This window comes from Perca fluviatilis, chromosome 19 (genome assembly GCF_010015445.1).
Source record: "Perca fluviatilis chromosome 19, GENO_Pfluv_1.0, whole genome shotgun sequence".
Taxonomy (NCBI): Eukaryota; Metazoa; Chordata; class Actinopteri; order Perciformes; family Percidae; genus Perca; species Perca fluviatilis.
In genome coordinates this window covers 25,119,398-25,240,725 of record NC_053130.1, presented here as the reverse complement: position 1 = coordinate 25,240,725, position 121,328 = coordinate 25,119,398, and the positions used below count along the sequence as shown (strand labels likewise).

The 121,328-nt window shown below is 40.9% G+C and overlaps 12 protein-coding genes across 20 annotated transcripts; 4 read left to right on the top strand and 8 right to left on the bottom strand.

The window, feature by feature from the left end:
* The first annotated feature begins 214 nt into the window (after positions 1-214).
* Positions 215-7,601, top strand: csgalnact2 (chondroitin sulfate N-acetylgalactosaminyltransferase 2). 3 transcript variants are annotated; one of them, XM_039784603.1, is made up of 8 exons: positions 215-357; positions 3,562-4,410; positions 4,781-4,997; positions 5,122-5,223; positions 5,325-5,503; positions 5,617-5,711; positions 6,353-6,434; positions 6,531-7,601. In XM_039784603.1, exons 2-8 carry the CDS (start codon positions 3,759-3,761, stop codon positions 6,821-6,823), a joined length of 1,620 nt encoding a protein of 539 aa, XP_039640537.1. In that variant the 5' UTR covers positions 215-357; positions 3,562-3,758; the 3' UTR covers positions 6,824-7,601. The 3 variants fall into 3 exon arrangements, with proteins under 3 accessions (XP_039640537.1, XP_039640539.1, XP_039640538.1); XM_039784605.1 differs by having other exon boundaries at positions 224-357; positions 3,587-4,410; XM_039784604.1 differs by lacking the exon at positions 215-357 and adding an exon at positions 3,187-3,449.
* A 612-nt stretch (positions 7,602-8,213) lies between these two features.
* LOC120548364 (SEC23 interacting protein) lies at positions 8,214-18,301 on the bottom strand. The gene is made up of 18 exons (XM_039784600.1): positions 17,976-18,301; positions 16,724-17,232; positions 16,330-16,540; positions 15,991-16,184; positions 15,711-15,800; positions 15,499-15,619; positions 14,965-15,054; positions 14,719-14,860; positions 13,698-13,906; positions 13,506-13,603; positions 13,098-13,265; positions 12,042-12,137; positions 11,780-11,944; positions 11,521-11,676; positions 11,034-11,136; positions 10,291-10,473; positions 10,035-10,197; positions 8,214-8,787 (listed from the first exon to the last, which is right to left on the bottom strand). Exons 1-18 carry the CDS (start codon positions 18,106-18,108, stop codon positions 8,706-8,708), a joined length of 2,913 nt encoding a protein of 970 aa, XP_039640534.1. The 5' UTR covers positions 18,109-18,301; the 3' UTR covers positions 8,214-8,705.
* Positions 18,302-18,590: 289 nt separating this feature from the next.
* LOC120548365 (minichromosome maintenance complex binding protein) lies at positions 18,591-26,768 on the top strand. The gene is made up of 16 exons (XM_039784602.1): positions 18,591-18,781; positions 20,193-20,284; positions 20,415-20,555; positions 20,686-20,727; positions 20,821-20,910; positions 21,047-21,179; positions 21,528-21,673; positions 21,856-21,953; positions 22,033-22,205; positions 23,492-23,615; positions 23,755-23,872; positions 24,685-24,850; positions 25,019-25,152; positions 25,771-25,935; positions 26,197-26,285; positions 26,565-26,768. The coding sequence occupies exons 1-16, from the start codon at positions 18,721-18,723 to the stop codon at positions 26,689-26,691; spliced, it is 1,899 nt and encodes a 632-aa protein (XP_039640536.1). The 5' UTR covers positions 18,591-18,720; the 3' UTR covers positions 26,692-26,768.
* A 453-nt stretch (positions 26,769-27,221) lies between these two features.
* inpp5f (inositol polyphosphate-5-phosphatase F) lies at positions 27,222-42,187 on the bottom strand. 4 transcript variants are annotated; one of them, XM_039784596.1, is made up of 21 exons: positions 41,968-42,187; positions 41,697-41,800; positions 39,578-39,658; positions 38,912-39,048; positions 36,507-36,635; positions 36,160-36,345; positions 35,988-36,044; positions 35,491-35,689; positions 35,076-35,255; positions 34,618-34,685; positions 34,179-34,303; positions 33,990-34,067; positions 33,651-33,771; positions 32,755-32,883; positions 32,369-32,486; positions 32,062-32,260; positions 31,891-31,962; positions 31,722-31,795; positions 31,409-31,537; positions 31,231-31,318; positions 29,915-31,067 (listed from the first exon to the last, which is right to left on the bottom strand). In XM_039784596.1, the coding sequence occupies exons 2-21, from the start codon at positions 41,791-41,793 to the stop codon at positions 29,915-29,917; spliced, it is 3,420 nt and encodes a 1,139-aa protein (XP_039640530.1). In that variant the 5' UTR covers positions 41,794-41,800; positions 41,968-42,187. The 4 variants fall into 4 exon arrangements, with proteins under 4 accessions (XP_039640531.1, XP_039640533.1, XP_039640530.1 ...); XM_039784597.1 differs by having other exon boundaries at positions 27,222-31,067; positions 41,697-42,187; XM_039784598.1 differs by having other exon boundaries at positions 36,160-36,327; positions 41,697-42,187.
* Positions 42,188-42,854: 667 nt separating this feature from the next.
* bag3 (BCL2 associated athanogene 3) lies at positions 42,855-48,907 on the bottom strand. Its single transcript, XM_039784295.1, has 4 exons — positions 48,643-48,907; positions 45,456-45,782; positions 45,005-45,355; positions 42,855-44,907 (listed from the first exon to the last, which is right to left on the bottom strand). The coding sequence occupies exons 1-4, from the start codon at positions 48,811-48,813 to the stop codon at positions 44,086-44,088; spliced, it is 1,671 nt and encodes a 556-aa protein (XP_039640229.1). The 5' UTR covers positions 48,814-48,907; the 3' UTR covers positions 42,855-44,085.
* A 2,863-nt stretch (positions 48,908-51,770) lies between these two features.
* On the top strand, positions 51,771-62,592 carry tial1 (TIA1 cytotoxic granule-associated RNA binding protein-like 1). 3 transcript variants are annotated; one of them, XM_039783955.1, is made up of 12 exons: positions 51,771-52,168; positions 52,566-52,662; positions 52,925-53,023; positions 53,158-53,212; positions 53,314-53,401; positions 55,545-55,620; positions 55,917-56,025; positions 58,693-58,788; positions 58,917-59,001; positions 59,213-59,336; positions 59,534-59,703; positions 59,976-62,592. In XM_039783955.1, exons 1-12 carry the CDS (start codon positions 52,140-52,142, stop codon positions 60,097-60,099), a joined length of 1,152 nt encoding a protein of 383 aa, XP_039639889.1. In that variant the 5' UTR covers positions 51,771-52,139; the 3' UTR covers positions 60,100-62,592. The 3 variants fall into 3 exon arrangements, with proteins under 3 accessions (XP_039639889.1, XP_039639891.1, XP_039639892.1); XM_039783957.1 differs by lacking the exons at positions 51,771-52,168; positions 52,566-52,662 and adding an exon at positions 54,728-54,797 and having other exon boundaries at positions 52,938-53,023; XM_039783958.1 differs by lacking the exons at positions 51,771-52,168; positions 52,566-52,662; positions 52,925-53,023; positions 53,158-53,212; positions 53,314-53,401 and adding exons at positions 54,782-54,797; positions 55,017-55,091.
* Positions 62,593-63,266: 674 nt separating this feature from the next.
* pkd2l1 (polycystic kidney disease 2-like 1) lies at positions 63,267-69,622 on the bottom strand. Its single transcript, XM_039784114.1, has 15 exons — positions 69,325-69,622; positions 68,910-69,023; positions 67,864-67,991; positions 67,478-67,731; positions 67,164-67,388; positions 66,850-67,078; positions 66,589-66,759; positions 66,061-66,242; positions 65,847-65,967; positions 65,671-65,769; positions 65,445-65,566; positions 65,245-65,362; positions 64,517-64,638; positions 64,250-64,391; positions 63,267-63,996 (listed from the first exon to the last, which is right to left on the bottom strand). Exons 1-15 carry the CDS (start codon positions 69,596-69,598, stop codon positions 63,877-63,879), a joined length of 2,421 nt encoding a protein of 806 aa, XP_039640048.1. The 5' UTR covers positions 69,599-69,622; the 3' UTR covers positions 63,267-63,876.
* Positions 69,623-71,675: 2,053 nt separating this feature from the next.
* On the bottom strand, positions 71,676-72,801 carry atoh7 (atonal bHLH transcription factor 7). The gene has a single exon (XM_039784234.1). It carries the CDS (start codon positions 72,603-72,605, stop codon positions 72,171-72,173), a length of 435 nt encoding a protein of 144 aa, XP_039640168.1. The 5' UTR covers positions 72,606-72,801; the 3' UTR covers positions 71,676-72,170.
* Positions 72,802-76,096: 3,295 nt separating this feature from the next.
* On the bottom strand, positions 76,097-96,169 carry mypn (myopalladin). Its single transcript, XM_039784272.1, is given in 21 exon segments — positions 76,097-77,336; positions 77,447-77,580; positions 77,683-77,848; positions 78,186-78,393; positions 78,475-78,601; positions 79,716-79,789; positions 79,875-80,024; positions 80,117-80,338; positions 81,127-81,204; positions 81,917-82,049; positions 82,136-82,869; positions 82,872-83,241; positions 83,979-84,756; positions 84,841-84,957; positions 86,443-86,584; positions 86,688-86,771; positions 86,891-87,338; positions 87,451-87,502; positions 87,602-87,777; positions 92,890-93,990; positions 95,929-96,169. Coding segments are annotated over 20 exon segments (5,472 nt in total). The 5' UTR covers position 93,990; positions 95,929-96,169; the 3' UTR covers positions 76,097-77,157.
* Positions 96,170-96,471: 302 nt separating this feature from the next.
* Positions 96,472-101,679, bottom strand: cacul1 (CDK2 associated cullin domain 1). Its single transcript, XM_039784767.1, has 8 exons — positions 101,150-101,679; positions 100,828-100,954; positions 100,571-100,673; positions 100,383-100,478; positions 100,132-100,234; positions 99,801-99,890; positions 98,180-98,318; positions 96,472-98,060 (listed from the first exon to the last, which is right to left on the bottom strand). The coding sequence occupies exons 1-8, from the start codon at positions 101,502-101,504 to the stop codon at positions 98,021-98,023; spliced, it is 1,053 nt and encodes a 350-aa protein (XP_039640701.1). The 5' UTR covers positions 101,505-101,679; the 3' UTR covers positions 96,472-98,020.
* Positions 101,680-102,176: 497 nt separating this feature from the next.
* sirt1 (sirtuin 1) lies at positions 102,177-109,273 on the bottom strand. 2 transcript variants are annotated; one of them, XM_039784104.1, is made up of 10 exons: positions 108,860-109,273; positions 107,913-108,038; positions 107,382-107,617; positions 107,102-107,254; positions 106,035-106,182; positions 105,867-105,946; positions 104,509-104,692; positions 103,884-104,411; positions 103,690-103,702; positions 103,394-103,579 (listed from the first exon to the last, which is right to left on the bottom strand). In XM_039784104.1, exons 1-10 carry the CDS (start codon positions 109,206-109,208, stop codon positions 103,528-103,530), a joined length of 1,869 nt encoding a protein of 622 aa, XP_039640038.1. In that variant the 5' UTR covers positions 109,209-109,273; the 3' UTR covers positions 103,394-103,527. The 2 variants fall into 2 exon arrangements, with proteins under 2 accessions (XP_039640037.1, XP_039640038.1); XM_039784103.1 differs by lacking the exon at positions 103,690-103,702 and having other exon boundaries at positions 102,177-103,579; positions 108,860-109,272.
* Positions 109,274-109,724: 451 nt separating this feature from the next.
* dnajc12 (DnaJ (Hsp40) homolog, subfamily C, member 12) lies at positions 109,725-113,034 on the top strand. The gene is made up of 5 exons (XM_039784105.1): positions 109,725-110,086; positions 110,810-110,888; positions 111,222-111,361; positions 111,459-111,603; positions 112,593-113,034. The coding sequence occupies exons 1-5, from the start codon at positions 110,009-110,011 to the stop codon at positions 112,673-112,675; spliced, it is 525 nt and encodes a 174-aa protein (XP_039640039.1). The 5' UTR covers positions 109,725-110,008; the 3' UTR covers positions 112,676-113,034.
* Positions 113,035-121,328: the final 8,294 nt, after the last annotated feature.

Below are 121,328 nucleotides of genomic sequence, written 5' to 3'. Positions count from 1 at the left end.
TAGCTTCTGTTAAATGATTACATGGATATTGTAATTAATATTTACAAGAAACATATTTTGTTATGTTCACACTGCATGCGTTATTGAAAACGTGGCATAAAAAGATTATTTAGCATTTTAAAATTACGTTTTACTAATAATAAAAACGTTATTATTATGAACAAGGAACTGGAGCGTGTTTGATGACGACACTGGTTAGCAAAGTTCCCATTGGTTAGTTGTTGACCGGAAGTAGACTGTGACCCACTCTTTTCTCTTTGCTCCGTGGCATTTTGCAACACAAGCTGCCTGCTGCTGCTGGCTTTCCACTAAACTCTCGGCTGTAAGCACAGGAGGAATGAACAAAGACGGAGTTAAGTGAGTATTTGTTTTTACACTAGTATAACTGTTTAGCGGGCTCTCTAACAGATTAACAGAAAATAACACGAACGCGTAGTGAACGTGAAGCTGAGGCTCTAAACACCGCTAAGCCAGCAACAGAAACGTGTCAATATCCGGTTTTGATTTTCAAAGTAAGTGTACACGATGTTTTTCGGTATTACAATTTGCCAAGAGACAGAAGGTGCTGAAATTTGGACAAACACTTCAATAGAGCAGTGTGCTGACTGTAGCTACAACACCACTTATATTCCAGAACGTTACAGTACAGCACCTTTTGTTGCCATTGCCAAAATTGCACAATTTGAATGTGCAAAACTTCAAACGATTAAAACTCACTGATGAACAATTAAAAACATGGTAATCAGATCAGGGGCCTATACCATGAAGCTGGTTTAGGTGGCTAGCCAGCTATGTTTCAGTTTAGTTTCCACCAACCCTGGGTTTTAGGTACTATGAAAGTAGCTCGGCTTTAATCGGTGTTCGTTGCCATGGTATCTTACGCTGCACGGCTAACCTGCTCCGGGGCAGGTTATGTTCTGGATTTGAGATCTCAGTCTGAAGTTTGACCAATCAGCGGTGAGCAAAGAAACATATAGGTGACGTAATTAATTCCCAGCTGCTGTTCTCTGTTGCAATCATTGCAATGGCTTCACCTTTTGCTGCAAAGAAGTGTTTGTGATAAAATATTCACAAAAATAATAAAAGGTTGTGATAAATACTCACCACTTTGAATTATATTTTTATATTTTGTCTTGATCTGCTGCCAAGAACGTTTGGAGTTGGGGTTGCATCTAAAAATCAATTAATATTAATCTTTCTTAGGATGTCTAAAAGCAAACATACATATATATATATATATATATATATATATATATATATATATATATATATATATATATATATATATATATATATATATATATACATACACACATTTTCATTTTATTTAATACATTTTTAATATGATTAGCCTATATTCATAATTTCACATTAATGGCCTATAGAATGTATTTCTTTAACTTCCGCATTAACGCAATCAGCAATCTTCCTCCAAGATTGTTCTCTTGCTTTGGCAGCAGAGACGGTATTACTGCGTGCTTGAAAAACATTTTTATATTCTAAAATAATTTCTTGCTCCTTCGCGAGAAAAATATATTGCTCTCGCTCTATCCATATTGAACGTGATTGGTTGTTCGGTGCCGACGTCACTCTTTTATGTGCACGCGCGCGGGGAGTAATCAGAGTTTAAGGATCAAAGCCTGAGTTAACAGAGAAAGTTGATAAGCTGCGTCATGGTACCAATAAAGCCTGATTGCATCGGTTTGGTTTTGTCAACTCTAAACCAATCCTGCAACCCTGAGTTTGTTCAACTACCATCATGGTACAGGCCCCAGAACTGACTTGTTGAGAAATATTAGGTAGAATGTTTCGTTTTGTAAACACAACCCACTTTAAGTTTAAGTAGCGTAAATCTTTAGTAACAATTAAGTGAATTCACTGAGAATGTACGAGTCCCTGTTGCTGTATGAACAAATGTGTAGTCATTGTACCACCAAGACTGTTCATTCAGACGTGGGCGTGTATTCATACCAAGATGATGATCTCAATGCGAAACTTGTACTTTAGGTTCTGCCAGTTCTGTGTTGAATTTATCTTTATCCCAGTCCTTGGCAGCTTGAAAGTAGACAAAGCTAAGACACGTGTGCTTTGTTTCTCTCATTAATTGAACTCAACTGAACACTCCAGTGTCTGTCTCTGGAAGCACGCCTGTACTTTGGGGCACATATCTTGCAAAAAATATGACTTCCTTTTTGGAGTTGTGAATGAGGTCTGTTCAATTCTGCATAAAAATATCCCAACAGGCAATTCTCACTGTACAGTTTTTGTTAGGGTTCCTCTTTTTTGACTGGTTAAAAACTTTAGACTAAATCAGCAGAATGGCCCCTCTGTGAATATTTGTATGCCTCTGTGCCAGCAGCGTGTCTTTGGGTTGTCTGTTCGTCCCGTTCTTGTGAATGCGATATCTCAGGAACCCCCGGAGGGAATTTCTTTAAATTTGGCACAAACGTGCACTTGGACTCAATGATGAACTGGCTAGATTTTAGAGGTCAAAGGTCAAGCTCACTGTGACTTCACAAAACCCGCTTTTAGCCATAACTCAAGAATGCATACGCTAAGTTATGACAACATTTCACACAAATGTCTAATATAATACAACTACTACACATGCATCTGTGGACACGAAAGTAGTGGAAAGAAGTGGAGTTTTTTTTGGGGGGGGGGGGGGATCGTCTTTTCTTTCAAGCTACAAATAAATGGTTTGATTTTTTTCAAATATTAGAGGTTTGGTTTCCAGCTCCAGCCCTTTGGACTCAGATCCCTGCTGGTTTTCATTATAGCCGTCTTGAGCCTAATTTACACCTGTGAGGCCCTGTGAAGACCACGAGTGTCAGGATAGAAAAAACAGCATGACTTTGTGTGCTGAGTGCTGGAGCTGTAAGTTTGACTGTGTGACCTTCAAGAAACAATTGTGCGTGGTATGTGGTGGATAAGATGAGGTGCAAAGAATTCACAAGGCTAGATACTGAGGACTTAAGAGTGGCTGGCCTTGTATGAGATTCCTTCACACATCAGGGGGGAAAAAAACCTTGAATACTTAGGCTGTTTTTATATATTTTATTCCCATGTTAGCTTCTTTTATTCCACAAAGGGCCTCTTGGCATCTACAGTTGATGGTATAGCTGTTCTGCAGAGAGTGTCGTGCTCTTATTTTGAAAAGGAGGCAATTTAACCGGAAGTTTGGTTAAGTAGCTTGCTGTTGAGCTCGCCCACCAGTTTTCCTCTGTGCTGTTGTTCAGCCGAGAGCTAAACCGTGTACTAGCTCTCCAGGTGTAGCTAATTCCTCCTGACCCTGTTCATTCAGGTTTAAATAATGACATCTTTAGAATGTAAAACCTTAAAATAAGTTGGACACGTATTGAAGACGTTGTTACAGAAAAAATGTTTTATTCATTGACTAAATGAAATTGTTACTGGCAGGCTGGTTAATTTCTAAGCTTGCTTGAATGGTAATACATTGTTGCATTATCAAGTGTTATTATCTAAGCTGTTTATTTATAAGTCTTTACAATTGGCTCCCTGCATAGTAAGTAAGTAAGGATTTCTGCGATTTTGACCTAGGTGATTATCTCCTGGATGTACACAGGACAGATGTAAGAAGATACCGGTAGGTTGGAGCCAGGAAACAGGACCTTCCCTGTAAAATGACAAAACCCTTCCAAACCTCTACGATGATGTGCAGAAGCACATTGTAGGTAAATGTGATCAGAGGGGAAAGGGAATGCAGACTTGCCAGCTCTAGCTTGTATGTGAGCGTAATGCCCAGGCGGGGGTTGCCGCTCCAGGGCCGGGTCCGCTGGCTCTTTCTGGGCTTGTTCCTGCTGCTGGTGCTGCTGCTGTTTGCGTACCTGCTGGAGTGCACCCCTCCAGCAGACGTCAGCCTGCCGCTGCCCGGCCTAGCAGGGGAGGGCTACGGGAAGGAGTACTACCAGGCCCTGCTGCAGGAACAGGAGGAGCGCCACCTAAACCGCGCCGCCAGTCTCAAGCGCCAGATTGCCCAGCTCAAGCAGGAGCTGCAGGAAATGGGTGAGAAGCTAAAGGTCCTGCAGGACAAGAAGGAGCTCCCTGGGGTGCAGGGCCTGGCCGAGACTAAAGACCAAGAGCCGGGAGATCTGCTGGAGTTCCTGCACTCTCAGATCGACAAGGCTGAGGTCAACACTGGGGCACGCCTCCCCAGCGAGTATGCCCTGGTGCCCTTCGAGAGTTTCACCTCGTCCAAGGTGTACCAGCTGGAGATGGGGCTGACGCGGCACCCAGAGGAGAAACCTGTCCGCAAAGACCGCAGGGACGAGCTGGTGGAGGTCGTGGAGGCTGCGCTGGACATCATCAACAACCCTGATGAGGAGGACGGTGTGGAGGAAGACATGCCGATGCAGAGACAAACCTACACAGAGGGTCACTTTACGGAAGGTAAGATCTACACTACCCGACAGCGGACTGACGAATGATCACTGTAAGGCAAGGCAAGGCAGCTTTATTTGTATAGCACAGTTCAGCAACAGGGCAATTCAAAGTGTTTTACATAAAACATAAAAGAGCAGTTGAAAAAAGGATTAAAAACATATAAAAGATGAGAATAAAATGTACAGTGCAGTATAACAACAAGTTAACCGAGTCCAACTCGGGCCTCCCAGAGGACTTATGTTTTCTGTTGCAACACAGGTTCCAAACCTGGCCTCCCAGAGCACTTATAAATTAACCATTATTTAAAGAAAGGCAACATCAACAAGAACTGTAACTGATGTTTTCTCAGTATAGCATTGCTTTTCACATTTCACAGGGCTGTACAGGACCGAGCGAGACAAAGGGACGCTTTACGAACTCTTCTTCGCCAAAGAGGATTCCAGCAGCTTCCGCCATGTCACGCTCTTCAGACCTTTTGGTCCCTTAATGAAAGTCAGGAGCACATCTGTAGAAACATCAGCAATGATTATTAACATCATTGTGCCGCTGGCGGGCAGAATAGAAACTTTCTCACAGTTCTTGCACAACTTCAGGTGAGAATGAATCAGAAACAGTCTCTGTCTGTTAGACATAACACAATGGCCAGGTTTGAATCATTGTTGTGCAATAAAATACAACCTGTTCTTGTAATAAATAAAAAAAATCTAATGTTTTTAGGGAGGTGTGCATACAGCAGGACAGACGAATACATCTCACGGTGGTGTATTTTGGGCCGGAAGGCCTACAGGAGGTGAAGTCATCTTTGGAAAAAATGTCAAGGTTTGTCCTTTGACTGTGAAATAGCTTTTGATATGCTCGCGTTAGTTTTGGGGTACTACTGTGTTGTGGAAATTGAAATCTACCACATTTGTTGTTTTCAGCGAGGAGAGCTTCTCCAATTACACTCTGATCCCAGTGGACGAGGAGTTTTCCCGAGGTCGGGGTCTGGATATCGGAGCCCACGCCTGGAAGAAAGGCGACGTCTTAATGTTTTTTTGTGATGTCGACATCCACTTTACACTCGAGTTCCTTAACACCTGTCGTCTCCACGCTGCTCCCAGTAGGTCTACATATTATTGCTCAGATCCATTTTGTTATCTGTCTTTTTGAGCTCTTATTTACAGGTGGACTGTCACTAAATATACCAAGTCGTACTTGACTTTGTTTTTCTAGATAAGAAAGTCTTCTATCCAGTGGTGTTCAGTCTGTACAATCCTGCCATCGTCTATGGAAATTTGGAGCTGGCTCCACCTACTGAACTCCAACTGGTAAGGACTTCACATTTATCTCTAAATAGTATTTGTATAAAGATGATTTAAATCTGTGTTATTTAAAGATCCCCTCCACGCGTTTTCTTTTTTAAGACATAAAAAACAGTCTGCTTGGAATGATAATTTGCATGTAATATGGATTGTCCACAAAAGAAGTTCAACTACCTTTTTTAAAAGTTCTTAAAACTGTATCTACTTCTTAACCAAATTGAAAAATCCACAATATCTGAATATGCAAATACTGTTCATAGAAAACGTTTAACTACTGGATGCAGTATGTTTCATTGGCACCACATGTGCACTGGAGGTTAACGTTTCCACATCACACTTGTGTAAGTTGCATACCGAACCGTGATTGGCTTCCAAACTAGTTGTGATGTCATAAAATCGTCTCGTACGTTCACATGTTGAACTCCGATTTAAAGGTGAACACAGACAAACGTTCCTCCTCCTGCAGATGGTTGTGAAAACAGCCTTCTAGTGTCAAACTCTGCACAGTGAAGCTCAAACATTCGAGAGAAGTGAACAATAAGCGAAACACATTTTTGAGTGGAAAAGAACTTTACACGAGTCATTTTAGTTTAGTGAATACAGGGGTGTTCCCCTCTGTTTATTGTAATACGTGTCTTTTCAAATAGATTCACAAAAAAGATGCTGGATTCTGGAGAGATTTTGGCTTCGGGATGACGTGTCAGTATCGTTCCGATTTCCTAAATATCGGTAAGCGCTGATCACGTCATGTGATTTCATATTTAATGTACTCAAACAGCTGACAATGTTGACCAACAGACTTGCAAATGGGTTTCACTCCTCCAGGTGGGTTCGATCTCGAAGTCAAAGGCTGGGGCGTGGAAGACGTCCACTTGTACAGGAAGTATCTGAGGAGCGAAGTGATAGTGATTCGGACGCCAGTGTCCGGCCTCTTCCACCTGTGGCACGAGAAGCAGTGTGCCGACGAGCTGACGCCGGAGCAGTACCGCATGTGCATCCAGTCCAAAGCCATGAACGAGGCCTCCCACTCTCACCTGGGCATGCTGGTTTTCCGTGACGAGATCGAGGCTCACCTCCGCAAGCAGGCCTTCAAGACTCAGAGCAAAACGGAGGACTGAGCAAGCCTCTACATATACCCATCACCATTCCAACGTCAAGACTGCGAGGTGCTGACTTATTATCGCACTACGTTTACATGGATCCTTCTGCATTTCACTGCACAGCTGTAGACAAATGAATGTACAAAAATCAACATTGATCAATGTGAAACTTCACAACATGGTACAACAGCGGTATCGAACCCAGATAAACCATCCTCTTGGTAATTTTTAACCTGCAGAAGGACAGCTAACCTGTAATATCTCTTGGATTTAGGCTGACATTGTACGTTGCGTATTGGAATCAATTCCGTAAGCATGCCGTTATTTGGAAAAGCCATCCTACCTGCTTCAATAACACACAGCACCCGACCTGAGCAACCCGTGTATACTCCATTTATACCTTCTCGTCTGCTTAACTACATTTCACTGCTCAATGTGACCGTAGCCATGTGATTTTCTGCATCCCCAAAAAATATCAAACAAGAGCAAATACAAGCAGCTGTTGATGCGTAGAGGGGCATTTGAACAAAAAGCAGTTACTAATAGCTAACAAGTCCAACTATTTATTTACTGTCGACAAAAGGAAATGTATAAGAAGGTGCACTTTGTTAAAATGGAGGTTAAAAAATGCAAGTTTAACCGCACAAAAACCAAGACATTTCTACTGCTTCCCAGCCTTCTGCCAGTTGAGGATCAAAGCAACTTACAATCTTTGCTTTAACTGTGTGTGTGTGTGTGTGTGTGTGTGTGTGTGTGTGTGTGTGTGTGTGTGTGTGTGTGTGTGTGTGTGTGTGTGTGTGTGTGTGTGTGTGTGTGTGTGTGTGTGTGTGTGTGTGTGTGTGTGTGTGTGTGTGTGTGTGTGTGTGTGTGTGTGTGTGTGTGTGTGTGTGTGTTTTCAGTTACTATTATATTTATCGGTTGTTACAGACTGACAACGTGGTAAAAAAGGGAACTTTTGTGTGTTTTTATGTGACAATCGGTCACTATCTTACCTTGCTGATGACTGCTTCCAAGTGATCAGTTTAACAGAGAAGCATGTTAAATAGTTAAGAGCCAGGAGCATGCAGTGCTATATTAGGTCTATGTGGACCGGTGTTATCGTCTAAAAAAACATATTACATTATTAAGATTTGTCATTTATGCCCAGTGAGAATTACATTATGATTCCTAATACTGGACTGAGTTTGAATGTTACAGCCCACTCTTGTAAATATTTTTCTAATATTTCTTTGTTTTACACTTGTGAGTTGAAATACTTTTGTCGTACGTGCCTACACGCTAAACGTGACATGAAATGTTTTTTTGAAATTTTATTCCATCTCATGAGGATGTGACAGCTGAACAGTTCAGTCACAGAGGTGAGATGTTACAGTACCGCTGTCAAAACGAAGCAGGTTATTCTGGCATCTCATCCTGTAATCATTTTTAATCAATGTCTTTGCTAATATTACAGCTTTTTGTAGATAGTCTTACAGTGTCCTCGCCCTGCCAGAGAAGTGTTACATTCAACAATTTACAACAATTCAAACAGAAAGAACCCATGCAAGGAAATGATTTATTTTGAAATTTTGGCTATTAAATAAAACTTACAGAAGGCTGCATTAACTGTTGCTAAGTCATAGTCATTTCTGCTCTTAGCATTTGATTTGATGATACATAGAGTAAACTTAGTTATATAATTTATACTATAAAAATGTAATATCAAACATGTCAAGTGTCTTTGAACCTACAAGCTCATTTGTATGTTTCTTAATTTAAGACAAATGGCATAATACAATTGTATTATTCATCTGTATACAATAAACTACATGAATAGAAAAATCAAAATTCACGAAAACTGATGTAAAATAAACCAAATGGGAAAGTTTCAGACTTCTTTTCTTCACCGGTACTTCATTTATCAATGTGCTAGATGTTCTGGATGGATCCCCATGGTCCTGTAGATCTCTTTCAGAATAAGCAGAGCTGTGTCTTCAGATTGCCTACAAAACAACACACAAGTGTTAATATAAAGGGTTTACCTACATCTTCAACGGGTCACTCACAGTGTTGGAGCTACAGGCCTGGGGGACGTGTCACAGGAGGAAAAGCACAGGTGTAAATAAGCCAGGCTATGATGGCTGAATTCTATTTAGCTGCTTCGGTTTCAGGGCCCTGGTATAGGCCTTTTTCATATAGTGGAGTGAAGTTATAGTAGGGAAAGCACAGATAAACAATAGCTCTGTGCCACTCAAGTGTCGGATTAAGTTATGTGTGCGGCAGTGAGCCAGCATTCACAATAACAGGACCCTGGAACCAAAGCAGATAGGGCACGGCCAGTTCATTTATTTAGCACATTTTAGCCATGAGGCAGGTTCAAAGCGGTTTACAGAAAACATATAAAAAGTAATTAAAGAGAATAGAAAATAAAACAAGATCAAATAGAATAAGACAAAATACAATAAATGTTACAGTATATATATATATATATATATATATATATATATATATATATATATATATATATATATATATATATATATATATATATATATATATATATATATATATATATATATATATATATATATATATATATATAAATATAATATATAAATATATATAAATATATATATATAGAATATAAATATATATATAAAGAGGAGAGAGAGAGAGATAGAGAGAGAGAGAGTACATATATATAGATAGATAGGAGATATATAGATAGAAGTAATGAGATAGAATACACAGAATAGATAAAATATATAAAGAGAGAGATAAATATATATATAGAGATAGAAGGATAGACACACAGATACACAGAAAGATATATATAGACACACAGAGAGAGAGAGAGATACACACAGAGAGATACAGATAGACACAGAGAGACACAGAGATAGAGATAGAGACATATAGACAGATACAGAGAGACACATATAGACATAGAGAGACATACAATAAATATATAAATAGAGAGAAATATATATAGAGAGAGATATATAGAATATAATATATACAGATATAGAGAGAGATAGAGAGATACATATATAGATATATAAATAGAATTCAGAGAGAACAGAAGACATAATATGATGAATGGTTTCTGATGAAGATGGAATGGATAATCCATTGTGTCAGCTCTTGTTGCAATTGCAAATTGGTGGAGGGACTGAATGGCAAGCTTTATAGTGAACACATGTGAACGTGCGGTGGGTAAAAAGCCTGGATGAAATGGAGGTCTCTGTACCAGTAGCAGAGATGACTCTGGAGGGCAAACAGGTACTCGTTGAAACTCTCGATGGGCTTCTCCTGCAGGACGTAGTCGATGCGATTTCCTCCGTTCAGCATCCCGACCTTCACCTGAGGCTCCTCCTCTTTTGGTGGCTCAGGGCTCTCTGGCATCTTATGCTCTGCGAGGAACCAGAATGGAGTTAGAAATGCCTCACAATAGAGAAGTAACTTGATTGAGGAGTCCAAAAAAAAAAAAAAAATCAGGTACTCACCCTCGTGCTCTTGCTTCTCCTGTTCTTCGATCTGATTGGCTACCATGGCCAGCTCAGCCTGAAGCAGGGCAGACGAGGTGTGAGCGCGAGCAAAATCGTTGAGCGTCTGCCAGGCGCTCCTCAGGGAGCTGATGAACCCGTGCTTCAGGTCAGAGCCCATCCTGGTAAGACTCTCCTTCAGCTCTGAAACACACAGACATCCGTTAATCAGTCTGCACCAAAACACTTCACATGATTGATCAAAGTTGTTTTAATTAGACCTATTGGCGTTCCAATTCCAATACTAAAAAAAAAATAAACAAATTATTTATTTTAATTGACCAATTAATAAACGTCTATTTGGCTTTAGAATTAAAAGAAACAAACACGACCAATTGTCCACATCGTCCTCTTAGTTAATATTTCATTTGGATCTTCAGCTCACACTCTGCAAAAGCAAGTCTGTTTTGCAATTTTATTTTTCCATAGCACGTTTAATGTAAGAATAGAGACTTTCTTTTTTTCCACCACACAAATCATGGCACTCCCATAAGGGGGCAGAGAAGCCTGAACTGAGGACCCCGTCATGCATTCACTCTAAAACAACAACTCAGTTGAGGGTCTTATGAAGACCTGGAACTGTGTCAGGACAGTTATGACATACTTCAGTTTGCTTGTAGCAACAGCAAAACACCAGCAGCGATCTAGTTACCTGGGGTGATTCTGGCAGAAACGTACGAGAAAATAATGAGTGAGTGCCGTACCGAGATGAAGCCTCTTCCTCCCTTTGTGATGCGGGATCAAGACAGGCTTAAAGTCCATGTCTGGTATTATCATGGGCTCGATCCTGTATGCCACTGGGTCCAACTGGAAGAAAACGAGTCATTAATGAAGCCATCAGATAGTAATGCATACAAGTGACTCAGCTTCATTGCTTTCATCACATTCTGATTATACATTTAGCCTCTTAGTTTGTATTTGTTTATACTAATGTGTGGGCAAGTAGGGTTAAAGGGAAATTACTATGTTTCTGTGACAATATTAAAGATGTAACACTAATGTGAAAAAGGCTAATTTTAGGAATTGTAGCGGATGCCTTTACACACTAATAATATGTACAGACTTGCAATTAAAAACAAGAAAAGCCTGCTACAACTCAAGTAGGCAAATAAGTGAGCATAACTTGAGCATCTGTAGCTTAATTAGCAGTAATTCCTTCAGGATGTATACAGGTTTGGAAGAGCTGCATACCGGATGGTAAATATTAAAGAATCGCTTGCACGTGGGCAGCTGGTACGCCTCGTCAATCTTTTCCAGTCCTCGGACCGTCAGGAACATGCCGATTGGAGAGCCCAATGCGAAGAAGTTCATCGGCTCAAAGTCCAGAGCGTGGTAGACCACGGACACCTGCAGAAGAAAACATTAACAACGTCGTTATTAAAAAGGTCAAGTCAAAATTCAGAATCAGCTTTAACTTTGTCCCTCATTGGGTTTCCATGTCACATTTTACCTGTCCAGTGCCCACTTCAAAGTAATTGTAGTCGACGTGGATGGAGACGGAGCTGCCCACTGGGAGCTTCTTCACAGAGGGATCAGGAGGAGCGGCAGCTGCCGGTGGGGGCGCGGCAACCTGACAAACCTCTGCTTTCTTCTCCTGGGCGGACTGTTGTGCGGCCTGCGCGCACAAATCCAAGACAGAGACACAAAGAGCGTGTTGAGCATCACCATCGATTTTGCAAAGTCTCACAGGTGCTCAGGAGACTTAACCGTACCTGCTTATTCACTCTCTCTTTGACAAACTTGCTGATTTTTTTCCGGGGGCCCAGAGGGATTCCCATCTCTTTCAGGTCCTCGATTGTGCACATGAGCTGAAAGAGCAGAGTGGGAAAGGGACAACGTGAAAACAGCCACCACCATCTTGTAAAAAAAAAAAGATGAAGTGTGAAAAATAACACCAAAAGCCAGAGCTCAGCATTTAAAATGTCCCTCCATGACCTTAAAGCTATCGTGAGTAGTTTCTGTCGCCCCCATGAGGAAATCTAATTAATGACAACACCACTGTTGTTGCATCCACATGATACAGCCTTCCGGAATCGCACACGCGCACCCACCCACCCCTCTTCCACGCAGTTGCTAGTAGGACACGGAGGATTAAAAAAAACATGATGGACTCTTCAGAAGAGGTCATTATCAAACACATGGTCTGGGAGTGTGAACAGGTGCATGAGTTCTGGAATAAAACAACATCAATAATATCTGATGCGATAGGAAGTTGACTTCTTACTGACCCGATTGTCTTGTTACTTAATGACGACTCTAAATTACACCTGCTTGGTAGACAGAGGAGAATTTGGCTAGCCGGCTCAACAGCAACCAAGAAAATGATAGCTGAGCGCTGGCTTTTTTTCATTTGTTTGATTTGTTTTCCTCGAGACCGCAGAGGGTGGGGGGTGGGAGAGGGTTTCTGTTCTTGTTCAACTGTGTTTGTCTGTTCTGTATGTTGGAAAATATAAAAACAATAAAAAAATGGATCTAAAAAAAGAAGAGGTAATTATCTTCACTCGAGTTTCTGCGTGGGAGAGTCACCGGATGACACCATGTTCTAAACATTGCCATGCTGAGAAATACAGGGAGTGTTTTGTGAAGCAATGGATGGAATGTAACAGACGTTCATTAATATAAAAAAAAAAAGTTACGCACTAAAGCTCTAACCACATCGCTTTCTCACACTTTACATACCCTTTGGTAGACAACAAACTCCCCAGGACTTAGTTATTTAAGGTAACACTTTTGACATTATAATGAGCAAAGGAGGCTTTTATTCTTACAAAAGATTCAATGTCAATCTTCTCCTCATCAAAGGTACTCTTGTACTCAGACAAGCCCAGATGTTCCAGCATGGCAGAAAGATCTTCAAACTCCTCCCCATCTTCTTTAGGCTCCTCTTCCACAGCTGGAGGGGGGGTGGCATTATTTCCCTGTGTGTTCCCTGCCACCTGATGTGAGAGGCACAATTACTCACTTTACAATGAATGGATTGCAACATTATTTCGAAATGATCCATTATGCACATCAGTAAGTCATAAGCCAGAACTAAAAACATGTATGATCAATTTCAATTATGAAATGCATCGCCTTCAGTGGGGAAATCAATACACTGCGTTTTAGTCGCAAAAATGTTTTTCAACTGATAGATGGACATGTTGATATATATGTTCAATTAACTGGTGTATGACCTGTTTGGTGTTTCCATTAGCGGCGGGTATGATGGGCATGGCCATTGGAGGAGAGCCATTCTTCTGATTTGACAACAGGTCAAAGAGAATCAGGGAACCTGCAAGTACAACGAAGAGACACAATCTAGGTTTAAAACAGAAGAAAAGAACAAAGCCAGTGGTGCAGAAGTTAATAATGAACTGGTCTATTACCTAAGCTGTGTCCGGCCACCGACGTGCCTCCTCTGTAGTCGGGGTTCCTCGTCATGAACAGGGCATAAAGTCTGTTAATCTCGCTGGCAACTGTGTCCATGATGGTCTGGCAGTAAGTGGGACTGTTGTAGAAAAGCACATCTAACAAAGTCTCATTTGTAAAGTGACGTAAACGTCCAGTGCTGGGCAACGTAATCTTCTTGATCCTCCTGCAAAGACAAATGAGAAATTAAGCTTAAAAAAAAAGTTCAAATAAAAAGTCTCTTAAAAAGAGAAGATAGGTGATATTCTATGTTTTTCTTATTGTTAACTAATTCCACGAAAAAAGATCTGAATTAAAAAGTATTCTTTGTGTGGGCAAAGTCTAATTTATTTTATAGCTCTGTGCCATAGAGGTCCAGTGTTGTCCAAAAACTATTAACACACATCAATGAGCCACTGTTGCTCTGGGTGACATGTTCCTTCGAACACACACACTGTACTTTATTTTGAGTCAAACCACATACACTGTCCTGCTGCTGAGTCACAAGAGCAGCAGATAAGTATTAATACGCAGCTGAAAATAGTCCCCGGCAAATACACACACATTTTCTTTTGTTTAAGCAGTGTTGGCAAAAAACTACAGTGGCCAGCTGTGTTTAGGAAATTACTGAGCCTATTTTTTAAACTGAAACTATAGATTTGTGACCTGTATTTAAAGATTTACATGTTTAATGGAAATAAATGCAATTGGGGCTGAGTGCCACAGACAGAGGGTAGGAAAATCAGAGTATTGAGAGACATACACATGCATTGTTGGGTTTGGTGTTTTTATAGCATTTGTTGACTCTAAAGAATTGTCAACATACTGTAATAAGTCCAGTCTTTCCATAAAATGACCTTCTTCTGTCCAATTATTGGATAACTGTCTTTGGACACCTCTGTGGATACACTGCCATTGCCACATTAGTAATTGAGATGTATTTGCAATGTTGAGTTTGACAAAAACTTCCACAGTCAGTGTCAACCTGCCTCTCCTCACCTGTCCACCCCTGTGGCGTCTCCATGTAGAGCCGTGTGCCACTGGACAGGGAGGAACTCCACTCTGCTGATGGTTTGCTCATCCAGCGACTTCTTAAAGTGACTGTGCAGCAGCTTCAGTGACACACTGCGGAAGTCGTCCACTGAAAGCACAAGGATTTGTAGAGTTCATTTCATAAATACCGTCATCATGGAGGGTAAACCAATACTGGCAAACGGCTTAATTTTTTTTTATTTTGGTACTCACCACACTCAACCATACTCCTAAACCTCAGGTCACACACAGGACCGATTCCATGAACCATGAACACCAGATGATCCACCTGTGGGAGCTCACCTGGAAAAGATGCATAGGATGGAAATGTTGAATTTCACTTTACTTTGCTGATCTACTAAGTATATAATTGTCCGGTTCACATCTCAACATGCACCTAAAATCTGAACTGTGCTAAATTTTGTTAGGCTGCATTACATTTACAACCAGATATTAAAATGCATCTGACAGTTAAATCTGATTTAACTGTCCCTCATAAAACCAATTGATGGCTGGCATTTCCTCTAATGTCTTTTGAAATGCCTCATCTCCCTTTACAGTGTGCTGACAATCTATTTTTCTAAGAATACTTTTAGAAAAGCTTTCTCTTTGGATCAATGAGCTTATAGTTTATTGCCATTTACATAAGGGGTCTAAATGACATAGAACAAATTGAGTTTTATGTCTTCTTTCCATAAGTGCCTACACTTCGATTAAATTAACTTTGGTACGGAGGAACTTGACTACCATCCGGCACTTCATCATGGTCATCATCAATCCCTCTCTTCACCACTCTAGGCCTCGTCTGCCCGTCCGAAGTTGTGCCCCACTCATCCGGCATGGAGGAGGCCTGAAACTGCACGATCACCTACAGATGCAAACAGAACTCATCAGATCAAACTAACAGGATTAATCATCACAAGACCAACACTTAACACTAATCAGACAAGGGGGTTTACCTTTGGATTGTGCATGACAATGGTCTCTCCTGATGGGAACTCTAGTCTACGATGCCACTGGTTGGTAGACACGGCTTTCTTATATTCTGCCTGAAGTTAAAGACATGCTGTATAAGTATATACAGTGATTTACAGTACAGAAATTGCACACTAGAGTTGATGAAACTAGATATGGATGAAAAGTAGATGTTTGACTGGAAGTAGCAATGTAAAAAAAAAAACGTGACACTTTTTATCAACACAACACCTGTTTCTGATCAAATGTAGTAGTGAGACAAACCTCCAGCTTGTCGCTGAACTCCTCAGAGTAAGGAATAAAGCGACTATCCGTATCCCCTTTGTAGAACCAAGTGCAGCGCCGGACCTCTGTAGGCTCCTCTTCCCAGTACACTGCAGTCCGCATGCGGTCATAGAGCTGCACGTCATAACGCCCTCCATCTGTCCGTATGATCACATTTTCTGGGTCTGGTTGAACTGGAAGAACAAAAAGCCCCAAAAGACGTTAGAACAGATCACAGTTTAGTTGGACCGTGAGAGCACCAACACTGCCGGGGCCAGATTTTCGGATTCCTCTGGAGAGAAACATTCCCAAATGAACATGCGCAGTGTGTCATCGCACCTGAGTTATATGTCTCCTCTAGCTGGAGGGAGTCGATGATACTGAAAGGAAGCCAGACACTCTTTGATTCCACTTGCTTGCAGTAGAACCAGTGAGGCTGAACAGGCTCATAGACGTTGTAGTTGTATGGCATCATGGGACCAGCAGGAACTATCACTCCTCCAACAGTGGTGGCTGTAGGTGGAGGCGCTTGAATCTGTGTGGGAGGAGGCTAAAGAAAGAAGGAAAAAAAAAAAAAATAGACAAAAAACTTGATTATAACTTCCTCTTTACTAATGATGATGGCCTTTGGGGAATGGATCTGCTGCTCCTAACAGTCTGTTCATTAACTTAATGAGTTAATCAAGTACCTGACAAACTAATCCGATCCGGTCACTGATTAGCTTATATCTACCTTTGTGAATGTGGGTCCTCCTGACAGCGGGAATGTCTGTGGCGGAGAGCTGAAAGGGTATGGATTCTGCTGAGGTGTGTGTGTTTGTGCCAGCACCTCTGGAGCTGGAATATACGGACTGGCTCTGCTGCTGGTGGGGGTGTGTCGGTACGGGTTATGACTCTGTGGCTGCATCTGAGGAGGCGGTGAGGTCATTGTGGTGGGGGGAGGAGTGTGACGCCCCATAGGGCTTTGGTAAACTGCACTGCCAAACGCTGGAGGAGCAGGGTTCATTTGTGAGCCCGGATGGGGTGGTGGAGCCATGCTGGCACTGCTGGGAAAAGAAACCGGGCCGGTTGTTGTCGGGGCTGCTGACAGGGCCGGCGGCGGGCATGGCGACTGGCCGATGGCTGCAAACGGGTCACTGCTGGTTACGGGGCTGGAGAAGTAGTTGAACGTAGAGGGGGCTGCACCATTCCCAGAGGTCTGACCTAGAAAGCTGTCTTCTTCACCAACATCAGTGGAATCATCTAATAAATCAAAACAGCACATGTCGTGTATGTGTGACTCTGCAAGGGACGTCCAAAACACTTGACACATTTAAACACAACTTTTTTCAAAGGTTGAATCTATTATATGCAGAAAATAGAGAAACATGGCCATCAAAATGTACCAGAACCCAAGGTGACATCTTCAAATGTCATGTTCTGTCCAACCAAAACCGAAATATATTTGACGTAATAATATAGCCCACATGCAACTTCTCACATTAGATTAATTTAAATCAGTAATTCTAAAAAGTATTTAAACAATTAATCGACTAACAACCAAACATTTCAGCCTTCTATAATAGAGCATCACTACTCACTCACAATAAACACATGACATTGAGGATGTGTGAAAGTGGAAACATCTTAGATACAACCCAAATTACAGCAAAATACAGCTAATTTGGCATTACAGTAAATACTTTTAATTTGATAATTAACGCAGACAGAATGTGGCCAATTTAAAGAAAGAAAATGTTTTGACCATAATAGCTGCACACCCTCTTCATGGAGCATCAGACAGGGGACAGTCTGACGAAAATACATCACTATCATTTAGGCTAACCTCTCTGACAACCGACTGTCACCTCACCACCTTGTGTTTCTCTGTCTTATACACTAAATGACAGCTGACAGCAGCACAGGAACAGGGTTAGCTAGCTAGCTTAGGCTGCTCACGACACCGCTAATGTTTAGACATTTCCCCAGTCTGCATTTCATCTCACCTCCTGACAACACCGCCGGACCAGTGGCCTGACTCACTGGCATGAACGGCAGATTGAAGTTAAACTCCGGAGCGGCGCTGAACAGTAAATTTGCACTGGTGTTGGGAACATTATTATTCTTTCTATCTGCCATTTTACCCTAGAATTACACGTAGCCACTATTGGCGCAGGCAGGCAGTAAACGCTCAGTTCTCCAAACAGCTTTTCCTGTCCTAACAGACTTTACTGATCTCCAAAGCATATCTGTGGATCAACATACGACAAGACGTAATCACGCATGGTTTGTAGATCTGCTAAAACCACGCAGGTCATTTGACTGCAGTTCGTTGGTTGTAGGAAAAAGAAACACTCTCTCTCACTACTGCCGCCTAAAGGCCAAATAGATTAGCGTTACACTGTCACATTGTATCTTTTCAAATGAGTTACATAGGAAAACGCTATTGTTATTGTAATTTTACATAAAAATCACATGATTGTTCTCCTCACTAGACCACCATCCTCAAATCAAAATCAAAAAATCCATCTCGTTAAAGCCACTCTATGGTTGAAGCGCAGTTGTGTGGTAGCTCCGTGCTCCGGTTGGTCCCTGTAAGCAAAACAAACGAACTACGCTCTTCGACTGGTGACGCAAATTTCCCGCCCTCACTTCTGCTTTCCTGTGTGTGCCGAAAGTCAACCAAATAGTGTTTTCACAGAGATTTCACTTTGATATATTTTATATTCTTTAGACGTTTATCAGTGGCTAATGATGCCTTCCACACATGACTGGATTAACAACCCTCTCGGTGTTGTTGAAGGGATGTTTGGTAAGACACACACCGGAACTTCACTCCTTGACAACGTGAACCTAGCTAGCTAGCTAACGTTAGTTAGCTAACGTTATATGGCTAACGTTAAGTACCGTGCTAACTATCATGCTCATCACACGTACAGTCTCTGCTTGTCCTGTCCTTAAAAAAAAGTCGAATAACTTAATAATATGCGGGTTGTAACTCCCAACGCTGCTTTGTTGCAGCTTGTACCTGCTCTCTTTTTACTTTTAGTTCACGTTACGGAGAAGTGCTTGGTGTGCAGTTTTATCTGAAGAACTGTGTGCACGGTTCCTTAAAGGTGTCTTAAAGTCGTTTAAAGTTTAAAATGGGCTTAACTTGTCTGAAGGTACTGAATTGGTTTGGACATAGGTCTCATTTATGTCCTAAACAACGCTCAAGAAGTTGTGAAATTTGGTACTATCCCTTTGTAAAGATATAAATCATTTCCAGTCCAGCTCCACAGCGCTGTGGAGATACGGTAGGTCTGGCAATGTGAGAGTAGAAAGAGCTGTACCTGACACTGACTACTATTTCAAAAACATAGTTCCGCCTTCACAGGCAAACAGTAATTTTGATAGATATGTTGTGTGAAAGTCATCAATATGAAGCATTGTCTCCCTTTTAAATAAAGCGGACAATACTAATAAGCATTTTTATAACAGTACACAGTCAAACCGATTTAAAGTTTTAATTTCTTTAAAGTTGTATATATTAAATTATACTTCGTTGGCAGAAAAATCACAAATGCAATTTTCACATGCAGCTGTTTTATGCATCTCAAGTAAATATCTCTTTGATGTTCTTCGCCACAATTACACACTGGATTGTTTTTTGTTTATTTCATTTTTACTTTGTGACACTCTTTTATCCAATTTCTGGGATTCTCAAAGCCAAGCTTTTTTGTTATTATAATGACCAGTTTATGTGACTTTGTTTCTGTTCCACTAAATCAGGGGTCTTCAACTTTTTTTTTGATAAACCAAGGACTCCTTAACTGAAAGAGACGGAGCAGGGATCCCCTATATGTATTTAATTGTATAAGATGAAGTTGCAAATTAAACTGGGCCTACAATAAAGTGTAGGGCGGCCCAAGGCCTTTACATACATTTTTAGCTCATAGAATACTAAGCTATTAAAATAATAATTGCTGGCATGATTTTATGTGAATCCTTAGGATAAACTGTTTCTGTGGATGGCTACCTTAGTGACTACCTTACCTATAGGCCAGTAAGCCTATCATCAGTGGGGATTTATATTTGCTAATAATGTTGGTTTCATGTCAAGACATATTAATAATAATAAAAAATGAACTATAATTTGGAGGCCCCCCTGCGGTGACTCTGAGGACCCCCTGTTGAAGATCTCTGCTTTAAATGATAAACAACCTTATGCTCTTGCATTTTAGCCGCTTCCCAGAATAATCCAAACTCTGGATGGGAGGCGAAAGCAGTTGAATTCTTTAAAGATCATCTGAAAGAGAAGGACGCTCATACCTGGGTAATGCAGCTCTCTGATCCTTTCAGCATGCAAATTCCACAGAGGTCATGTAAAAGACGCCTGTAAACGTCAATGTCGCGGCTTGTTTCAGCACTTTGTAAATGACCACCAACTTTTTATTACCGTGCAGGTCCCATCTTTGAACGATGTCCCTCTGCATTATCTGAAGCCCAACAGCCTGGTGAAGTTCCGTTGCTTGATCCAAGACATGTTCGATCCAGAGTTCTACATGGGAGTGTATGAGGCTGTTGATCCATCTACAAAGGCCAGAGTAAGCGCTCCTGTGCAGCTATTCGTATAAGCACAGCCCTCTCATATGTCCAGTGCATGTTTTTTTTGCCTTGATAATGTGTTCGATGTCCTCACAATATCATCTTATTTTACTGTCTGACTATCCTCAGGTGTTGCGATGTGGGAAGTACAAAGATGTGACAGAATGTGGGGTACGTTCTCTTCCGCTAAATCACTCAAGAGATCCTTTAAATGCCTTAATTCAGCTTCAGCTTTGCTAACAGCGAACACATGTTTACCTCCAGGTGGATTTTGACTCCAGAAACACTGTGACGGCAGAGAGACAGACTTTCTACTGCGTGCCAATCCCTGGAGAAAATCCCTGGGTGAAAGAGATATCCTCATCTGGTCTAGATTTTGTGTTGAAATGCTCCTCAAACAGGATTTTGTCGTGTATTCTTTGCCGCACCCCAACTTGTGTTGAAGTGTTTTTGAACACTACTCCCTAGTTTTCCCTTAATTCTGTCGCACAGCTATGCCGGCTCCAGCCAAGCAAGAGTGGTTCCTTCCACCTCGTATGCACCGACGAGACAGAAACGTAGCTACGAGGAAGACGACGACATGGACGAAATGGACACGCAGATGCAGAGGGAGCCGCATTCTGGTATGAGCTGCTGTTTAAGTGAATATTGAGCAGAATGCAAAACCGACACACTGACCATTCAGTGTTTTACTACTCTCAAAGTGTTTTTATAGACAGGAGTCTTACATTTTGTCTTGTTCCCATGAAGATATTTTGCATGCATGTAAATTCACCTTGGAAGGTGAAGGTTTTTAGTGTTTTACCGCAAGAAGTGACTTTCTCATTTTTCTGCTCCATCATGTGTACTCCTCATCTCACCTACTGTATGTATAACTTACAGGTGAATGCAACATCATAGGTTATCTAACAATAAAAGTATATAGAGGGGATTTTTGCCATAAATGCAGACTGCTCCCTCTATCGCTGCAGGTCCTCAAAGTCCCACCGAACAGCACGGCAATGGTGACTGTAAGCGGCGGGAGACGGAAGCTCCTTCCAGCCAGACGGCACCTGCCTCCCATCTCGACCTCAACTTCCCCCTTCCAGGAGAGAAAGGCCCCTCCTGCCTGGTCAAGGTGTGCTATGTCTTTAACAGAGGGTTTTGGTACCATTTTCTCTTATCACCTCATGTTCATTGCCTGGTGGGATGATTTATTTCTCGTCAAACGTATGTTCCAAGAGGGGATTTCAGAGCCGATACCGCCAGTATCGGCAGCCTTTCCGAGTACAGAAGCTAACCGGTGCGTGTTGTTGGCAGGTGTACGAGGACTGGGACGGCTTCAAACTCAACGACACACTAGAGGTCTTTGGGATCCTCTCCGTCAGCCCTGCTCTCAGTGCTCTGGCCGACAAGAAGTAAGTCACCGAGTTGAGTTTAATTTCCCTCCGGTGGTGATCTGCGTGCTTGTTGCTCATTGTTGGCATGTCCACACAGAGACGCCTCCTCATCCCTCCTGGACCCTACAGAATGCATGGAGACGGCAGAGGAGCAGCGAGTGCACAGCCCGCCGGCCTCACTCGTTCCTCGCCTCCACGTGCTCTATGCCAAGCCACTGCCACACAACAACCCCCTGCTGCCCTCCGCCACCTTGGAGGAAAACAGTGCCTGTAAGGACAAATAGTAGAGGTTCCTTTTTACTAAGCCTGCTGCAAATTACCATCAGGGGCACAAGATTTTTGCATCACCACAATTTTTACACGGATGTAAATGAGCTTGGCTGCAATTTATCTGATTTGCATAACATGCTGCCAAATGAGACCTACTCTGTATTCATCACACAAGAACAAGACTGTATGCATAAATATGAGTTAAATAGCCAAACGTTGTGAGCTTAGCAAACAGATCAATGTTTAAATTTATCATGAAAAAACAATGTGCGCGATTTTTGGTAAATATTAAAACTCCTTTGACTAGAAAATTACTGTAAACAAAAGAGCAAATATATATATATATATATATATATATATATATATCAGGCCTACATAATACATATTATCAGTGGTGCCTCTGCAAAACCTCAGTGCAGTCTTTTTATGAACACGGGCAAGCACAATTTGACTTTTGAGCGCCTAGAAAAGGGCTGCACATCCTTATAAAATATCCCGACTACTGTTTCTTTCTTGAGCTTACACTATATTTATTTGAAAGAAAAGTTGAAAAATGTCTATAAATCTATAAATTGATCTCTGTGCCTTGTCATGCTGTATTACACAGTGTATAGATGTTAAACTATGCTACATGCTATGATGATAATGCTATTATTTGTACACAATTTGAGTTCAGCTCTTTATATATAAAAATACAGAGATGTTGAATTTAGCGCTGAGACGATGTGTCAGCTAATCAACTAATCTGTCGAGATAAAAATGTTATCAAAAAAAACGTAATGTTATTTGTCAAGCAAAAAAATGCAAAATGTGAGTAATTTACTCTTAAATGTATATCAATTTAACACCTTTGGGTACTCTTGGACTGTTGGTCAAATACAACAGAAGGAACTTTTGATTGGTGTCGTAGACTTTTCTGGATGAAATTATTAATCGACTAATAGAATCAAACAATCATTAGAAAATCAATAATGCCCGAAACAGATTTATCTTTTTGTTAGTGTTATCTGTGTGATAACCATTTTTAAATACCGTGTTTTGGAAGAAGAAATAGGCAATAACACATTAGTTACAGTCACATTATCAAGCACACTCCAGCTGTGTGGGGAAGCAGAAAAAGGGGGCCATTATGTTGAAGTTCATCTGTCTCGTAAAGCTGTCCAAAAAGACGATTAATGCAGCAAATGTTTTCCACTGTAAAGCTTCAAAAGCACACATGCTTGTAGTAGCCATAGGGACTTATTAGTATAACTAGTAGTATTAACTCTTTGTCCTTCCTTCCTCAGTTTTATCTTCCACCCTGAGCGAGATGGCCTCAGTCAGGGCAGAGCTGCTCACATACTTCACCCCCATTCTTCTGGGAGATGCCCTGGCTGCTGAGTACCTCATTCTGCACCTCATTTCTAATGTGTACGTTCAGGCTGCAATGTTTAAATGGGAACCTTCCTGTCTTTGTTTTGTGGCTTCGTGCTAAAGCCAAAGGAGCTTTTTTTAATTTATTTTTTTCACATAATGTGGTTGATTTTATTTAATTTTTTTTTTTTTGTAGGTACTCCAGACGGGATGTTCTCCCACTGGGCAAGTTCACCTTAAACCTGAGTGGCTGTCCTACGGTCGCCTCGTACACTGAACGCTTCTACCAGATCATCCAGCAGCTCGTGCCCTCTGTGAGTGAACTTTGAACTGTCACTCCAAGCAGCTACCAGTACTGCTAGGTTTATGTATCCATTTATTATTGGCTGAAATCAAAGACACTAAGGGCGTTTTCACACCGACAGCCTTTAGTTCGGTTGAATCGAACTAGAGTTTGTTTGCCCTGCTGGTGCGGTTCGTTTGGGCAGGTAAGAACGCGGCAAACGAACTCTGGTGTGCACCAAAAGCGGACCAAACAAGCGTACCGAGACCAAACAAGCGTACCGAGACCTGCTTGAAGAGGTGGTCTCAGTACGCTTTCAATCAATCTCTGGAGCGGTTCGTTTGTGGCGAGAACGTGATCCGTACTCGAACCGCACCGACTAATATGTACTCCGCAAGTCTGAGCTAATGTCTCCTGTAGTCAGGTGTGTTTAGCAATCTGCGATGCGCCAGAGCAGCAAACTGTAGCAGCGTGCAGTGTTTCTCTCACAGAAATGGACAGCGTTTAAGCTCGCCGTCCGTCACTCGTATCTCTGTGGTCAAACCAGCTGCCGCTAAAATTGGAGACAGACACCGGCAGAGCGAAGGAGGAGTCAGGACCTTCTTCCTGTATTTACTTTCTTGCTCCCGCCCCCAGACATCCGACCAATAAGAGGACTGGACGTTCTTGCCTGATTTGTAATGACGCATTTTGGTACGCTTGGATTTTTCCAGGTGCCAAACCAAACCAAACCGAGGGCAAATCGCTCCAAGTTTACCACCTCACCAACTGATTCGGACCAAATTAAACGAACTACAGGTGTGAAAACGTCCTAAAGGTTTACATTTTTGTTCCCACCTGCAGTCGTACTATCTAGGCATGAGCCTCCAGAATATGAACCAGATGCGGTTTGTGCCAAAGAAGGACTACTCGGCCAACCGGCTGGTGAGTGGAGCCCTGCAGCTGGCCAGAAACACTTCCCTCTTCCTGGATGAGACCCAGCTGGAGCAGGGACAGCTGGACACAACAGGTGAGACTTCTAAAAATCACGATGGGACGACACTGAGAGGACAAACGCTGCAGTTAATACCCTCCCTGCAGGCTGTAGACACTGTTAGTAGGATTTCACTGAGCTAACACTAACCAAGTTGTATGTGTGTGTGTGTGTGTCGTGTGTGTGTGTGTGTGTGTCATGTAGGTGTGCGTAACGTCACGGCCCTGGGGAACCTGATCACTTGGCAGAAGGTTGATTATGACTTTAACTACCACCAGATGGAATTCCCCTGCAATATTAACGTGCTCATCGCGTCAGAGGGCCGCTCGCTGCTGCCGGTGAGCACAAAGATCCCCAGACCCCTCCCAACATGGCCAGGGGAGGGGTTTGGTTTCCTTCAGCCTCTCGTGAGACGAGCCGCGTCTGATGCTGAAGGTTGTTTCCAGCCAGTGTCGCGTTGCCATTGGTTGACTGCAGCAACCCCTCCCGGCGGCTTTAGCTCAGGTCTCACTCTGGTGCAAACAGCCCGAGGAATGTGTTGTGTGCTATTCCTGTGTATTGGTCTAATGGGTTTCCATGGCGGCAGCTGTGTGCCACAGGAACAATCCTGGAAGAGGCGACAGGCTCGGCCATCTATTAGTCCTGCAGTGAAGGGCAGCGCGCTGTAAACAACTCCCGGGGTTGATTAGAAGTCAGAAGTGCACGGCTCCGTTTACTTTGAACAACTATCTGCTGCTCAAGTGCTTCACGGTCAGCTCGCCAAGGCTTTGCTCCTGTCTGGCGAGCTATGAAGTTTTGAGAACATGCCAAACTAGGCGTGCACTCTGCAGGCAGAGCCTATTTTTGCATAGCAACACCTGTGGGGTGGGGGGGGGGAGAACTAGAGATGCATTTAACTTTTGTGCAAAGTTCTTCCCTGGCACAGTGTTTATATTTCTTTCTCTGTAACTCCACAGTCAGACTGCCAGATACACCTACAGTCCCAGATCACCCCACCCCACATGGAGGAGTATCTCAGCAGCATCCACGTGCATCCGCAGGCTTCACAGCTGAACAAGTTCAGAATGTACCTGAGCGTGGCTCGGCTGCTCAACTACAGCATCTCCGATGAAGTGACAAAGGTGAGACATGCTGTCATCTTTCAGTATAATCACTTGGAACTAGTTGCTTGCAGGTCAGTTGTTCCTTCATGTGTGTGTGTGTGTGTGTGTGTGTGTGTGTGTGTGTGTGTGTGTGTGTGTGTGTGTGTGTGTGTGTGTGTGTGTGTGTGTGTGTGTGTGTGTGTGTGTGTGTGTGTGTGTGTGTGTGTGTGTGTGTGTGTGTGTGTGTTGTGTGTGCGTAAGTGTCCTTTTTAATTGCTGTTCCTTCTCTGGTGTGCTCAGTCAGTTGAGGATGACTTTGTAGATATGAGGAAGGACGACCCCCAGAGCGTATCTGCTGAGGATTTTCACAGGATGCTCGTTGTGGCGAGGTGGGTTGTGATTTAAGTTTACATAAGCTCCTTTACTTGGCATTTCTTTTATCTAGTGAGAATAAAACCAACCGCCTGTAAAGCCTTCTCTAAAAGGCAAATGTTAAACAAACACAACAAGCTATTATGACCAACAATTGAAATGCCAGATATGACATAAGCAGGGACAGTCACTTCATAGGTCAACGCAATCCAAATAAAACGTGCCTGCACCAGGAAACGTTATCACATACTTTGATTGTTAACGTTTGACGTGGCTGACTGTGACTCTGTCCGCAGGTTGCTGTCTCTGAGCCTGGGACAGACCTCTCTGTCCAGAGACAGCTGGCTGAGAGCCAAACACATCGAGCTGCTGCGGAGGAGCCGGATGGAGCAGCACACGTGTCTCAACGGCAACGAGCCGTGATTACACAGGCAATCAAGATGGCTTTTTTTCTTTTTGATACCCACAAACATTGTAATAAAGATGCTTTTCATATGTCCTATAGTTTGTGTTCAATGTCTTTACAATACTGAGTTGCAGATAAGATTTACATAGATTATCACGTAATGGGATTGATGGGTTGTACGGACAGCAACGCTCAGCGTATCATAACTCATGTTTTGGCTTAATTTCACAGCATGCTTTGCGGTCCATGGCGGTGTTGTCCATTCTGCAGACAGATTTATTTTAGTTTTACCTCAAAGTAATGAGGTCTTGAGGATTATTTTTATAATGCAATTTCTTCTTGAGTCAGTATACATTTAGCTAGATGCCAGCATACATAACAAAGAGCAAACAGTTTGATATGCTAGCGTGGAGACTTCCTGTAAATGGGTTTGACAATAAACATCATGCAACACTTTGTATATATATATTTTTAATTCCAATGGAATATCTTCCTACACAGAAAGTGTATAGTGTGCTTTGTTATCAAGTAACCCACTCAAAGAGGATAAGAATAAATAGGATACTTTAATATACAATACAATCTCAGTACACTGTGGAAAACAATGACAACAGTCAGTTGGTAAAGAGGAAAGATGACCACAGACATTGAGATGAAAATGGTGCTAAATGTTAAACAGTGCAAATCAAATGCTTTAAGACCTAGTTGCATGATGACTTGTCATGGTCTGGGGTCCTAAGAGAAGTGGAGGACAACCACAGACAACAAACAAAGAGGTGGTTGCAAAAGCACTTGGTGTAAAAAAAAAAAAAGAGACAAATCTCACCAAGCAAATTTAGAATCAAATTAAACTATTCCAGCTTTTGAATATAAAAACCAGACACCAACACTATAGCATTGTGGTCTCTATCGGGAATGTTGAGGATAACTGTTCTTCTAGCTTAACACAGCAAGTGTGGGACAGAATACGTTTCTGCTATGCTTGACAAGCGCTCCAGTGTTTGCAATCCCACGGGAAGTTAAAAAAAAATTAAAAGAAAAACCACCTTTCAACCCCTCTGCATTAAAACTTTGCATTACAGCTATTACCTTAAAGCTTTTGGCAGCACCACACACTATCCGCAGGTTCAATAACTATATAATGCAGCAGCCAAGGCTACAATCTCACTTAACCCAAGTATAGTCAGATAAAATATACAAGTATCGCACTTCTCGTCTGCTGGTGAGCAAGCTGAATGCAAACAGGCAAATATAACACAAAATATGAAACCGGTGACCGTTTATCTTGGGATATTTCACCTCAAAGCAAACCAGATTATTATTATTTATCATAAATAGACACATATATACAAAAGCAGTGTAATGAGGTGGCCTTGATACATTAGAATTTCTTCTGGAGGACGGTCATATGGGACATGCTCACTGAATGGAAACCACAAGTGCAACGGGTGACTAACGAGGCAAAACCTCACCTGAGGTTAACGGAAAAACACGTACATTGTAACAATATTAACGGCTTCATAGCACATAAATATGACTAGGGCTCTAAGACGAGCACTCCTAAATACCAGCAGCAGTAGTAGGGATGCTCTAACTCACACATACTGTACAGTACATACAAACGCCCAACACATCTCCAAAACTTGCTCATTTCCGCAGAGAATGTTACGTGCCAGTGGATGAAATATCCCAAGATAAAGCCTGATCACATACAGTAACCCTGAACATGATCTTTTATACAGTACACCAAATGTAACATGTAAGAATGGACTTAAAAAGGTAGATTTTGCCATAAATACCTGATATACATAATCCCACTTCAATTCCCTGTTAAGGCAAATATGCTTTCAGTTTGGGGAGTGCATAAAGCGTCAGTGGTTCTAATAATTGGATGGGTGCAATTGCATATATACCTACTATATGCTACCCTCCTGTCTTTGTCAAACATGCAACGTCAATGTACAACGCTGGCCGAGGACTCGGTTCAAACAAACCGTCATAGTTCATTAGTACAACCATTAGCAGAATAGTTATTTCATTACATTTTACCTATCAAAAACAACTCCAACCAGTAGTTTTCTGGTTATTCATGATTAGCAATGACAGTACTGGGAGTTCTTTTGAAAATATAATGCTCATACCTCTTTGAGATGCCACCCTACCATCAATACAAAAAGCTTAAGGGAAGGCGCTACTCAGGGAACAGAGAAACATACGATACTCACTGTACATATCAACAACCAGGATACTCTTACTATCTCTTACTTTCTACTCTTGTGTAGTCATTATTTCTATAACGGTATATCTTCTAAGTTACACTTGACAACATTGATATTACATAGGATAACTACGTACAGTATGTTGTCTGGCTAGTTTCTGAAAGCTGTACAAAGGGTAATAGTTAACACAGAATTGTCCTTTGGGAATCACAAAAGATATTTGGTCGGATTCTACAACTGTTACAAATTGAAGGTTATTACGCGGTCTATATCACAAACGCCAATAAGTGACCTGCACATACAGGGTGACGTACAGTACATGATAAAAGTCAGATTGGTCTTTTAACATACAGGTAATGTTTACCTGCCGTGTCAAAATCAGCTACCATTAACCTCACATGCAAGCACTGTGGGTATAATAACCATTCAGACTGAGGATAGTGACATTGTTTACATGCACAAAAATACTCTGCATACCACAGTTTAAAACATCTTAAAAAAGAAAAATATCTTCTTCTATCTTGTTTTTGGTCTCTTAAGGTAGTCATAATGAGAATATCCTTGAATAATATGATAAGAAAACTACTAATACAGTAGCACTTTTTCTGGAGTATTTTAGGATTTGAACGTACACTCTCATTTCAATCAGAAGCTCCACTGTATAAAATTGGACGTGGGATAACACAATCGCTTATTAAACACTTGACATCGTGCGAGGTTGCATGGCAAAAATGATTATGAGCTAAACGTCCGTTAGCTCAAATAACTGGACAATCAGTGCTCTCCTAAGAGTCCATAATTATGTGCATGTAAACATGGTCACTGTCATGATGGGCTTACGTATATATTCCTAAATTCTGTACAAGAGTCATAATTAACACGGGCAAGTTTAACTAAAGGGCAGATGTAAGAGCGCAGTTCTTGGCCGAGTAGTGACGCTATGTGCAAGCTTTTGCTACTGCTACCATACAGGAAGTTTCAACAAGACGTACGACTACAAAATCCTGCTACAAGGAAAGCACTAGATCTGAATGATCCTGGTCTGGCACTGTGTAAACATTGCCTTCAGCTCGCTCTCTTGGGCTTCGTTGACAGTGTCTGGCTCTGGGCTCTTCTGTACCTTCGCCACAGCAAAGTTGATGCCCTGGGTGAGTCCCGCCTGGGTGAGGCTGGCCACCTGGACCATGGAGCTCTTGATCTTGGCAAAGGGGGACACCACTCGGCTGCCGTTGCTGTCGGCAGGTGAGGGGCCGAGGCTGCCCTCCATCTGTGAACACAGGCTCCTCTGAGAGCCTCCTGAGGCCGCAGAGCTGACCTTTTGGACAGCGAGGAGGTTGGAACTGGAGGTAGTGGAGTCGACGTCTAGCTGGGACGGCCTGGGGAGCTGGGGCTCCTCCGGCTTATGCTGCGGCTCAGAGCTCGGCCGCTTGTCTGGCTCTGCTAGAGTCTTATTCTGCACAGGCACCACAGGGTTGAGCGGGGGCGGCTGCTCTCCAAACACCTCAACAGGTTTGGTCTGTGCATCCTGGACAAACTGGTGGCAGTAGGCATCGATGGGGGTACCAAAGTCAATCAGAATGGCTTCTTCAGCCACCGAGGCGGCCCCTGGGGACTTGTCATCACTGTCTCGAGAAGGGCTTTCCTGCTTCTCGTCACAGCCAGTGACTCGGATAACAGAGGGGATATTTAGCTCCACACTGCCAATAGACTGGGAGCGACTGCCCAGTCGTGGGTTTGATGCTACAATGCCGCAGCTGGGCAGCACATAGTCCACGTTTTCTAAAGAACCAGAGCACGGGTGGTCTGGGTCAGAGTTGTAGGAGTCAGAGTCGTCGGAGATTTCAGAGTGCCCGTCACCGATATCTTTTCGGGCTCCTGTGCCAGGGTTGCTATCCGATGTTTCCAAGCTGCTGTCTGACTTCCACAGGTTGACATGCATAGTTGGCTTCAGGAAATTGACTTTTACATCAGGCTTAGAGAAGTTGCCCAGCCTCCCGAGGGGCTTGAAGGGGCCAATGTTTACGTTCGTCTTGGTCTGTTTAACTTTCTGATTAAGAGAGGAGAACTTGTTGAGGAGGAAACTTTTGCCCTGAGCTAGACCGGAGCTACCCTGGACATGGTCAGCAGGTTTGTTCTGGATCCCCATTATATCCTCATGAGGCCTACTCTGCCGCCTGGAACACAGATACAGACAACGTAAGTACACGGCCCACCGCTCTGGACATTGGTTAAAAATAAAAAATGTGCAATCTTCTTCTATCTTGCTATATGTGACGAAGAGAAAGAGAAAAAGAGTAAGAATGCTAATCATCTTAATGACAACACATTAGTACTCACCTCTCCAGCTTCTTTTCAACCACAAGCAGGTCCAGCCCCGTGGCCTGTTTCATTATGCGAAGCATCTCAGCTATGCATTGCAATGTGTCTGAAACATGTCACAATGCAAGTCTCAATCGGTATATCTAAAACGTTTCCATTTTTTGGAGTTTAAACAATTTAAAGAATTGCATCCTACCTTTTCCATCATCCTCAGGATTTCGTGTTACTGCTCTCAGTGTGTGAAAGTATCCACTCGTCTCTTCATTCCTGTAATGCAAACGCATACAGCAGAACTTTGGCTTCCCAAACAGAGTAGGCTCTGGACCTGCAAAAGAAAACAACTTGTAACTTCCATTTTTTTTTTTTGTGATGTGCTTTCCTTGCATGAATCATGACTGGAGAAATTGCTGAAAGGATACTGAAAAACGGTTATAGAACACATTTAGGAAGTGTTGGGTGAGTCAGCAAGCATACAATAAACCCTCACTTCTCCTTTGAGTTTAACTTACCAATTTCGATCTTTTCCAAACCCTCTAAATTGAGGCGCTGGTATTGGTCGACTTTGTCTGCTTCTTCATCGTAGCTAAAATAAAATAAAATAAAGGAAAACATAAGTGAATCTATAAAAACGATTTCTTAAAGAAAAAAAAAGGTTGGCAAATTCAATGTCAGACTTACTATGCAATGTAATAGGCTTTGTCAGACAGAAGCAGCAGCACATCCACGTCTTTGTTGGATGCATCAATGAGGCTGTTGGCAAATGAGACAACGGGTAGCATGAAAAGAGCTCTTCAGAAACTACTGAAAACAGTATGAATAGTACAAAAGACAGGGCAGCTAGCCACTAACCTCATGTCACAATTGATGAGGGCCCAACCTCCATGAAACTTCTCATCATCAAGCAGCAAAAGCTGCATGTAGGTCTGCAGCAGGAGGCTGACCTGCTCCTGCGCTCCCCTCTGGCTCTCTTTCTCTTTCTCTTCATGCTCCTTCTCCTTACTAAAGATGGAGTACAGGTCCTCTGTCACTGGCAGGCCCATCATTAGGTCTGCAGGGAGAGGCAGAGGATTCAGAAGAGTAAATCAAGGGCAGGTTTTGGGACAGCGTGGGTACGAATACATATATACAGACAGAATATGAGTCTGCTTATCCATACCAATGACTGCTTGTCTATAAGCATCCCTGAAGCGGTTCAGATAGTAGCGGTTGGCTGAGTTCACGCCATCCTTCATCACACCAGCCAGTTTCCTCTCCCCCGTCCTGGTGAAATCTCCCTAAAACAGATCATACAGTGCGCATTAAATATAGCTTTTGACTTGTGACTCTCTGTGATTTCAGTCCATTTCGAAGTCCAAAAGGCTCAGTCAGTGTTGTGTTCTGATCTGATCTACTGAAATGCTCTGTTGATTTGTGAGTGTGTATCTCAACAGCTTAAACTATTCACTAACTGTGTCAAAGGAAGATGGCACACTTCTCTAACTTTGCTTGTTTAAGCAAACACTGATTCAGATGTGAACGTGTGCAAAGACACAACGATGTTACCTTGAGCGCTGCTGTGCCTGCATACTGTCTGCTGATGGTGTCTCCATTGTTGGCCCACATGATCTGATAAATCCTGTAGCATTTGAGAGGCAGAGGCTGCTCCGGAGGCATCACACCCAGTTTCTTCAGCTGCAGGAAGACAGGAGACATGTTTTGTCCATGGAGATGTTGTTAAAACGGTACATGGAAAGCCTTTCTCCTAGTTTACGCTGCATTGGTGGGAAAGGTCAGCCTGTATTCATTTACACATTTATTTTGTTCAATTTACACTTGAATTTGCGCATTAATTGTAATCCAAGAGGAATATGGTGGAATTACTGGATTTCTAGAAAGCTCAAAAGATTTGGGGTGTACAAAATATGGTTGTGTTGATGTGCACTGTCTGCCATCAGTGTGTGATCTGATGAGCAAATATATGCAGATGTCAGTAATCTGCCAACAAGCTAACAGAGAAAATGATTCATGTTGTCAAGGGAATCTGGAAAATGACACTTACACCTTTTGTAAAGCACTTTGCAATCCCAGTCATAGAAAATATGTCAACCATGATGTTGATTATTGATTATTAATACTGCTATTATTTATAAAATATAAAAAAAATGTCATATTAATTAACAGCAAGTTGTTAAATGTGTATTTTCCCTGAAAAATTTATAATATCTATAAAATACATACCAGGAGAGTGAAGTTTAAGGTTACGGCCACTAAGGACTCTGAGCAGTACGTTTTATTTAGCTGGACACGAGTTTCATAAGGAACTGTGTAACTTTCTTTCAGTCTAAAGTGTCACTGATACAGGAAATAGTAAATTCAATTTAGAAATCAGCACATATTAGCAGAACTACACAATGCATGTTCATCTGTTTGCCTGGGTCCACACAAGGACCGGATCTCACCTGTTGTTCCATCACCGCCCGAGCAATAGCAGCCTGGACCACGTTGGTCCTGTCGAGGCAGTCCATACAGTTGACTCTAAAGATACCCTCCTGCTTGCAGATGACTCCAGCCTGATCCACCCTGACAGATCAAGATACATTGAAAACAGGATGCATTTGTAGAATTACAATATTTTACCCAATAACAAACAGGATTACTAACATGCACTAATACCCTATGAGTGGTTCATTGTTGTTTTCTATAAAAAATAAAAACAAATCATGTCCCAATGAATATAGGCAAGAGTTCATGTTATCAGCATTTCCCTGTAAATTATTTAATACTGAGATAAGACTTACCAGGCCCACTTCATGTCAGTGATGAGGTCAGAGATCGCATCGGTCAGTACTTGCACATTCTCAAACTTCATACCTCGGCTGAGAAACAGGATATAAGTAGCATAAAGGGGAAGGAACTGCAACGTGGTATAAAATAGGACGACTACATATATGAACAAGTCACACAGCTGAGGCAAGTGTTTCTCTTACCAGTGCTCATGGAAGTCAAATGAAACATATGTGAGGTTTGGGTTGTTGTAAAGCAGGACTTGCTTCAGATATGCGTCCCCAATTATCTTCTCCCGTCCACTTTGATCCACTAAGTTAATGATGACCTGAAAAAGACAATAAAGAGTGTGGCCATTTAGCCTTGAATATAAAATGTATGGCCCTTGAAGCCTTTCCTGTGGAAACACACTGAGATGCTAAATGTTAAGACAACAAAATTTGCACTTTGAGCTAGCTCAGTGTGGTGGTGATGATGACAATAAATGTCACCAATTCTAGTCAGGATGCTCTGACATTAAGCACATGGTAGTTCACAGTATATGCATCCACAGGTATAATAATAAAAAAAAAACACTAATGCATGCAAGTAGTCAATAACTAAGCACATAAACAAGCACGCACTATGGCAAAGCAAACCCACCTGCGTCTTGTAGAGTTTAAGCTGTTCTTCAAAGTGAGCAGAAAAGTAAGACATGGTCTCCTTCTCTCCTGAAACAGAACAATATGCATACAAATTATTTCCATATAATGAATCTAGCTAGACACCAAGCGATCTAGTTTGCAGACTTTTACATCATTGTAACTTTGGAGACTGAAGTGCTGTTTCCTTAAGAAAGTGTTTTATTCACCTGAAGATACATTCCCCATATCAAATCTAGAATTCCTCCAAATCCTAGTGTCCAATAAATCATTTTACATTTTAGGTGGAGCAAGGACCAATGACTGACAAGATAACTAGATTTGGTTGATATGTAAGACATAGCTCAAATACACTGGACAGATGTTTGAGACCCGAAGAGAACAGCCCACTATACCCAAACAAAGCCTCTGAGAGACCCTCTTTATAAGACTGTATGCAAGATATGTAGTTCCGCTGACCTTTCTCTAAGCGTGGCCGGGGATTGTAGCGGTACCCCGCCTGGCTCCAGAAGACAGGCACGGAGCCACGAGTCTGCACAAAGGACAGAGTGTGGCTGTGCACGTGGATTAACTGCTCCGTCTCCACATAGTTAGCCACATGGCCATCGGTATCCACTCCTCTGCGTTTGTACCGCATCCCTTTGGGCAAGGAGAATGTATGAGCACTATTCAGATTATTTATATCACAGATCACGCTTCACTTGAAGAGAATAAAAACGAAATTGTCTGCCGAGTTAGTTATTCAAAGCATATTGTGAAATAAGCCGTACTTGGATGTGGGAACAATTAGTCCCAACTACACAGCATAACCCATATATTTGGACAGAATCAGAGTTCAGGCATGAGGCCAGGCTGCCAGTAACCGTAGCTCTACCTGCGCGGTGGCGGCTGCGTCTGGAGATTAGGGCCACAGTGAAGCGGGGATGGATGTCATCAACACAGGTGACCTCCTGTGGTGGCGTTTCAGGGCTGCTCCTCTCTTCGTCGGATGTCTCGTTGTAGTTCACCACCAGTTCCTCCACCTGTACAAAGCCCTGGATGATTGGTATCACCCAGAAGTCCACCTCTGGCACCTGGAGCATCCAAATAAGTTAAAAAATAACATCAGGACAAGAAGGTTAAAACGCTCTTTGTCAGGTTGATAAGGAAGCACTTTGCATCCACCAAGTGTTCCGAGCAGATAATCTTGCATAACTCGGAGCCTTTCTATTCACTGAGTATTTCCATACTCTTCTGATAAAGCTCTGGTAATTACACACACACATACAACTGCCACGCTTACACAGCAGGGCCAAGTGCATTTATTAAATTCTAAAATGAGAGAAACAAACCATAAATGTGCCACTTAATATTTCTGTTTTGAAAAATTACCTGAAGGTCAATAAGGTCCTGGATCATGTGTTTATTCCAGAAGAAACGGTCGTCCACCTTTCACAAAGAATAACAAAGACTGTCAATCAGATGTAGGGCTTTTGCTGTATAAATGTGTAAAATGAATAAGGCAACGAGCCCAACGAGTTGTGAGATGCGTTTCTCTCCACACCTGTTTCCATAGGGGTAAGCTGGACTTATCCGAGTCTCCCTTGCGCTGCACACTGTTTGTCAGGTCGTAGGTCATGCTGTAGTAGAAGGAATCGGAGTCCATGAATACCTTGTACAGCTCATCCAGCAGCCGCCTCTCCAGGCGTTCTTTCTCTTTATTTTCCTTGACCTGGAAGGCAGGGGAATACTGGATTGGGTGTTTGGATAGAAAAGAGCGATAAGTTGAAAAAGAAAAGAAAGCTAAATCTTAGAACTTCAAAGCCTTTAAAAGCGTGAAAGATAGGGAAAGCAGTGCGTCCATTTGAGGATGACAAAATACATTTTTATGAGCGGACAAAAAGAAAACACCTTTTTCTTGATGGGCACAGCAACATTAGATTTGATCTGGCTGAAGGTCTTCATCAAGAACTTTGATTCATCAGGAGACTGGGCCAGTTTGTCTGGTCTGTCGATTCCAAAGTGATGCTTCTTGCAAAGCTGAAAAAGAGGATCCTCTATCAAATTTATGCAATTAAATACACATGGTAGATATATTTAGAAAGTTAAAGAAATGGTTATTTGCTGAGGATATTATAACTGAATTTGGTCCCACCTTTGATTTTTTAAGACAACTAAAAAGTTCATAACTACCCACAAACAGCCAAAACTAACCGAAAAAACAAACAATACAGTACTCTATATAGTTCTCAGTTTTCTAAACAAACGCAGTAAACAATCTAACTACATTGATCTATAGGATTTCTAGGCACAGGGGTGGATCATTCCACAGGAGGGGAATGATCATTCTGCAGTACAAGGACAGGATGGGGTCTAAAAGCCTATCCAGGAACGAGCCTCCTCCTCCGTATTTACTCACTTGAAAATATCCTGTCTCACCATCCATGGAGCTCCCCTGAAAGACTGAAATCTTAGTAATATTCAACATCCTTTGCGATCTATCACAATGACTATATGGGCCCTATTTTAACGATCTGAAACGCAAGTGTGAAACGCAAAACGCAAGTAGCTTTGTGGGCGGATCTCGGGCGCTGTTGCTATTATACCGGCGGGATAAATGAATCTTGCCCGACGCAAATCTAAAATGGGTTGGTCTGAAGTAGCTAGGTGTGGTTTGGGCGTAACGTGAAAACAACCAATCAGTGTCATCTCACATTCCCTTTAAGAGCAGGCGCGCTTGTTCCATGGCGGATTGCTATTATGACGGCGGATTTGCCTGGCGCACGCCAGCGGGAGCTGTCCGGGATGCGGCAAAGTAATAAATGCCCGTCTTGGCCGGGTGGCGATGTTGCTGCGGCCTCTCGGGCGCATCTCCTCTAGTCTGGAGAGGATTGCTGCAGCCATGCAGCTTGGGCCTCCAAACGCACCACCTGCTCCTGTTGTGCCCCTTCCTCCTCCCCCCACTCCATCTCCGTCCACCCGCTCCATCAGGAGCGCATCGCGCATTGCCACTCCCGGACCAGATTCCGCCGGAGTGTCCAATCCCACCATAGTTCAACATCACGTCTCCTTAAGTCCTCTAATATTTCCTCATTTATGTCATCAACACATCCATGATTCATGGAAATGTTGTGTAAAACACAACAAGCCACAAAGAATGCTGCGACTTTTTGAGGATTTTGAGGACACCTGAAGCGCATTTTCAGTAATATTTTTCTTTGTAATTATGTATGGTTTTCAAAATGTGAACTGCTGTAGATGAGAGAAGTGTATGCGCGTTGTGCACACGCTACATTATGGCCAAGCATTCTTCCCTAAAATAGCATCTGAATAACGCGCTACTGACTTTAGACTAGCGCCACTGACTTTAGACCAGGTTTTTCCTGGTCAGTGGCGGAATTGTTTTCTGAAACTGCAAAATAGCACCACGTAACGTTTGCGGCGGAACACGCCTCCTCTTTTCGCTGAACCGCCCCCAGGAGCGCAAATACAATCCCTAATTTACCGACGTGCGTCTGTGGAGGGAAAAGTCCGCTGTGCGTCGGGTGCAAAATAGGAATGATACATGCGTCGGTGTACTAAGGCAATTGCGCTGAGTGCAAGATAGGGCCCTATGTCTGCATTTAAATGTCCCTCTATGTGTATCGGTGAACATAAAACATTTTTTTTTTTTTATAAATTAAAGCACTGTCAGTCGATCAGAGAATAATCATAAAGTGGCGCATATATACACGGTATTCTTGGGTATATGTAGGCCTGTCACGATAACAAATTTTGTTGGACGATAAATTGTCCCAGAAATGATTGCGATAAAAGATAATATTGTCATTCTGAGACCATTTTCATCTAATATAATGATAATGGCATAATAATGCAGGTACACCTTTTCAAAGATCAATAAACTTTTATTTCTAAAGAATATTTAAGACTGGAACTGGAAGACATTTTAAATATCCACAATAAATGAACATAACAACCAAATACAATAAATAAAATGGACTCTCAGTCTCTGTTAACAAAAAATGCACTTGAATAAAAACCAAACACAATTAAAAACAATAAACAAAATGGAAATTTTTCCGGCAGCGATAATTTCCATTTAAAAATTATCAAGCTCATTTTTATTTTATCATGTGATTAATTGATATATTGCATATTGCGACAGGCCTAGGTATATGTATTTAAAATAATTAAATACAATTTAGGATTCTAACAAGCACTGTTATAATGATTGCCAGGGGGGCTGAGTGCAATAATCAAAACACAAGTACATGAACAGTGCTTCTCATGTCTCATTACAGTATTAGGGTACACACCTCCAGCTCAAGCTCCTGTGGCTCTTCGTCAGACAGGGGAATGACGGCTATCTTGGTGATCTTGTAGACTTTGTGGTTGCCTGGTAAATTGCCCACCAGTGCTTTCTGGCGTATTAATACGAGGCCCAGAGGAAGGTCTGCCAAGAGGAGAAAGAAGAAGGGGGAGTTGCGTCATGGGTGCAGAATTCCTCACATTCTGAGAGGTGTGAAAGAAGCAGCTGTACACCAGCCATTAACTGCAGATTTTTAATAAGGTAACACAAGACTGATCTGGTAAATAAATATCCAAACCATGTTAATCTATCTGAATTACTAAAATAATTGTTCATATATTGTCTTGTGACGGCAGGGTATATAATGTCCCTACTCCATACCATTCCTACCCTGAGGCCCACAGAGACAAGCCATCAACAAAATCATTTTTATCACCTATTGAATCATCACCATCAGCTCACTCCTCTTCATAACTACACAAATTTCCAAGTACTTTAACACATTGCTTCACACCTTTCCTCGTGAGTAAGAATCATGCGAAGCACTGGATGATTTGGTAACTCGAGCGTCCACGCAAACAGACGAGAAATTCTAGGTTAGATGTGAGTGAGCCCTGTGCGAAAAGCAACAAAAAAAAACCCAGTTTAGGGTAAAATGTAATTCGCCACTTACCTGTGTGAAGCTGTATCTTTCCAATGATACCTTCTACCACGCCCAAACACACTGGATTCCAAGCTAACAACAGGTCTGTTGCTGAAACAGAAAGATGAAGATGAATCATCAGAACAGCGGTGTAACAAGACAGCTCAGCTAGATATGCTTGAGGTCAGACACTGTATGCAGCTAGGGTCAAAATGTGCTACATATGCAAGTACAGGGCCATGAAGGCCACTTTGTTTATCGAGGCCTTGAGTTAGCTCTAGAAAGAATTGAGCATGTGCACCTTTTCTGTCAGAAATAGATGAATACTCACACTAAGAGCTTGACCTACGAGTTAACCAAACAGACCTTAAGTACCTTAAAAGGTGTGGGGTGACGTCACTTCTTGTTGACGTTCAAAGTATTGTCAAACAAAACAGAGGCTAGCTCGCCCCTCCCTCCTCCTCATCCCAAACACTGTTTGTTTGTTATGTTATGTTTGGTGGTGCAGGTTGGCACAGTTTGTTTTGTTGCCATTTGTGGAGCCTGGGCTGTCTACAGAGACCACGTTTTTTTACAGTGTGTTCAGGGGACAGGCAGCTAGCAGATAGTGAGGGGATGTTTGCTGTATGTGACAAAAAAATGTTGTAGCCTAAAAAACGTGTGACATCGCTTAGAGCACCTTTAAAACAGTCGTGGTTGATTGTGGGCGATTTCCTGTTACCACGCTAAAACTTGTTTTTAATACCTAGTACCTAAACCTGTATAAATCATGAGTAATCATGCACTTAAAACTGTTTTGTGGCATTTTATTGAGGAAAGTGTAATTTGATTGAGGAAAAAAACTAGCCTGTATCCATTAACTTACATTTTCAAACACCAGGCCAAGTTTGAAGTCAGTTAAGGCAACGCACAAACTCAGTGACTAACAGAAAAACAGGATTGCTTAGCATTAGTGACGGATTAAACATCACAGTGGAGAAAATTGGAAAAGTGTGAGGGGTGTGGCTAAATAGGGAGAACATCCAAGTCTAGGCAGCCTCAGACAATGACTCTTCCTGTTACTTTCACCAGCCATAAAGAACATGTCATGTACAGGCCAGAGAACTGTGAGGGCCCACAGGAAAGGTCTTGCAGAAAAAACAAAATTACAAACATGATGAAAAATGATACCACAACTTCACTCAGAATATGTAGCGAATATCATGGAAATACTTCACCGTGTCCGTGAAAGTGGAGTGGAAACCCAGTGAGGAGTGGAAACCTTTTTTTTTTTCCAATTAAATAATGAAACAGTAGTGCAACTAAAAACCTGTTCAGGATGGCTGGACAGCCATACAACTTCAACTGACACGGAGGATAACATGCACTGCCTTCTGGTGGCTCTAATGAAACTTCTCTTTTAGTCCAGCAGTTCTTTCACTTCAGCTGAGAAATGTAATTCCCACAGTCCACTGTAATTCATAGCAATGAGCCACAGCAGCAGTACTCAGTTCTGCAATGTGATTAAGGTGTAATGCCAAGAGCAGCTTTTACAGACGTCAGTCAAACTTAATATGTCTTTATTTATTACTACATAAATACATCAGAATGGTAATATAGTTTTCTAATAACTCCCCATAATAGAATAGAACATATCTTAAGCGGTCTTCAGTCAAGCATAGGTTATGAAAGCTAGCTACATTTCTGTTATTTGTACCTCCTTACTGTCCTGCACTTTGTCTGTTTGGTCTAAAGAAGAACTTTTTTATTAACATAAGAAGCAAAGTAAGAACTTTGGAGTCAGTTTGGGGTGTTGGCACTCCCGGAATAAAAGCTAGGACGATGATTTTAAGCCTCATGAATGGCGCATCTAACAATTTCCATCTGTGAAACAATCAACGTGTTTATGTTTGACACAGCTGGATACTTTAGAGCGATTACATGATTACGTTAACGTTTATTTCAGAAATAACGAGTGAAAATAACAAGTGGAGGATTAGACTAAACCGCTGAGGTGTTTTCAGAAACAGGGTGACAAAAAAACATAAGCAGAATAGTGTTTGTCAACTCCAGGCAGGCCAAGAAATACATAGTAAAAAGAAAAAAAATCAAATGCTAATTCCAGGTAAATGGCCGGCTACGGTACAGAAAGCTGTGATCCAGTACGTACCAGGTCTGACTGTCATGGTCCCGTCTTTTCGGCTGCACCACAGAGCACGATCCCCGCTCTGGAGAATGTAGTCGTCTTTGGCTTGGAACAGCTCCATTTTGTCCCTTGACGTTACACAAACACAGGTAACTAGCTGGCCTAGTAGCCAGGTACAGGTAATTATCAAGTCTCACGCCTTGGAGGTAAAACTGTAGCTAGCCGGAGAGCGACTGACTGGCTAGCCACGGTTAGCTCGCTCCCCACAGGCTGGTAAACTACGGCAGATAGCTACCTCGCGAGCTAGCAGCAGCAGCAGCAGCAGCAGCTGGATGCGTGTCGGATGTGTTTATTCCACTTATAAGCATACTGCTAATCAAATTCCCTTTCCACTGGAGAAGCAGCCCGTCCCACGGTCATGCTGCACGGAGTAAAGGCAAAGACACATAAAAAGGGGAGAAAATGTCCCAGATGCTGCTACGTGCACTCGTAACGTTAACCGACAGTTTCCTGCTCTAAACAATAGCACGTGATCTATTCCGTCATCACCGGTGTACAGGTACTGTACACGTCATTACATCGCTAAAGGATTAGTATGATTATTATATTCGAAGATACCATATGTTGATAGCTGGACTCCCCATTCCGATGAAAGTGAAAATTAAGAATGTGTGCCTTGCTTTCATTTTTTATTATATTGCCTTTAATTGTCTTTTTTAAATAAAAATAAAAATGTGGTTCTTAAATGTCAGGGAAATCAAAACATCACAGTTACAGCACTTGTTCAGTGACAGCAGGGCTAATGCTAGTTGAATCTGGGGGAAATTATGTATAAATGTGTTTTTTTTAATGTATAAAACAATCATCAATAATTAAATCCCTATTCTGATGTTACAGTTTGGGGTCATTTGTATATAAAAAAACACAAAACTTACAAACATGTTAAGTGTCCCCACCCATCTAGGAATAATGCAGCAAAAATGTTCTTAGTTATGACCCAGTGGGGCTCTAAAGGGAAAAGGCAGGGAGGGGCCTAACTGGTAATCTTCCCAATGAAACCCCTTTAGTAAAACTAAAGCCAGATTTAGGACAGCTGAATACTGTCAAGGACACATCTTCAAATTCTTCTCAAGTCAAGTCTCAGACTGACTGAATCTGTGGAAACCAAAATATGAGTCAAAATCCATGTCAAATAAAATTTATTTTCAAACATACCAACGTGATTTGCTTTCAACAATGCATCAGTCTGCTACTCATAAACAGTGATTAAAACTACACCACAATCCATTATTTGTAAATGTATGTTAGGCAGTTGCCTTGCAGATGATGGCTTATGATCGTATTATACTGAAAATGACCAAACAAACAATTGGAAAACCTAACAATAATGTTGAACCTTTTTAAATGACATACTGACGTTTTCTTGCACTTCATCTCTTTAAGAATAGGGCACTTTCTTACATTTGGCATATTTAAGGCTTATATGCCAGTTTTGTGTTAGTGTTATTACAGATTGTGGCTGTGGTAGTTATACATTCTGACAATCTTAAACTGTGATTCTTCATTAGCACCAAGTGCTGATTGTCTGACATCTCAAGTAAGATACACATCTCACCTCCATTTGTCATTACACATTCATAAATGTACCAAAATACTATATAATGATATAAATACTGATATATATATTTTTTTTCTCGAAATAACAAGTAAACCAATGCACATACAAACACTCAAACACATCAATCAAAACTTGTGTAACTTATATACTTCAAATGAAGTGCTGCTGATCTTTCAGCACGATACATTTAATGATGGCAAAGTGCAAAGACGGCAAAATGAGTAATGCACCAAAAAGCAGCATCTAATAAACATATTCACTGTGTTCTGTGACAAAGCAGCTCCAACGTGGCCATGTAGCTATAAAGGGGAAAAAGCTTTTCTGTTGACTGCTTTTCTGTTCTGCCTTAAAGCCCCAATGTTTGCACTTGTGTACAAACTGATTAGCTGACTGGATTAAGAAAAGCTCCATACAATATTTGATCAAGACAAAAGGCAACCACACATAACATTTCTTAAGAAAATACTTCTACTTTTCTTCCATTTATTGATAAAGGCCTCTTATTCAAACTTGAATGTAACTAGAAATTGTTGTCAACATCTTGATCATGACAGCTGTCTTATTACGAAGACATTGGCACAACACAGAAGGAAACACCATTGGCTTGAAAAACATGATTGCAGTGAGATACCATCAATTATGTGCTGAATGGCAGGAAATACCAACACTGTTAATCAATGCATGCAACTTCCACAAATGCTGTAGATAGAGTAGAAGGAGAGTTAGCTGGAGTGGACTTGTTCACTATCAAATTTACAGCAAGTTAACCCTGCTACCCTGTTGATTATTAAGTCATTATGATATCTCCTTTGCCAGCTCAACATTCTCCTTGGTGATCATTCTGGGCTCTCCTTTCTGTGTCAGGTTGTCTCCCTCCATCGCGGTCTCGCTGGCAGGCCTGGCTGGCTGCTCCTGCAGTTGCTCCAGTTCTTCCAGTATGTTCTGAACACGACGGACTCCATCCCGTCTTGCCTGTCGTACATCTACACGACCCTCTGGGTCAACCGAGTCCAGTGCTAAAAGCTCTTTGGTCAACAGCTCCTCCAGTAACAAGTATTTCTTATCATTCTTCTTTCCATCAAAACACTTCACCTCCTGCTCCAGTTTAGCAACCCGTCCGACTATCTGCTGTACCTTAGCCAAGCCGGGGTGGACTGGACACTGAGCAGCCTGTTCAGCCTCAACCTTTACAGGTGGGACCTCTGGGGGAACAGCTGTCATGTCCTGGGCCTCAGGTTTTGGAGGTATTTGAACTGTGATATCTGCAGTATGTTGTTGTGGTTGCTCTGGTTTCTGGGGCTGCTGGAACTGTTGCGGCGACTGCTTTAACTGTTCAGGATGTTGAGGCTGTGGATATGTCTGAGGCGGTGTCTGCTGAAACTGCTGTGGCTGCTGGAATTGCTGAGGTTGCTGGAACTGTTGAGGTTGCTGATGTGGAGGCTGCTGGAACTGTTGAGGTTGCTGAGGTGGAGGTTGCTGGAACTGTTGAGGTTGTTGAGGCTTTTGGACGTCTGCTTCTGTGTGCAATGGCTGCGTGTTCTCGGGTTTCTGCTGAGTGCTCTGTTGTTCCTGCTCCATTTTCTGGGGCGGGTCTCTTGTGAGGACATGCTGCTGAGCCTTAGAAGTTAAAGACAAGCTGTCACAATCTAGGTCAACACATACGGATGTGAACATCTTTGAGCATCGAGAAAAATCACACGGAAACAAAAATTACCTGTGGCCTTTCTCCCAGCACCTGTGTTATAATAGGTGAATGGCTTCTAATATGAGGTTGGAGGTGAATAGAAGTAGCATCGCGATGCTGGGGAAACAGTGTTGGAGAAGCTCTTTCCCGGGGAGGCGGCATTGCTGAAGAGTAGCCAGGCCATTCGTCGGTTTGAAGGCGATGAAAGGGCTGCTGGTGCTCTGAGTAGGGGACGCGCTGAGAGTAGACAGAGGGATTTAACTGAGCGTGTGTTTGTGTTTGTCCTCCTCCACCCTCATGAATCACCGGGATGGGGATGTAACCTGCTTGAAGACCAGTGCTGCTGGGCCGTGGGGGTTGGTGATGCGGGGCAGAGTAAACCTTGAAAATACATCAAATTGAAACAGTGAAAATTCAGTCTTTGGTCATATATTTTACATAGGAATTATACAGTCTTGCAGCATGCACACTAAAATCCAACCTCTGTTGTTGGCGAAACTGGTGAGCTGGCCTTTCCAGGCTCAGGGGAGCAGTTATCTGTAGGTCCGTGTAAAGGTGATCTGGGCCTGCAGTGGAGCCCCGGTGTCGGGGAAGGTGTCTGACGGATATTCTGTGCGGTGGTTGGCTGGATGTAGGAATAACATGGATGCTGTTGCTGCCTTAGGTCTGCACCATCATGGAAGACAGGGATAGGAACATAACCTGGGCGCAGAATGGGGTGCTTCATCTCCCTCACAAAGCTTTTCTGTATCTCCTGAGGGCTCGCTTCTGGTGGTATGTTAGGGCCATTTGCTGACACTTCTCTGACCTGAAACACAGCCAATAGTATAAAGATATAATATAGAATGTTAAGTCGTTAGTAATTATATCTTTATAATAATAAATATATAAAGAATCTTGTCATTTATTTCTATTACAAGATCCGGCAACTAAATAAAACTACTCTAAGCACTAAGACTACCTTTAACTTAACATTTAGGTAACCTTGATGTTGGTTTCTTTACTTACAATAAAGTTATTAAACAAAAAATGGTTTCGACATCATCAGTGACAATAGCCATTTACAGTAAACACTGCAAACTTGGTTGACATTATGATCCCTAAACCTAAGGCAATTACTAATTATTATCAAATGTTTTGCCAGGTGAATGGCTTATTTTGAGCAATTACAAGTTATAAAAACTGTTAAAACAAAATGCCAGAGTATTCTGCTTATAGTTAAGTAACATCACTTTCATTTAGTAAATCGTATACGCATATACTTCTCCACCAAGAGATTTAGATTTAAATGAAGTAAATCCAAAACCCTGTACAAGTGACTAGGGCTGCTCCCTCTTATTCGATTAGTCGACTAATCGGTCGTTTTGGTCTTAGTCAACTAAGATTTCTTTAGTCGATTAGTCATGTTTTATGCTTTTTTCATGCTGAATGACTTATTTGCAAGAAACGTACGAGCACATCTCTGGTAAACACAATAATTAAAGTGGAGCTTTTGCATGACTCTTTGCGGAGAAACTCAGATTTACAGATCTGTCGATTAAATCAACTAATCGATTAGTCGATACAATTGAATGAGTGTTAGTCAACTAAGAATTTCTTGTGTTGTGTACAAAATGTATTACTGACATATTAATACTATACAACCCAATGTTTTTTAAACCTGGAGGTATTTTTAATAGGAAAGTTCTCTCAGTCCTGAGATAACTGCAAAGGTTATAGGTTAAAATGGTAGACATTTCTACAGGGAGATGCCAAATGTATCACCTATTTGAGTATTTCATAAATGAAATGAACGTCTGATTAACATGGACTTAAGCTAATTTCCAGTCAGACAAGTGCTGTGTTTGTTGTGTGTTATGTGGCTCCACAATCAGAGTGACATCAGTCACCTGGGTGAATTATCCAGCTCACAATAGTTTGGCACACCCTCTAAACTAACATGTTATTAGCACATCACCATTATGTCCTACACAGAGATAGAACTGTATTTTGCTCCGCTGTTTTGACAAACTTCATGAAGAAGAACGGGTCAGTATAGAGCTGGAAAATATATCAATATTATATCGATATCGTTAAATGAGAGTGGATATTGTCTTAGACTTTGGATATCGTAATATCGTGATGTGACATAAGTGTTGTCTTTTCCTGATTTTAATGGCTAGATTACAGTACAGTGATGTAATTTTTTGAATTTACCAGACTGTTCTAGCTTTTCTATTATTTGCCTTAACCCACTTAGTTAATATATACACATTAATGATGATTATTTATCAAAAATCTCATTGAGTAAATATTTTTTTGTAAGCACCAGTTGTCAACCCTACAATATCGCCGCAATATCGATATCGAGGTATTTGGTCAACCATATCGTGATATCAGATTTTTTTCCATATTGCCCAGCTCTAGGTCAGTATTTGTATTATATTTGCACACACATGACACATGAATTTCCTTAGGTCAGTCATTCTTTGACCACATTTGTTCTGGTCTAATCTTGTGGAGAGAAAAAACATAAATAAACCCAGAATACATTTGTATGCATACAACCCTGATACTCACACTGAAAGCATGTCCTTGTGGACCTAATATTGCAGGAAAATAATCACAGAGAAAAAAAAAGCATAATATCTCCCTAAATACAACATTGGCACTTTCAACACGCTCCTGGATGTCAGCCAATGAGACCAATCAGGAATAATATAAATTTCCATTAGCCAAGGTAGAAAAAGTACTATTTGTTATTGTTCTCATAGTGTACCAAGTAACTAGACACCGGTCAACAGCTATGGAGCAACAGGTCTAGAAGTTCAGCACTCTGTCAATAATTTATCTGAAAAGTGATTCTACCTCTACTAACAACAAATACTTAAGCCTACAGAACAAAAACTGCATTTATATGTAAGCCAGTGGCAGTTTCGCTTTAAGACAAAAGTTATGAAGTAGCTGTGGACGACCCTTTGCCCTCTGCCATTTCAGTATGGGACACTGCCAGGCAGCACCATAGCACCAATTTGATCCCCTGACAGCTGTGTCTTTCTAGCAGATTCTTCTGGACACTAACTTTGGACAACAGTGTCTATCCCTGAGACGAAAGATTACCAACTGGCAGCCAGTGAGGTTAACTTCAGCCCACGGGTTTTCTCTGCAGACCTGTATGTTTCCACAACATGTATTACAATTACAATACAATATATACAGCTGAACATGGACATGATATGCAGGGCGGCCAGCGCCTCTGTCGTACAGTTATACTCCACAGGCCAAAGTGAACTGGACCTGCCTCAATCCTTGTAAGGGAAAAAGTTTAATATGAGCTGGACACCGCAGTTTTTTCCCCACCATGAAATAAACGTTATTCAAATACTGGAAGCAAATCCTCATGGGTAGCCTTTACATGCTGCACGGTGAGTCATCGAGTAATAATAGTGTTAGATCATGGGAACATAACGGAGTTGATCACCCTTTATAATAGGCTTATGAGCTGTCTGTGAGGGGGAGGTAACGGCGCCAAACAAGGCCTACAGTCAACAAGATTAATATAACAGTCATGTAGCATACCGCTTTTATTTAGCAGCGTACCAAACGACAACACTATAACCGACGTAGCTCGACATAAAAACAATAGTCGTTAACATTGGCAAACCAACTTTATGCCGCGGCTCTTTTACCTTTTTCGTGTCGTGTCGCGGGTCATTCCAGGTTGTCGTGCGGTTATTGTGATCCACAAAGAAGGGCCATCCAGTCTGAGGGTCAATTTTGACTTCCCAACCGAGGGGAAGAGGGTCGTTGTCATTGTTGGCCATTATCAGTATCGGAGACTGTGTCTTCATGCCGTTCATGTTGCTGGCTGTTCAGTAGTGCTGGAACATTTTATACTGGCGACGGACGCTTTAAAGATTCCTTGAAGTGACGTGGAAAAGTGGGCTGGAAGTTTCTCGAAATAGCCGGGTTAAGGTTGGGGGCGGACAGCGCTGAATACTGTGGCATGGGTTCCCAAACCTGTTATGTCGCAGACCCCCCCCCCCCAACCTCTGACCTGTATTGCATTTGTCTTCAGCCAGCCTAAAGAGTTTTATTTTATTTTTATTTTTTTTATTATTGTTCTCAGTGAGAATGCACATGGATCAATATCACTAAATGGGCCAGTGTTAGCTAAAATCAGAATCAGAATCCGATTTATTAGCAACAGGTTTTCACCTAATAATACATCCATGATTTTCACAAAGCAGGGAATTTGCTTTAGTACAGTAGATTAGTTGCTTTATTAGTAGAAGGAATTGCCTTTATTTTAATAATATTGTCTTTTAGAATCATGTTTTGTGCTGTGGTGTCTAATTTTTGATTTCTATGTCTATGAGGTGAGATAAGAATTCTGGCAAAATACTAATTTTCAACTTGTCCCTAAGCCTGATATTAAAATGGCAACTTAAACAACAAATACAATTAATTAATTTATACTGTTTATTGATCCCCAGTGGGGAAATTTAAACAATTTACACTCTGTTTTGTTAGAAATCACTACACACAGGCCTGAAATACACACAGACATGCTCAGGACCTATTCATGCACAAAATGGAGAGTGATGAATAGGTCAGAGTGAGTGGGCTGCCAGTGCTGGACCAGCACCCTGAGCAGTTAGGAGGTACAGTGCCTTGCTCAAGAGCACCTGGCAGTACCCAGGAGGGGAACTGGCCTCTCTCCAGCTACCAATCCACACTCTGTACTCCGTACTGGGACTTGAACCTGCAACCCTCCGGTTCCCAACCCAAGTCCCTACGGACTGAGCTACTGCCACCCCCAAAACATGTAACATATAAAATTAAAACCAGAGAAATCAAAAGCGTAGAGGCAGCTTCATGTAGAGTAGGACAGGCAACAACAACAAAAAACAGGCAGTTAATACAAAACAATGTCAGTACAAATAGTTAAAGCATGACAACATACATGCAATCACATTACGGAAGACATAGCACAAGCAGACAATCAGCACAGATCTGTGACCTGTGCATCCCTGGACCCCAGCTTAGAACAACTTTTTGTGTATTAGACACGGGAATCCCAAGCTTTTTCATAACAAAGAGTTCCCCAAATAGATGTACTCAGACACCCACATGATAAATCTTGTCCAAAGGAACTTAGTCTGGGTTTTTTTGAATTTGGTACACAATTACGTAACTGTAGTGGTGTGATGAAGTGTGGGCACAGTGACACCTTTAATGACAGATCTTCCTTAATAACAGGACTACTCTAATTCCGCCTCATAATATAAGGAAAATACTAGTAAATGTCAAGTAACTCATCACCACTTGGCTGGAGAAATCACTACATGGATTTTGAGAGATGCAGAGATTGCAGTTGAAGATGAATGCTGTATTTGTTGACACCTGAAGGTAGTGAGCAGATTGTCAATAACACAACCTGCATTACATAGCCTTTGGAGCCAATTCCTGTAAGTGGGTGTTTGTATGTGTTAACAGCATAGACATTCTCATTCAAAATCCCCTCCATACAGGAGTTTGTTAATAAGTCAGATCCATAAACATTTGTCAATAGAAATATTATGGGGATTTGTCTAGGTTATTCTATTTTAGCAACACAATATAGGAAATAAAAATGAATAATAAGTAGCCAGATTCAACCAGTATGTGTAGCCCCTCTCTTGAATCCCACATTTTTTATTGTGATTTTCTTGCTGGGAGTTTAAAGTTTCAGTAAGCCCTACATGATTAATTTGTATGTGCCACAATAATTGATGCCTTTAGTCAGTGGACTCATTAATACAGTGATAAATCACACTGACAAATGATTATCAGATTCTTCATTTAGTGATGATGTTGATGTTTCCAGAATATCTCATGACATGTTTCCAGAATATTTGCATGCTAGGACCAAGGGACATCCGTGACTTTTACGACCCTATCAACCAGAATTGAATTTATCTGGTAACCACCCACCACCCTTCCAGCCGGAATTGGAACCTAAGCATTGATAGGAATAGTGACTGAAGAGAAACTCAGTATTTTTAACGAAAATTCGATAATTTCATAGCAAGGAGAAAACTTAGCCTACTTGTTGGCCCTTTAATAAACTTTGCCTACTTCAAAATAAAAGCACTTGCCAAAAACTCATTAAAGCAAAGTTCCTGTCTTTGGCGCCCCCTAGTGCTAGTATCAAAAAGACATATGATAGACAGTAAAGCATGTTTCCGTTTCCTTGCCATACTCCCAGAGGTATCACAGCAATTTATTTTTTGAGTAAAAATTCAGCAGTCTCGTGATTTAGCGGCATTTTTTCCCCACATACATTCCTCTCTTATACAAATATATTTATCTCTTCCCTGTTCATCCTGTTTTGTTTTTTTGATAATCACTGTAGTTTAGTCTTTTGTTGACAGCGGAAAAGGGAAAGGAGGAGAGGGGTGACGTGACAGTTAAGGCCTATTTTTTTTTAAGATAAATGTAGCCTATTATAAATGTATGTTTGTTTATGTGTAAATGGGCAATCTGTTTGGTAAAGCAGAATAGACTAATCACTTTTTATAAATGCTGATTAACTCATGTTCTTAATTAGATTTATTGTCCTTTTGATACATTAGTAGTACTCAATGCAATGTTTTGTTCGGTTAGAGTAACACTTCTATAAGACAGAATTTGTTAATCAAAACATGAGTGTGTTATTCAAAACGTGGGCTCACACTGGAAACCTTCACCCTGACTCTAGAAAGGTCTCTGGTTCGCTGTCAGGTGATTAAAACAAGCGCACGCTCGCATTCCACTTCAAAATAAAGGTCTCTTACGCAAATTACCTTCAGAGGTTGCCTAATGTGGTAAATTAAGTATTGGATGGTCACTGGCTTTTGCAGTTATTAATTAACTAATCACCTCCAAAAGCATCAGCTATATCTAAGAAATGTAACATTTCCACTGTTGAAACTGTAAAAATGGTGGCCTTTCGTCTATGGTTACCTCACCCTGACCTCGCCGGGGCTCTTCACAAACACGCACCCACCCAAGCTCGCTTCGCTCTCCGGACTCCCAGCGTGACGTATACCATATACCCGGTTAGCTAGCTTCTAAGCTAGTTAGCTAGCTAGTTGTTGTAACTAACGTTAGTTAGTTAACATCGTACACCGGAGTTGGTCAACGTTAGCTGTCGGCTTCGGCTATGGACGACGAAAGCTATCCCAAAACCTTGTAAGTAGCTAATGCTGTTGGTGTCTAATAGCGGTAGGTAGCTAACGTTAGCTAACGTAACCGTTGGCTAACTTAGCTAGCTAGCTAGCTAACGTTAACGTTATCGCTGTCTACACAGCCCTGGTGAATACCGTCAGACAAGATACATTTAATTCTTCACTAACGTCAAATTAGTAAACATAAGGTTAAATGCTAAAATAACACGTATTTATCACGTTTGTATAACGTTAATCTGTACGTTAAGCGTTACTAACGTGGGGCCAGCTAGCCAGTGAAAGTAACGTCACATTAGTCACGTTAACTCACAAGTATCATAATCTGTACCACCTTATCGTTACCAGGAGTAACGTTAAACTGTTAACAGCTTTCACTAAATGAACCCCTCTTTCCCCTGCAGGTATGTGGGGAACCTCTCCAGGGATGTAACAGAAATTTTGATTCTACAACTCTTCACCCAGATTGGGCCTTGTAAAAGTTGTAAAATGATCACAGAGGTAAACAGCCAAGATTGTATGTCTTTTCATTTTCTTTCTATTTCCCCTGCCCTGCCATTCACATCTGGATCGTGACAACCTCCAACTTTTCACCTACTAGTTATGAACAACTTTGATTTAAACCAACATAGTGGTTTCAATTGTGGTCCTCCACTGTTGAATTAAAGGAACATATACAGAGCTCCAATTACATCACAATTTTCTAAAATATAGCTAGTGGAACCAACCTTTTAACATTTGTGTTTGACCTGGTCTCTTGCAGCATACAAGCAATGACCCCTATTGCTTTGTGGAGTTCTTTGAACACAGAGATGCTGCTGCAGCCCTTGCAGCCATGAACGGGAGGAAGATATTAGGAAAGGTAGGAAAATTTGTCTGGTCCAAATTTAAAAGCAAGATTAGGCAGCTCAACTGTTTCAGAATTCCCTTGTGATCCTTGTTATTTGTGTAGAAAAATGTCTTAGGATTTAATGCTCACTGTGGGCACTCTTTCAGGAGGTCAAAGTTAACTGGGCCACCACTCCAAGTAGCCAGAAGAAAGACACATCCAGTAAGTTTCACCTATTGGTTTTCTAATCTGCTGTAATCGAAGTTTACCAGTGAATGGTAAATGTTTTTTTCCCCCTTTGTTTGTCTTTTGTTTTCTTCTAGATCACTTCCATGTTTTTGTGGGAGATTTGAGCCCTGAGATCACCACCGAAGATGTCAAGGCTGCATTTGCACCTTTTGGGAAAATCTCGTAAGTTTTTACCTTTTTTTGTTTTTTAAGGATTTCTTTTTTTTTTTTAATGCTACAATGCGAGAATATTGATTTCTCTAAAGTTGGGCAATATTGGCATACTTCATAAGTCTTCTGTAAACGTATGCTCTTAAACAACTGTCTATGACCATGTTTACATGCATACAATATGGGTAAATTAAAAAGAATATTAAGAAGTTCATGCATATTGTGATTTCAAACATTGGTCCACAAGGGCTGACATCCTAAAGGTTTTTGTTTCTTCTCAACAGTTTACGAGCTACGTCTGATCTCAGATAAATTCTTAGTTTTGGGATTAAAAACAATGGTTTGATTTCCTATGAAACAATGGGACATCCTGGTGTCCAACGGGTTAAGCGACAGGCCATGAATGGCAACGTCCTCCCTTTCTTACATGGTGTCCTTTTTTTTTTTTTTTTTTTTTTTTTTTTTTTTTTTTTTTTTTTTTTTTTTTTTTCCCCTTCATTTCCTGTTATCTCTTCAATGATGGCTATCTAGTAAAGGCATAAACTGCCCCACCCAAAAAAAACAACAACATTCAAGTAAGATTTACTAAAGAACACATAAGAATGAATATTGAGAAACAGAATCAAACTGTAAAGGGGAAACAAAAGCTTGCGTTACACGATGAGGCCTAAACTAATAGAGCTGATAGAGCATCTGTAGATTGACGTCGCTTATACTTTTGATTGTCTAGCACTGCAATTCTCTCACTGTTTGAGAGAATGAATTATCATGTAGACAGATCTGATAGACGAGCAGGTTTTGGTAAGTTTATGCTTTTACTCTGAATGTATACTGGGACACACAGAGTGACAACCCATGTCAACAGAGATTACTAATGTTCAGGAGAACCAATTCAATTTTGCTGCATCTTGATATCATTTTTGTCAACTTTATACTCTGTAAAGGACACTACTACATTGTAAACATAGTTAATGATGGACCAACACCATTTCAAGTATTGCATGAAAGTATATATCAGAATGAAGTGAACCTCTTACCATTATATGTATTGCTTTGTTTAAAAAAAAAACACTCTTAACAAATTGGAACAGCCTCATTTAAGATTTTACTTACCAACACACTTCCTGTAAGTTGTTAAAAGCTTTATTGCAGTTACTTACTTGTAGTCTGTGTATTGTGTCTCTGTTTTTATGACTGAAGTGTCAGCTTTTAGCCTACTCTTGCTTTTTCTTTGTATATTTAGGGTGTGGTAAGTAAACTGTATGTCAGCAACATGTAACCTGAACAGCTTTTAGTTGTGGGTCTCAATGAAGTAATAGCACTTTGGTTATTTTACAGAAATGCTCATAGGATTGGACAGGAGCTTGAAGGCTAACAGCAAGGAACTGTGCACTCTGGAGACTCAGATGTAGTTTTTTTTTCTCTATTTATTCCATTCTTTCCATATGTCTTTATTTGTAGATGCTATGTATTAACATGCTCTAGCTTAGATTAACAAATTCCAATACTCAATGCATTCTTCTAAATCTTTGTTTAAATTGTCTCATTTTGATTTGCATAGTGTTGTTTGTAGTGCAATGATCCTCTTCCAAAATTTCTGAAAATGTCAATTTCTCAAAATTTGCAGCTCCCCAAACTCCATACTCCATATTGGTGGTAAAGAATTGACCAGGAAAAATAAAGAAATCTGTTAACAGGCCATGTATGCCGTTTAATTCCTTTTTTCTCTTTTGATATTTTCTATATATTTCTTATTTGTTGCACGAGCACCAGCAGCAGATTTTAAGAATGCATGGCAATCCATATAATCTGTTCCTTTTTGTGAATTTAAATCAATAGCCTACTGTTGAGAAAATTGAACAAGAAGTGGTGCTCTAGTGGCAAGGATCCATTAATACATCTGAAATGATTTAAAAACAATAGTGTAGGCTGCATGTTTTTGTACTTGTTTTATTTTTTTTGTTCTCAAGTGTTGCTTTGAAGTTAGATTACGAGTCAGTGCTCAGCACAAGGCCATGATAGCTAATGTACATTACATTAATGTAGGACAGAGTGGAGGATTCACAGTTCAGTTGTGTTTTTTGCGTGGTTCCTTTTTAGTTTGAAGCATTTACACTGGAAAGTGCACTGAAGTTGTTTTCACGTTTCCTTCTAGGGATGCCCGTGTTGTGAAGGACATGACGACAGGCAAATCAAAGGGGTATGGATTTGTGTCCTTCTACAACAAACTGGTAAGGCTCCAGTGCAAGAACACAGACTGAAGGTTATTTCTATTTTCTGTTTATTATCCTACTTTAATGCATCATATAAAATCTAATTAATCATAGTTGGAACAACAACAACTTAAATCATCTATCATTACATATTTTCTTGTTAACCATTACCAAAATCAACATTACTTAGATTTATAAAAAAATAAAAAAACGGAAGAAGAAAAAGTATATTCTGAGAACTGATTATAGGCACCAATAAACTTCACAGATTCATCAAATCAAGAAGGGTAACCATCTTTGATCTGGATTTATAGGATGCAGAGAATGCCATCATTAACATGGGGGGACAATGGCTGGGAGGACGCCAAATCAGGACCAACTGGGCAACGCGTAAACCACCAGCTCCAAAGAATATCCAGGACAGTAAGTTTTAAAGTCACTGTACACCAGAGATGGCAAAAGTACTCACTTCCCGTACTTAACCCTTGTGTTGTCCTTCGGGTCCCATTGACCCGAAGGACAACACAAGGATTATGTGCTTCCGTTTACTTTGTTGAGAATTGCTCTCTAAAACCGGTTTCTTTTAAAGTAAGTAAGTAAAGTTTATTTCTAGAACACATTTAAACACAGTTTAAGCTGACCAAAATGCTGTACAAACAAGAACTAAGGTGCTGTATTAACCCTTGTTTAGAGAGCAATTCTCAACAAAGTAAATGGAAGTACATAATCCTTGTGTTGTCCTTCGGGTCACTGGGACCCAATGGACAACACAAGGGTTAAGTAGAAGTACAGATACTTGTGTTAAAAAATACTCTGGTAAAAGTAGAAGTACTGATTTAACTTATTTACTTAAGTAAAAGTAACAAAGTACAGGCTTTGAAACGTACTTAAAGTATAAAAGTAAAAGTAGCCTTGCGAATGACAACCACTTTTTATGCAAAGCTACCTGGACCACACACGTTACTATAGTGCAAGATGAGAAACTTCAGTGGACATAAAAACCAGGCTCTTTATATGCCATTGTCTACATTTTAAATGGATGTCTGCCAAACATCACATATATGATTATTGTGACAGAGACTGGGACTCCAGCTTAATAAGATTCTGACTGAGTAGCAAGATATGAATTCAATTGTGATTCTGTGAGAATTCACAGATCCAGTTTCTCTTTTTTAATCGTCCCCTTAACATTTAAAGGAATCTACATGTATGTGTGTGCTCAAATATAGAAAGAAAATAAAGGATACAATATGTATTACTAAACATAGATTAATTAAGAAGTTCCCCACACTTTTAGAGTTACACAGCACATTGGACAGGAGTCATACTTGACGCCTCCTAGCCTATCTCAAACATCTCTCTCAGATAAGGCCAGGGATGATTGGGAATGTCTTGCTGCTTGTCTGCCTAATCTCTGGGATCTCTGTTTTCTTCATTTTCAATCATGTCGCCATCCATACTACTAGTGCTAACGTTACCACCAGTATATTCCCATCCAATTAGATTGAATTCGGTTGATCACGTGAAAAATATAACGGTAACTCCAGTGAAATTATTTGAAACTTGTTAGTGAGGACTAGATTAGGACCGTATTTAAAGCTGATGCTGGTTTCAAACTTCGCCCCCTCCAGGGGTGCGTCTGTAAACAACGGACAGAGACAACTTCTCTTTTTTGATGCTTTACAAGCAACGCGAAACCTAGCTAACAGGTGAAGAACACAAACAACTAAATCACTAGCTAACCTACTTTAACTTTGCAATAACTATAGACCAATACAACAACAGGCTTAAATGAACTGACAACATAAGTTATACGAATTTACAGTTCTCAAGGACGCACACACCCATCTCAACTGATTATCCTCCGGACAGCAGTCTCTTTCTTTTTCTCACTTTTTTCTGTGTGGCGACGCTACCGCCGTGTGTAGCGCGGGTCACGTGTCTTCTCCGACATTACGACCTCTTGTACAAAACTAAAGTAACGAGCCAATTTTTAAAATGTAAGGAGTAGAAAGTACCGATATTCGTGTTAAAATGTAAGGAGTAAAAGTAAAAAGTCGCCACAAAAAAAAATAGTAAAGTAGAAATATCCGAAAAATCTACTTAAGTACAGTAACGAAGTATTTGTACTTCGTTACTTCCCATCTCTGCTGTACACCCACACTGGGGATTTCACTTACCAGGCAAGTCAATTTCAGTCTGACTGAACCGTCAGGATTGACTGTGTTTGACGGACATCCTCCTCGCTCACCTGTTAGCTTTTTTGCACCTGCCAAATTACACCTTTATCATTCAAGTCTTTATGCTCAATTCAAATTTTTTGCTCAGATCCAATTTTTTTGTTTGGCTGTTCACATTACCTTTTTAAAATGTGGCCTATATCAGATTCCAGTGTGAACGGTTTGCGGTTTTGAACTGACCCGCATGCGCAAAAGAACAATGACATCAGATGCAGCATGCTGTTGCACTGAAGTTAGGGAGGTTATGGAGGAAGTTTATTTCAAAATGTTTGTGTAATGGCGGCCGTAACATTAGTGTGCAGGTGCTGAGGAGGAGAAGAATGATGAGAAAGAGAGCCAAAAATGTTGCTGAGTTATGGCTGCAAATTCACTACAGAGGTCTGTGTCGATGCAGAGACGAAGCCAGGAGTGGTGGGACTGCGTTGTGAATAGCTTCACAGAGACGCAGTTTAACGCCCGTCAGCACAGAATTGTGACAAATGTCGATGTAGATTGAGGTAAAAGTCACATCAAATCCACCTTGGTTGTTCACACTGTGGCCGCATTGAAAAAAATAAGACCTGGGTCTGATTCAGGACCACATATGGAAGTGGTCTAAATCTGAATTGAAAAAATCAGATCTGGGCAAGATTTGAGTGTTTACCTTACTTCTGAAGAAGTCTGACCTGGTCACTTGACCCCAAAAAAGTCAGATTTGGGCCACTTTTGCCTGCAGTGTGAACTTGGCCTAGGTCTGGAGTGTAGGTAATTTCTCTCATATCATAAATCATAGTTGTGACTTGGTTTTGATTTGAAACATTAACTTGTGTATAAAGGTAGGGACATCCCTTCACAAATGTTTTTATTTCAGATGGCTCAAAGCAGCTGAGGTTCGATGACGTAGTAGCTCAGTCCAGTCCACAGAACTGTACCGTGTACTGTGGAGGGATCCAGTTAGGACTATCAGGCAAGTGTCATACTTCCTAAAGATGCATTGTCACAGCCCTTGTCATTATATAGTAGGAGTCTTATTACTTACCATACACCTTCCTCAAATAGCCTAAGAACTAACCACGTTAACTTTTTTCATTTCAGAACACCTAATGCGACAGACCTTCTCACCGTTTGGTCAAATAATGGAAATCAGAGTTTTCCCAGAGAAAGGATACTCTTTCATCAGGTAGTGCCTCAGTCCATTGCAGCATTTGGCCTCTAGATGTCAACAAAAGCAAACTGCATGACTTGATGACAGGCCAAGTCAGCACCCGACATAGTGTCAGTGGCCCTTTCTGTTATGTTTGTCTTCACCTCAACACAGTTAGCTCAAATTGTTCCTACTGTGTATTTTCTGAATTGCTTGCTTACTGCTAAGCTGCTGTTTTCCTTTTAAGGTTTTCCTCCCATGACAGTGCTGCCCATGCCATTGTTTCAGTAAATGGCACAGCCGTTGAAGGACACATAGTGAAGTGCTTCTGGGGCAAAGAATCTCCTGACATGGCAAAGAAACCACAGCAAGTAGGGAAAACATCACTACTAAGGAAACTGATTAGATTTAAAAACATATGTATTTTTATGGACATTTTTATAACCGTATTAGATATGACCTTAGAAGGATGACAGGAAATGAGCTAAGAGATGGGAAGAATGACATGCAACAAAGGTCTTCGTTAAGACATGTTTTCACTTTTGTCCTCTCTGTTGGCATAATTCAGGTTGAGTACAGTCAATGGGGCCAGTGGAACCAAGTCTATGGGAATCCACAGCAGCAGCAGCAGCAGCAGCAGGAGCAGCAGCAGTATGGGCAGTATGTGACCAATGGGTGGCAAGTTCCCTCCTACAGCATGTACGGCCAGACGTGGAACCAGCAAGGATTTGGAGTAGAGTGAGTTTTACTAGATTGTATTAAATTCATACATAAACCTTTCGTATGACTATATTGTCACAGGCCAGAAGACTTGCCTCCATCTGCCTCTAAATGGTGATGGATGGTGCCTTGGCCACACTCTACTTTTAAAACAGTTTTTCTAAGATAAAAAAGGAGACATTTTCCTCCATTCTGGGGAGCATTTATTTATTATTTATTTTACAACATGGTTGGTCTTTGTATGCAGTGACCACAGTCGTACTAACTGGGTATTTGTGGCGTCTTTGCAGGCAGTCCCAGTCACCAGCCTGGGTGGAAGGCTTTGGATCTCAGTCAGCCCAGGCTGCAGCTCCACCCGGTCCTGTCATGTCCAACCTGGCCAACTTCAGCATGGCTGGCTACCAAACGCAGTGATCTAGCACTAACCTAAGTGTAGTACCATGAGGGTTTTGTCAACCCTTTTAGACCACACAGCACTCTTTCACCTGGACAGCTGCTGTGGTAGAAAAAGGGCAGGGGCCATATTCAAAAAGCCTTTGTAGCTAATAGTTGCTTCTAAACAACCAGTTCAACAATTATGTTTTAAATGACAGTGTCCATTTCACTCAGAAGTTTTAAAAAGTTTATTTGATGATAATTTAGTTTGGGTATGGAAAAGTGTGCTTAGGCATCTGAAATAAAGCCAAACAACTGTCTTTGGCCAACTTTTTGAATGTTTGGTCCCATGAAACCCATAGCCAGTATGTGACAAAGAGGATTTACAGCTATCTTAACAGAGACAAGAGACCATGTCATGCCTCATATCATACCCTGAATAAGTTGACCAATGGGCCAAACAATCAAAAAGTTGAATCCTTCAGAAACTAATTGTTACCCTCCCATATTCAAAACATGAGCAAAAATGTATCCAGAAACGACGAAATGTAAACCGTAACATAACAGCCACGCTATTTTAGTGGAGTTAAAAGCACATTTACTATAAGCCATCTTATTACTCCAGCAGCTCACTGGAACAAAACTACAGCAATATCCGGTCTCAGTTTGCCAATGTGTTTTTTAATATTTCAGTGTTTGTTACGGACTTGTCAAAATGTTTATTTACTTGTCATACTTGGGGCATTTTTCTGTCATTTTATACAACAGAATACATAACACCACTTGAGTCCTCATGCATTGATTAAGTTCATTTTTGTTATATAGGTTAGTTTGTAAAAAGGCATACAGTGATGACAGCGACTGTGTTCGGAATTGTATACTTGCGTACTGCCTACTTCCTACTCGATCAGGCGGCTGGCTGCGTGTGATTCCGAACACAGTGTTGCACAGGTTGAGCAGGTATGATTGGTCACCATGAATTTGTGCTACACACTGCATTGAGCCGCAAGAATGAATCAACCTACTAAAAGTTATTTGGGCTTAGGTTTAGCTCATAGCTAGAAATTCAGTCCTATTTTGATATATTAATGAAAAATGCTTTGTGAATAGAGGCCCTGGAACAGTAGTTTACCTTTCTAGTATATGTGAAGAAACTATTTGTATAAACAACTGTGGCTTTAAAACATATATAAGTGGGATGTGGTATCTCTTGGGTAAATTTTGTGTACAAAGAAAAATGTCACACACACAACTCTAAATGGGGAGGAGATTTGGTTTTTCATGTTTTGTATCGGAGTGATCAGCATGTTCTTTGCAGACTTCTGATGGATTTTCGGTTACACCTTAGATTGGACTCCTTTATAATCCTATGTCTCAAAGTAAAGGCTATAGCACATTCTCACTATATAAAGAAAATATTGTAAAAACAGCTTAACCCTCAATCTTTGTAAAGGTAACTAACTGTGTGCTGACTCTGGGGGCTGGTTTCCTGGAAAGATATTGAATCTTTAATATTTTCTTGATAACCTCATTTAATTTATAGTAACTTCTTTATAATGGTTGGGAGAGTTTTTGCGAAAAAACTAGACTTCATTTAGCACCAAAACCAGCCCCATATGATATTGCATCATGTTTTACACAATTAAAAATGCTGTTCTTTAGTCCTTTATTTGTGTAAAGACAAACTGTCCAATGTTTTAGGCGTTCTATAAATTGCGATGGTTTTATTTTATGAAAGTGAAAGGTTTCCTAAATATGTCATTGATTTGTCAGGGAAGCGGGCACCTTTTCTGCCTCTTAGTGTATTCAGAATTTTCTCAGTATTTGCAGAATATTTCCGTATATTCCAGGTAAATTATTTAATAAAAATAACTGGCAAATTGTGACGAGGATTTTCACAAAGACGTCCTGCCATTTGGATTGTATTTGCGCATGTGCCATTCTGTACAGTATATTACACTCCTTGTAAGCTCACTCTCCTTTTCCTGTTCTACTAGCCGACAAACTTGCTAATATTTTTGTTTGTTTATTAGACCCGGGGGATGTTTTTGTGTACAAACAGGGTCATTTGGGCTGAGAGTGTAAATATAAACCTTGATCACAAACCTTTATGAAACTTAAGAAATAATGTACATAATTTAGGTAGAAATGCCATCATTACATTTCAGCAATATGAGTTATGAATAAGCCTTAATTGATGTGTCAGTAAATTCAAACTTTGTGTTATTTACAGAGGCTACATTACAAATCTAAATTCTTTTCCATTGTGGATTTTCCCTTTTCCCATTTTTAAGTTTGTGTGCCATTTTTAGAACGTAGCAGGAAGCAGGTGATGTTTCAGCTTGAACTGCACGCTTATGACATGTAATACATTTGTTGCTTAAAATATTGAATGTAACAGCATTTCGCTTTTATGACAGTAATACAAATAAGTTGCACAATAGAAGTGATGTTTAATAATAAAGGATGAAATCAATTTTTAATTTAAATGGGAAAAATAAAGAAGTGACTTCAAATAAAGAAACATTTGAACCTGGTCGTTCAGTATTTATTTATTTATTCATTTATTGCTAATAAAGAAATTCTGACAGCCAAGCATTAATACACAAATGTTTTTTTTTCCCTTTTTGTTTATTGGGAACAATATTTATGAAACAAAATTATGAATTCATAAAAACATCAGGTCCAGTGGGATAATGCTTCTCAGATCCAAATCTTTTGTATTATATGGAAATATGTTTTTAAAGAAGGGATGTAGATGCTGTCACACTTTGCTCTTGTTACAACATGAGGTTTTGGCAGCTCAGGAGGTGGACAAAGGTGATAATTAATGATCTGTGTATTCCATATTAACATAATTAGGCAATTATTTTGTAGATCTCACTAAACCGCAAACAAGTCAGGGGCAGTGGTGGCCTAAAGGTTAGAGAAGCAAGCTTGTGACCGAGAGGTTGCCAATTCAATCCCCAGACCGACAAGATACAATCTGGGTGGGGAAAGTGAAAGAGCAGTGCTTGTCCCTCCCTCATTACCACCACAGAGGTGCCCTTGAGCAAGGCCCATAACCTCCAACAGCTTCAGTGGAGCTGCTCAGTGGCCAGCAGATCAGACTGTGGTTGTACCGTAGACTGTTAATATTTACAGTCAATTTGTACTGGTTGTACTTCCAGGTATGAATGTGGAACTGTGTGAATGTGACCGGTCATCGTTGCAAATGAGAAGTTGTTCTCAATCGACTTACCTGGATAAATAAAGGTTAAATTAAAATAAAAGTCAAGGGGCTGATAGCTTTTGAGCAGCTGTAATAGAACCTGAACATTCATAAACATTAAATGACTAAAGCAAAGCAAACATCGCTTAGTCAGGTGTAAGGTGGCATATGCACTGTATAATATTGATTATATTGCATAACTTTATTTTTTCTTACATATTGTTTAAATACATGTATAATACACAACTAATAATCTCATCTACAACGTACATTGTTTAACATATCTGAGCTTAAACCAGTTTATTATATAAGCTCTTGTGTCACCTAGAAGGCAAGGAATTTCAAAAACATATTTATACAGTACTTACATATTTCCATGAAATGAGTGGCAGTAACTAAGTGAAAAGCAGCTGAAAGTGTAGAATATGTGCCATGTCATGTCAGCAGCTTATTGTTGATCTGACTGCCTAACTGTGGGTTTCACCCACGAAGAATCCGTTGATTTGAACAGACTTTGAACATTGGAAAGTAGTGAAGCACAAAACATTGTTGACGTGTGTCAGCTGACTTCCAGATAACCCATGATTCTGTTTCTCAGAGGTTAATCACATATGACAGTCGTATGTGGAGTCGGTGTAAACTGCTGGTTTCCTTGATGACATCTCAGCCTTGGTCCCTCCGTCCACGCACACCAGGACGCTCCCATCTGAGGCAGCGTCATCACTCTGGACAGGGGTGATGAAACATTTTGTATTCAATACGAATAGAATTAAGAAAGTCGAGTCTCATATTCTTAAGTACAAAATATTGGACATTTTCCTCATATTACAGCCCATTTTGCATTATCAACAACACTGTTGTTAAATATGTTTAATATACTTTTCAGTGTACTCCATGAACTGATACTCCCTAAAAAAATAAAGCATTTCATGCATACAATAAAGTTTATAGAAAATCTTAACCTATTTCCATACTCACATCATTATTGGCTACAGTCAGTTTCCTTGCCGTTTGGTCTCCCTTAGTTTTCTCTTGTAATCCCAGTTTTTCCACGATCAACTCAATCCTGGATGTAATGCCTGCCACAGAGCTTTCAAGGTGACGAACCTGTCTGGCCAGTCTTCATGGAGAGAGAAAGGTAATTCAGTTTCTGGTTAATGTCCACTGTAATGAAGTTCATTCCTCTTGTTTAAAGGCAAGAAAAATGAAGACATTTCATAGGTAAAATGTAAAAATTCTTCTCACCTTAGAAACTGTTCCTGATCAACAGTGTGGTTCTTCTGCTCATTGGATGTTACAGGAGGCTTTTCCAGTACTTCTTTCCCATAAGTCGTTCCAAGATTGTTAAGTTCAGCACAAAGAGCGTCCTGACAAACAAATGGAACCATTGTAATAAGACCGCTTTGTCTGCATTCGCTCGATGGTGTTTTAAGCCCCCAACGTCTCCTTCCAGGCAGCACCGCGACCGTTGACTTCAAGGCACCTTAACCCAAACCCTAACCTTAACCCTAACCATAACCATTGCCTAATCGACTTCAACATAGTATTTGAGACATTTTAAATTTTTGTAGTCCTTTTTATGTGGAGATAGACTGGGATAGAATTTTTTTTGTACTGTGACGCCAGGGCATTTATTTTCATAACTCTATATATTTTTTTTACTTATTTTGTAATAGGGCAGGTGTGGAGGTGACCTTTTATTTAAAGTTTTATTCTCCCGCTGTCCTGTCCAGTGGTTCTTTTAACCTGCCTTTAATATCTGGCTTTTAAACAGATTTGTTTTATATAATCACAGCGCCCATCCCGGGCGTTGCGTTTTAACCCTAACCCTAACCCTAACCCCCTAACCCTAACCCTAACCCTATGGTTAGGTACCTAACCATAACCATTGCCTAAACCTAAGGAGACAACGGGGGCTTAAAACACTGATAAACTCTGCAATAAGAAACACGTCAAACTGTGTAGACACAAACCCTTTTTTCTTCCAGCTCGATTTTCATCCTTGCTTGTTCCTCTTTGTCTAGAATTTGGTTCCCATCATGGTCAAACCGTGAGAAGGCTGCAGAAATTTCATGATCAGCATGTCCCATCCTACGAGATCATCGGAGTGGTGAGGGTTATGTTAAACACTAGAGTTAGCTTATGCTTTTCTTTTTAATTTTCTGTCACTTACTCTTTCAAGGTTTCTCTGAAGTCCTTGAATTCAATGTCTCTGGATCCAGACTGTAGCACTTTCTGAACATCTGTTATTTTCTCCTTTTTAAGTTTCAACTTCGTAAATGTCTTCATATAGCTCTGAATTACAAAAAAAAAAACCCATTTTGTTTGTAACTCTATCTTAATAATAAAACTTTATCCATAGATGTATCTATTTTGTACATGAATCAGATTGCCTTTACCTGTTTGATGATGTCAGTAAACTGTAGCTCATCTTTTTGGGATGAGAGCTCCTCCTTAACCTCAGAATATGTGTCATTTATGATGGCCAGAAACATGTTCTGAGGGACAGATACATAAAGAGATAATGAGAATGTCATCTTTATACACAAGCATCTTGTGTAGCAGAATGACTTACCAGTAGAACAAAGAAAACAAAGAACACATAGGTGACAAAGTAGATTGGCCCAAGAACTCTATTAGCGCGGTCGATGGCATCGAAATCAAAGTCTCCAAGAATAATTCTGAACTGTGTGAAGCTGCAGAAAGAAAATAGGATTGATTAATTCATTCTTCTTCCATCATCCTATTTAAATATTTCCTGCTGAGCCACTGTTTGGAACACCCCTTACATGCACTTGACGAAGGTGCTGAAAGATTGAACCTCTGTCCCAAAGAGCAAATATCCAAGTTGAGCATAGGCGAAGAACACGATGAAGAACATGATGGCAAAGCCCAAGATATCTTTAGCACATCGTCCCAGTGTGGAGGACAGCTGAGTCATGGTCTTGTTAAAACTGATGTACTTGAAAACCTAAAGGACGAGAAGAAAAACACAGTCTTTGGGATGGCGCTAGAGCCCAATCATTTTCCTAACTAATTAATGGTACATGTCTTTCTAGTCTTCTAACCACTCAAAGCGCTTTACATGCCACATTAACTCATTCACACACACATTCATACACTGATGGCAGAGGCTGCCATGCAAGGTGCCAGTCTGCTTATCAGAATCTAATCTAATTCTTCAGCCTTTGGGGTTTCATTATCATGTGGACTGGAGGAACTGCCGATCTTCCAATTAGTGGACGACCCGCGCTATCTACTGAGCCACTGCACAGTAATGCGTTCCAGTGAAAGATGTCTTTAAAGAAGTACTTTACCTTGATCCACGCAAAGAACAAGTTCACTGCATTCATGTTGTTGTACTGTGTTTGCCAGAAGGCCAGAAATTCAAAGTCAGCGTAGATACCGGGTTGTTCCAGCAGTTTGCCAAGCAAGTTGTCCACTTTGACAGTTCGGAAAATATTGAATACAATGGCAACGATGGCGAGCTGGGAAGGAAAATCATTTTACTTATTTGATGCGAAGCAGAATCAAGGAAAAGGAGATGTTTGAATCAAATAAGAAGGACATTTTCTTACCATTATGACAACAACATCCAATATGTTCCAGATGCTTTTGAAATAGGAGAGCTTGTGTATTCGCAGCTCAAGAATCTCCTCCACAACGTAATAAATAATGAATAAACAGAAGACCATCTCACAGCCGAGGATAAAGTAATCCCAGTTGGTGATGTAGCGAATCAGTTTGACTGTTCTTATCTGGTAGGAAGGGATTGCTCCGCCAGTTGCTGGGAATTCAACAACCAACCTGAAAGATGGGATAAAATATTCTTCAACCAATGCATGTGTATCAATCAATGGGTGAAGTTGCTATTATCAATAGTGCTCTTTACCTGATGACACAGAACATGTTAATGTTTGCGTTGTAAGTGGAGAAGTCGATGAATGCTACTCTGGTTCCTCGGTCAAGCCACAGGTTGTCCACCAGTTCCTGCAGTATGATTGCGGTCTCCTCTTTGGTGCGACTCAGGTCTTGGTAGTATCCCGCTCCACTGTATGTGGTCAGCAATCCCCAGTAAGAAGAACCTTTGATTTCTTTCTCTGTGTGGTAGGTCCAGCTGCAGAGGAAGAAGACACATTTGCTGTAGTTCTCCAATCTAACTGCCTACCCAAAGTTACCCTGTAAGGAAAACAGTGAGCGGCTTACGCGGTGCCATTGATGAGACCGAAGCTAATTTCATCCTCCTTCTTGTCAGTGTAAACATCGAAACATCCCGTGATCTCATCTTTAAAGTCTTTGGGGACCTTGCAGGAGTTGTTCATGATCTTGATCTGCCTCATTCTAGGGACTCCCAGCAGCATGTTCTCATAGTAGATGAAGGACTGGTCTCCGCTGTCCAGGGACTGGTTATTGTACCATGTAGTCCAGTAGAGGCTGTCCACCAATGGGCCCTGGGCATACTGTTAATATATACAAATAAAAAGAGAGTGGATGCAGTTTGAGTTGCACACAAAAGAAATTTCATATTCTCATTTCTCAGTGATTTCTCACTGTGGCAAACATGGAGGAAATGAATATGGAGATAAACTCACGGTCCAGAAGTCAGCCATGGTGCCAATGGACTGAAACGTAACCCCACTGTTACCGGCTGTGTTCACAAACAGGTCCGTCATGGCTTTAGTGTAGTAATAGGTGCTCGAGCTGGTCATACCGTATGTCACTGAAAGACAACATTATCACATTGTTAATGACCAATAATTGATTCCTATCTGGCTTTGCTCAGGCGTAGCTCTAAATGTCGCTCCATTCAACAGTCCAAGATAAGACAACTCAGAAGCAGACACGCAAGGCCTTATTGAAGAGATGTTGTTTGGCTGTGTTTATGTCACTACAGTCAAACAGATCCAGATTAGAGGCCGTAATTTGTTTGAAGAGAGAGCACGCTGGCCTGACGCAAATAGCCTCTTCAAACAATGTCAATCTAACCGAGACAAAGCAACAAAGGCTAGGCCAAATGCTCTTATCGCTAAAAAGCAAAGGAGCAGAACCCATGTCCCTTTCACTCCCAATGCTCAGCTGGACAATGGACCTCAGGCAGAGGGATGGGGAGGGCATTTGTGGTAGGGATTAAGGCAGGGGCATTTGACAGTAAATCAACAGTCCAAAGTGCCCTATACAGTAACACCCTGTCAAATGGTGAGCACTTCAACAAGGGAACAGCATTGCTTAAAAAACAAATAGTTGATTGAAATATACTAAAGTAGACAAAAGAAATACAGGAACACCAAAACAGCATTTAGCGTTCGAGACAGATGTGAATTCACTATCCCATCGCATATGGACCATTAATTAAAAAAAAACAGTATTTAGAAGTAGTTTTCATGCTTGCATGTCAATTCAAAGGTTCATAATATATTCTAAATTTGGGAAAGTAGTAGTAAAAATATCTATATTTTTCGAGGACAAACACTTTACCATGCTATACTGTACTTCATCTAAGAATTAATACAAATTCTGTTTGACCCGGGGACTGATCATGATTTTCAACTTGAATTTTGAGACTACCACAAGTGCCAGGAATAGACATCAATATTGAAAAAGCAAAATCTTTAATAGAATTGGATAGTAGAATACTTACAGAGGCATATATCCACCAGGAACACCAGATAGACCATTAACTCCCGTAGCGTGGTTCGGACAAACAGTTCTCTGTTGTTTGAGGTGTTTTCAGTCAATGTTGTCCCCCACAAGCCTACAGACAAATTACAGTGTTTTATGTCATTATGATACAAAATTATTTATTGTCCAAGAGCGCTTTTTAAAGACCTTTCATGCAGAGTGGGTATCGACTTTGATCCTGGGTTGACCTAAATTGATTAGCCAACAAGCAGGTCCACATACATTTTAGGTTAAAAGAATATTGAGGCATAACAGTTGACTTTACAGACCCAGACTGGACCAGTACCAAACAAAATCCCCAGTGAGATAGGGCGATTCTAGGTGTCATCCATACAAAAAAATACAGTTGTAAACTCAGCTGAGTGGGTTCCTACCTTTGATAAAAGAGCAGCAGCCTCTTTGTTTCTTCACCAGGCTTTGGCCAGTGGATGGTGGTTCCTCTGGGAATGGACCGGGGATGTCCGGTTTGTACATGCTGTCCATGGAGCCCTGGACAATGGGCTGGGGGTTGTAGATGGTGCTGACAGCTCGGGGCAGGGGCAGAGGTGAGCCACAGTAGCCCTGGTTCACCCAGGCGCCGTTGCTTACGCTGTTCAACTCCACCTGCCCGGTCAGGTGGCTGTCGGCCCGGTTGTTCCGACACTTCATGCTGTCAGACACCTGTGTGTCTCTGTGTGGACTGTTAGTGTTTAAGTCAGAGAGGAAAGTGAAGCCGAGCAGTGCAGGCAGCTTCTGAACACCTGCTGAAGGGGATGATTATAAAGAGTAGATGACATAAGCTTTGTTGAGGGAGGAGCTGTTGGTCCCCTGTTGGAGCTTTTGTAGTCTTGAGATTGAGACTATTGAGATACATTTTGTTTTTCTTCATGTTAGCAATAGACAATGCATTTGGTAGATGGTATTATAGCATTAAAAATAACCAGAAAATATAATAACAACCCTCCTTCAAACTGGCAGTGAAGATTTGCCAAATGTAAGGACCTACATTCTATAGTTCTGTACAATACAATACCACATACCCACCTTTAATATGCTGGAAATGTCTTATAAAAGACAACATCCAGCTATGTTGGAGGCTGAATAATTCAGCAGCTAAAAGACAATTGAATTTGTTTTGTCCTGTCAATTACTTCCATGCTGAGCACATTGTTGTCACAATTGATTAACAACTCATCCAATAACGTGCTCCTATTGAGGAAATCAATCAATTGAATGTCAATTATATTTTCTGTCACCAATTGTTTGCGGCTTGTGGCTGAATTAATGAGGAGTGTTAATTGCGGTGTCACTGAGGGTCTCAGCCTCATTACCATTACGCACTTTTGACTCTGCCATCCATTCATCTGTAACACGCCAACTGTCAGAAAGCATTTATTAAGTATGCAAACATTCGCCGTGGCATATGAATCATTATGACCATCTGTATCAGTGTTTGGCACCTAATTTTTCATTTAACACTTATCACACGTGTACTTAAGTGTTCTTGGCTGATATAAAATATCACTTCAGCAGATAAAATAAGGAATACTTAGGATATGTTTCATTATTGTTTTCTATAATTTGATATATGATATCTATGGACATATTTATCTTTGCATGTATTTATGTGATTGTTCATTTGCATTAAAGCAAACAGAACCAAACAGGAATATGACATTTAAAAACAACACATAATTCCAAATATTACAACTCAAATAAACTGCAGGCTAATAAAATGTGTATAAGGTTTTAGCATCTGGACAGTACAGTTAATGCTCTGCTGTAGCTGTCTTTTACTTAATGCAGATATAGTTTGGGTCCAGCTATGGGTGTTCATGCTTCAGTGGCTGTGGACAGAGCGATTACACACAGCCATTACCCCACAATAGAGTTTAATTTCTGCTCCCCCTCTGAAGCCGTGGCAAGATCTGGTACACAGGCTTCCTTAACCTGCTGTGGCTTGTGCCACCATTCAAACTTTTTCAAATCTGTAACAATCACTTTTCAGTGGCTAATGATTGCCATTTAAATCTGTAGTGTGGCTCCCAACAATGGAGAGTTGTGGAGCCACACGGCTACAGATACGTTGGTCTGCACTGTAGCAGAATACTTGTAAAATGTGTTCTTTTTCAGAGAACATTTGAGAAACAAATTTGTTGAATGTTTGTACTTGATTTTGGTTCCACGTTGACGTACAAGTGTCTTATCTCGGAGCACAGGAGCTCAGAACAAAAGGAGGATTGATTCCCCAGGGAGCGGAGTGAGGCAGCGCAGCAGACATGGCCTGCCATTGCTCCTACTGAGAACTTGACACACACAAAACAAAGGATGTGCTGTAAATTAGTTGTTTTAATACCACACAGAGGAGACAAAGGGGGATTATGAGGGTTAAAATACAAGAGCTTTCTAATAATAAGAGTATGTTTTTGTTAAAATGAGAAAATTATGCATATGCAGTAAAATGTACTTAGGATTTTTAGATTGTTTGGGTTATATTTTGCAACTATAAATGTTTTTGATGATGCAAAAGAAAATGTATTTAAGGAATCAGCTTTGCATAGTTAAGAATTGTATAAACCATCTTACGTGTATACAGATAATACTGTATAAATCCCATTACATCCATATAAAATATTCCATATTTTACTATCATAAGCTTATGACTGGGATAAAAGATAATAAAGAACAAGAGAAATGTTTTTTTTTATACAAAATAGTTTATTTTGTTTTTATTTTTGATCAGAAACTATAATTCAACAAAATAGAGGTCTGCATGTGAAAAATAACATTGATTTTCCAACTCCACAAACACGTACTTACACTTTGACAAAATAGTTACATAATTTGACTTTGACTATGCAACTAAGACCACAATGATTTTCTCAGAATCCATTGAACATTGCACAACATTTTAGGGCCGTATCAAAATAACTGATAGAAACAAATACACTGTATCTTCCTTACAATCTAGTGGTCATTATGATGACACAACAACAATTCTGTCATTGCTACTATACTTTGAACAAAAAAAATGCTCAACATTGCTGGGTTTCCTAGCAAAAATAAAAACGACTTCAAAGTGAAATAGAAGTCTTTTAGTCATACATACAAAAACTAAATAAATGCAAAAATAAAATAATGCAATACAAATGTATTTACTGTCTCCTGGATTGAAGGAGAAATATTCACATTGTCACTCACATCCAACAACATGACTGATTATCTACCAATTGGCAGCAGTTTATCCGTGGACCTGATGGCCATCGAACTGATACGAGAAGGACGAGTGGATGTAGTCCTGTTCAGTGGGAGAGTCGTACCTCATGAGGCAGGGGTAGTTTTCAGGCTGCACACAGTCAAACTGCAGGTCCAGCCACTGCCTGTGAGGAGCAGAGTTGTGTTTCCTGGCGTCTGTCAGGATCCGGTTGAGGGCCATGATGTAGCTGAGAGCCATCTGCAGGGTTTCATACTTGGACAGTTTTTTGTCCTGGCCCCACTGGGGGACCACTTTACGTAAGCGATCAAAGGCTGTGTTCAAGCCCTGCATCCTCTTCCTCTCTCTGGCATTGGCAGCCATCCGGCGCCTCGTGGCGGTCTCATATTTCTCCGGGCTCTTGGAGTCTGGTTCTGAGGACTCGGATCCAGAGTCAGTGCAGCTGGGTCGCCGAGACTTCATGATATTTGGTCGAAGAATCAAACCGGTATATGTCCTCAGGTCAGAAAGACTCAGGTACCAGTCAACAGATTTATTAGAGAAGTTTCCAGTTCAGCTTCAAGGTTCCTCAGAGGTCTCCTTAATGTTACAGCCTGGCTGATGTCCAAGATGTGTGTGTCCTCTGTATTTCGTAACTCCAGATAGTGGACAGCCTAAGTCCAAGGTGTCTGTGATCCTGGAGACAGTGAGGGAGCAGCTTTTATAAGATGGAGCAGATGAACAGGTGGCAGCAGGTGGAGTCCATGCACCCCCACCCACCCCCCATCCTTAATATTGCATGTAGAGAAACACACCCATGTAGACTCATAAACACCCACACCCACTCAACTCAGCACACACATACACACAGGCATATATGTATGCACACTCACCACACATACACACACACACACACACACACACAAACAAAACCTTAATGAAATTCCAATTATCTTGGGCTGGGCTATTGGGCTGTGGCTTCACTCAGGGCCATGTGTCACAAACACCAAAAGTCTACCATCTGGTAGCACAACTTACCACAGCTGACGGTGCAAACAAACTTTTAAAGGGCTAAGATTGTGTTAAACTTACATTCCCACCAACTATGTCAAATCACAAAACTTAGCAATTACCTAGTGTTAGTGATTGAACTCTTAATAAAGCTTTGATTTAAACAGACTATTGACAAATTATGAAATATAATTACAGTCAGGTATTAGCAATTTAATAAATCTACAAACTACAAACGTTTCTGAAAAGCACCAATTCATTTTTATCTAAATAAAAATTCACAATACTGTACTTACATTTTACTTATTGTATATGCAAACGTATCTCACTATATTGTATAATACAAAGTTTTCTTTTTCTTAACATTTTTGTATGGAACTTTAAAAAAATTTAAAATAAATTGACTCAATCATTGTTATATTTAGCTGCCGTGTGTCTTTATTTATGAATTAGATATACAGTAGAATCTTAGGAAGCAGCTTGGCTATAAATCCATTCGGTTTTATTAAATTACATAAGACACCAAGAAGTGCCCTTTCACTGGTCTCCGTGTGATAATAACCATAATCTGAGATTAGCCTGAGGCAACAGAAGTGGAAGTGTGGTCTGTAACCTGAGGGATTTTAACAGCACATCGGGGGATTAGGGCTCTCAAACAATATGTGCCAAGATGGTGTACAGATTACTGCACCATCTGAGATTTGGAAAGCAGTTTGTGAACAGGTGAAGTACGAAATTCTCCTTTTATATTTTAGAAGTACGTTAGTCTGAAATGGTGTTAATCAGTGCTGGGGTTTTAATGAATCACAGTATGTGGGATGCATTAATGTTCCATATGCAGGCTACTTGGGACCACATATGAAATAAATAATTGATCTGTTTGGTGGTCCGAGAAAAATGAGACAGACAGAATAATTTGTCTGTCTGTGCTTCCCATCTGCCAGCATTTTATTCTGTAATTCAGGAGGATGGATCTGAGCAGGTTCCTCCATTACAAACACTCTGTTGACTGTCAACACACACACACACACACACACACACACACACACACACACACACACACACACACACACACACACACACACACACACACACACACACACACACACACACACAGCCTTTTAACCTACTTCAATTTTTATTCATTTCTTGTAAAATACAATACTTCAGTACTTTGAGTATTTTATTTTGTTCCACTTTATACTTCTACTCTACTTCTAGAAAGGTTATTTATGTGTCAGCTGTAGATTCTGTTGTATTGCATATTTTTACATACACAATAATGTGCTTGTAGTTGTTCTAAAATATCCAACAATATACTTCATTTATGCTGGTTCAATGTTGACCAGCTACAAAATGGGGATACTGTTTACACATTAATGCAACAATGCTAATAATAATGTGACCATTTTGCACTGTAAAAAGGAGCCATACTGCATAATGAGTACAGTACTTTTGATACTTACATGCATTTTGAGTAATAACATTACTTCAGTACTTGTAACTTAAGTAAAATGTGAATGCAGGACTTATAATGTAGTAGTTTTACACAATGGTATTGGTACTTTTACTTAAGTAAAGGATCTGAATGCCTCTTCGTTTCCTGGTGTCGTCCTTTGTCAGCTCCTGTCACTGTGCACTGACACACTCAAAGCTTGGGTGTAGAGGCAGGTTATGAATGATTAATCACTGTCGGAGGCCTAGAATAATGCCCGTCTCTGGTATTGGGTCATGGACACAAGCTGATGCTGTCTGGTCATTTTGGGATGGACTGGTTAGCTGTGCAATTAGGCATATAATCCCATCTACCAGTTGGTTCATTGATTACAGATTGATGTAGTTTGCCAGCTGCTGCTTGTCTTGTCTGAGGGCCTTGTCTCAGACGTGGCCCGGCCCTTCCGTGTCTTCCACCCTTGTTTTTTTTCTTCTTTTTTTCCACAACCCCTCACGATTGGCTCGTCTGAGCACCGATGACCGAGCCATGCTCTCTGTCAAAAGCCATATGTCACAACTGAGGGGTGACCCGTCTGCTCTGACAGAAACATGTATCCTCATAAATCCAGCTCTCCTTATGGAGAAATGGAGATTAGGAAACAAAGCGTATGTTTCCGTACAGGAGAAAGTATAAGAAAGGATTCCCTCTGCATGTGTGCTTTGACTTGATAAATCCCATTATCGTTACAGGATTAATTTAAAGGAGCAGTGTGAATAAGATCATACTTAACGAGGATAGAGAAACGTATCAAAAGTGTGCCACTACTTTTGGTTTCCAATGTGGGGAATTTGATTGCTGGCTTTGTAACGAACATAAAACATTACCGTTATGATTGTGTTGATACTGCAGTAATCAAGTTAAGTACAAATGCAGCCCATTACACTTAAAAATCTGAATGTGAAACATCACGGCAATATTCAGTACAATGAGCTATGAGTGGAATAAATTAAAGAAAGAAAAATGCTAAACATTGGATTTTATAAACCAAAACCCCAACTCATTCAGAGCCCAGAGATATTTACTACTTAGCAACACTACAGCACCCAGTTAACAAGTAGGCCTGGCAGCTGGTCGGATGAGGCTCGGAGTATAATTAGGTCACGTAAGGTGAATGTAATTTTATGCCTATTTGAACTCTCTTCCCATCTAATTGGACTGATTAGCAATGCTTAATTGGCTTCAGAGCGTTCTTATTCATTTTGATTTTGACATCAGTTTAAGCTAATATGGCTCTGATTACAGCATATAGTCAAACCGAGCTCTCAGTAAGAACAGCAGACATTTAGATTGTAACTCACATTAATGTCAAGGCAAACTCCCTGTTAACCTATTTTAATACATTCTGCATAAAATTCTGAAAAAGAGGAAAGAAATGAGACACACATGTAGGGCAGAATGATTTCAGGTGCTGTCTAAGCAGCATGCAGAATTACAACCACCTGTTCCAGCAAAGTAAACACATCACTCATTTGAATAAATATAACTTTATTCTGAGGACAAAACTATTTTACAATGTGCAACTTTACGTCAGTTGAGTATGTGCTTTTCTTCAATAGGTTTTCAAACCAACTCAAATTGATCTTAATCAAAGTTCATTATTAACCTCTGTAGGGTACATTGGACTTGTTGGTGTTAAAGCAAAGCCAAGGGTCAAAACAAAGAGCTTTTAGTCTCATCGGATTCATTCCTCAGGTAATACATCTCGAACTGCAGATACAATCGAGATACATCTTTGTCAATAACAGAGGAATGAAATCACCTGAAAGCAACTATTAACCATGAATGAGAGACACCTAACTAACATATTAGTATTATGACTGTGTGCAGACACAGTGCGTTTGTTAAGTTGTGAAATATTGCATCTTGTTGGCATGCATGCACATGAAAAAACATGGTGCAATAAAATATGAACCAGTGATGAACGTCAAGAAATGATCTAGGTAAATGGGGAAAAAATCCCACGTGGCTGAGGCCATTTAAATAAACTGCTCTTAATGGCACATTCAAATGTCCTTTAATATACTCTAAACTATCTCTGGTTATTAACAAACAATAACTTAAAACTGCTTTTTATATAAACTTTAAAAGAATCTATTACTACCGATACAGGTATATATATGATTTGCAATAAGAATAAGCAGTACTTGTACCACTTTGAGAATAGGACTAACAATTAAGAACAGATGTTTTCATCAACATTCAGCAACACTCTCACTATCGTAGCTAAATTTGATGTAAAATAATAATAAAAAAAAAAAAAACTACAACTCCAATGATGGCTCATGAGCTAAGACTTTGCAAATCTGTTTTTTCTGTCATATGACTTGAGTAAATAGGAATGGTGACAAACCCACTATCGGTGCTGATAGCTTTAACACAATAACTCTTTGCCATTCTATCACTTCAAATGCATCACACAATTCGGCAATCGGCTCAGATCATCTTCCTCCTTTTAGCCCTCTACTGTTTGGACCTGAGGGAAGTCTTAGTGTGTGCCGGGAGAACTCGGACTGTCACCATGCTGCCGTTTCACAGCTCCTCGCTCTCCAGCATGACCTCAGGAGGGGAGCTGGAGAACAGGATGGGGTTGGTCTCCGACGTGGGGAAAGCTGACTTGATGTCGAGGCCCTGGCCCGTCAGAGCTGCGTAGCGGCTGCCTGTGCGCGGAGCCTTTTTCATGGGTGCAGGGATGCTCTGATGCCACTGTGCTGAAGGCGCAGCAGATAGCTCGTATTACTACTTTAGAGTGACAAGCTAAAACAAACGTGCCACATTTCTTAACAAAGCTAATAGTTACACAGCTACACAGAATATTCACCATAGATATCAAGCCTGCAGGTGCAGGATACAATTCCAGCCTCGTTTTTTGCTGACACCGTGTACCAGCCAGCATCGTCCTTTGTTGTTGGCTGGATAAGGAGACACACATATCCTGTTGCATCCTGGGTCATGCTGAAATGAACAGATCACGGAGAATTCATTCATTTGAGACTTTTAAGTTGCAATACACGGTAGTGAAACAGCTACACGGAGAGGCTGAGAACTCCTACCGACCTGATTCTGTCCTTAATTTTAGGAATGGTGTCATTGTCTTTCTTCCAGAAGATGAGTGGAGGGGGCATACCCACCACCCGACACTCCAGCCTGACTGGAGTCCCCTCCGGAATACCCATGTTCTGCAGCTTCTCCACAAACTGGGGAGGGTGCTTCATCTCTTTCTCTAAAGTGGACATGATTTGGATTACTGGAACTTTCACACAGGCCATGGGACATCACACTAAAGTATTCAACTGTTTTGCAAGCGAGTAATTAATTCCTTTTTTTTAAGATTATGTTTTTGGACATTTTCAGCTTTTATTTTGATAAGACAGCAGAAGACATGAAAGGGGAGAGAGAGGGAGGAACGACATGCAGCAAAGGGCCGCAGGTCGGAGTCTAACCCAGGCCCGCTGCGTTAAGGAGTAAACCTCTATATATGGGCGCCCGCTCTACCAACTGAGCTATCTGGGCGCCCACAAGTAATTAATTCCTTTCCATTGATTGTATCCAGTCCTTACCCACAACATTCAGCTCTAGACTAAAGGAGCTCTGCCCTGCTTTGTTGCTTGCAATGCACGTGTATGTGCCGGCGTCATTCTGCGTCAGAGGATCAATGACCAGAGAATGGATGCCATTCTCCCGCACCAACATCTTGTGGTAAAGGTCTGGATAGATTGGCCTCCCGCTGACCAACCACATCAGCTCTGGGTTGGGGAGGCCGCTCACCTGGAAGACAACAACCGTTGAAAGTAAGGTAAGGGCAAAAATGCAATATGTTCGTACCACATGCCAGGACCTGCTGCCTACCTTACAGTCTAGTCTACACAGTCTTCCCTCGTGAGCCAGCATGTCCCCCGGAGCCTGGAGGAAGTGAGGCCGAAAAAAGCGCTCCTCGGTTTGCTCACTTTCAACTTCCTGTATGCGAGCTCGCACCCTGTAAAAACGTGAGCAGGGCATATTATGGGGTACAAATGCACACTTTGACATTAATCCATGACATCTTTCTCATAGTGTATGTACGCCTTTTAGTAAAGTCTAGTGCAGAGCCTGTTTGGAATGATTGCTTGGCCTTTGGTGTTGCTGCTGCTCGCGGCTTTCTTGAGAACCGCACGTCCAAACAACTTCACATCGACACCTTCCTTGAGTCCTGAGCAACACCTGCCATGACATAGTTGCGTCTCCTAGCAATGCTAGGGTATACGCGTCATTTGCTAACAGCTATCTATTTGGGACGAGGCTATTTTTGGGAAGCGTTCATTCTGGAAGTTACATCGCTGATGCTTGAAATGTTTGAGTTTGCTACAATGTAACACCTCCGATCTCTCTTTCTTCATCTGTTCTTTTAAGTACCGTAGCGAGCGATGGAGAGCGAGCTGTACCAAGCATGCTGTTCGGTGATGTAACAGTTATCAGTGGTTGCCTCTCAATAAACTGCACAGTGTGTACATAGTGGGTCCGTCCTTCAATTTTCTTGACAACCGTTCATCCGATCGACTTCAAACTTGGCGGGTGTATTGCTGAGGACCCAGTGAAGTTCAGCATCGAGTACAAGCTCTTGAGATCTACGCAGTGGTGTAGTCTAATGTATTGTAGTGGGTATACTGTACTGTATATTGGCCAGAATCTGCATATGGGGGAAGGGGGGCCATATCACTCTTTTATGCACCAATTTACGGGGGAAATACCTTTATTTAGCCTATGTGAAGAAGAAAAACGCAGATGACAATTCAAAATATATCAAACATATAATGGAAAGTATGTCGCTGCGTGTCATTGGGCATTTTTAAGTGGGTATATGGACATCCTGGAGCTTTCTTAGTGGGTATACGGCATATACCTGCGTATCACGTAGACTACACCACTGGATCTACGGGACATATTTATTAGTAGCATTACAGACAGACAGACAGACAGACAAAGACGCCTTCTATTTTAGTTAGATACACATGATCACAAAGGGAGGACAATCAATAATTAGCTGGTTCCTCATGCTGCAGAGGGATTCTTCTTACCTCTGCAGATCACACTGCACACTCAGTCCTGCTCACCTCTGAGAGTGAATAGGTGTCTTTCGGGGAGGTCCCGTTTGGACTATCAAATGACCCGAGCAGCTGATACGTCCCTGATGGTCATTAAATATCAAACATTAGGTTTTTGCAGCTGGAGAAAAGGCGTTGGCAGCACGAACAGGGAGTGTGAAGGATCACCTGTGGATTAGCTGCCATGACGGTGTAGTTGCCATCGTCGTCATTGGTCGTGGACTCTATGTGTAGAGCACAGGTCCCATCCCCCTCTCTTATCTTCCTGTAATGGGTGTTCTTCCTCAGGACCTGCTTGCCATCCTTGAACCAGTAAACCTGATGAGAGACACAGACGTGGAGGATAAATGTGAGGAATGAAAGGGACAGATCACGCGGTCATTTGTGCAGCACAGTTGCTGACCTCTCACCTTTGGAAAAGGGATTCCCACTACTTTGCATGAGAAAGTGACGGGCACGCCTTCCATGGCTCTGAAGTTCTTGAGTTTCTTGTCAAATATGGGTGCGATACATCTTCCCGTAGGGACGTCATCGTGCTGCACCTCATCGTCCGACTCCTCCACCGGCGTACGCTCCAAACGGAATTCGATCTCGCTCATAAGTCTCTGCTCAAAATTGGACACTTTGTACTCCTAGAAAAAAATAGTAAAAACCACCACATAAAATGAATCGCCACAGTCAACGTCGCATAACATCTGTCTTTTACACCGACACTTAACACACTCAGGTAAGCAACAAATGCTCTTGGAGAGGTATGCAATACAACGTGCATCTATTTATCATGTAGCAACCGTGGTGTTAAAGTAACAAACTATGCCTCAAATCTCGAAACAAAGAGGTACAGATTGTGACTTTAAACCACTCGATGATGAGGATCATGCAGTGGCATCTGTCTGATGGTATCATTCCTCGGTTGGTAAAACATTTTGCTCATCCAACCAAACAAAATAGGGCTGAAGGTAAAACAGAGAACAGAGGAAGATGAGCTGCAAAGTTGAAAGACAAAAACTAGCAGGAGAATCTTAATACGTGTGAAATTTAAGGACAGTATGCAGTTTTTTTTCTTTTTTTCTTTCAGAAGTGTGAAAAAGAAGGACTATGTCATGTTGGCCTTTTGGGAAAATCTGAAATGCAAACAGAAGAAAGGGGCTGCAAGCTTCAGTGGGGAAAATGTCAAATAAGTTAACTGAAAACTGGAGAATACAGCACTAAACCACAGTACAGTTGTTACATTTCATTAGCTTAATGAATGCAAGTTACATATTAGTACACAAGCTTAAATTGCTTCATTAGAGAAATGAATTAACCATGGTATTTAGACAATAAAGTTTCGTATCTCTCATAAATCTCGGGCTGAAACATTTTAATGACCCATACAGCTTCGAGCAAAGCAGTGCTTGGGACGGGAAGATCCTTGTACCTCATCATAGTTAATGACAGTAGCAGGAATGTTTGGTCCAAGGGGTCTGCTCGCTGTTTTCCCCTCATTACTCAGCTTCTATGAGACGATAGGGATGGATGATGAACACCAACGAAGACACACATACTGTACACACAAACATACACTCATGGAATAATGCACAAGCTAATTGTTAATGGCATGTGTATGTTGTTAAGCTACATGAACACACAGCAATGAATGACTGGGGATGGAATGATGGCTGATGCTAGGCTGATTCAAAGCGAGTTGCCTCATTGCCTCTGAGTCAATCGGGAGTGACTTCATGTCCCTTTATCATTTCACATTTTGAAATACCTTTTAAAATATCTACTTATGTATTCATCTTAAAATGAATACATTAGTAAAAACCTGGAGACAAGTGAGAACATCGTCATTGGTTAACATACAGTAAGCTTCATCCTTAAAAGAATAATAATTTAAAAAAAAAACTAGATGGCAACAGTTGGTTAGTTAAAGATTTGTGATCACATACCTACATGTCAACACACGGATCATTTATTGACATTTATATTCACACAGTAGTCTAATATCTAACTGAGCAGGGATGCAATGGAGGCTCAAATCCACTTTATATTTAAAGAATCCAGCAGACCCACCTTTGGGCTGAGCTTTATCTTGTGAACATTTCTTTTGTTTATGCAAGTAGTAGTTTGCATTACTATATCTATTCACCACTACATCACTGCGATTAAAGCAGTCACAAAAGGAGAAATCAAGGAGGGCTGCAGAGCTGGAGACTACTTAGTACCTGTTGATGTGCAAACTGTGCAGTATCATCTTTAAAGCGAAGCTTTTTTTCAATGTCTTGGAGGAGAATTTCTCTGCTTCCGCGAATGTCTTCAGTTGACGGGAGGCGTGCCTTTGGTACGTTCTTTTTTAGCCTGAACATACAGAAGGGGAAAATGTATTAGAGCATGTGACAGTTCAGTAATCTCATGAACATTGTAGTCCGTCGGAGTGGGCGTACCTCAAAGGAGCTCCCTTGGGCAGGCCCATTGAGTTGGTGGGCTGACTCGGGGTCAGGGACGGCAGGACAGAGCTTAGGAACGCCACCGGGTTTTGAATGGGGCTTGGCGTGGAGCTGCTGGAGGTGGGAGAGGAAGCCTGAGGAGGCGACTGGGCTCGAATGGCGAACATGCTGTTCAGGAATGACGCAGACACCGGTGTGGGAGAGGACACGAGGGAAGGAGGGCTGGTGGGAGACGTGAGCACCCTTGTTGGGAAGATTCTGGGTGGCGGGGAGAATGGTGGGAGAGTAGGAGAGCTGGCTGCAGAGGAGTGGAGCTCAGCGGCCAGCTCTTGGAGCAGAGGGACTGGCGATTCGGTTGGGGAAGGACTCCTGACTGGCGAGAAGGCCTGAGCGGCTATGAACTCTTTAGGCCGGGCGTAGTTGAAGGCGTGGGAGGTGGCGGTGAGGTTCATGAGGGAGGCGTGGGTGCTTCTCAGTAGCGGAGCAGGAGATGTGATCTGCTGTGAGGCCGAGGTTGGACCTGTAAGGGCTGTGCTAAGCTTTGGTGCAGGTGGAGAGTAAAATTGGGGTGTAGGTGCAGTTCTGGCCAGAGCTGCAGGGGACAGGTTGAGATGGGAGGCATGGATGGTGTTCATCTGGGTCACGGGAGCTATACTGAGAGGAGGAGCTGTTTTCAGCTGTGGGGCAGGTGGAGGGGAGGTAACCAGGGAGGAAGTCTTTAGCTGAGGAACGAAGGAGGCAAGCTCAAAGGAGAAGTGTTGAAACGAGGTGAAAAGGTGGTGTTGAGTGCTGGTGCAGAGCTCAGAGAGGGAGCAGGGGGAGCGGTGGTGGAGGTGCAGAGGGGGGCGTCTGCTGCAGGGGGCGCCGTGGTGTTCAGGTAGGGCTGGAAAGGTGGCGGATGGGGTTCACGTTGCATTCTGGGTGACCACAGCGGACCTTCATTGGAGCTTTGGACCTTGGGCTGGATCTGGATCTGGAATTGGGGCTGGGGCTGGGGCTGGGGCTGGGTGTCGGTGTGGGTGTGGGTGTGGGTCTGAGGCTCAGGGTCCTGCTGCTGCTCCATGAGGACCTGGTTGTGCAGAAGCTGGAGCTGGGCTGGGTCCCTGTTGATCAAATCAAAACTGAAGTTAAAGCCAAACCAAAGAAATGACACTATACATGGTGAAAATGAGAGCGGCTCAGTGCTCTGCTCTCATAAATCAAGTCCACGCTGTAAACCCCAGCAGGAAGGAGCCAAGGTCAGCATGAAGAATACTCTGCCCTTTTATGGGCTACCAACAAGTAGCCTACAAACTAAACACTGTCCAAGCTCTAGACACTTTCAGCTTTCATTCTAAACAAGATGCTCTCTTTTATTCATCATCAAATTGCTGCAAATTCAGTTTGATTAAAAACATACAGGACAAATGGTCATATTTATTTGTGTTTTAAGCCTGAGACGTACAAAAACAGTCGTAAACAGCTCATTAAACCATGCAAGATTTCATTTACAGTATTGTCTGAAATATTCCATTAACAACATTAAAAGGTACACTTACAAATAGAAAATGCCATCCTTTGTTTTCGAAAGCCGGAAGGTCCACATTTAAAGACTGCATGCATTCACTTATGAATCGCAACTGATTACAGCTGCTAGTTGAGCCAGAGAAGGAGGGACCTCCCACCTCTCAATACAGCCCATCAAATTCACTTTGATGCAGAAAAAACTGCGGACAAACACAGTTTAGATAACCCATCTACAAAATCTCTTTTCCTCATCCTACACTGTGTACACTGTTAGCAATTGTGACATTTCTGAGACTCATCTGCTTGTTCTGGTTTTTGCATTTGCTCTACTCACAGTTTAGGTTTAGCCAGCACTGGTGGTGGTTCTTTGTTGACTGACATGCTGGTGTCTTCGTCAAACTGACTGGATGCGTCACTTTGTACATCCTCCTCATCCTCAGGCAGTTTGAAGTGCACACGCAGGCCGACTCTGGAGCCGGTGCGTGGGACTTTGTGTTTTGTCTGGGCGCCTGTCTTTAGGCAGGAGTTAGGAGGGGGATCAGGGAGAGGCACCACAATGAGGCTCCCATTCTGATGGTTTGGGGTCCCCTTAACTTTTGGGCTTGTGTCGGGCGACGTCACTGAAGGTGTGGACACTTCCTGTTCAGCTGAAGTCACAACCACACATTGAGAAGTGAAGGGTTTTAGGTATGAGAGCACCTGTCCGCCGCTCACTGGTTCTGGACGCGCTCCACCGGATCCAGGAGGGTTCTGGTGGAGGTAGAGAGGATCTAAGTTCGGGGAGCTGGTGCTGCGAGAGTTGAGGCAGGAGCCGCTGCTGCTCAGGCTGGAGGGTTCCAGACTGGGTAGACTGGTGCGGAGGGGGTCTGGACGCAACATGCTGGAGCCATGGGGGTCCAGACGGAGGGTGCTGGTGTTCAAAGGGTCCAGGCGTAAGGTGCTAGAGACGAGCGGCTCTAGGCGTATGGTGCTGGAGTGGGGCTTGATGCTGTTGGTCACAGTAACCCCTGGCTGGGGGTTTACAGTGGGAGCTGATGAAGGTTCTTGGATTCGATTGGGCTCCACTGTCAAACTGCTGAAAGGCCTCACGTGGTTGTTGTTGCTGCCATTGCCTGATGAGAATCAGAGAGATAGATAGCAATATTTTCCATGTACTTTTACAAGAATACATGATGAAAGTGAAACAGAAGTGTTACCTTTGACCCTCAGTGTAGCAGCGCTGGACACGGTTCCATATTTGTTGCTTGCTGTGCAAGTAAACATCCCCGAATCTTCAGGAAAGACCTCCGCAATGACCAGAGTGTATATTTCCTCTAGGAGGTAAAAAAAGAAATAAAGTGATACTCACATAATAACGTTGGGTTGGTATGACCGCATCATATTAACTTCTCAACTAGAGAGTCTTAATATACCGAGGAAAGATACATGACTTGTGTTTCAGATGCAGCAGTGAAGGTTTCTTTGTGTCACTGGGGCTGAGAGTCTATCTGCAGCAAAGGCAGGTTGAAGTGATCTGCCATGGTGGTTTGATACAGGATGAGAGACTACCTTATATGGTCCAGAGTCAGGGAAAAGCAGCTCTGGCTTATGTACAGAAGAAGAGCAGAAGCCTTCGCCAAGGACTGTAAACACTTCAGCAGATGAATATGTACACACTAAAACAGTGTTTCTCAAATGGGGGTACGTGGGGTACACGTACCCCCATTTGGGGTACTTTGGAGGACTGCAGGGGGTACGTGAGATATTTAACAAAATTATTAATAGTTACAAGGCTGTTGTCCAGAACATTGGTCCTCGTTATGTAGACTTTTTTTTCTTACCAAAAATGTGACATTTGTGTCGCCTTCTTTGGACCTATTCTTGCCTTCCTTCCTTCTACTGTCCTACTTTTTACAAGTTATGTCACTGTTTTTGAAGTTTCTGATACTATTTTTGACCTATTCTTGCCTTAGGCTACTTCCTTCCTTCTTTCTACCATCTTTTTCCAAGGTTTTGTCTCCTTTTCTCATTAGCATTTAAATGTTTTTTCAGTTCCAAGGCTGTTTAGTAAATCTATCGCTGACAGTGCTGTACTGTTCCTCTTTATATAGACCTTTTTTCTACCAAAAATGATTAGCACTGGTCAGGGGGTACTTGGCTTAAAGAAACAATTCAAAAGGGGTGAAAAACGTTTGAGAACCACTGCACTACAGCACGTAGCATGTGTTTTTGACTGATGGTGAGTTATAATGTTCCTGATTCTGCTAGAGATCTTGGGGCTTTAAAACGGAAACAAGTACCCAAAATGATCACTGATAATGTACCACGATCAGTTGCTGCAACATAACTTTTATTTGTCATTTTTTAAAATTTCCTTTCAGAAATATATTTAGTATATAGTAACGCTTTGTTTTATAAGATGATGCCATTTACAGTATTTAAAGTATATACATTTATGCATGTGAACACATACATAACCTGAAAATCTTTTACAGCAATATCAACATTTCTCAGCTTTTTTGGTTTCATAAAATGTCCCCCATTTGGACAAGATTTGATTGAAAAAATGTTTTAAGTTAAAAGGATTTTATGTTTTTTGGTCTCAGGAAATATAATTGTATGGCTCTAAAGTATACAATTAAGTCTTACAATCTTCATTAATTCATTTTTCTAACAACTCATATTCTTTATGAAACAAGGCAGGTCAAATCTGGCTGCAGCAAAGACACAACGCTCCCAAAAAAAGAAAAGAAAAAATACATAAAGCACATTTGCACTTTCAATAATACCACAGTGGCGGGGCAGCAGCAAGAGCTTACTTTTCTGCAGGATCCTGAAATCAGGAGAGTCCTCTATGATTTTTCCCTCTCTGAACCAGTCCACTCGAGGTGATGGCACCCCTTTCACGCGGCACTCTAGCACCACCAGCTGGCCCTCTGACGCAAGGAGGTCCTGCAGGCTCTGGTGTGACAAGACAGTGTGTGTGTGTGTGTGTGTGTGTGTGTTACATCAATAAAAACACAATCGACAGCAGCAGTATACATCCTTTTGAGAATGACTATACCTTTGTGAATACAGGGGCAGCCATGATAGGTTGGCCGTTCAACCCTTGTGGATAGTTGGGATAGTTGTGGTTGGAGGTTTGACTCTGAAGATACAAAACACACAGGGGACATGTTAATTAAGCCTACCACCCCCCACCCCCAAAAAAAACAATGTATCACTGAACAACAATTATAGAGGAAGGCAGTGTTTCCGCCCTTCTACCTCAGGTTGGGGTGTTTGTGTTGGGGCTGACAGGACCGGCAGCACAGAGGAGACCACTGAGTTTAGAGGCAGTGATGGAGCTATGGCTGCAGCTGTCTGCACCAGCAGCGGTGTGGATGTGACAGATGTCGACACCTCCTGGGCTTCTGAAAGTTCTGTATCGCCTGGTGACAACGTAGGAAACACCTGCACAGGTGACACTGTTGCCTCCTCCTGAGCAGGGGGTGCTGCGGATGCCACGGTTGTTTGAGAGGGCTCGGGGACTGGAAGTATGGTGGCTGATGTCCGGACAGGTAGAAGAGGTTCTGGGCTTATTTGGTTAGTTGGTGCAGAGGAGAGCTGGTCTGCTGGCTCCTCGGTGGCTGCTGCAGGTAGGGATGACGGAGAGTCTTCCTCTTCTGCAGAGAGCGTTTGGCTCGATGTTGGAGGTAAAAGTTTCCTCTGCAACCTTTGAAAATCACAGAAGGAAGAAAGTCATTTAGTGTTGCGATAAGGTAGCTTAAGGTCCACTTAAGTTATTTTTGGACGTGGCTCTTAATGAAAATACTGTAGAAACTCACTGGGCTACATGTTCAATGTGCTGTTCCCCCTCAGAATCCGAAGAGGAGGCACCTGTCGGTTTGATAAAAAAAAAAAGGGGCACACACTCTATCACCAACAGTGTTTCCATGAACTGTAAAAGTGTCAATAACAAAGAAACACAGGAATCACCTTCGACATAGATCTCAGCTGACGTGGAGTCAGTGCCATAGAAATTAGATGCGAAGCAAGAATAGCGTCCAGTATCTTCCTCGAAGGCCTCTGCGATGATCAGAGAGTGCAGCTCGCCGTTGGTGATGATCTGAATGTCAGGGCTGTTCTCCAGCTCCTTGCCCTCACAAAACCACCTATGATTAAACATATATACATCAAAGTGCTCAGGACACCTTAGCATTGTAAACTTCAAGTGCTTGTATTTTCTAAAATTATATTTTCAACGATTTCCTGTTATTAGTTAAAGCATGTTCAATATGAAAATATGTTGGAGGAATTCACCTTTGTGTAAATTGTGTACTCATTAGCTTTAAAAAGGTACCATATGGAGTTTTTGACCACTAGTAGCACTATGGCGTGATATCTTTATGAGTCTCTCATGTACGCTTATGCGGGCGGAAGTAGAGAAAAAGACTTCTAGGTAAACATTGATGTAAACCATGCATAATTTGACATTAAAAAAGTCAGCTTTGCAAATATTTTATAAGGAAGGATATGCATTTGTTAAGACCTTAAGGTTACACACAGTGTGTTTTGGTGAGAAACAATGAATGTAAACATAAACCCCACAGGGCACCTTTAATGGAACTGTCATTGAAGGCCAAAGTTTATAATTCACATTAGGACTAGGCAATATGGAGAAAATCACAATATTTTTGACCAAATACCTCGATATCGATACCGCAATGATACTGTAGTGTTTACTATTGGTGCTTTCACAAAATATTTACACAATGAGATTTTTGATAAATAATAATCAGTAATGTGGATACAATGACTAAGTGGGTAAAGGCAAATAATAGAAAAGTTACAACAGTCTGGTGAGTTCAGAGAATGACATCACTTTACTGTAATGCAGCCTTTAAAACCAGGAAAAGACAACACTTATGCCATATTACGATATTCAAAATCTAAGACGATATGTAGTCTCATATCACGATATCGATATAATATCGATATATTGCCCAGCTCTAATTCACATCATTTCATATTCCATCAAACCCTCAATGACAGCTTTCCGTTGATTTGTCACTTGTCTGTAACATTACTTATTATTTTATTTTCAGCAAGTAATCTACTTCTATTTCCACTTCCACAGTGTGACTTAACTATTATTAGAGTAGGATATTCTCAGACCCTCCTGCCCTTGCTTTATTATTTAAAACCCCATCTTTACACAGTTGTCTTTTTCCTTCTATTAAAGTGGTCATATTATGCTCATTTTCAGGTTCATAATTGTATTTAGAGGTTATATCAGAATAGGTTTACATGGTTTAATTTTCAAAAAACTGCAGCTCCTCTTTTCACCCTGTGTGTTGAGCTCTCTGTTTTAGCTACAGAGTGAGACATCTCACTTCTGTTCCATCTTTGTTGGGAGTCGCACACGCGCAGTACCCAGGTCTACCAGCCAATCAGAAGCAGAGTCTGAGGGCGTGCCACGCTAGCAGCTAGGCGAGCTTTATAACGTGTGTTACAAAGTGACGCACGTTCGTTTCTGAAGCAAAGGCTGGACTACAACAGAGCTGTTTGGAGCTGTTTGTGAACAGTGTTTTCTGTTGGAGAAGGTAAGTCCCTTTGGGGTGGACTTATCAGGCTTTTTCACTTTGTAAACCTATAACGTGCACAAAAAAGATATATAAACACAATAAAGGAAAGGGAAAAAGCCAAACAGCTTTAACCTTCTGACACCATTTCTATGAGGCTGGTACCACGTGATGTCTTTCCCATTTCCCTAATAGTGCCTCTGGCTTGGTGCCATTCAGTAGAGTTATGCAGGCCAAGAGACAAATGTTTTGAAGTGCAAGCCCTATCCTGAAGACACGAAGCAAAGCCAGCGTGCCAGTTTAGAGGCCGCTTCAATGCACTGTTGATGTTATGAAGACGAGGAGCACAAAACAATTGATCTATCGATCACTAGGCACCTAGTGATGTGTTAAGTGTATGCACTTTACTATCAAATTAATGTTTTATTGTTGCCTCTGTTATTGAAGGGAAAAATGGGGAGATGAAATGCATCATAGGTCCCCTTACATTAGGTCAGCGCCCTACAGCCAATAATCAATATTGTAATCTATAATTTCATGCTGTCAAAAAATGGGCATAAATCACATTAAACATGATAAATGACAAGAAAAACATCCACCCTGGCTAATATTACATACCATGCATTAGTTGCATCCAGTACATTAGAGTTGCAGTTGGCAACAGTCTATTTATTATTATTCATTGTAGAACTCTCTCTATATATATAGTAAACCTATGTTTTTTTCTGTCCTGCCAAGCAACATATGCAGCCGCTTTACGTCAAAGCACATATATTTTGAGCAGATGAGGTCTTGATGCTTTATAAAAATCCAGCCAATAAACACACAGGGATGAAGTGATGTGTTACTCGCTGGCAGGACGTCATCATACGATCGTAAATCACATCCAGTGCTTTCACCAGGCTCACGGATCACATAACACTTTTTTTCAAATACATATGCAGCCAATTACACTATTAGCTGAATATGTCCTGAACTCCGGACTTCAACAACAACAAACAAAAAGTGTTCCAAAAAGCAAAACTCATTCCTCAAAAAGACAAACTAAGCGCCCCATTGCTTCTCAACTATCTACGGAAAGGAATTCATTTAAGCTTTTGGTATTTAAAAACAAAATCCTTGTGTAGTTTCCAGTGAAAACACGAAGCTGCACTGAAGATGTGTACCCGATACACTCGCTGGAATGTGCTGTCAGTGTTCTGCCTGAGGATAGGCTATGTCATTTCTAATGAGTAAGGGTCTAAATTGAAAGCATGAGTAGTAGAGGAGGTGGCTGATCTGTGAGGCAAAGACCCCGCTCACTGCACCTGTCAGGGCTATTTTACCTCTGGACTTCAGAACCAGAGAGGAGATTCCCTCTGGAGCCTGGGAGCTCTGACTGGCTGACCCAATCACATACTCATAATGCTAAACATAGACCCAGTATACACACAATGATATACCAGAGACCACTGCAAACTGATGGGAAAGATGAACCTGACAACTCTATTTTGACTCCTAAAGTCATACTCACTAACCCAGTAGCTGCAGGAGAAACAAACATCCCATTCAAGTCAATGAAAAAGGTCTTATGTTAATAAAAATCAAATACTCTTTAAGTAGAAACCACTGAAACAGAACTCAAATCTTCAGACTTGTACTTGTGTAAGACACGGAGACCAAACAAACCAACCATATAAAGATATGGCGAAGCAATAACGGTATGAATCATCTTACCCAACTCTTCACGCTTCTGTCAACAGCTCAGTAGGTTCCATTATCAGATGGGACTACGGCTCGCAGTGCCAGTCCAGTCTAAAAATGGCAGAGAGCTACATTCTTCATGGACACGTTTATGTTAGTGGCTCAACAATGTTCAGTAGGACCAACAAGCCCATGCCCCCTATAGTCTGAAACCTCAGCTTCACTTAGATTTAAGGCTTTGTTGTCCTGGGAGTCCAGCCGGGGTTTTAAAACATAATCATAAAACATCTAACAAAAGTGCCATGAACAAAAGCACAACACATTAACAGGAGCGTAAATTGGTTAAGTACCATCACGTTAGTCCTTAAAATGTATTCTGCTTATCTCCGATACCAAAGGCAGTTAACTGACTGCAATGAGAGGTGTAAATTCCTCTCCTGCTTCGGCACATTTTGACTGTAAATGGTCATGAATTATGGCACCCTCATTACAATCTGATGATATTCTCCTTAAGAATGATAGAAAGCCAAACGTGATTATCATTTGTCCCAGACATAACCCTGACACACACACACACACACACACACACACACACACACACACACACACACACACACACACACACACACACACACACACACACACACACACACACACACACACACACACACACACACACACACACAAAATCAGCTGTTGGCTATCATCACATGTCACTTCTGTCTGGATCCCCCAAGAAAGAAAAAACATTCATCTTAACTCACACCTAACAGTAACTGTTTGGATTGTCTGAGGCCCAGGCACACTGACAGACATGGCTCCATCTTTAACACAATGTATACACTAGATACTGAATGATACATTTTTAAGGCTGATGGATACCCATATGAATATTTGAGAGTTAAAAACTCTAATAACAATACATTGGCCAATATATACTGTATATTTGAACATAAATGCATAAGAAACACACCATTTGTTTTCTAGATGCCTTAATTTGGTTATTTAAGGATATAGATGAAGATAGATGCTAAGTGGGACCTTTTACAGTTAAAACATAAACTCATTGCCGTTCTCTGCTGGACAGACTGACAGTAACACTGTCATTACCTCAAACATATCTTTGGCACTTAGTCTACTGCAATTTCTTGTTAAATATTAGCAGACGCAATACCAGTAAATGTATTAAGTCAATATTGGAAGGTAACATTGGGCTATGGTATACACCTTGTATTTCTGTGTAGGGCAATACTGTTCTAAAATGCTTTCATCTTCATATATGCATATACATATATGATACATCATATAAAGTGCATTTTCTATGTCAGCAAGCAATAAATGTAAAAGTAGCAATACTGTGAAATATAAGTACTCCATTACAAGTTAAAGTCCTGTGTTGAAAATGTATGAGCAGTATTATGAGCAAAATGTGCCTACAGTATGAAAAATAAAAGTATTAATTCAATTAGTTAGTAGACTTGTTATGTACCGTTGGATGAATATGCATTATATATTCAAAGATCATCATATGTTTTGTTTGTAAAATCTTAATATGTAAAGTAACTAGTAACTAAAGCTGTCAAATACGTGCAGTGGAGTAAGCAGTACAACAGTTCTCTCTGAAATGTGGTGGAGTAGAAGTACAAAGAAACATGGAATGGAAACACATAAAGTACAAATACCCCAAATTTGTAATGAAGTACAGAACTTGAGTAAATATACTTAGTTACATTCCATCGCTGAGTAAAAATCATGTCATGTCACCATTCCTTGCTGTGATTCCTCACCCTAAACTCTTGTTCTCATAAAATCTTCCCCAAACAAAAAGGAAATCCGAATGGATCCAGATCCTTAAGTACACTGGGAAATCTCCACTGACTACCCCACAGCACATTGGCTTTTCTACAGGTTTTTTTCAGTGAGACAAATTTACTCATTTTGAAAGAGCATGGAAGCAGAAAGTCTTGCTATACCTCCTGCAATCTAAGAAAGAAACAAATATCAGCACGTTTGCCTTACCGGACTTCAGGCACAGGGAGTCCTCTTACAATGCAGTCCAACTGGACCTTGCTGCCCTCTGGAACCTCCCTGCTTTTCAGTTTCTGGATGAAACAAGGAGGCTCACACGCGGGCTCCGCTGGGTATGGAGTGTCTGTCAGGGCACAGCTTTCAGCCTCCTCCTCCTCCTCTACCTCCTGGGAAACACAGTCATACCGCTGCTCAGTAATCCTGCTGTCCTGAAACCCCACATGCCCAATCCCAGAGTCCAGCTGGGCCTGTGGTTGGTGGCTAACAGCAGGGCTGGGTCTCTCCTTCTCCACCTCCACAGGCATGGCAGAGCGCTCCCTGTTGTCTGGGCCGACGGGATACGCTGTCCCATCGTTCTGGCTCTTGTTCTGGTTCCTTGTCCTGTGGGATTTGCACCCTCTCGGTCGTACCCGTTTGGAGCTGTTGGCCTTGAAGAGAGCGGAGAGCTCTTCAATGAAGTCTGCTGCCTTGTTGAGGAACTCCTTCTTGGACTGGGTCTCCGGACCATACGGGGCATTCCTCGCCGACCTGTCAAAGTCGTTGAATCCCTCGCCGGAGTCCCTCGTGTCCCTGATCATGTGTTCCTGCCGTGCGGATGCTTTGTGCATCTTTCCGTCTGATGTGAGCGTTGCGTGCGTTGCTGGCAGTTCTTGGAGTTCAGGGGCTGGCTGGCTGAAGGGCACAGTGGAGGGGGCGGCAAAAAGAGCAGGAGAGGGGTTGGCAAAGGGAACAGATGGGGGTTCAGAGGAAGAGACCGAGGAGATGTGGGAGGGGGTTGATGGTTTGACAGAGGCCTTGACCTCTGCCCTCTCTTCCCGAGGCTCATGTCCGATGGCCTGGCGGGCCAGGTTCACACTCTTATCCAGCTCCTCTTGGCTGAGGAAGGCCGAGAGGTCTGGGAATTGGGGATCACTGTGGCCCACAGAGTCCTCAGCCTTGCCTTTGAGTGACCTGTAGATCTGAAGGCGTGAGGAAGAAGCGTCCGAGCGGCTCATCTCGCTGTGGCGCTGCTGGGCCCTGGCCTCTGCCAGGTAGCTCTCTCTTAAGAGCTGAGACAGTGACGGCGGCTGGTCAATGTTGTTCTCCTGCATGCTGTGGAAATAGCCCCAAAATATTAAATTACATTACACACGCAAATATTTGTGTTAAAAAAAAAAGACTTCTGACAAAAAATAAAATGGATGTAATGGACACACATCACTGCAAGTTCATTCTGCACTTAAAATGAAAACCGTGGCTGTATGGAAGATAGGACATCCGTCTAAAAACATATGGTATGACAAGCAGTAGAACTGAAAAAATGTCAATTAACCAATTAGTGGAGCAACAGAAAACGAATAGCAACAATAATTTCATTTTGAATAGTCAATGACATTTTTTCCCGCAACAATGTACAGGATACACCTTCTTAAATGTGAAAATATACTTCTTTTCTATGTTTTTTTTGTGATCAGGAACTAAATATCTTTGGACTACATTTTGGGACTGTTTTTCGGACCGTCAAGCAAACAAGCAAGACGTCCACGTCTTATATTTTATAATACAAACGATTTGTCAATTTATTGAGAAACTCATCGGCAGGTTAATCCCCAATCATTAGTTACAGCCCCTGAAAGAAGTTATATGAAGTGTACGCAACTACAGTATAATCAAAGTTGCAAATACTTTGCATACCTTCTTTTAACCCTCCTGTTGTCCTCGGGTCAAAGTTGACCCATTTTAAAAAAAGTTTCTATATCAGAAATTTTGGTTTCTTTCAACCAAATTGTCAAAAAAAAACAACTAATGTGGATGGTTCCATACAACGCTCTTCACAAGTCAAAGAAATGATCAGTTCACTACTTTCATTTGAATTTGAGTGTTTAATTCAATTTTAGAGCATTTGAAAAAAAAAAGATGAAATAAAAGTTGAAAAGAAGAGACAAAAACTTGGGAAAATTGACAAAAAAAGACGGGAAAAAGTGACAAGTGTTGAAAAAGACGACCAAAAAAGTTCTTATTTATATTTTAACCCAGAAAAAAACAGTAGCATGGTCGACAGGAGCACAACACAAGGGTTAAGGATAAAACATGCTTGGCCCTTTAAGTCACCGACATGTCTAACAGACCTTTAAGTGACTACAGTAACTGAAGGAGAAATGACTAATGCTCAGAAGTCAATTACTCCAATTTTGTTTTGATCCCTTCACATATTTAACCGATATCTGATACATACACTAAAGGAGCTAATAAAAACATATACTGATATGCACCTTAGATATAACTCACATTATAATATGACACTTGTCAAATATTTGGAGCAAATATAGAACATTCAGGGTACAGAGACTGCAGTTAAATGCAGGGGATATGTGGTAAAAATAGTTTTTTTATTTTAGCCCAATTTCAGCCTTCCTGTAGCCTCGACAGGGTATCAGGGATACGGGCAGGCCTCCAACTCAGACCAACGCTTTAATGACGTTTAGTCTTCGCACAACTTTTTGACACTAGGCATGAGCAAGTTATTGAATACAGACATAAGATAGGGTACACATATGCTACTGACACTCAAATCAGTGCAATTAAGAGGCAGCAATGCCCTTCCAGCAGACCTGAAGCTGCAGCTGTTGTGTACATTAATCCTTTGCAAACGGGCTCCAAGCCCACCGAGTCATATCTAATAATAGCAAAGGGTCAGTTTACACGAAGAAAATCAACACACAAAAAAAAAGCAGTTCCCCTCATTCTGTGTGCCATTGTTATCATGATTTTGATCAGCCACAACAATCATTAATCAAATGACACAAACAGAACTATAATCATCAGAAATGGGACACTTGCTGAGCGAGAGAACAAACGTTCACGGCCCGCACAGATGAACGGGCCCACGCACCCAGGCGGGCAACACACATCCAGGCAGGTTATGATAATTTAATTTAACATTTAAACCAAAATAGCTCGGAGATTTTCCGAGCCTAAACACAGGATGAGGCAGATGCCAGTCAACAGCACACTGAACAACAATTCAATTAGGGGGGTGGTGTGTTTTACCTTCAGAATAAACCCAGCTGGCCCCTGTGAAGGACTGGTAAATCCTCAGAGTGCACCTGTGCTCAAAGAGGGAGATTCCGGTCTTCCGGCGGCTGCCACCTGGGGAAATCTTGGGACACAGGCAGCTGGCCAGCCTTCCCGGTTTTAACGTACAGAGTTCACCTTGAAGTTTACGGGAAAATATGGAGCCGAGTAGCTAGGGGAACCTGTCACCAGTACAAGTAGCAACATTTGTCAGTGCAGTAGACGCAGGTTATTTTTGGGAAGGCCCATGTGTCTGCATGGCGTCCCAGCTCATTGGCCAAAGGGGCATGCTGTAAAGGGATTCCTCGTCCAGTGGTCCGTCGGAGACCTCCATCCTACAGTCAGAATTGGAAGCCCCTTGTTGAGCCTCCTAGACACTAATGTTAACACAGCAGATAAACAGCAATAATCAAAGCACGGTATGTTACACTGTGGTGATAAAATAAAACATATTGCAGTAGTGTGTAGCATTTTATTGGTTTTAGAAAAAGAAAAGAAAAAAGAAGATTTAAATCGAAATAGATTATTGGAACAGAATTTGAGCCAAGTGGAAGTTTATTCACAGTTGTTTAGTTGTTTTAACATGGATATTTTTGCAGGATGTAAGAGAAAGAGGGATATCTCAGCAAGTAACATAGTACATCCAGTGTTTGTTCTTCTTTAGGTTTGTCATAATGCCTACTTTAAGAGAACATTTTTTCAAGACCCAGATTTCAAATCTTGAATAGTGAAAAACACAATCACCTCCGTGTCCCATGAATAATGAAATTAGTTTATTGGAAAGACAATGAGAACCATTTTCAAGACCCACAGAGGGAAACGAAAAGCAAGCCTGAGCATCTATTTACACTTAAAACAGTGTAGGACTTGTATCAAATACTATAATAATATATTTTTTTTAACAAAAATGCATCTGTGAAAAAAAGTTAGTGTATACTGACCACTATGCAAACACCAAAAGTTATTTACATCATTATCAGGATTTGCATGTTAGGAACATTTAATGCACAAGTACGCCAGACTGGGGCCAAACAATATTGGCTTAATCATTCTTTCTGTAAAATCCATGAAGCAGTCAAACAAACTAAAAAGGTAAATAAGGAAATTGTCAAACACTATTCTGTGGTTGTTTAAGCTTTCTGGCAAACAGTGTAATGTCCTACATGGCAATCCCTGCCAATCCTACATGCAAGGCTAAAAAAGACAAGGGATATTTAAAGTTAGAATTTGACTCAAGCCTAACAAACAGGTCAACTAAAGCTCATAACGTGCTAGTATAAAAAAAAATTAAATGGCTCAGTGAATCAGAGAGTATACAACAATAACAAGGTCAGCCTAAATCCAATGCAGTTTATATTAAAAAAAAGAATAACAAAAGAAATTGCAAATCCTCTTTGGCGTAACGGGAAAATACAATCCGGTTTACCAACACAGTAGAGGCAAGATGAAGAAGGGAATCATAGTTGAGGTCAATGACTTAGTTGCCCTTGTTCTCATTTCTTTCCACACTCATTTGTGTTGAGTGACTTGGTTACAGACACAGTGGGTGAAACTGAGGGAGTTGTAGTATTACCACATGGACAGTATTATTAGCAGCAATAGAAAGTCTCGATTAGCCCAGTCTATAAAAAAAAAAAAAAAAAAAAAAAAGACACTTCCATGTTAAAGGTTAGGAATGAAATACTCATCATCAGCCTATCCGTCATGAGGATATCCAATCAGAAGGCACCATGGAGGCACTCTTCAAAATGAGGAGAACATCAAGAACCCCATCTCAGAGCACACAGCAGCATCCCACAAATACTGAAGCTGGATGCATCATAATCACACAGGAAAGCACCATAATGGAAGTCTGTGTCTGTGTTTTTTTTTTGTTTTTTTTTTAGTGCTGTAAGATTAAGCTGCTCAACAACCCTTTTGTTGTTCACAGTGATTTGTGACTGAGTCGAGAGAGATGAAACTGACACATTGTCAACATTGTACCTAGTGCAGTGGGTCAACTCGTGAGAAAGATGTAGGAGGCACAGTAAATAGTTCTGCAACCAATCTGGTGACGCCGGCTCTGCTATCAGGAGTCGTCGCTGGCCCGTTTGCGAGACTGGTCACCTCTGGAAAAAAAAAAAAAAACGCATCACGTCAGCGATTCAAAGTCAAGGGCGTTAACCAAAAAGATGTGTTTATATTCAGACTGTGGCTTAATCTGAGACAGACGCCTCAGAAAACAGACCGTGGGAAGCCGTTCATGGAGAGCTCCATCTGCAACTTCTGGTCATGAGCGGCGTAGTCAGGAAGCAGAGACTCCACAGCAGGAGGGTTGATCTGGGGAATAAACCCAGAGAAGAGATCCGGGGCTAACTGGGCCCAGTCTGAAAGAGGAAACCAAATGAAAAGGGAAGAACACATGTAGTGCAGCTTATTCTGAAGGTGGAGGAAATAAACCAATGTGTCCGTTTTGTGTGCTGTAGTGGAGGCAAAAAGATGACATTAGCTTGCAGCAGAGACGCGCTTAAATGCAGAGTCCATCCATCGTTCTTTTCCGTGTTTTTCAGCCTTTAGTGTAAAGCAGTGACGTGGGTTACCACAGTAAGCTAATCAATAAAAAGGTTATGAATAATTTGAACACCTACTCTAGCCGAAAACATTAGCGGCGCTAAATACGTCACAGAAGCTAAGCAATGTAGCAATGTAATGTAACTGCTGTATACGCCACCTTTGGCAGCGTTAATGCAACTCCTGTGTTCGGCGAGGTGAAATGAGTGTGGTGGATTTGAAGAGATTGATCTAATGGCTTCAGTTCCCTGTCGGAAAGGGCTGTCTGACAGCAAGGTAAAGTAGTGAAAATATTCTAAATATAGCATATAACTTTAACTTTTTGAGGTGGTCCTCTTTGTTTTGTTTTTTTTTGTTTTTTTTAGGTGGCAAATACGTTTTGCTGGTACCACTTTCCACAGCAGTACACATCGCTCTACTCAAAGCTACCAGACTCTGTTGACAAAAACAGTAAGTTTACCTCGCAGAACACGAGAGATGCTATCGCTGCCTCGTTTGATTAGTTAGTTTGTAGTCTCGCATTGCCAGACCTTCCTCCACAGCGCTGCGGGACGAGGGTCTGGCGAGTCCACACAGCATTCCGGGATGGGAGAAAAATGTGCTCTGGTTTATTGGCATTTCTATAAACCAATCACAATCGTATTGGGAGGAGCTGAGCGCCGTACGGAGCAACGGCGCCACTGCAAAATAGCCTCAGGAAGGAACTTGTTTTGGTGGAACGTGTGTACGTTCAAAGGTTGTTTTTAGTCGTGCAACAGAAAACTCAGATTGGACAGATAGTCTAGCTAGCTGTCTGGATTTACCCTGCAGAGATCTGAGAAAAAGGTTAACCATAGTCCTCAGAAATCGACCGGAGTTTAAAATGTCAACACAAAGAAAGCCCAAGGTAACGGATATCTGGCCTAAATGAGTGAAATCCAGCAAAATTTTCGTCTGCATCAGACCATTCCCGGAAGTGGAACGTCGTGGATATAGACGATTTAGTTTGTGTTATTGTGTGACTTTCAGATCCGACCTAACGGGGCATCCAAAGCGGTACATTACTTGGCGTCCTGTCTGCTTCTCCATGCGTGGGGTCATACAGACCTTATAGTCAGGTTGTGTGGGGAAACGTTTTTTTCTTTGGGAAAAAACAGCACTTTGACGCTAAAAACATACTTACTTACTGACCAAAATGTGAATGTTCGGATTTGAATACTTACAGGTTCACAATAAAAACCTATAAAAATAATGGACTGGCCCTTAAAATGACATTAAAACAGTCAATACAATCCTCAGCAACAATGAAAATAGCTCACCTGGACGGAGGCTGTAGAGGCCTTTAACCACACTGGCCATTGTAGATGGCTGCACTTGAAACGGCATGGAATGAGCTTTGATAAGAAGAGCTGAACAAGAAAAGAAGAAATTAAAAATATATTTCCAAGTTGTTTGTGCAGTTCATCATGTCCTGAATCAAAAATCCTGTGCTTTCCAGGATAAGAGACAACAGCACAATGGGCTGAGACAAACATCTGCCCTTGATATAACCAAGTGTAGGTGACAGCTTTTGTTCACAATTACAAACAGAGGAACAATTTTCAAATGTCATGACAGCCATCATGGCTTCAAATGGAGGGATACACTCACGCATCAGTGTGTTCACATGTATTTCTGCGACGTGATCAGCAAACAGCTTCATCAGGTCCTCTCTTAGGTCTCTGTTCAGCTTCGACTCGATGTAGAACTTGTTCTGACAAACATTGAACATGAAAAACAATTAATAGGAGGGTGACACCGTAGCACAGGGATTATACTTGATTGCACTAGAAATGTCAGCTAATATTCAAAGTTCTATGTTATCTTTACAACAGATATTTAACAAAAAAAAAGACACCTACCAAGTACATAAATACAGGAACTATACATTGAAGGGAAGCTGTGTATTGGGTCAGCGCAACATTAAAGTTCTCAATGAAGTCCTCGGGTGGTCTGGCCTGGAAAACAATAATACAAGTCTTAGTCAATTGCACAGCTTCTGTATACTGTAGCCTATATCATAATTCCCTTGTTATTTGGATTTGCTTACTTGTAGATGGGTGGAAACCTGTTCCAGGTGGTTTGTTATTTTTAATGTCAAATCATTGTAGAGCAGCTCTGAGTGCTGCTGACAAACACACTTGTAGACGTAACTAGGAAAACAAAGCAAAGTAGAAACAGCAGCATTTCAGTCATTTCATTTTCAGTCAACTAATAATGATCACATGGCAACCTTATGGGGCTCGTCGAGGCAGAACAGACATCACAAACTGTAGGAAAATCTGGCCAGCTCAGGTGTGTCCTTACCTGTATATCTGTGCATAAGAAACAGAGATGTGGTCCGTGGGATTCTGAATCAGAAGACGGTCAATTGCCTTCTCCAGGTTTGGCCAGTGGTTTTTCCGGTAGTCTTCTACAGCCATTGCATTCAGAACTGAGTGAAAAGAGAACTGGTTCAGGTTTGAAATTATTTCAGGCACCTGATTCTGGCCTAACAGACCAACTGACGACTGTCTGCTGCCAGGAGCATCAGTGTGCACATATTTGTAATATAGCAGCAGGCCAGGCTGATGAGTGACTACAGGATATCAGGCCCTGCTGTCACAGTAATCTTTATATGTGAACTTACGGAACTTGGAAGTAACGTTAGAATCGAGGGGGAGATTTCCCTCAACAGAGGGTGGCGGAGCCGTGCAGTCAGTCTCGCTGACTTCGCTGCTCTCGCTGCCTGAATCCGAGTCCATTAACTTTGACCCCCCGGTGCTGCCGGACCACAGTTTCCCTCGTCGAGTCCCCGGTTCTCCACCCGGCACCGGTGGACCGGCAGGTTGCGGGACAGTTGTTACAACCGACAACTGGCTTCTCAGATAGGTGCGGACTTTACTACTACTACCACTACTACTACTACTACTACTGCTGCTCGCACAATAGTTGTGGTTATGGTCGTCTTTTATATCCAAACTGTCATCTTCCATGGCTTCCATTTTCACAACCGCTTCTGTGAGCTGAAGCCTGGCGCCACTACATAAACATTTCAGATAACTATTAGGGATAAAGTCAAAAAAAAACTGTCAGTCGTCTTTGGTGGTGTCCATCTCGTTTTTGCTGTTAACTGGATTTTACGACACGTCGTATAACCGGACAGCTGAGAGAAATCAGGGAAATGTAGTTCCAAAGACTTTAGCTGAATAAAGAAAGTTCCTATGCCTCACGTATGGTGACGTTAGTCAACTGGACCGTGTACACGTGTTTAAAGACTAAATATTAATGAACATACTTTTAACAGACTGACATTACATGTAAATTAGGTAGAAAACAATTATTACCGTACTAGGCATGCGCAGACTGACAACAAACAGTACCCCCCGTCGACAACCTACTAACGTTAAATCCTTACAAATTGCACTGTATTGTTGTCAGAGAGAAACGTTTCTCATAATAATTTTTTTTTTAAATGTAACTCAGTCGTTATTTCTCGTAGAAAGAAACCCTCTCACCCTTTTAAAAGGCCCATAAAGTGGAATGAGGAACTGTCAGATGAGCCACGGGCGCTAGATGGCGCACTAGCTGTTCATGTCTGCAACAAGGCAACACGTTGAAGATATTGCTTTGAACACCTACCTGATGTGTATGAAATAACAGAAATTAGTCGTCAGTGTGTTTCATTCTTTTTTTTTACTGAGAACCCCAGAAGAGATAACAAGGATGTAAAAAAAATCTTATTCCTTAAACCGTAAACAAAACATTACCTTGTAATTGGTATGTGAACGTGTTGGCGTAGACCTTTATCCTACAAATTGGCTCAAATATGTCTATTTACCAAAACATAATCTTAACAGGCAGAAGACTCCTGTATAATCAATGAAACTGTTTTAACGTTATGTTCTATGAAAAGTGACATGGGCAAGAAAATCGCTTTTATAAGAAGGGAAAAGAGTGCCATTTTTCAATGTGAACTCTGAATATCTTCCTTAGGCTTAATATTACAACTTAGTATAACTTTGTACAGATATAAACTATCATCTACTCTTTGATGAGTATGTCTCACATCGGAGTATAAAAATAAGGCTTGAGCATATAAAGTAGCTGCCACATGTCAGAAGGAACACCTTTTCAATTATATTTTTCCAAGATTTAAATGACAGGTTAAACATACAAAGCTTATGACAACATAGGAGCGTGTTGATAAAGTGTTCTTTGGTCTGAAATTAAAGAGTACTGATCTTTTTTTCTAGCTTTTACCCTCATTAAAGGGCAGAGCTGAACGTTTATATTGCAAGTTAGACAATGTGTTCAAGTAAACCATCTGAAGATTTCTGTACGTCTGAAACTCATAGTACCCACTATTTAGCAGGCAGTCTTACATATGTACATGTTTCCAAATGGTAACATGAAGTGACTTAAAAAAATCATTAGACCACAGCTGACTTCACACTGGGGGATGAGAAATTTGAAGTGTTTGCTTGTATCTGGATGTGAATAAAAATGAGATGAGCACATCGAAGGAAATCCTGAAAAAAATCAAAAAAACAAATACTGCATTCTTTAGCGTGTGGTATACAGTATGAGGTTTCAGACCCAATGCATGTGATCAAACTGGGCACACACAACAAAAAACTTGCTGCATATTCACAAAAAGTTGTCACGCAATTTCAACTTTATGAAAAATAATAGTACGGTTGAGGAGTCAAAAATATACGAAACATATATATATATATAATAATAATAAAAAAAGATAATTAGTGCTTTGTCGACTGGGTACTTTACATTTAAAGGTGTGTGGTGCTCTGAGTTTTTTCAGAAGTAATGTCTGTCTGCACACTCGATGTGGCCTCATTGGCTAAAGTGTGTTGTATTGTGTCTCTTAGGCATGTCTCTTCATCTGCTGCTAATGTGTCGGCTTCCTCTGGCTCGCTGTCTTCCTCCACCCCATCTCCGCTGCATTCAGACTCGTCACTGTCACTTCCACAGGAGCTCGACGTCTCGTCTTCAGAGTCAGAGTAGACCTCAGCCCCATGGAAGATATAGTGATTTGGTGCTTGAAACAGGTACTGGCCTGCTGTGGGAAACAATACAAACTATTTACAGTACCGAAATCCATGTCTGGACAATATTTAAAATAAATAAATGATACAATTAATAAATAAATAATAAAATATATGGACTAACACGCATTTTCCTGCTGCATGAGGAAAAAAAAAATATTGTTGAGAAAAGCTCTAATTAAATGGGATGAATGGATTAGCACGTTTAAACACACCAATGCCTCATTTACAAATACAGAAATATATATATATATATATATATATATATATATATATATATATAAACCGTGTTGTTGTCTACCATAGTCTAAAGCTTACTCTCAAGGCGTTTGCTGATTGGACTTCTGTTGATTCGACTCATCCAGCATCGTCTACGAAATTCAAGGTTGGAGGTCTGGCTCTTTACTCCAGCGGCCTCCTCTTTTGGTGCGTCTTCTGCTGGTAACTCTGAGGGCTCAGCCGTCTCTTCACTGGGACACTGAGCATTTGGACAAGGCTCTGGAGGTGTAACATTATTACCGGCAGTTTCTGTGACATTCGGACTTTCCGTCTCCTCTGAAGGCTTAGTTACGGAGTCTGTACTGTGCTGCTTCTGCTCCTCCTGAGCTGCATCGCTGGAAGCAGGCAAGGCCTCACCTGGTGGCTGTTCTGGTAACCGAGGGGGTTTCTCCGTGGTCTCTGTGAGTCTTACAGTGTTGTAGCAGAGCTGCTCAAAATCCCCACCCAACCGATGGCAGAGTTCATTGACAATGACATCACAGTCCCCAAGTAGCTCCACGTCAAAGTTGAGGTGAGGCAGCTGCTCCCTATTGATCAAGACCTGAGGCACTCCATGAGGAATGGAGTCTGGATGGGATGAAAAGAAAACAGTTATGCATTGTATGTTAGGGTTAACTGCAGGCACAATAGGAAACAGAAATGCATTAATCTGAACAAAACGTACTTGGGATGAGGGCAACTGGTCGGACTTTAAGTGAAGAGCCAATGACAATCAAGAGGTCCACCTCATCTTTATCCTGCTTCATGGCTCTGTGGAACATTTCTGGAAGATTCTCTCCAAAGAAGACGATGTCAGGTTTCATGATTGCCAGAGGAATATCTGGACACCGTGGACAATGAGGGACAACCTACAGGATGGATTTACGTTATTAGCATTAAAACAAAATTGTTAAAAAGGAGTGCCATGCCAAATTTGATCTTTATTTATTTAAGGGTTGCAGGTCTATAATATCCACATTACCAGCCAATGTCCTCAAAGTAGACAGCTGTACCACCCTGACTTATTTCCATCGACTGACAGTTGTACAGTTGTATTGATGCATGGTGCAAAATCTTTGGGGAAGAGAGGTTTACTGTATTGTAAGGTATGTTAAATTTGATTCTCTCTGCTTGTGGGTATCATTACAGTCAGTTTGTACTGGAGCTGAAAACCACAAACATTTTAAAAACATATTCATGACCCCACCCAAATTGCAAAATATACAAAGAAACAGAATAATACATGTTTTCCTTCCTACCCCTGGGTGTATCTAGTTAAGAAAACATTATATATGTTTTTATGACTTCTCTTGTGTATCTCCACCTGAATTTCCCTATTTGGGATAATAAAGTTTACCTTGAAGAGTTTCTGCTGTAACTACTGCTACACGCCCCATACAATGGAGGTCAATGATATCTCAAAACATTTTTTATTTCTAATTTGGAAGAACCAACACGCTACAAGCTTTATTTGCAGTATGTTAATGAGAATGGACAAAGCGCTTAGGACACCTTTTCTCTATAATTAATACAACACCAGCACTACGAACATTGAATGCAGAGTTAATGACACTGATTGATGCTTCCAATCACAATGCTTTACCTTTAGTACGACTGGACAATACGGATGACACTTCTATAGATTTACAATATGCTGTAGTTGCACGAGTAACAATGCACTACAAACACTACTGAAGTGATTCCCAAATGTCATGCTACTCCTAAAAGGGCAATACATAGATAAATCAATCAATTTTTTTGCCCCACTCCTGGAATGGTACTGCTACAGTTTGGGAACAAGTGCTGACACCAAGTGTACGGCATAGACAAGATCTCTTACGCAGCAAATGTACTCGGATCAGCTTCCTTGGGCTCTGCAAGATGATTCAGTGGAAGTTGCTTGTTGAGTATGTTCATGCAATAACAATGAAATGTTGGATGTTGTTACGACGCACGCGGTTTGCGCATTTCCATTGTTGCAGGTGTTTGTAGTGTATGCAATAGTGTCCAATAGTGCATTTAAATGTGTTATCTTGGAAATACCTGGTTAAAGATGTCTTCCCTTATAGCTTCACAATCCACTTTGTGTTTACAGACGAGACAGGAAGCAGTTGCAAACGACCCTGAAATAAAAAGTTATTATTGACTTTCACCATCACCATGGACAGAAAATAAAATAAACAAGACCCATCCAATAGCTGTATCACTTACCATGACACTGGATAATCCGCTGAACTCCAGCCACTTGTTCTAATGTATCAATGTTTTGGGTGTAATTGCGCAGCAGTTTCCCCTGCTTATCCATCATGGATATGAATTTGTGACAGGGTGACGGCTGGAACTGACCAGGGTAGATCTCCTGTAACAAAGATGATGCATTCAACACTTGTGGACTGACTCTAAAGCTTGCTATAATCACAACTATCACCCCTGTACTGTTGTTGGAATTGTTGGGGCTTTGTAAATTATAGAGTGTGGTCTAGACCTACTCTATCTGTAAAGTGTCTCGAGATAACTTATGTTATGATTTGATACTATAAATAAAATTGAATTGAATTGAATACTGGTTTCTCTGCACCCTTCATCTGGAAAAACCTTTGAACAACTTTTAAATCTCTGTTTTTGTTTAAAGCCTGAACAAGCTTAGTCTTAGAACACAAACCAGACCTTTTAACGCCAAATGAATACAAATGCAGCCCAATAGCCTAAGAACTTCAACCTCATAACTGCAGGTGACTGGGTGAAATGAGGCTTTAAAAGGTTCCCTGCACAGAGTGCTCTAGAAAAGTCTTAAACAGGTTCTGTATCCTCTTTAAAAACATGATTATAAACACCAAAGACATTTTCTGCACACAAGGGTCTTATGCACTATATTACAATATTACTAACATCTGGTCATAGACCTTCTTCATGCCACGGGCATGCATCTCATCTATGTGCTCAAGAGTAAACATTGTATCATATTAGTACTATGTGTGTACTACAAAAATGGAAGGATACAATGTAGAAAATATGATGCCCACTCTAAAGTATATGTCACTTTTCAGTTATGCTCTCCTTACTTGTATTCACTGTGTGACCAAAACCCTGTAAGGTAACATGGGTGTGTGGAAGCTTCTGTATGCATTATCATCTCTGTAGCACCTTGCAAAAGGTTTACGTGAGCATGTTGAATTTTAAATAAATTAATATTAAAAATTGTATTACAACCAGATTTTTTTTAATGTATTGTTATTAACTTTGATTTGCAGAAAAGCAAATGGACACAATGAACAAACCTTAGCAAACTTAAAAAAGGGTCTTGGGTCCTGTCTGAAGTATTCAATGTCAAACATAGCTTGAGGGTCTGGAAGATCAGGAAAATCTACAGCGAGCCGTGCATAAATTCCATCTCTGGAGCGAAAGTCTGGTATTCCACATGAAACTGACACCTACAAAACAAAAAAAGCATACAGGCATTTTGGCTTGATATAGCATGGACACTGATACTATGTATTTACTTAAAAGACATCATCAATTCAAACAGCACCATTGTATAATATTACTGTAAATGCTTACCCCAGCACCAGTCAGCACAAGGATCCTTTTACTTTCATGGAGTAGCCTGACCACATCTTCTAAGGTGTTAATATCTTTCCGCTTCTTTCTTTTTGGAGGTTCTGAGATGTTGATGATAATCTGCCACAATGTCATGTCGTCTAAATCTGGTGGGAGTACAGTCTCAGGCAGCAAATCCCTCAGAATGGTCCTCGGATCGGTCTCTCTGATGTGTTGCTGGATGAAACTGTAGGAACCTGGCCGAGAATACAACATCTCAGTCAGTATTGTATTCTACAATGTGCTGTTCTACTGCCTGCAACTATAAAAAGGTAGTTTAAGCTATTTTCGTCTTACTCAATACAGAAAACATTGTAATTTCCCCTTGTGGGATTAATAAAGTATTAATATAATATATAGGAGGAGGAATAAAATCCGCTGCAGGCAAATTTTAAGTTTTTGCAATATGCTGCTCAAAATCATCTAACTAGTTTAGCTACTCCGCAGTGCTGTGGAGATTGGTCTGGCAAGCGAGACTACCTAACTAGTTACCTATTTGCGGTTGAGGTGTCCAGTCACTGGAGCTTGCATGTGAGGATCTGTCATCGTCCTCCTCGTTGATGTGGTCCGGCGTGACAGCCAGGCCGTAGGAGGGAAGATCGTCATGTCCAAGGAAATCTGAGCACAGAGAAGTTTTTTTAAATGAACAAATAAAACTAGAGACAAGTGACGTACCTCTAATAACCTCTATGATCATTTACAACCAATACCCGACAACCTCATTGTGGTGTGGTTTACATAAGTGAATGTTAGTGAAAAATAGGGCTGGGCGATATGGAGAAAATCAAATATCACGATATGTTTGACCAAATACCTTGAAATCGATACCGCAACAATATTGTAGTGTTGACTATTGGTGCTTTCACAAAATATTTACACAATGAGATTTTTGATCAATCATCAGTAATGTGGATATAATGACTAAGTGGGTAAAGGCAAACGGTTAGCTAGCTACAACAGTCTGGCAAGTTCAGAAAATGACATCACTTTATTGTAATGCAGCCTTTAAAACCAGGAAAAGACACAAAAACACTTAGCTATGCCATATTACGATATCCAAAATCTAAGACAATATCTAGTCTCATATCACGATATCGATATAATATCGATATATTGCCCAGCTCTAGAGATGTAAACCGTCTAACAAATGCTCAGTTGCTATCAAAGTTTAAGTTAGTGCCGTGAAGGAATAAATCAAATCCCGACAAGATGTGATTTTAAGCGTTAAACAAAAGTAGAAGGCGCCATCATGAAAAGCAATGTTAGACATATCTCAACACCAGCACATCTTTACTGTGTTTAACGTTAGCTATCTTAACTTATCTTCTGTTTTAAACTCGCCGGTTAAGTTGGTAAAACAAGCACTGCCCACTTTAAGTCGCGTAAATACTTAGCTAACGCTAGCTAACGCATTGTTAAATGTCCGTCTCTTTACATACCAGCACTCTCCTCAGTTGTCCCTAGCATAGCGCTGTCGTCTAGTTTAACTACTGGTTTGTGCGGCTCGGAGACCAGCAGTCCCAGTCCATTGTTGTCTCCTCCCAGCGCTGTTGTTGGGGCCTGCTCTACCGCCATCACCGGCTTTGCTTCCTTCTCCGCTGGCTGCGCACAATTCACCCCCGGCTCCCAGCTCTCTGTAGCCCCAGAGACGCATGATAATGTTTCTGTTTTAGCGACTTTGAATCCGTGGTTAGTTAACGAGCACATTTTGGACCTTTTCGCGGCAGGTTCTTCCATATCGGAGACGGCTGAAAAGGCCGTTCCGAGACTAGTCTCATCGTCCGCCATTTTCAGCCCGCAGAGCCGTTGAGCAGATCCTTCCTCTCGGACAGCTGTCTCATTTGCATAGCGCACGTGACTCATTCTCCACCAGTAGTCACGGCTGGAACGTCCCCTTTTTTACGTCGATGACGTAAAACCATAACAAAATATTGCTGCCTTCAAACACGGTCAGAGGAATTTTGAGCAAAGATAAGCACTCATGACAGAGTGACTAACCACATGAAGTTGTGTGTAAAACGCAGACGTCAGCGTATCGATTATAGCACGTGAGCCATGTCAATGCACATATTTTATAACGTTTGTATTACATGTATGTTTACATTTAAATTACATGCCTCCTGCAAACTTATACTTTTCATTCAGCCACAAAATAATATTTGGGATGACTTGGCTACATATCGTAATCCAAACATTATTTTATCATAGAGTTATATATTATGTTTTATAATTACAGAAGGCTACCTTGGTCTTTATTCCATGCCCCCTGGAATGGTCGAAATTTCGAGCTGAGTGTGGAGCTTTAGTTTAGACACCTGAATGCAGCATACGTCATATGGTGGTGAAAAAGGAACGCTGAATTTTCACCTAAACTCAGGAGAGATCTCCCTCTCCCTTGACATTTTGAACCATTTCGCAGCTAGCTGACAAAATAAGAACAAGATAAACTTTGAGAATATTGTCAGTGAGTGACCCACAAGCAGCAGCGAGGGAGAGCCCACCAGCAGCCCTTGAACCGAACATCTGTGATCCAGGACAGCAGAAGCTGCTCCGTGACAAGCAACTACACATTTCATACACGATTTTTTATGGAGGCTATTTTGAACTGCAAACCTGAGGACTTGGAGGATTACTACGGGTTATTGGGATGTGATGAATTGTCGTCGGTAAGTTCTAGCCAGTGGGTTTAAGGATCCGCCTATTTGCTGGGTAAAATGATGGTTGTCTAGATCTACAAACCAAAACATACTGGTTTAAGAGTTCGCCAACAATCAGCAACCTGTTGTTCAACCAAAAGATTATGCTCCAGAGGTTAGTCGGAACCAACCAGACCTGTTGATGCTTCAGCAAAAGATGTCAGAGGAACTATACTCGTGCGTCATTCAGTGTCTGAGTCATAGACTGTATACGAGTAGGTTTATGCCATGGTATTTGTACTTAATTCATGTTTTTTAATAAGAGAACATGATGGGAACATCAGACATTACCATTCCAGTAACAATAATGGCAGTAACACGTTATGTTAAAAATGTCTAAATTAAATTGCCTGTTGCAACAATGAGAACTTGCGTCACACGCGGTAAGCTGAAGCATTTTGAAGGCCTAAACGGATCAGTATCATTTTCAAGATAAAAGAAACATAAAAAAGACCAGGAAACATAAAAGCGACCAGGTTCAGAAAATCACTGGGTATATTTCCCTTTAAATATTCATGATATTGAACTTGTTTTGTGGCCTCACAGAAATGTCTGTACATTGTATTTTTTATTTATTTTTTATTTTTACCACAGTAATGTTCCTTGAAAAATAAAATAAGTGACTGATTCCTGATTTTCAAATATTTAACATGGCAAAGAGACATTATATTGTTTTAACCTTTTTCCTTGCAGACTGAACAGATTATTAATGAATACAAGATCCGAGCCTTGGCATGTCACCCGGACAAACACCTAGACAATCCAAGAGCAGGTAAATATGTGATCCATTGCTGACACGTTTATTTAAAATTAATTTTCAAATGCCAACCGATAAAGGAACTGAATTTATATTTCGTTATATATATAGCCAGAGCTGTGATATGACGTCAAGGTGAACTCAACTTTTTTTTTTTATTACCTTTTTTTTAATGATTACTTATCCCAAAAACAGTTAATGCTTCCTTTGGATGTCTTGACTTCAAAGCAAAATATGTTAATGAAGAGCTGCATACAACTGCATGCAAAGAAGAGGGTATTTATTTCTCCTGATTTGGTAAGCATAATGTTTCATCTCAGACCCTGATGTTTTCTTTCTTTCTGACAGTGGCAGATTTCCAAAAGCTGCAGGAAGCCAAAGAGGTGTTATGCAATGAAACCAAAAGAAAAAACTATGACGTTTGGAGAAGAAGTGGAGTAACTATTCCATTTCATGACTGGCAAGCCTTGAATGACTCTGTAAAAATGGTATGTAATGTGTTGACTTTTGGTATAGATTTGAAAAAATATATATTGTGTTAATCTGTTTAAAAGCCTGGTGATATATTTGGTCATCTGTTTGCAGTCAATGCACTGGGCTGTGAGAAATAAGAAGGAACCGATGTTGGAGGCCTCCGATGCAGAAATCCCTGTCACTTCCCAAGCAGAGGACCTTCATTCTGAGCAAGAAGCACCGAGGATCCCTTCATATGATGCCATGCCATCCGCAAGTAAGTGGATTTCCAAACATGAAGTGGCCAATTACGGCATAAAAACTCTGGTTTCCAACAGTGCCTTTAGAATCCTTATTATTTGTAGCTTTTATAACAGAGTTCACACCTGCTATGCAGAAGTGGTAACTCTCCATTCACATAGTTATGGTATATTTTGCAATAAGGTCACACCAGAAAGGCCCGTGATACTCAGAGGAGCACTCTGGGTGACGAGAGTAAAAACCTGGGTTGCCTAAAGTGCCCCTCTGCTGTGACATTAGGGCCATTGAAGATAAAAAAGAGGGAAGGGGGGGCACGCTGGCACTCATGTTTTAAAAAAGGGCTGCGTTCCAACACCCTTTTTTTGTGAAGTTTTGTGTTTTACACTTCAAGGCAACCTCTCTAATGCACTGAAGTTTGAGAATTGGACCAAAAAACTTCTTCTTTCTTCTTTTTTTCAAACTGGCTTTTGGGACCCTGCTGTTAGTTTTCAGCATCATTCCAGAGGGCCCAAAGGGTAGCTGCTGCTTTTCTGTTTTGGGTTAGCCTGGTATCCCAACAGAAAAGTCAGTCGCTGGCAAATGTCTGGCGAAACACCAAGCAGATGCAAAAATGACAATTTATTTTATTCGTTTTTATTATACTATTCCTCCCATAACAAAAGCTGGTCACTGACAAAATGCACTATATATAATGTGGCCTGTAGACAAATTTGCAAAGTTAGAAGTCAGTTGTAACATTAGTGACAAGCAGGATCATTTTCTTTTCACTAGTATATTATTGTTCTTACAACATTGGTTAAATGATAAATCTCTTCTTAATAAAAAACAAAAACAATTATCATATAATGTGTAATACATTCTAAACTGTACTAATATGATCATTCAACATTGCATTACTGTATAACATCAGCAGGTCTAAACAGTTTCTGTCCCATTCATTATCTACGTATCTACGAGTATGTATTGTTCTCACAGTAATAACTGACTGTTGTCATCATTGTTTAGGGGATTACTGCCATCGACGTTTCCGCTGGGCCGCTGACACCCCATCCACTCTGCTGCAGAAGTTTAGAAATTATGAAATATAAATATATTAACAGTTTTATTTTGTTTTAATGTTTGTGTCTTGTTGATGTCCTTATTCAGTGGGGACCCTTTTCAGTGTGGTGTTAATGTTTGTGAATATGGTCTGGCTGGAACATACTAAACTTCTTCATTAAAATTGTGAGCTCTAAATGTGTCTGCTGCAAGTGTCAAATACTTTGCCAAACAAAAATCAGCTTATGAGATTATGTGAATAATTAATTTTGTTTTGCTCATTTGTTAATTATGTTCAAAAACACACAATGGGGAAATTATACTGGATTCATTCTGTTATTTGTATTTTTGTGTTGCTGTCAAGTGTATAATGTTGGGAAATTAAAACTGAAGCATCTCGTGTACATTATTTTGCTCGTGTAATATTTAATGTCTTCAACACCATTTTTTCCATTTTAAGCGAGATTGTTTTTTTACTTTCCAGAAATAATCTTTAAACATCGAGCCAAAGCTGTAATGTAAATGGTCTTCAATGCATGAAGGGTGGCTCCATACTTCAAATGTTACTACGTCTCTTATCTTTAGTCCTCCATGTCTTCAAATATGAATTACAAGATAAGGAATAAATGAGATAGGATAAGTTAAGGACTTGATCAAAAACTGTAAACAACAATGATAGAAAATACAAGAACAAAATATGTACAAACAAGATATATTGATTAAAAAAAGTAGATCTGGATATTGATCATGGACAGTGAAGGAATAAAAGTGACCGAAAACCAAATTCTGGTCCGGCCAAATGGCCAGACTTAATCTGACTCCAATTCTATGGTCACTATAACCCACACCTTTAAGTGTTCGTTGTCTGGTAGATCATTAAAACTCAGGATTCAAAATAAGACTCAAGATTCGTCCAGTTAAAGTTAATAACAAGCTTTAGTGAATGATAATAGCAAAATACAATACTTATGCACAAGGATCAGATCACTTCAAGACAAAACAGCCTATCACTAAAACCTAGCAAACAGACAGTGTCTCCCAGCATCTAATGCCGGCTAACCCAGAACCCTCACTTTTTATCCACTTTCTCTGCTTCATCCGTGGTGCTGTTATCAGTTGGACGTAGTCCCGATCTTCTGGTTCCAGCCGGCTAACGATATGTAACACATTGTATAAAAACATGACCTCGACTTCTCATTCTCAGCTCATAAAGACAAGCTGCTATTGTAGAATTTGAACCTCTGTGTTTTTTAATCTCCTTCAAACTTACGGAGTTCTCCAAGAGTCAGGTCATTCCACTATACTTTGTGTCACATATCACGTGCTTACAAAACCCTGACCTTGTTGCCTGTTCCCCCCTTGATCAGAGAAGACCTTTTCATTTCAGGCATTATCTCACCCTCCTTTTGTAATGTCAAATCACTGTAAAACAAGATGGCCTCTCAAAACCCAGGGAAACGAGACAACAAGGTCAAAATCATGAACTCTACAAAACTGTTAGCTTACTCTCACAAATATATTCTAACAACAACTGATATGTTTTCTCACCGAACCTAGCTTATCTGCATTTGAAGGTTAAAATAACCCCAGCTAAGTACTGTGCTGTACCTGCAGTGAAAGCCCTGCAACCAAAATATGATTTCAGTGAAAGTAGATAAATATTACCAGAGAAATGTCCTCAAAGTATCAAAGGCAAATTAACTCGTTATGCAGAGGACATTTTAACTGCATTGTATAATGTTCGGTATAGTTTAATCAATAATAATGTATCATATTTTACAAAGGGATCCTATAATTGATGTCAAATCTTAAAGGCACACAGGTGCTTTCACTTGCCTAATAAGACTTCTTCTCAGCACTGTGTGGCTCATTGATAGATATATATATATATATATATATATATATATATATATATATATATATATATATATATATATATATATACATATAGCCAGTTTGATGTGTCTCCCATCTCTGTTGATTTAGTTGTACCTGTTGGGGGGGGTCCGTAGCGTCTGCCAGGGGCACTGTGAAAAGTTTTCAGAATCATTGAATTTATTCATTTGTCATGATTTAAAAATGTGTATTCATGTCTAATTTTTTTACAAAAGGTTTCAGTGTTCAATGAATAATATTATTTAAAAAAAAGAATCTTTAATAGTTTATACGGTATATTACCTTCTAATCTAACACATACAGTATATAACTCTAAGAATCAGCAAATGTGTTTTAACACGTCTAATATCTTTCTAAAACATTTCTCTGGTGTGATTCCTCCACATAAGTGTAAAAAAGATGCTACATTAAATTATTCCAAGTGACCCATGATGAGAGGGTCAGTAGAGTCCTAAAATCTGAACTGACGGTAGTCAATTTAATCAGCCACAGTTAAAAAAATAACCTGTGGTGCAGAGCCAGCTGTCAAATACATACACACAAGTAGGCCTAGCCTAGGCCTACATTAATGTTCTCTGAATGGTCGTCGAACAGAAGTAGCCTAGCCTAGGCTATAAAGTAGCAAAGAAATGTAATAGGCTATTTAAGTAGTAAACTAGGCTACCTGAAAATTAAGTTCAGTCCCTACTTTCCGCCACTGCTCTAAAGAGTTCACATAGGAACAGCGTGCCGTCAGTGAACGAACCTCAGCCTACAATACTGCGATGCGGTGTTTGCCCCGCTAGATGCCGCTGTGCTCCCTGATGACGTCACATTTGTACAAGTTAAAAGCCCGATGAGAATGATTCTTCATCGCCGGGTGCGGTGGCGCGCGCCTGTAATCCAAGTTACCGGGAGGCTGAGGCTGGCGAATCGTTTGAGCTCAGGAGCTCTGAGCTGCAGCGGACTATGCCGATCGGGTGTCCGCACTAAGTTCGGTATCGATATGGTGCTCCTGGGGGAGCCCGGGACCACCAGGTCGTCTAAGGAGGGGTGCACCGGCCCAGGTCGGAGACGGAGGGGGCCAGCCAAACGCCCCCCCGTGCCGCTCAGTAGTGGGATCGCGCCTGTGAATAGACGCTGTAGTGCAGCCTGAGTAATACAGCGGGACCCAGTCTTTTTACACTCTTTCTACTGTTCTACACACAGCTGGGATAACACACACGCTCAACAACAACGTTACACTAATGTTACAGCAGCTTCTTTATTTCCTTGTTCCCATGGAAACCTCCAGAAACCAGTTGTGGTTGTTTGTCCTCCACCGCCTCCAGCTGGACGAGAGGAGCAATCACATCATCACACCAATTCATTCTCCGCTTTTCTTAGACTCACGTTTCCATTTACCTTTCTCATTTCTGTTGACTCATTCAACGGACAAAGCACCTAAATAAACTAAATAATATTGTGACCATGTCTCCATGTCTAACAGACACACAGCATCACAGTGCAGCACTGTCTTTGCTGTGTTTCTGCTTGTTGTCATGATTGTCCTGTGTGCATTGGGGGAAAGCAGCTACAGTAATAGTCTACATTTGCTCAACTACTCCTACTTAGGTACAATTTTAATTTTATTTGTATTACGATTTTTATACTCTAATCCGTTATATCTCAGGGGCAAATGTTGTAGCCTACCTTTTACTTCACTATCAGACAGCTTGGCTATAGGCTAAGGTACTTTGAGATAAAGGTTTTACATACTATAGAACATAGTCAGTTATTAAAAAATATATAGGATTCATTCATTTGTTCATTCATCAAATTGTTGTTAACCACATAGCCTAGTGTGTATCAAATTATTTTATATTTCTTCTATCTGAATTGTCTGACAAGTCATTATAAAATGTTACTAATTAGAACTGATTATTTGCTGATAGTTTGTGAGTTTATGTCAACCATATACTGTAAAATAATATATAAACATAATGGATGTCATAATATTGCACATATGCTACATGATTAATCTTCACTATCTTAATGAGGCACATATGACACACAATAGGTAAGGCCAATCAGCATGACTGGATTAGTCTCTAATGTTATTCACTATTATTCACTATTATTCACTAAACCCACGCAAACATGGGGAGAACATACAAACTTGACACAGAAAGGCCCTGCCCTGACCGGGGATGGAACCAGAGCATACCTTTTCTCTTCTTCTCAAAAATCACTTTTTTAAGAATTAGGAAATATTACAGTAGCAAAAATCAGTACACATGTTTTACAAGTTTGATAAATTATTTAATGAAATTGTTAATCCTGATGTTGACATGAAACAGACATCCACACACGCACAGGGAGAGAGAGATGTCATTGGATTATACACTCTATACTCACAATTGTATGTTGTAGATCACATGTGTCAAACTCAAGGCCCGCGGGTCAAATTCGGCCCCTCGCAGATTATGATCCGGCCGCATAGCCTATCAATTTAGGTTCACAATACATTTGACCCACCTAGTTTTCGTCACTTTTTCTGACGTTTTTGTCACTTTTGCCGACATTTCTTTTTTTTTTTTTTAAGTTTTTTTCCACTTTTTCCAACATTTTTGTCACTTTTTCCAACGTTTTTGGGCGCTTCTTTTCTATGATGGCTGAGGAACTTTTTCCTGACTTCTTTAGGACTTTATGTTGACCAAACTGTAAGTGAGAAGACTATATGACACATGCATACAGTCAAATATATTTTACTTTTTCGATTAAATAAAAGCCTGTCAATAAACTAAACACGTCTGGCCCTTGATGTGATTCTTGTTTTCCAGTGTGGCTATTAGTGAAGTTGAGTTTGACACTCCTGTTGTAGATAGTTAAATGTAATTTATGTAGGTAAATGGTAAATGGAAATGTGAGTCCAAAAAAACGGAGAATGAATTGCTGTGAATTAATGGTTGGTTGCTCCTTTCCTCCAGATGTAGGCAGCGTAGGACATATAAACAGAACTGGTTTCTGAAGGTTTACAAGAAAATAAAGAAGCATGCAGTGATCTCCCATGTCACCATTGTTACATCACCAGTGAAATTTGTTCCACATATTGTCTTGTTATTGACTGTCAGAACAGGCCTCACTTGTAGGCCTATAACATTTGAAATGATCAGTGTTTTGTAACAGTTATTTCCCTGAAGAGAAATGTAGAATAAGAGATAGGACTATAGTTGTCTATTGTGAATAAATTGCAGATATTAATGTTTTGTGAGATGAACTGGTCATTTTCCACACATACCCTATCAGAGTACAACATATGAAGTTCCTCCTGTGTTTACAAGCATTACTGATGTAGGCCTAACTTTAACTTTGATCAGTGAGGAGTTTTACAGATGCTGATCAGCCTTTAACTCTGCAGCTGCACGTTTAATTTTCGTCACTACATGCCGCCGGAGCGTGCTCCCTGATGACGTCACATTTGTAAATCCCAAAACCTCTATGAATGAAGAAATCTCTCGCCGGGTGCGGTGGCGCGCGCCTGTAATCCAAGTTACCGGGAGGCTGAGGCTGGAGGATCGTTTGAGCTCAGGAGCTCTGAGCTGCAGCGGACTATGCCGATCGGGTGTCCGCACTAAGTTCGGTATCGATATGGTGCTCCTGGGGGAGCCCGGGACCACCAGGTCGTCTAAGGAGGGGTGCACCGGCCCAGGTCGGAGACGGAGCATGCCAAAGCCCCCCGTCCGCTAGTAGTGGGATCGCGCCTGTGAATAGACGCTGTAGTGCAGCCTGAGTAATATACAGCGGGACCCAGTCTTTTTACACTCTTTCTACTGTTCTACACACAGCTGGGATAACACACACGCTCAACAACAACGTTACACTATGTTACAGCAGCTTCTTTATTTCCTTGTTCCCATGGAAACCTCCAGAAAGCAGTTATGTTTGTTTGTCCTCCACCGCCTCCAGCTGGAGGAGAGGAGCAATGACATCATCACACCAGTCACACCGCAGAAACAGCAAACTAACCTTATATACTGTCTATGAAACTAACAGGGTTTTATTTCAACCATTCAGTGAAATTGATGGAGAGGAAATCAGTTTCACACCAGACACTGTTTCCCACATCCGAAAATATGTACCCAGTAATTCTTCCAGGTTTAATCATCAGATCACAAACATTAACAATGTCTTTTTTTCTATCTTGTTGTAAGGTTGATGCTGTCATTGAGTGAGTCTAATATCAGCCTAAAATATTTTTTTTTCTTTCAGTTTTTATCATTCAAACTGGCACAAATGGCTTACTGTCCCTCTCATCATGACTTACTGGGACATACACTTGAATACAACACAGCCATCATTAATGCTATCAGTAAGTCCTGTGATTTTTCTCCTATGACAAGTCAAAATGTCTCTTGTGAAAACGGCCTTTGGCTTTTTATAAAGTGGAAGGTCCATAAAAAAGCATGCTTCTCATTTTACAATGAGCCATCAAGGTTGTACATATAAAGTCATTAAATGGTTCTCACTAAAACAATTCATTAATTTAGGTATGCACGATGTTGACTGTTGCCAAACTAAGTCTTGCTCTATCCTGTCATGTTTTTCTAGGTGATGTTTTGCTGCTGCTACATACATACAACCACAACCCAGAGTAGATCTCATTAAAGCCCTGTAATATATGCACTAAAGCTTCTTTATCAGCTCACCATTTATATCTAACCACACACCTCATTAAATGTAACCGCTTTTTACATTTGGTCTCAATATTCTTACTTTGATTCTTCCATGTACTGTATATTTTTCATCAATCCATAAACCAAGATACTGAAATAACCCACTCTAACTCTAAGTAGCCTACATCTGGATGGTACTACTTTTTACTACTTTTTATAGGCCTATGCAACATGGGTTGCAAATGAGACTAAATATCTGCATGAAGCAATGTTTCAAAAATGATTTGAAGAATTTTTTTTTTTTTACTGTTTTGATGGCTGATTGTATTTACTGGCTGAGTATGTTGGACCCTGTGTCATTTCGGAGGGCTTCAGTGTTAACAGTAAATGAAAAAGGAATACAAGTTCGGAAATTTCTGGGAAATAAGCATGTGACCGGTTTTGAAGCCTGCCCCTCAAAAAATCGGAGTCAAAAACCATTAAGTACTGGAATCGATGAGCAGAATCAGAATCAGATTTGGAATCAGAATGGTTAGAACAACAGGCTTTATACAGGGGTCTATGTGAGTATACAAACGTGCCAGATTGTCAAAACAGGTTCAAAAAAAGAATACCAGTCACATAACCAGTGCATTCAGGGCTCTTTAAAATGCTTGCTGGGGAGTTATTATCATTGACTGTAAAGAACTAGGTTATTATGAGTGGAATAATGTACATCATTTAAAAGTCGATTTGTGTCTTGAGAATTCCCTCTGTGTCTTCTGTTTTAATAGCACAAAGTTTGTCCTAAATTAAAAAAAGAGGGTCATGGAGCAAAGCCACACTCCAATCAAGAAAAAGGTAATACATTTTTGTAAACTACAATTAAATACGAACTTTTATTAATTTAATTTATTATTAATCTCTTGGGTAAAAAACAAAAACAGGAATAGGCCCTTAACAGTAATTTCCTTGACACTAAGTGACTTGTTTTTCTTTAAGTGCTCATATGCTTTTTGGCTTTTCCCCTTTCCTTTATTGTGTTTTATTTATTTATATATATATATATATATATATATATAGAGAGAGAGAGATAGATAGATAGATAGATAGATAGATAGATAGATAGATAGATAGATAGATACAGTATAGGCCAAAAGTTTGGACACACCTTCTCATTCATGTAAATAGTCACGAAAATGAAGGAAACGCATTGAATGAGAAGGGGTGTCCAAACTTTTGGCCTGTACTGTATATATAGGCTACTTGTGGGAAATTACCAGTTCATCTCACAAAGCATTAATATCTGCAATCAGTTCTACATTTCTCTTCAGTGAAATAACTGTTTGAAAAACATTGATCATTTCTGGTGCATCTTTTAAAAAGCAATTGAAGACTCTGCTGTTCAAGCAGGCTTTCAGTTAGTTGAATGTATTTTATGGTTGTATGTTATGTTTTCTATTTGTATTTAAATTTTCTTGTATTTTAATCTGTTGTACTTTATTGCATTTTATTGTGAAGCATTTTGTGATTTTTATCTTTGAAAGGTGCTATACAAATAAACTTTACTTACTAACTTACTTACAACATACAATTGTGAGTATAGAGTGTATAATCCAATGACATCTCTTTCTCCCTGTGCGTGTGTGGATGTCTTTCTCATGTCAACATCAGGATTAACAATTTCATTAAATAGCTTATCAAACTTGTAAAACATGTGTACTGATTTTTGCTTTGAAATGCTACTGTAATATTTCCTAATTCTTAAAAAAGTGATTTTTGAGAAGAAGAGAAAAGGTATGCTCTGGTTCCATCCCCGGTCAGGGCAGTCAAGTTTGTATGATCTCCCCATGTTTGCGTGGGTTTAGTGAATAATAGTGAATAAAAGTGAATAACAATAGAGAATAATCCAGTCATGCTGATTGGCTTTACATATTGTGTGTCATATGTGCCTCATTAAGATAGTGAAGATGTATCATGTAGCATATGTGCAATATATAAAAGGTACAACATTTGCCCCTGAGATATAACGGATTAGTGTATAACAATCGTAATACAAATAAAATTCACTGTAGTTGCTTTCCCCCAATGCACACAGGGCAATCATGACAACAAGCAGAAACACAGCAAAGACAGTGCTGCACTGTGATGCTGTGTGTCTGTTAGACATGGAGACATGATCACAATATTATTT

Excerpts from the sequence above, each read along its gene's own strand:
- csgalnact2 (XM_039784603.1), top strand. The coding sequence starts at position 3,759 with ATGCCCAGGCGGGGGTTGCCGCTCCAGGGCCGGGTCCGCTGGCTCTTT. Across the intron at positions 4,411-4,780 it reads AGAGGGTCACTTTACGGAAG|GGCTGTACAGGACCGAGCGA; the intron begins GTAAGATCTACA and ends CACATTTCACAG. Across the intron at positions 6,435-6,530 it reads TTCCGATTTCCTAAATATCG|GTGGGTTCGATCTCGAAGTC; the intron begins GTAAGCGCTGAT and ends TCACTCCTCCAG.
- LOC120548364 (XM_039784600.1), bottom strand. The coding sequence starts at position 18,108 with ATGGCAGATAGAAAGAATAATAATGTTCCCAACACCAGTGCAAATTTA. Across the intron at positions 13,907-14,718 it reads GACGCCACAGGGGTGGACAG|GAGGATCAAGAAGATTACGT; the intron begins GTGAGGAGAGGC and ends TTGTCTTTGCAG. Across the intron at positions 11,137-11,520 it reads TCTTTAATATTTACCATCCG|TTGGACCCAGTGGCATACAG; the intron begins GTATGCAGCTCT and ends GTTTTCTTCCAG.
- LOC120548365 (XM_039784602.1), top strand. The coding sequence starts at position 18,721 with ATGATGCCTTCCACACATGACTGGATTAACAACCCTCTCGGTGTTGTT. Across the intron at positions 20,285-20,414 it reads AGAAGGACGCTCATACCTGG|GTCCCATCTTTGAACGATGT; the intron begins GTAATGCAGCTC and ends ATTACCGTGCAG. Across the intron at positions 20,556-20,685 it reads ATCCATCTACAAAGGCCAGA|GTGTTGCGATGTGGGAAGTA; the intron begins GTAAGCGCTCCT and ends GACTATCCTCAG.
- inpp5f (XM_039784597.1), bottom strand. The coding sequence starts at position 41,793 with ATGGAGCTGTTCCAAGCCAAAGACGACTACATTCTCCAGAGCGGGGAT. Across the intron at positions 35,256-35,490 it reads ACGCAGCCGCCACCGCGCAG|GGATGCGGTACAAACGCAGA; the intron begins GTAGAGCTACGG and ends CCTTGCCCAAAG. Across the intron at positions 34,304-34,617 it reads TTAAACTCTACAAGACGCAG|GTCATCATTAACTTAGTGGA; the intron begins GTGGGTTTGCTT and ends TGTCTTTTTCAG.
- bag3 (XM_039784295.1), bottom strand. The coding sequence starts at position 48,813 with ATGAACGGCATGAAGACACAGTCTCCGATACTGATAATGGCCAACAAT. Across the intron at positions 45,783-48,642 it reads CGCGACACGACACGAAAAAG|GTCAGAGAAGTGTCAGCAAA; the intron begins GTAAAAGAGCCG and ends GCTGTGTTTCAG. Across the intron at positions 44,908-45,004 it reads TGCTGGGAGAAAGGCCACAG|GCTCAGCAGCATGTCCTCAC; the intron begins GTAATTTTTGTT and ends TTAACTTCTAAG.
- tial1 (XM_039783955.1), top strand. The coding sequence starts at position 52,140 with ATGGACGACGAAAGCTATCCCAAAACCTT. Across the intron at positions 53,024-53,157 it reads GGAGGAAGATATTAGGAAAG|GAGGTCAAAGTTAACTGGGC; the intron begins GTAGGAAAATTT and ends GCACTCTTTCAG. Across the intron at positions 53,213-53,313 it reads CCAGAAGAAAGACACATCCA|ATCACTTCCATGTTTTTGTG; the intron begins GTAAGTTTCACC and ends GTTTTCTTCTAG.
- pkd2l1 (XM_039784114.1), bottom strand. The coding sequence starts at position 69,598 with ATGAAGTGTCGGAACAACCGGGCCGACAGCCACCTGACCGGGCAGGTG. Across the intron at positions 65,567-65,670 it reads TTACTGACATCATCAAACAG|AGCTATATGAAGACATTTAC; the intron begins GTAAAGGCAATC and ends TTTGTAATTCAG. Across the intron at positions 64,392-64,516 it reads GATCAGGAACAGTTTCTAAG|ACTGGCCAGACAGGTTCGTC; the intron begins GTGAGAAGAATT and ends CTCTCCATGAAG.
- atoh7 (XM_039784234.1), bottom strand. The coding sequence starts at position 72,605 with ATGAAGTCTCGGCGACCCAGCTGCACTGACTCTGGATCCGAGTCCTCA.
- cacul1 (XM_039784767.1), bottom strand. The coding sequence starts at position 101,504 with ATGGAAGCCATGGAAGATGACAGTTTGGATATAAAAGACGACCATAAC. Across the intron at positions 98,319-99,800 it reads CCTCTACAGCCTCCGTCCAG|ACTGGGCCCAGTTAGCCCCG; the intron begins GTGAGCTATTTT and ends TTCCTCTTTCAG. Across the intron at positions 98,061-98,179 it reads TCCATGAACGGCTTCCCACG|AGGTGACCAGTCTCGCAAAC; the intron begins GTCTGTTTTCTG and ends TTTTTTTTCCAG.
- sirt1 (XM_039784103.1), bottom strand. The coding sequence starts at position 109,208 with ATGGCGGACGATGAGACTAGTCTCGGAACGGCCTTTTCAGCCGTCTCC. Across the intron at positions 107,255-107,381 it reads TTGTGCTGACTGGTGCTGGG|GTGTCAGTTTCATGTGGAAT; the intron begins GTAAGCATTTAC and ends TTTGTTTTGTAG. Across the intron at positions 104,412-104,508 it reads ACCAGTTGCCCTCATCCCAA|ACTCCATTCCTCATGGAGTG; the intron begins GTACGTTTTGTT and ends CATCCCATCCAG.
- dnajc12 (XM_039784105.1), top strand. The coding sequence starts at position 110,009 with ATGGAGGCTATTTTGAACTGCAAACCTGAGGACTTGGAGGATTACTAC. Across the intron at positions 110,087-110,809 it reads GATGTGATGAATTGTCGTCG|ACTGAACAGATTATTAATGA; the intron begins GTAAGTTCTAGC and ends TTTTCCTTGCAG. Across the intron at positions 111,604-112,592 it reads TGATGCCATGCCATCCGCAA|GGGATTACTGCCATCGACGT; the intron begins GTAAGTGGATTT and ends ATCATTGTTTAG.